Here is a 144179-nt window from a genome sequence, read left to right on the forward strand (position 1 = left end):
TTAGCCATGAGTGCATGTTAATGAATCAGTGTAAAAGTGCCTTAATGTAAGCGCACACACGATAAGATTATGTATTGATTGGTTGATGAAAATGTAACTAGAGACTCCCAGCAACCTAGCCCTGTATTTTCCCTAGGAGCAATGTTCAGTATTTGCCAGTGCAGTGTTTGTGGTGACTTTATAGAACAAACTAACTCGTAAGATAATTGACTATTTTTTTTTTTAATTTTCAAACTAAGATTGTCTTCCTGACTTGTGAGAAGGCTAAAACGAATTCTTCCAAATGCCTCTTTCCGTCAGTTTGTATACTAATACAGTTCCCTTTCATTTTTTAGTTTGCTGTCAGTAGTAACTTGAAAAGTTCTCACAGAGTCAAGAGAATTTTTATTTCATGGGATGTTAACACTTCAGAATGAACACATTGGAAGAACGTGATTAAGAATGAAATGGTTGGTTTTCTGGTATTTTTGAGAAATGAGCGAGTGTTAATATTGTTAGTCAAAAAGCAATGTAAGGGGAAAGATAAGTGAATAATAAGGTACGTATACCGGTATACCACATAACGTGAAATGCAAGCTTATTACTTTCAGTTTGTAGAGTGCAGCAAAATTTGTATATAGGCCATTAGAAAGACCAGTCCTTTGTTATAGGTGGTGAAGGGGTTTGAGGTGGAGCCTACTTTCCTGGGAGCCTGTTATTTGGAAGTCCTAAACTGTTTTATACTGTCCTTTGAACGTTTTTACCCAGATATTTTCCCAGTCCTGTGTGTAATCTCCTGGTTCTTCATCCAAAGGGAAGAAAGAACTCGAAGCAGGAGAGACAGTAGATGAGGTAGGAAGCCCTGTGCTGCAGTAGGGCCACAACAGTTAAGGAAATCTTGGGATTAAGGTTTCTCTGTTAAAGAGTTGATTAAAAAAAATTTTTTTTTGTATTTTTTGTAGAGACAGGGTTTCACCACGTTCCCCAGGCTAGTGTTAGTGCAAGAAGTGCCTTGGCCCAAAGTGCTGAGATTACAGGCATGAGCTACCATGTCCAGCCAAGTTTTTTTTTAAGCAAACAAGTACAACCTCATAAATTGGGTGGGATACTGTTGGATTTTGTGTTACAGTGAAAAGAACACTTTGGGATAGATCTAAACCACTAAATGTGTGATTTTGCTTACTCTCTCTGAGCCTTAAAGTTCTTCCATGTGCAGTGGAGGGTAAGGGGGTTACATCTATATTTGAGAGGATTGGACACCTGTGTGTTGCTTCTGTAACGTAGGTGAAGCGCCTCACGTGGTCAGATCTCTGAATGGTAGTGATGCTATGGAGACACAAAGTTCAGGGGCAGCGTACCAGTAATGTGGGGGGTATCAAGGGGTCACAAGTGTTACTTGTCCTGTTGAAGCTGTCTTTGCTCACACTGCAGAAGTCTTGGAGTCATTTCTAGTTCTTGACCTTGTACTCTTTAGCAACAGCTCCTTTCTGCTCCTCTTATGCTTACAGTATCTGAACCTCTGGCCTTTATTGGAAAAGTTGATGTGGTAAAATAAGGCATTTTTACTTGTTGACTGACTAGTCACTCCATGGAATGAAGACCTTCCTGTCCTTTGTGTTTTTGGTCATTAATTATGGAATGAGAAACAAAGCCTCCTATTAAAAGGAGTTTCAGATGTCAACAAGTCAGTAGGGAGAAGATAGAGGAGACAAAAAATCCCTACTACATTTACTTTTTATTTATTTTTTTTGAGATGGAGTCTCATTCTGTTGCCCAGGCTGGAGTGTAGTGGCATGATCTCAGCTCACTGCAACTTCTGACTCCCAGGTTCAAGTGATTCTCCTGCCTCAGCCTTCCGATTAGCTGGGATTATAGGTGCCCACCGCCACACTGGGCTAATTTTTAATAGAGCTGGGGTTTCACCATGTTGATCAGACTGGTCTCGAACTCCTGACCTCATGATCCACCCACCTTGGCCTACCAAAGTGCTGGGATTACAGGCATGAGTCATCATGCCTGGCTACACTTACTTTTAAGGGAGGCTTCAATAAAAAACCTGACTTTTAGTCTTTTTTGAGCCAGCCGCCACAGGGAGGGGAATCTACAGGGCCTCACCTTTCCATATAACTCCTTTCTCCTTTTGGGGATGGGCCCGGGACAATCCTGGGGTCTTACAGAAGATTGTGGTTGGTGGGCTGTGGTCAGCCATGGCTCTTTCCTGCCTTACTCCAGGCTTGTGTCCCTGCTAGGCCTGTTCCCATGCCATCCTGACCTTAGAAGACTTTCCTTTTTTTTCCTTCATCATAATTCCTTATTTTGTTACTGACTGCTAAGTTTGACATGTTTGATATTATTTCAGTTGTTATTTAATACCCTTCAGATTGGAACACTGCTTTTCTGATATTCTGAGCAAATCCCTAGTTTGTTTTTGCCACTTGTGATAATATAAAGAAGTTACTCTTGGACTGGGCAGCAGGGATTACTGATTCTGATTGGGCCAGTGACTAGAATATGAGTAGAAAGTGTGAAGTCTAATTTGAACCTGTTTGAGAGTTACTATTTGCAGATTTTAGTCAGCTTGTGATAGGCCAGGTATTTTGTCTGGACCCGGAGTTCTTTGACTTGTAGACAGAATAAGGATCTGGAGAACAGTCAGCTATCCACTTAGTGTCCTTTTATTTGACTTGTTACAGTTAGTACTCTCCTGGGATCCAGGCTGCCAAACCGGCCAAGTCTGACCTATATCCAGATTTCCCAGTGCACTCAGGAGGTCATCTGTGGCCTTGATGAAGCCAGTGCTCTTTGGGAAAAATGGAGCAAGGCGATGCGCTACCGAAGCAGTGCACCCAGGAGTTAAGATCAAGTTCCGTGGACCCCACTTGCTGTTTCAGAAAATGCCCTGCTTCCTTCCTAGCTGACTTGACCTCCAGCATTAACAGGTGGAGGTGAGGAAGCAGGATCTGCACTCTTGAGTCTGCTGCTCTGGCTCCAGGCGTATTTTCTGAAACTGGACTCTTTTAGCCCTTAGCTTGTCAAGTTAGCCTGGCCAGAGTCTGGAGCCGATTGTTCCACTGGGCCATCGGCTATGACACTCTGCTCTCCATGGGCCGCTATGCACCCCTCTACTGTCCTTAGGATGGTTTGGAGCCTTCGATCCAGGGCAAGGAGGTGGGGTTCAGTGAGTACAGGGCTGAGCGGGTCTTCAAGCAGTGACTCTCGCATCACATCGCTGAGTCTGTAGTTAGCATGGGCCAGCAGCTGCAGGTGCAAAAGTGTTTTCTTTTTTATCCTGAAAAGACAAAGTCATAGGAACCAAATAAGCAAATGTAAAGAAAATAACTTGCCTGAACTTGCTTCTTTCTCCACAAACAGATGTTGTAGCTGATAGTCTTGGCCCTTCTCCCCCCGAGTCTTCTCAAGCACATTTAAATGAAAAACAGGTAAAAAGGGAGTTAAATGAAGGCAAAATCCAGTATCTTGCAGTCCTTTGCCTAATTGCCATTTGATCAAGAAGCGTGCATAGCCATTTGTACTCTAATAAACAGTGATGCTGGGCCATATGCATTTTCTCTGACAAGGCTTAAGGGAATCAAAACCAAAATGATACTTAGAATTTTTCAAGGAGATTTTTTTTTTTTTTTGAGACAGAGTCTCACTGTCACCAGGCTGGAGTGCAGTGTGGTGCAATCTTGGCTCACTGCAACCTCTGCCTCCCAGATTCAAGCAATTCTGCCTCAGCCTCCTGAGTAGCTGGGACTACAGGCATGCACCACTGCACCCAGCTAATTTTTGTATTTTTAGTAGAGAGAGGGTTTCACCACATTGGCCAGGCTGGTCTTGATCTTTTGACCTCGTGATTCGCTTGCCTCGGCCTCCCAAAGTGCTGGGATTAACAGGAATGAGCCACTGTGCCCAGCCTTAAGGATATTTAAAGTAGGTGAAACGAGGCCAGGCGCGGTGGCTCAAGCCTGTAATCTCAGCACTTTGGGAGGCCGAGGCGGGCGGATCACGAGGTCAAAAGATCGAGATCATTCTGGCCAATGTGGTGAAACCCCATCCCTACTAAGCATACAAAAATTATCTGGGCGCGGTCGTGTGTGCCTGTAGTCCCACCTACTCAGGAGGCTGAGGCAGGAGAACTACTTGAACCCGGGAGGCAGAGGTTGCAGTGAGCCGAGATTGTGCCACTGCACTCCAGCCTGGTGCCTGGCGACAGAGTGATACTGTCTCAAAAAAAAGGTAAAATGGGAGAAGTTTCTAGTAGGTGAAATGCTTGGCCATTTGCCATCTCAAAAGCTCTCAGTACTGCCAGCCTTTGTTTCTTGCTAACTTTATTTCTGTGTGTCACATTTTAAAATCACAGATGAAAATGTGGTGGGACCCATCTTTAGGATTGCAGTTTCTTTTTATGTGGGAATCTGACTTGAACTCTGATGCATAAGCAGCTTAATTGGCTTTTGTCATAAGCAGGTACTGCTCACCCAGTCCTGCTCAGGAGGCAGTGAAAGGAGGCCAGAGAGAAGCTTGTTTAAATTGGCCCAAGACGTAGATGAAGAATACTTATGCTCTGCTCTGAGTTTTCCAGCTGGAAACAAGATATTTTTGCTAGGTGTGACTATCATATTGATAATTAGCTGTGGATACTGCAGCTGAGCAGGTGGTCAATTTTACAAGCCTGGCTGAAACACCAGAGAAGTACAGAAGTAGGTTCGATATTCTCTAGAGAAATGGTGGCCAAGCAAGGGCCTTGGTGCCTTCTTCCAGTCGGCACAGGTTTACAGGACTTTAATCAGGATTTTGCTTAGATGGTGATCAAATCATAATATTTATGAGCTGATATGAGTGCTGGGCAAAGTGGAGGTCTGGGAAGTAGTATCAGAACCCAGCAGACTGCAAAAATAGGTGATGATCTAAGTAGGTCAGCGATTAAAGTTGGCAACTGAAAGGTTTGAAGAATTAAATCCTAATTCATCTTATGTGGAAGGATGAAAAGACATGTTGTGGGGAATATTTTGGTGGTTGTACTACAGTCATGAATTGCTTACTGATGGGATATGTTCTGAGAAATGTATCCTTAGGTAGTTTTGTCACGGTGTGAACAGAGTACTCACACAAACCTAGATGGTGTAGCCTTCTGCACGCTTAGGCTATATGATGTTGCTTTTTGGCGACAAACCTTTACAACACAGTGGTGAGCATCTGTGTATATGAACATATCTAAACAGAAAATACAGTAAAAAATACTGTAAAATGCAGTAAAAATACCATATTATTAACATAGTCTTATGGGACCACCATCATATATGCTGTCTGTCAGTGGCTGAAATGTCGATATGCATTGCATGAATGTTTAAGAAATGAAGTAATCCATGACATTCTACCCACCTATGTCCTAGACCAGTGAAAACTGATGAAGCCCTTCAGACCTTGGCTGCAAGCAGCATGAAGGGTCACAACTGTTACTTGTTACTTGCCCTTGTGATCTGCTGCAGGAAAACTTACATGCAGCACTGAGAGAGAGGTGAGAGGATGGAGATTTCATCATGTGAGTGTCGTCCGAACCTAGGAGGAGAAAGAGGCTTTTATGGGTGGCTGGTAGCATCCTTCTCATTCCCTTGAGGTTTCCTCTCTCCTCTCAGCATTTTATGAATCACAGATTGGGGTAAAATGCCAGGGATCATGGCAGCTGCTTCTCCAGCCCCTCACCCCAGTCAGACCACAATAACCTCTGTACAAAGATGTTAAAGCTAAGCAATCCTGTTTTCCTTCATTCATTCACTAGCTGCAGAGGGCCAGCCACTGAGGGTGCATCTTGCTCTCGAAAACCTCACCCTGTTTCACTAGAGGGCACATGACTGCTCTCAGGCTGGAGGAGGGTCAAGTGGTACATACAAAAGTAAAGAGAAGGAAACAGAAGAAGCAGGGCTAGAAGGAGACAAGGCACATGATGGTGGAGCCCGTTTGCAGGGCATCAGTGTCTGTTTCCCCTCAGCAGGGGGCTGCACAGAGCAGCACATCTGGGAGGGGAGTGTTGGACACACGTAGGGATACTCACCCTCTGGCATTGTCAAGGTGAATAAGGAACCCATCGTCCCCGAACTTGGTGAACATTTCGTAATGGTGCCGGTCCATATTTCCTGTGAAGGAGGGGAGAACTCAGAGCCGGGACCAGCAGCCAGGGGGACAGGTGCTCCTGACCTGAGTTCTCTCCAGGGAATGGAAGCCTGTCATCACTTCAGAGGCAGGGGTCTGAATGAAGCTGAGCCTCACAATGTCATCCCTCCAGGGCATCAGTGAAGCAGCCGCAGGAGGGAGAAGGAAGCAGCAAGTGAAACAAGCAAACCGTAATGAACTTGTTTCAAGTCTAATGCTTTCACCTCTGCCCCTGTGCCAGCTGTTGGCCAGGGATTTGAATGTGCAGAAAGTTACCTTTGCAACTCGTGTACATGTTGACACTGGCTTTCCTCAGCCCCGAGATCCTCAACTGAGCCTGGTTGTAGTAAACAGACAGAGCTAAACTTCCTGAAAGGCATGATGATGAGCCAGATGTCTGACCTGCTTTGGACCTAAGTTCCTGTGTGATGGCCACCTTTCTAAGTGTCTCCTTTTCTCCCTGGAAGCCCCTGTGGGCCTGGAAGGTGGAATTACTATCTTGTGTGCCGGTGGCCTTGCCTGAGGCCCTCCCTGCTACATACTTGTTGTGTACTTTCTTTCTTTCCTGCCTAGTTTCCCCTCACTTGGTGATGTGAACAGACAACTTCCAATCTGATGCCCACTCAGGCCTTTGGCAGGATGGGATGCCTGCCTTATGAGTGATGACCCCTTCAACTTCTTCCAGTTCTTTGAAGAGAGGGAAGCCCATTACCTTCTGTCCTCTGGGACCTCTGCCACTTCTGGGTCTGTGAGAGGTGCAGAGTTACTCAGTCCTCATGAACCAGTTTGTAAGTTTGTGCTCAAGGTCACAGGGAACCCTCACCACACAGCAGAACCCACTTCTGCCAGGGGCTTGGGCATGGAGACCTACCTATCAAGAAATCGAAGATGGCCATGTCGATGACATTGAGGAGCCGCTGGCTGTTGTTGTACGGGTAGATCTGTTTCACTGTGTCACAGTAAAGGGGATTGACCTCCCACCTGAGGGGGAGAAGAAGTCCTGGGGCTGGAAAAGCCAAGATGGCAGGGTTGGGGGCTCACCCCACACCTCTCCCCCACCCCCCAATCCCTGCCTCCCTGATCCTGCCCTGGGCTGGTGGCAGCTTCTCACATTCAGAAAGACCCTGGGCAAGGACATATAAGGCTGCATGTTCCATGTGGTGAGAAGGTTCTGGGTCTTTTCACTCTGGTGGACACTAAACCCATGGTTGGGATACTGCATGCCAGAGAGGAGATGTCGGAGCAGGCAGGAAAGGAGGGGCAATGACCCTCACCTGCTTCTTCGTCCCTTACTCCACATTCCCTCTCACCAAGCCTCTGGGTCCCTGGCCCTCCAGGGCTCCTGCACCACTCATAGACCCTTCATGGGCTGTTCCTGCCCTTTCTCTCTCACACATGGTTTTCTGCCTACAATATTCCAGTGCCCGTTTTCACCCGAGGGCTCTTCTCAGCCTTCATAGAGTCCCTTAGGATCTGTCATGTCCTCCAGACATTCTGCCTGGTTACTTCTCTTTCCACTATGATTGCAATGGCTTGACTGATGGATCGATTCAGTCAGCTAGCGTTGAGTACCTGCTACGTGCCAGGGAGGGTGCTATGTCCTAGGGATACAGCAGTGAGGTTCTTGGCCTCCCAGGTCTTGCTCAGGGGAACCAGATGTCCCTCACATGGGGTCCTTGTATGCTTCCTGGTTATTTATAGCAAGTGTTGTGGTGTATTTTCATGATCTGGCTACATGTCTGTCCTCCCCACTAGACCAAGGAGCTTCTCAAAGGGAGAGTCAGAGTCTTCCATTTCTGTATCCTGTAGCACCTAGTGTTGGATACATGGCAGGCTCTTTATAACTGAATAAATGAACTAAAGGGAGAAAACAGACCCAAGCCTGCTGATCTCAGGATCAATATGAAATGGGGCAAAGGCGTATTGAGGCAGCATTTCAGATTCAAAAACCAAGCTAAGTAGAAGTGCCTGGTACAGGGCCTGTGGCTACTGTCAAGGACTAGACTGTATGGCCTGGGGACCAACTCACTCCTCTTTTCCTGCCAGTGAGTAGGAGCGGATCCAGGGGTTGGGCACAGACAGCCTGGGGGCCAGGTTGAGGGATGGCAGGAAGGCGGAGAGGGAGCCCTCCAGCAGGTGTGGGTTGCCACAGACAGCATACTCCGTCTTGCACATGTATGGACACTTGGCGAAGAAGCACACGTTGCTGGCTGGAGGATGGGGAGAAGAGAGGAGAAGGAGTAAGAGGAGGGCTCTGGAGGCATGCCATCTTCCTGCCCTAGGAAGTCCACTGGGAGGGAAGGGAAGAAGAAGGAGAAAACATTGACTTTTCCAGAAGTGAGGGTGTGAATGCTACCAAGCTGAACCTCCTGGGTACCTGCTTTCAACTGTCCCAGTCTCACGCCATTCTAACCTTATGAATAGAACCCTCTTTCTTACTCTGGGTGGATGTTGTGGTGTCGGGGAGGCCAGCATTGTAGGGTCAACGCCCACACGGATGAGGTAGCATCTCACACACAACCTTCTCCCATCCATGGTTCTTTGTGTGTTATGGTCAAGCAGACCACGGTGGGAGTGTCTTACAACCTCATACGCTCCTCCCAGGAATGAATAGTGCTAGCAGCAGGGTGTCAGGCCCCTGCTGAATGGAGGGGTGGGCACTCTGGCTTACTATGTACTTAGACCTGGACTATCACTCAAACCACTACTTTACCTGGAGAGACAAAGAAAACACTCTGCAGGATTTCATTCTTGGTGACCTCTAGGATTTCCTTGGTGACATTCACTAGCCTCCCCACTGTTGGCGGCACCCGTCGGAAGTCCAGAATCCTGCAAAAGAGGAACCTCTGTTCCCTCTGAGCAATGATCAGGGAGTGGGGAAGAGGGGTTTTGTCCCCTGGCCAGTGCACATTAGGAATTGGCTGGTGTGCCCAGGAGGGTGGCTGGTGAAGCGGGTCTCTGCTGTGTTGAGCTGGTAATGCCCAGGTCAACACTGGGCCTTTAAACCTAGGTCTAAAGGAGTGGAGATGGCATAGAAAATGAATCCTTATTTCGTCAAGCCTCCTGGGCAAATCTTCCCACCAAGAACTTCGTTCTTGCTCAGTGCTTCTCATATTTTAATGTCCCTATGAGTCATCTGGAAATCTTATTCAAATACAGGCTCTGATTCAGTGGTTCTTGGGTGGGGCTGAGATTCCTTATTTCTAAAAAGCTTATTGGAAGTGCCGATGATGCTACAGACTGCACTTTGGGTAGCAATGACTGAGTAGAGGAATGTGCTTTCGCCTAATATCATAACGGTGAGACTCCTTGATAAATAGGAGTGGGTGTATTCTCCTCATTTTCAGATCAGGAAACTAGAACTGCTGCCTCAGGCAGCATGGCAGGGAGCATGTTCCTTGTAGGTTGTTCTTTTCATTATATACATTAAAAGGCCTTGTGTTTTTTCATCTGCGGGGCATGGGACATTTTGAGTTCAAAGACACCACACTGAGGCATGAAGAAGATAAAAAGCCAGAAGGAAGAAATGCCAGGGAGTTCCCACCTGAGGGTCTGTCCAGCCACTCTCCCAGAGGGTTGCAACTTACAGGCAGTGTCACCTCCATGAGGCCAGACCCTACCTGTCCAGATGGAAAGCCGCGATCTCAGCATTATGTCTCTGAAAGTCAACGAAGTAGAAGAAGTCCACGGGTGTCTCTTCATCTCGCTGCTGTCTGGAAGAAAGGAAGGAATCACGCCCTGGACTCAGACTTCAGCTGGGAGCCTGAGAAGAGAGCTGATGAGCATGACCAACGAGAAAGGAAAACAGGCTTTTATGCCTTTCATGTACACACTGGTGACGGCATGGCAAGTCAGGAATGGCCTGTGGCTCCGTTGGCTGGGAGAAGACATGCAAAGTGGGAAGAGGCAGGCTGCTTGCAAGACATGGTCCTGCAGGCACCACCAATACCAAGTTTTCTACTTAAGAAGCTTTGGTGACAGTAACTGATTATTTTCAAAACCCAGCAGGTGAGAGGGAAGAAATACTCATTCTTCTGAGGATATAAGCAGAAGAGACAGGAATGGTTAGCAGAACCAGAGGGAGAGTACAGACCCAGACACCCAAGGATGAAGAAAGGTGGAGTATGAGCCAGGAACTGGTAATGGAAAACTGGCCCAGAAATGCAATTTAGTATGCTGGGGTTGAAGAACAAAAAAGTTAATGGGTCTTAGGGGGATGTGGGGGAAATATGTGGACCATCATCCCTCAGAGAAACATAGCTGGATCAGGAGGGCTGAGGGTGGGTTCGTGCAGAGGACATTGATTTATATACATTAAAAAAAATCTCTAATGGATTTCTGAAAAGCACCAGGCTACCTGAGTGTGGTGGGGCCTGCTGGGTGTGTACATTCAGGGAAGTGCTAATCATTAAGCGTATTGTGGTGTCAGTTCTTGCTTTTAGGTTGACTTTGCCTCGATGCTAATAAACATGGAAGAATGATGATCTTCGAATAATTTTATCATCCACTGTGTGGGACTGTTAAAATGACTGCAAAGTAATTTTAAATGTAAATAAACGTAATGTTGCAGAAAGCTATAAGTAAGAAGCACTGGCAATTCAAATCGTGATGTACATTTTGCCAAAAAACACAAGTGAGTCCTGGAAACCACAATGAGGTGCTGCCAAAAGTGGAGATTCTGTTATAAAAGGTGCAGCCACATGTATGAGGCCTGACCAGCTTCTCATCATCGATGCTGGGTATCTAGGCTAGAAAGGATAGACCCTCTTCCCAGTCTCGTTTTAATTCCTGGATCCCATCTATAGGAACATAGCATCTCTCAGACACCCTTTAGGATCCTCTAAAATATTTTCTCATTTTTGTATGACATAAAATAGAAGTGATTTTAAACTCAAAGGTTGCTTTTACTTTCTATCAATGCTTCTCATACTTTGAGAAGTATGAATGTATGTTTCATTATATATTATATTGTATATATTACATTTTAAGAATATAATCTTTATGTTCCTAATGTATATTTTCCAAAGATAAATTTCTACATTCTGTCTTTAATCAGGAAAACAATGGTGTTTGCCTGAAATTACTTACAGAAAAAAACGTAATTTTTCAAGAAGTACATTTTAAAATGATACTATTTTAGATTTTGGACTACATTTTATAAAAATGTAGATTACAATGTGTTGTGGTATAAAAATAGGTAAAATTGGCCCTATCACTGAATGTTGGAGGCTTTTGCATTATAATTGGGAAAAAGCTGGTGAATTTGAACAATTTTTGTATAGGCATCCCTTGGAGATATGGCAGGTTTGGTTCCAGACCATAGCAATGAAGCAAATGGCAATAAAGCCATTCATGCAGATTTTTTGGTTTCCCACCCAATCAATATAAAAGTTATGTTTTTATTATGCTGGAGTCTATTAAATGTGCAATAGCATTATGTTTAAAAAATGTATAAATTTTAATGGAAAAACACTTTATTGCTAAAAAATGCTAACACTCATCTGAGCCTTCAGCAAGTCATAATCTTTTTGCTGACAGACTGGGGTGGTGGTTGCTGAAGGTTTGTGTGGCTGTGGCAACTTTTAAAAATGACAACACCTGTAATCCCAGCACTTTGGGAGGCTGAGGTGGGCAGATCATGAGGTCAGGAGATCGAGACCATCCTGGTCAGCATGGTGAAACCCCATCCCTACTGAAAACACAAAAATTAGCTGGGCGTGGTGGTGCACACCTGTAATCTCAGCTACTTGAGAGGCTGAGGCAGGAGAATCCCTTGAATCCAGGAGGCGGAAGTTGCAGTGAGCCAAGATCGTGCCTCTGCACTTCAGCCTGGCAACAGAGTGAGACTCCATCTCAAAAAAAAAAAGTTTGCTTCATCGATTCAAAAAAGACTTATCTGTAGCATGCAATGCTGTTTAAGAGCATTTTTTGCACAGTAGAACTATTGTCAAAACTGAAGTCAATCTTCTCAAACCCTGCTGCTGCTTTATCAACTAAGTTTGCATAATATTCTAAATCCTTTGTGGCCATTTCAACAATGATCACAGCATCTTCACCAGGAGTAGATTCTATCTCAATAAACCACTTTCTTTGCTTATCCATAAGAAGCAACTCCTTGTCTCTTCAAGTTTGATCATGCAATTGCAACAATTCAGTCACATTTTCAGGCTCCCCTTCTCATTCTAGTTCTCTTGTGATTTCTACGTCTGCAGTTTCCTTCTCCACTGAAGTCTTGAACCCTTCAAAGTCATTTATGAGGATTGAAATCAATCTTCTTTTAAACTCCTGTTAATGTTGACATTTCTAACCTCCTTCCATGAATCATGCATTTTCTTAATGGCATCTAGAAGGGTGAATCCTTTCCAGAAAGTTTTCAAATGACCTTGTCTAGGTTGATCAGAGGAATCACTAACTGAATCACTAACTATGGCAGCTATAGCCTTACAAAATGTTTTTCTTAAATTGCAAGATTTGAAAGAATGATTCGTTGGTCCATGGGTTGCAGAATGAATGTTGTGTTAGCAGGCATGAAAACAATATTCATCTCCTTGGACATCTCCAGCAGAGCTCCTGAGTGACCAGGTGCTAGTTGACTATTGCCAACTAGTAGTAATATTTTGAAAGGAATCTTTTTTTTTTTTTTTTTGCTGAGCAGTAAGGTCTCAACAGTAGACTTAAAATATTCAGTAAACCATGCTGTTAACAGATGTGTGGTCATTCAGACTTTGTTGCTCCATTTATGGAGCACAGGCAGAGTAAATTTAGCATCATTCTTGAGGGCCTGAGGAATTTTTGAATGGCAACTGAGCATTGGCTTCAACTTAAGCTACCAGCAACATTATCACCTAATGAGAGTCAGCCTGTCCTTTGAATCTCTGAAACCAGGCATTGACTTTTCTTCTGTAGCTATGGGAAAAGTCCTAGATGGTATCTTCTTCCAATAGAAGGCTGTTTCATCTACACTAAACATCTATTGTTAGTGTAGCTATGTACATCAGTGGTCTTAGTTAGATCTGGATAACTTGCTGCAGCTTCTCCATTAGCATTTGCTGCTTCACCTTGCACTTTTATGTTTTGGAGATGGCTTCTTTCCTTAAATCTCACAAACCGATCTCTGTTATCTTCCAGCTTTTCTTCTGCAGCTTTCTCACCTGTCTCAGCCTTCACTGAGGAGCATTAGAACCCTACTATGGATTAAGCTTTGGCTTAAGGAATTCCTGTGGCTGGTTTAACCTTCTATCCAGATAACTTAAACTTGCTCCATATCAGCAATGAGGCTGTTTTGCTTTCTTATCATTCGTGTGTTCACAGGAGCAGCGCTTTCAATTTCCTTCAAGAAATTTTCATTTGCATTCACAACTTGGCTAACTGGCACAAAAAGCTTAGCTTTCTGCTTGTTGGCTTTCAACATGCCTCCTCACTAGCCTCACGAATCATTTCCAGCTTTCCATTTAAAGTGAGAGATGTGACACTCTTCTTTTCATGTGAACACTTAGAGGCCCTGGTGTTACTAACTGGCCTGATTTCATTATTATTGTGTCTCAGGGAATAGGAAGACTTGAGGAGAGGGAGCGAGACTAGGGGAACAGCCAGTTGTTGGAGTAGTCACAACACACATTTAGGCCAGGTGCAGTGGCTCATGCCTATAATCCTAGCACGTTGGGAGGCCAAGGTGAATGATTGCTTGAGGGTAGAAGTTTGAGACCAGGCTGGCCAACACAATGAAACCCCTTCTCTTAAAAATAGAAAAAATTAGCTGGGCGTGGTGGGTGCCTGTAATCCCAGCTACTCCGGAGGCAGGCATGAGAATTGCCTGAACCCAGGAGGTGGAGGTTGCAGTGAGCTGAGACCATGCCACTGCACTGCAGCCTGGGCAACAGACTGAGACTCTGTCTTGAAAAAAAAATTATGTTTATTAAGTTCACTGTCTTATATGGGCATGATTTGTGGTACCTCAAAACAATTTCAACATTAACATCAAAGATCACAGATCACAGACTGCCATAACACATGTAATAATAAAATAGTTTGAAGGCCAGGAGCAGTGGCTGATGCCTATAATACCAGCACTTTGGGAAGTTGAGGTGGGCAGATCACCTGAGGTCAGGAGTTCGAGACCATCCTGGTCAACATGGTGAAACCCTGTTTCTACTAAAAATGCAAAAATTAGCCAGGTGTGGTGGCTGGCGCTTGTTGTCTCAGCTATTCAGAAGGCTGAGGCAATAGAATCACTTGAACCCAGGAGGCAGAGATTGTAGTGAGCTGAGATTGCACCACTGGACTCCAACCTGGGTGACAGAGTGAGACTCTGTCTCAAAAAAAAAGTTTGAAATATTATGAGAATTGCCAAATGTGACCCAGAGACATGAAGTGAGCAAATGGTGTTGGAAAAATGGCACCGACAGATTTGCTTGATACAGAATTGCACAAGCCTTCAATTTGTAAAAAACATAATATCTGCAAAGTGCAATAAAGTGAAATGCAGATACAGCGAACTATGCCTGTATTTGTTTTAACTGACCAGGCAGAGAAGAAGTTTAGTGAGTTATGTTACTTTGTTTTCCTGCAAAGGAAACACTACGGGTTCTAGTAGTTTTTCTTCCCTGATACAAAAGAACTGAGGGTGGAGCTCATCCATTGCATATTAGCTTCCAGTTTAAACAAATTAGAGACATCTGGCTGGGTGCAGTGGCTCACGCCTGTAATCCCAGCACTTTGAGCGGCCAAGGTGGGGGAATCACCTGAGGTCAGGAGTTCAAGACCAGCCTGGCCAACATGGCGAAACCTTGTCTCTACTAAAAATACAAAAATTAGCTGGGCATGGTGGCATGCACCTGTAATCCCAGATGCTCAGGAGGCTGAGGCAGGAGAATTGCTTGAACCTGGGAGGCCAAGGTTGCAGTGAGCCGAGATGGCGATACTGTATTCCAGCCTGAGCCACAAGAGCAAAACTCCATCTCAAAGAAAAAAAAAATTAGAGACATCCTATTGTGCCACATACAAATTTTGCTCAGAGAACAGACTCTATGGTCCTGGTGATTTGTGGTGCATTTACAGATTTGTCATTACTTTTTTTTTTGAGACGGAGTTTCACTCGTTACCCAGGCTGGAGTGCAATGGCACGATCTCGGCTCACTGCAACCTCCACCTCCTGGGTTCAGGCAATTCTCCTGCCTCAGCCTCCTGAGTAGCTGGGATTACAGGCACACGCCACCATGTGCAGCTAATTTTTTGTATTTTTAGTAGAGACGGGATTTCATCATATTGACCAGGATGGTCTCCATCTCTTGACCTCGTGATCCACCCACCTCGGCCTCCCAAAGTGCTGGGATTACAGGCTTGAGCCACTGTGCCTGGCCGATTTGTCATTACTCTTATGCTTCTTGTTAATGTCTCATGTTTCTCTATCAGTGTTCCTTATGTTACCTCTCTCTAACTGGCGCTCTCTGTTGAATATTATGCGTGCTTGACTAACTGTAACAATAATTTAAAATTCCATAACAACCAGAAGTTCACTGGTGGCTCTTGTGTTCAGCTGAGTGTTGTGCCAAAGAGTCACATGTCTACTTGTGGAACCTCTGCTAATTGCCCTGTGTATTGGCTGTTCAGCTCATTTCAAAGGAACACAATGTATTTATTCATGTATTTTATTTATTTATGTACTCTTTATGCCAGAATATAAGATAAGGTCTCTCCTGAAATTGTCCCTTGGAGAGGAGTCTCTGTATTCAAGCCCTGGCATAGTCAATCACTTTATTTTGTTTGGGACAGATACATTAACCTGGAATTACTTGACTTTGTGGTGGTTTTACTGCCTAGTGTAACTGGTCACATCAGGTTATTGATGGTGATGGAGAAGGGGAGTGGGGAAATAATTTAATATTGATTTAACGTTCACCCCCAACTTGACTCTAAGTGATGATTACAACCAATGCCCCAAATTTTTGACAAGTAAAATCTATACTGGGAGAAAAAAAGAAGCAATATTTCTAAATCAATATACTGTTTTTTATGATGGGATTTAAAAATCAATATAAATATAAGCATAGATTCAATTGTTTCATGTACATTTCTGGAAAGTTTTAAGTTGATCTAACAACTAAGATTTTGGATCTTTCACATAGGAAAAATGAGAAATTTTTTTTTTTTTTTTTTTTTTTCTTTTGAGATAGAGACCCTCTCTGTTGCCCAGGCTGGAGTGCAGTGGTGCAATCTTAGCTCATCACAACCTCCTCCTCCTGGGTTCAAGCGATTCTACTGCCTCAGCCTCCCATGTAGCTGGGACTGCAGGTGTGCACCACCACACCTGTATAATTTTTGTATTTTTTGTAGAGATAGGATTTCGCCACATTGGTCAGGCTGGTCTCGAACTCCTCACCTCAGACGATCCACCCACCTTGGCCTCCCAAAGTGCTGGGATTACAGGTGTGAGCCACAGTGCCTGACAGAGGAACTCTTTATACAGCAGTGGTTCTCAAGGTTGCCTGGGCTTTGGGATCACAGGGAGAGCCCACAGAGCATGCCTACTGGACTCCCTGAGGGTAAGACTCAGGCATAAGGACTTGTAGTAAAGGCTCCTCAAGTGAATGTAACATGCAACTGAGCCACTCCAACCCCTCCTTTAAGGAGGTGCTTTGGCCAAAGTGATTGGACTAAAACTCTTTATTCAGTGCTTATTCAAGTAGGCCCTGCCAATAAGAACCATCTGCTGGGCCAATCAATAGGCCTCCCCTTGAATGGCTGAAGGTTTGGAATCTCCCAGTCTAATTGCATTCCACTGGAAGAAGCACATTCTGGAGGAAGGCATGACTTGGGTGATGGGGCTCCTCTTGGGGTGATTTTCTTTCCTGCAGGTCATCTCATCATCTCAAGGAGGAACATTCCCTTGGGCTAAGGCACTGGGGCCTTACTCCAGTACTTTTTACTCTAGGAGACCCCAACCTGTGGGCTGCAGATCCTTTGGGGGCCAGAAAACCAAACTCACACCAAGCTCTAAGGACTAAATACATATTATTTCACCCATCTGTATGTTTTACAATAGTTTCAAGGCATGTAGTTGCTGCTGTTTTGAATAAAATATACATTAATGTAAACATGTAATTGACTTCCTAGTAGCCTTTCTTGATTGTCTAGTTTTTCGGTTGAAACAAGTATTGCTATATATAAGTCTGTAAACTTTTTGATGTCAGAAAGAGAGTGCTATCCCTGGGAAAAAAGTGGGCATCCATTAAAGTAGTGGAGCGTGAACTTAGCAATCCAGCTGCCTAGGCTAGAATCTGGGTTTGCTGTTTGCAGCTGGATGATTGGGATGAGATGGTCTCTTTCAGCCTCAGTATCTTTATCCATAAAGTGGACATTAAAAGAGTACCTGACTCATAATCTTACCCATGATCCAAGGACACAATTTAGGCCACTGTGAGGCATAGATGCTAGTAGGGGCCTGATAACGACAAGTTCTTGGTATTTTCAATTATTATTATTATTATCACCCAAAACAGTTCTACACTTGGACAGATTAGAGAATCTCTGAATAACTGGCAGAAAGATTTTGGGTCACTTTTATGAGGTTTTGGTCCAAATTTTCCCAGGGCCGCCCCAACAGGGTGTGGAAAGGAGGAAGGCAGTCACTTACCTCATGGGTTTGAACATGGCCTTCCCGAAATCTGAGAACCTCAGCACCAGCTTGAGGTGGACCCCACTGGGTTTCACAACTGTGAAAGGCAGAAGAAGGGTGGGTTAAGCCCAGGCATGTGACTGTTCCTTCAATAAGCCCAGCCAACTTCTCTTTTCTCTTATGTAATGAGACCCTGAAGACTAGGATGTGGTTGTAGCCTGCAGGGTAAATGCCATGGTGTCAGGCCACAGGGACTGTGTCCAGAGGTTCAAGACAGTACTTTTTACTTTTGAAGGTGAAGGCTGGAGGATCACCTGAACCAGGAGTTTGAGACCTGTCTGGGCAATACAGTGAGGACCCCATCTTGAAAAACAAAAAATGTACATTTTCTGCTGGGATGGGAAAAGAGCAAAAAATACAATTAAGACATTTAGTGAAAACCCTAAAGAATGCTTTCCTAAGAAGAATGAACCCTTTCCTCTTTGTGTTTCAATGATATCTTTGTAGATTCTATTTATGCCATCTATTATATTAGACTAGTTTGTTAATCTATGCCTCTTTCGACTTAAGACTGTACACCTGGGCTGGGACCAAGGCTTGGTAAATGAGTGCTCCTTAGGTGCAGGGAGTGCTACTTCCTTAAATTTTGCATCCCAGGCACTTCACTTGCCTTACCCTCTCCCTGGTCCTGGAGGGTCAGGACAATATCTCACTCACCTTGTGTTCTAGAAAATGGTCAATGGCAGGTGCTTAACTGGAGAAAAGAGAAGCCTGGGGTGGTGTAAACCTTTATTTTTCAAACTTTAGTGATATGGTTAGGCTTTGTGTCCCCACCCAAATCTCATCTCAAATTGTAATCCCCTTGTCTCAAATTGTTGAGGGAGGGATGTTGTAGGAGGTGATTGGATCCTCGAGGTGGTTTCCCCTATGCTGTTCTTGTCATAGTGAGGTCTCACGAGATCTCATGGTTTTATAAAGGGCTCTTTCCCCTTTGTATCCTCTCTCTCCTGCCACCATGTGAGATGTGCCTTGCTTCCCCTTCACCTTCCACCATGATTGTAAGTTTCCCGAGACCTCCTAGCTATGCTTCCTGTGAAGACTGCAGAACTGTGAGTCAAATAAACCTCTTTTCTTTATAAATTACCCAGTCTCAGGCATGTCTTTACAGTAGTGTTAAAATGGACTAATACATTTTGACGTGCCCAGTCAGATGTAGTCACATGTAGACATTTCTGATGTGTGTTCCACACATTGAAGTAAAGGGATGGGGCCACTCATGGCTGGTGATGACAGGCCTCATGGCTTTAGGGTCTAGACCCACCTATAACCAGGTCACAGCACTCCTGGAGGGGAGCTCCGCCACTCTCAGTCCTGGCTTTTTGATTCCATTAATCACTTATCCTAGTGAGTCTCAGCCCTGGCTACATTAGAATCACCTAGGCCTCACTGTCTGCACTTGAATAAAAATCCCTGGGGCTGGACGCCAGGTAGGAGCACTTTATAAAGCTCCCCCAGTGATATATATATATATATATATATATATATATCCCCCAGTGATATTGATATATATATATATATATCCAATATATATATCCAATATATATATTGGAGATGGAGAGAGAGAGAGAAACAGAGATAGAGTCTCACTCTGTTACCTAGGCTGGAGTGCAGTGGCATGATCTCGGCTCACTGCAACCTCCACCTCCCAGGTTCAAGTGATTCTCCTGCCTCAGCCTCCTGAGTAGCTGGGATTACTGGCACATGCCACCACACCCAGCTAACTTTTTATATTTTTGGTAGAGATGGGATTTTACTGTGTTGGCCAGGCTGGTCTCGAACTCCTGACCTCAAGTGATCCACCCGACTCAGACTCCCAATGTGCTGGGATTACACATGTGAGCCACTGCACCTGGCCAAGTCTAATATTTTGTCAATAGTGGGAACCATTTGCTTCTTGAATTTGAAAGCGTGCTCCAATCGCTTGAGGATTTTGTTAAAATTCAGATTCTGATTCAGAAAGAGAGTGATACTCTGCATTTCTGATGAGCTCCTCCATGATGTTGATGATGCTTTTCCTGGGCCATGCATTGCCCAGCGGGGCCTACACAGTCCTTCCTCTTAAGTGCCTTTTCTTGTTGTGGGTGGGTGGAGGGAAATGTTGAGTTCTCAGAGGTTAGGCAGAGAACAATGCTCCTTCCACTCTTGCCCAAGGTCCCCACTAGAGTGGATTCTGGGGTTTGCACAGCTGTGAGGGTGAGGAGGCTGGTGGAGGCGGGGCCAGATCACTTACTCTGGGTGCAGTCACATGCCCCAAGCAAGGCTTTCTCATCTTGACTGTAATCTGCAAAGGAGGAGAAGGGCAATGAAACTTCCAGTCATGTTCCTGGGAGAGGGTACAACATGAGGATCCCTTGACTCTGGTATGGATCACCAGAGGGGAGACTGTAATGTAGCCAGGGGCCCTTGACCATTTCATAAGAGAGCTCTTGAGCCCAGGAGACTGCAGCCTCCTTCTTTGTTCTGTCCCAGACCCCTGCTCTCTAGCCCTTCAGTTGGTACTGCAGCAATACCTGGCTAGGAGGCTGAGTCTGGTTTTGTCTCTGCTAATACCTTGCTGTTTCATTTAGATTATTTTAGTGCTTGACAGCACAGACTTGGTATTATCAGGCCTGTGTTTGAATCCCAGCTCCACCCTTCAGGTCCTTGGCTAAGTTACTTAATCTTTCTGAGTCTCAGTTTCCCTGTCTGTAAAATGGCAATGGTAATGTCCATGCCATAAGGTCTTTGGATGAAAGAGAATGCATCATCTGCTTCAAACGAAGCACTCAATAAATGGTAGAGATCACCTTCCTTTCGGTGTCACAAACAAAAGAATACTTACTATGCCTCCCTTATGGGGTCAGGATGAGATTATTGCTGTAGGATCTCTTTCAGAAGGAAAAAAATCAATGCCTATGTTCTTCTGTCTCTCAGGTGTCAGCGTCAAGCCTTTAGTATTCCACTCTGGAGCATGGCCTGGGATGCTTTACCCAGACTCTCTGGGAGAAAGTCAATCCCTCTTGCCTGATCCCATGAATCTTACCAGCACTGATGGTGGGAAATTGCTTCATATCTTGCAGAAGTTTGCTGACAATAGGATTGGACCTGGAGTAGAGCCCATGGCGGTTAATTCCCAGGTGGAATTGGACCCAGCTGGCCTCGAGTCGGAGCTGCACTGGGGGGTCCAGGGAGGTGAGGTTCATCTGCTCTCTGTACATCTTGTGTCGCCTGAAAGAGCCAGATAGTTGTTCATTAGAGGAATAAGAAGGCAAAGAGCCACCAAGATACCTTGTCTGCACTTTTTATTTATCCTTTCATTTATTCCACAAGTGTATTAAGCATCTAATGAGGGGTAGGCTTTAAGCTGTGCTTAGGATATCATGGGGAGCAAAGCACCTGTGGGGTCCTTTCTTACCCTCAGAGAGCTTACACTCTAGTGAGTGAAACACACAAATAGTTATACAATATCATACACAAATACTTAATTACAAACTATGACAAATCCTGGGAAGGAAAAAGGCAGATTGCTAAGAGTAAAACTAGGGGCTTCAATAATCTGGGATTTCAGGGCAAGACTGTGGGCTTCTTTGCACACTTTCCCATTAAAAGTCTCTATCTTACATCTCCTAGTATTTTATATTCGAAGGAATCAGAAGATAGAGGAGAGAAGGCAATTGGTGAGAATAAAAAGAAGAGAGGGTGCAGATCTTTAAGTGGGACTGGAAGCTGAGTTAGATTAATCAATACATCATACAAGAAAAGAAGAATTAACGAGCCATTTACTTTATGTTCTGCTTGGGCAGCCTTTTCTGCCAGGAAAAAAAAGAAAAATAAAAAACGATGGTGCTACCATTTAGAGATGTAAAGTGTAATTTGGGAGCCAAGTTGTATGTCTATGAAATAACCAGAGCAAAATACATGGCTGTTATAAATCACCTGCTAAACACGTGGCTCAGACAGAAACGCCTTAACATTTTGGAAAAGGGAAAGATGAATCTAGGATGAAGTAGTCTGAGAACAAGCACAGTGAAGAAGGCAGACTTCAGCTGGATACTAAAGAATGGGGGGTATTTGGCTTGAAGGGGACAGGGAAGGTACTTCTGCATTGGAGACCACATGAGCACTATGAGAGGTAGGCAAGAAACTGGTGTAGCTGGGGATGAGAGAGGCAGGTTGAATACATGGACTGTTGAATGAGAAGATGGAGGCCTCCAGACTGGAAGGGAAGGCAAATTCGTATGACGTCCTCTGGCTGGGAAAAGTTGATTGTGAGAGAGAGGTGGGATTATAGGGGCAGGGTTTTGCAGTTCCTATATTTCCCTATTTCCCAAATGTGATAGTATACCTCTAGCATCTGGGGCAGGGTGAAAAACAAAGCAAAACAAACATGGCAGATCTCGGAGTGTCAAATTTTCTCATTGGTTGAGAGTTTCAAAAATTACCATTTTGGGAGGCTGAAGCAGATCATCTGAGGTCAGGAGTTTGAGAGACACCAGCCTGGAAAACATGACAAAGCCCTGTCTCTACTAAAAACACAAAAACTAGCCTGGCATGGTGGCAGACTCCTGTAATCCCAGCTACTCTAGAGGCTGAGGCAGAAGAATCACTTGAACTTGGGAGGTGGCGGTTGCAGTGAGCTGAGATCGCACCTCTGCACTCCAGCCTGGGTGACAGAGTGAGACTCTGACTCAATAAAACAAAAATTACTTTCCATCAAAATAAAAATAGACGTATTATGGGGAAGGAAACAAAATACAGCACAGGGATTTGAATCCACTTGTGATCTTAGTGATTGCAGTGGAATGAATGTTTATGTTCCCTTCACATTCATATGTTGAAATTTTAACCTCCAAGGTGATGGTATTAGAGGTGGGGCCCCTGGGGAGTGAATTAGGTTATGAGGGGGTAGCCCTCATGAATAGGATTAGTGCCCTCATAAAAGAGACCTCAGAGAAATCCCTCATCCCTTCTGCCATGTCAGATTATAGCAAGAAGATGGCATCTGTGAACTAGCAAGAGGGGCCTTACCAGGAATGGAATCTGCCGGCACCCTGATACTGGACTCCTCAGCCTCCAGAACTGTGAGAAATACATTTCTGTTGTTTACAAGTCAACCAGCTTATAGTATTGATTATGGTACCTGAAACAGACTAAGGTGGTTTTGCTTCACCATTTCTCTCCCACTTTTTACACCCAGAATGAAGTGTACTATCCCAAGACATAATTGCTCAGTGCAGAAGAGAATAGGGTAATCACCACCCCACTTCATGGTGTTTCCTTGTAAGAATGTAACCCAATCGTATTTTCTTAGAGACAGGTGTCATGATTTCCCAAAGCAATGTTCTTACATTCCTTGTAAGAATGTAATCCAATCGTATTTTCTTAGAGACACGTGACATGATTTCCCAAAGAAATCATGTCACGTGTCTCTAAGAAAATAAGATTTTATGGTAAGCAGGATTCTAAAATTGGCCTCTAAGATTCCATGCCCTCATTTCCAGAACCTGTGTCTATAAAAAGCTCACACTCCATGACTATGCTGTGTTCATGGCATAGCTGAATTTAGGGAGGTTGTCAAGGTGTGCCTGATTGAATCACACGAGCCCTGGAAAGTAAAGGGCTTTTTCTGGCGGTTATCAGAAGTCCAAAAGATCCAGAGTATCAGAATGATTTGATACACTGTTGCTGGCTTTGAAGATGGAGAGGGTCAAGTGGAAAGACCAGAGAGCTGCCATGAGTATCTGAGAATGCTTCCTGGCTGGAGCCAGCAAGGAAATGGGGGCAAGGAACTGAATTCTACCAACAACGAGAATGAGCTTGTAGGAGGACCCCTGAGCTGCTGATGAGAATGCAGCCAACCAACACCTTGATTTTAGTCTTGTGAGATCCTAGCAGAAAATGAGTCATACCATCTGATATGATTTGGATGTTTGTCCCCTCCAAATCTCATGTCGAAATGTAGTCCTCATTGTTGAAGGCAGGGCCTGGTGGGAGGTAATTGTAACAGAGGTGTGGATCCCCATGAATGGCTTAGCACCACCTCCTAGGTGATGAGTGAGGTCTTCCTCAGACTTCCTGTGAGATCTGGGTGTTTAAGGTATATGGCCCCTCCCTGCTGACTCTCTTATGCTCCTGCTCTGCCATGTGATGTGCCTGTTCTGTATCACCCTCTGCCATGAGTAAATTTTTTGAGTCTCTCACCAGAAGCACCATGCTTCCTGTACACCCTGCAGAACCATAAGCCAAATAAATTTTTTTTTAAAACAAATTACCCAGCTTCAGGTATTTCTTTTTTTTTTCTTTCTTTCTTTTGAGATGGAGTTTTGTTCTTGTTACCCAGGCTGGAGTGCAATGGCCCAATCTCAGCTCACTGCAACTTCTACCTCCCAGGTTCAAGTGGTTCTCCTGCCTCAGCCTCCTGAGTAGCTGGGATTACAGGTGCATACCACCATGCCCAGCTAATTTTATATTTTTAGTGGAGATGGGGTTTTACCATGTTGGTCAGGGTGGTCTTGAACTCCTGACCTCAGGTGGTCTACCCACCGTGGCCTCCCAAAGTGCTGGGAATATAGGCGTGAGCCATGGCGCCTGGCCAGTTATTTCTTCATAACAATACAAAAATGGCCTGAAACATCATCCCAGACTTCTGACCTATAGGACAAATGGGGTGTTGCTCTAAGTGTCTAAGTTTGTGGTAATTTGTACTCAGAAGCAAAAAATGAATACATATTTTGTTTAGAGAGGCTCAAAAACTAAATGCTCTTATTTTAAGCATATGCTTTTATTTCTTTTAAAAATAAACCTAAGTAATATTTTTTATTAGATCTAGAAAACTATTAATACAAGTGCTTCTGTTTGTTTGTTTGTTTTAGAGATGGGATCTTGCTCTGTCATTCGGGCTGGAGTGCAGTGGCACAATCAGAGCTCACTGCAGCCTTGAACTCCGGGTTTCGAGCTATTCTCCTGCCTCAGCCTCCCAAGTACTTAGGACTACAGGCATGCACCACAAAGCCCAGCTAATTAAAAAAAATTTTTTTTGGCCGGGCGCAGCGGCTCACGCCTGTAATCCCAGCACTTTGGGAGGTCGAGGTGGGTGGATCACGAGGTCAAGAGATTGAGACCATCCTGGTCAACATGGTGAAATCCCGTCTCTACTAAAAATACAAAAAATTAACTGGGCATGGTGGCATGTGCCTGTAATCCCAGCTACTCAGGAGGCTGAGGCAGGAGAATTGCCTGAACCCAGGAGGCGGAGGTTACGGTGAGCTGAGATCGCACCATTGCACTTCAGCTTGGGTAACAAGAGTGAAACTCCATCTCCAAAAAAAAAAAAAATTTTTTTTTTTTGAAGAGTCAGTCTTGCTTTGTTGCCCAGGCTGGTCTTGAACCCCTGGCCTCAAGCAATTCTCCCACCTCAGCCTCCCAAATTCTCGAGATTATATGCGTGAGCCACTGCCTCTGGCCCTCAAGTAAAGTTTTAGATTTTCATTTTGTCATTAAAGTGGTTAATCAGCTTTCAGATGGGACATCTATTTCTGAGTTCTCCATGGTCACTTAACAAAACTGATACCAGGCTGCAGAACTATCATGGCAAGAGGGTCCACAGACTTAAATACCTAGAGAAACAGGTAGATAGTCTAAATGAGTGAAGAATGTAGGCAGAAGGCAATAAGGAGGGGTGGGGAGTATGGCAAACTAGAGAGCACACTCTCCATGGAAAGGGGAACAGTTGCTACTAAGTTTCAGCTGATCCTAGACTTGTTCTGACATTGTTTATTCATCCATTCACTCATTCATCAACTATTTGTTGAGATACGAGATAATGATTTATATTTTGGAGCTAGGGCTGTGTACAAATCCATAATGTTTCTGTTCTTATGAAACTTATAATTTCCAGGGAAATAATTTATTCTGAGTTTGCAAGAGAAGCAGAATCTAGACTTCAATCAGGATTTGGATTCTTCTAAGTGTTGACTCAAGAATGAAGAGTTGAGCTTCCATTTAACCCAGCAGTCCCACTACTGGGTATATATACCCAAAGGAAAATAAACCATTCTACCAAAAAGACACATGCACCTGTGTTTTCCTCACAGCACTATTCACAGTAGCAAAGGCATGGAGTCAAGCTAGGTGCTCATCCACGATGGACTGGATAAAGAAAATGTGTGACATATACACCATTTTACGCAGACATAAAAAAAAGAATGAAATCATGTCCTTTGCAGGGACACGGGTGCAGCTGGAAACCATTATCCTAAGTGAACTAATGCAGAAACAGAAAACCAAATGTTGCATATTCTCACAAGTGGGAGCTAACCATTGAGTAAACATAGGCACAAACAGGAACATCAGACACTGAAAATTATTACAGGAGGAAGGGAAGAGGGGGTGGATTGAAAAAAACTGCCTATTGGGTGCTATGCTCACTATCTGGGTGACAGAGTCATTCATACACCTTGACATCACATGGCATACCTTTGCACCAGCCTGCATGGGTATACCTGATTCTAAAATAGAAGTTCAGAAAAAAGTTTTGTACAAATTAAAAAATATCCTGTGTGGGCCAAACAACAACAGCAACAACAACAGCAATTCGTAGCCAGTTTGCATTCTCTGCCTTGTGCTGTTAACAAAAATGTAGAAGTAAGCTGGTCAGTGTGAGGCAATATTAAGTACCCCTCGCACACATATAACTCTGGGGACGTATATGAATGGAGAAGACAAGGCAAGGTGAAGGAACACATTATTATTATTATTATTATTTGAGACAAGGTCTTGCTCTGTTGCCCAGGCTGGGATGCAGCGGCACCATCACAGATCACTGTAGCCTTAACCTCCTAGGCTCAAGCAATCCCCCTACCTCAGTCTCCTAAGTAGCTGAGACTAAAGGCATGTGTCATTATGCCTGGTTAATTTTTAAAGTTTTTTGTAGACAGGGGTCTCCATGTGTTGCCCAGGCTGATCTTGAACTCCTAGGCTCAAGTGATGTTCCTGTTTTGGCCTTACAAAGTGCTGGGATTATAGGCATGAGCTGCTGCACCCAGCTAGAACACCCTATTATTTTAAGATTTTGGCCTCCAAGAGCAGTAGAAAGATGGCTGGGACTTCTCTCCCAAGACAGCAAGCCCCGGGCCAGTCTTCCAGCTTGGGGTGGAGGAAGGGGACTGGAGCTTATTCCTCTCCTAAAGGTCATCAGCAAACTCAGGAGTCCAGTGACCACTGCCCCCATCCCACTCCCTCAAAATAAAGGAGCAATTTGTACTGTTGGTATAATTATCCAAGGCGACAAATGTTAAAGCTGCTTCAGACCTAGCATTTGATGAAAACCAAGGGAAAGGGGAAACTGTTGACCAAGTCTGTATGTCTCCAGCCTGCTTTCCCTTACTTTACTAACGTTTATTTTTATTTTAAAAACTTAATCCAACTAGGCTCTCATTCCCAAGGCTACTTAAAGTTAAAGCTATGTAACTGCTAAACTCTCCTGGGAGTCTTCTGAAAAGGGCAATATGTCCTCCGCTATGTTAGTCACCCTGAACTAAAGCAGCACAGAAGATAGTTAGGAGAAAGAAATAATTATTCAGCACAAAGTCTTAATGGCTGTTGCTTTTGTCAATAAAAATAAAACCTTAGTTACAAATCATATGATCTTCAGGGGAGTAGTAGAAATCACTTTGCTCCTGACTCTGCAATACTGGAATTTTCCTTGGAAATAGTTTCCTAAAAAGAACAATATTTCTCTTAGAAAGACAGAGTATTTTAGAATGTTTAATTTTTCTTATTTTTAAGTAGCAAATGCATTTACATGGCTCAACATTTTAAAGTTAAAACTTTTCCTTCCATCCTGTCCGCCAGTTAACCTGCCTCCCCTCTCCAGAAGCAACTAATGTTACTGGTGTTTTTCCCATTGTTTTTCTCCACAATTATTTTTATAGGTACGATAATATAAAATCTGTGCTGTCCTGAAACTTGCTTTATTTTCCTGTCAATAGATTCTGGTGATTTTTCCAATTCAGTACACAGAAAGCTCCTCATTCTCTATTAAGGTTACATAGTATTCCACTGTATGGAAATCACATAATTAACCTGCTGTGGTCTGATGTTTGTGTTACATGGTGGAACCTAATCCCCATTATGATAGTATTAGGAAGTGGGGCCTTTGGGAGGTGACTGGGTCATGAGGGCAGAGCCTTCATGGGTGGGGTCAGTGCCCTCACAAAAGAGATCCTGGAATGCTATCTCATCTCTTTCACTGTGTGAAGAGAGAAGGCTTTATTTATGAGCCAGAAAGCAGGTCCTCACACTAGACACTGAATCTGCTGGTGCTTTAATCTTGGACTTCCCAGCCTCTAGAACTGCAAGAAATAAATTTATGTTGTTTATAAACTACCCAGTTTATGTTATTTTGTGACAGCAGTCTGACTAGGTGAAGACATAAGCTACTAGCAAATGTCTAGATTGTCTGTAACATTTTGTTATGCTGAGCAATGCTGGGACATTTAACCTGTAAGTAAGTATGATGTTTCCCATGTGTGAGAGCATATCTGTATGATAAATTCCTAGAAGTGTTATTGATGGGTCAGAGGGTAGGCACATTTATAATCGTTACTGATATTGCCAAAGTACCCTCTGCCAAGGTAAGATACTGCCAACCCCTCACCCTCGGCATTGTATGAGGCTGTATTCATGAAGCTTTGCCAACAGTGTAGTTACACTTCTTGATCCTTGCAAAAATGTTGATTTTTTTTTATAAGGTTGGAATGACCAACTGGCTTATTCATGGCTCTAACTTCTGTGCAATTCTTAGGCCAGTCTCACTTTGAAATTACAAGAATAAGAAACCAAATCAAAGCATGGTTTCCTCTAGTATTTTCTGGTTTCATTTTTATTCCATTTAAATATCTGAGAAGTCTAGAATTTATTCAGATAAAAAGCGTTAGGCATGGCTTAATCTTTTTCTGCCCTCCAAGATGATTAGCTAGTTCTCTAACCATCATTTATTAAACAAATTCATTTTTTAATTTCACTGATTTGAAATGTCATCTTTATCATACAAAACATTTCCATTTATATTTGGGTCTATTTCTGGAAGCTCCATTCTGTTTCATGTTCTGTCTGGCCATATTCCAAGGCAATGCTGTTGAACTTTTTAAACTTTATAAAACACTTTAACAGCTGGTGGGACCAGTCCTTTTGATTACTTTTTTTTTTTTTTTCAGATGAAGTCTTGCTCTGTCCCCAGGCTGGAATGCAGTGGCGCAATCTCAGCTCACTGCAACCTCCACTTCCCGGGTTCAAAAGATTCCCCTGCCTCAGCCTCCCGAGTAGCTGGGTCTATAGGCGCATGCCACCACGCCTGGCTAATTTTTTGTATTTTAGTAGAGATGGGGTTTTACCATGTTGACCAGGCTGGTCTTGAACTCCTGACCTTGTGACCCACCTGCCTCGGTCTCCCAAAGTGCTGGGATTACAGGTGTGAGCCACCAGGCCCAGTCTGCTCTCTCTCTCTCTTTTTTAAAAGAGTTTTCAATTATAAAAACCTTTCAACATGGAAACCTTAAAAAGTTTTAAACGGGCTTATCAAGTAGCGTTATTATAATGCCTTCTTGAGTTGTTGATGAGAATGTAGTTGGTGCATTGCTCTAGAGGTTAATTTCCCAGTGCATTCCTCTTTTTCTCCTCTCCCCTCCCTTCCCCTTCCCTCCCCTCTCCTCTCTTCTCCTTTTCTTTCCTTTTTTTTTTCTTCTCTTTTTTTGTGGATAGAGTCTCATTCTGTTGTCCAGGCTGAAGTGCAGTGGTGCCATCTTGATTCACTGCAACCTCCATCTGCTGGGTTCAAGTGATTCTCCTGCTTCAGCCTCTTGAGTAGATGGGATTACAGGCATGCGCCACCACACCTGAGTAATTTTTGTATTTTTAGTAGAGATGGGGTTTTGCCATGTTGGCCAGGCTGGTCTCAAACTCCTGACCTCAGGTGATCCACCCACCTCGGCTTCCCAAAGTGCTGGAATTACAGGCATGAGCCACCATGCCCGGCCCCCAGTACATTTCAAAACATGTAATGAGTTTACCCTTTGACTTAGCAATTTCACTTCTGCAACATATACTGTAGAATGATTTGCACAACTGCAAGAAAACATGTTCAAAGATATTCACTGAAGTGTTGTTTGTAATTGTAAAAACTGGAGAAAATAGAAATATCTAGGACGGGGCATTTAAGAGATATCTCTACATGTAGTGACATAGAAGGCTGTCTAATTTCAGAACAGTCGTAGAGTGGGTCTTTTTCTTTTTGCTAAAAATATCATCTACAGGTGCTTATATAGACACAGACACATTTCGTGTGCATGAAAAGAACATATAGTAAACTCAATGATGGTGTGCCTTGGGGGTATTGATGAATGGCTTCGTTTTTGCTTTATATATTTTTGTGAACTGTGCAATTAAACAAATTACACTGAAAGTTGTTTTTACATACCTCTTTCAAAGGTATCACTCCTCTCTGTGTCTGCCCATCTAGCATCCTTTTCCATCCCCCACCCCCCTTTTTTTAAAGCATTGCATCTTCTCATTTGAACTGCATTTCCCAGATCTGGCCAAAAAAAAAAAAAATTTCCCCTTTTACTTTTGTGATCTGTGACCACAATTTCAGATCACTGTATCCCATCTCTTTGAGTCCCTGTGGTTAATTCAGGCATGTGCAAATGACCCAATCTGTATCAATCTGAGGATTCTTAAAGATTTTTCAATGGCCGGCAGAGAAGAACTGTCCTCTTTTTCTGGGATTCTCAGCTATGAGAAGACTGTACATGAAGAACTGCCAGTGACCAGAAAGCCTGCCAGGTATTGCCACCACAGAGAGAAACCGTAAAGTAGGTCACAGAGGGCAAGAGGCTGCTCAATGGCATCGTTTGAGTAACTGGATGCAGTCATCCTTCTTGGACTTAGTTATCTGAACAGAATGGATCCCTTTCTGCCAGCTAGCTAGGATCAGGTTTTTAAGTTACCCTTTGAAAGATACAAATGGCCGGGCGCAGTGGCTCATGCCTGTAATCCCAGCACTTTGGGAGGCTGAGGTGGCCAGATCACTTGAGGTCAGGAGTTTGAGACCAGCCTGGCCAACATGGTGAAACCCCATCTCTACTAAACACATAAAAATTAGCCAGGCCTGGTGGTGGGAACCTGTAATCCCAGCTACTCAGGAGGCTGAGGCAGGAGAATAACTTTAACCTGGAAGGTTGAGGTTGCAGTGAGCCAAGATTGTGCCACTGTACTCTAGCTTGGGAAACAAGAGTGAGACTCAGTCTCAGACAAATAAAAGACAGATGCAAACCCCCTCCTGATGTGTCACACACTTGCACTGGCTCTGGGAGATGGTGTCAACTCCCACTTTTCACAGCCCACACCCTGGAAGGACAGACCTCATCTGCTCCATGATGTCCATGTGAGACTCTGAAATTTGTTCCCCATGTCCACAGTTATTAGGGAATTTTTTTCGTAAACTTCCCTAAGATGATCTTATAGGTGAGTCAACATGATAGGTATCTTTCTCGATAACCTTCATTATCACCCAGTGCCCTTGTTTCATCTGCAGACTAATTTAGAGCTACTGTTGTTTTTTAAACCTCTCTAAATCTTTTCCTTGGGATGCTCCCAAGATTTCAGTCCATTTCAATATCAGTCTTCACCTACAGAAGTTCCTCAAGGACCATCTCAAATGTCCCTATCTATTAGCATTAACCTTTCTTTGACTCTCCCAAATAAAGGATAAATAGCACAAAGGCCAAACACAAGGCTCTGTTTTGGTGTCACTGGCTTTTGGTGACAATAATGACAATGACATAGCTTGATCCCTGCTGTAATGAGGTGAGAGTGTCATAGAATGCACAGCAAGTTGAACAAGAACTAATCAGTAGTGTGATAACAGAAATGGATGCAGAGTTTGTGTCACAAGGACCTTGTTCTGCCTCTTACCAGTCAATGCTAGTGTTGTTGCTATGAATACAATGTCTTATGTGATCCTGCAGCCCCTCCACGAGATACATATTCTTATCCACAATTTGCAAATGAGAAGACTGAAGATAAGGTACAGGCTTAAAAAGCAGTTGAAGCCTTCTGAGCTTCAGTTTACCTGTTGCAGAAAATGGGGAATGCTGATACTATCTCCTTGCATGCCACCAGAATTAAGGGCAGTAATATTCAACCATCGAGTAGGCATCCAAGGATGGTGGCCATTTGTAAGTATGATTTACCAATTATAAAGATGAGAGACCAGGTAGATGATGATATTTTTCCAAAAACACTGTTTTACTGGGTAACCAGAAACAATCATTTTGCAAGCCACCGCAAAATCCCTTGGAACATCCCATAAGCTAGGGAATGGCATCTACGTCATACTTGCATTAGCCACCACCATCATTTGCATGCCTTGGCATGTGTGTGAGACTGCAGATCATCCAATGGACCCTGGAATCCTGCTGTAGCTTTTCTGTGGTCTGTTGGTGTGCAGACTAAGCAATAGGCAGGTTGTCAAGGCATTAGAGGGAGAGCCAAGGCAGGTCTGGGCTTGGGTCTTAGGAGGTAGGTGTCTGCAGGCATGGGGAAGGCAGGAAGCATGGAAATGGAGCTTAGATGGCCTAAGTGGGAGCCTGGAGTCCATTTGCTTCCTGGGTTATGGGAGCCGAGGGCATGAGGAGGGTGCCAATCTGCACCCTGTTTTCTTCTGGGACCCTGAGGACAGAGTCACTGGGGTGCTGTGAGTGCTCCAGGCAGGGAGGGGAGATGGCTATGACTCAGAGGGGTCAGGGAGGATTTGGAAGGTTCTCAGAAGCCTGCGCAGCTCCCTATGCTTCTAGTCATTAACCACATGGCTTCAGGTCTGAAAATCTTCCTCGGTGCCTAAATTTCTTTGTACTGAAGAAATAGAAGGAATAGGATTGGATTCCCACCTCCAACTTAGTTTTAGGGCATAGGTTTATGGCTGTTATATTTAACAATTCTTTGTGGATTGAGGTCAGGCCCCTTTGGAATAATTTTGATACCAGACCATGCAAATATAGACACAGCAATTCTCTCTAATGGGTGTTACAGTGGAGAAGGGACAGTATCAGAAGGGAAAGTCGAGACTCCCATTTGTTCCCCCCCAGCACTGTAGAGCTAGCTGTTCATTTCTAAGTTCTCCTAGCCACAAAACACAGACATCTTTGGTTCCTTTCTCTTCCCAGTCATTTCTAAATCCTGGAGTTTAACCTCCATTACCCTTTGTTTGTTTGTTTATTGAGATGGAGTCCAGCTCTGTCACCCAGGCTGGAGTGCAGTGGCCCAGTCTTGGCTCACTGCAACCTCCGCTTCCCAGGTTCAAGCAATTCTCCTGCGTCAGTCTCCCAAATAGCTGGGATTACAGGTGTGTGCCACTATAATGCCATCTATTAGCATTATATATGCACGGCTAATTTTTGAGTTTTTAGTTGAGATTGGGTTTCACCATGTTGCCCAGGCTGGTTTTGAACTCCTACCTCAAGTGATCTGCCTGCCTCAGCCTCCCAAAGTGCCAACCATTACCTCTTAATTTTTCTTTTTTTTTTTTTCTGTTGCCTGTGCCTTAACTCAACCCTCTTATCTGGATCCTGGAATAGCCTCTTTACTGATATGCACGACCTCAGTCTTTCCTTCTCCACTCCGGGCCTCCATCACTGCCAAATTCACTGTCCGGGACACAGCTTCAAGCACTTATCTCCCTCCTACAAAATCCTTCAGTAGGTCCTCGTTGTCCATGAACTCTCATCCAAGTTCCTACTTTAGCATTTCTCCAAATTTTTTACTTTTTAAAATCTTCCTCCCCACCCGTTGCCCTCCTACCTAAATTCTATGTTTAGTGTTCCTGTATTTTCCTCCCACCTCATGCTGTTCCATCACCTTGGAATGTCTTCTTCTACATTTTCATCTCCAGAAATCCCTCCCAGCCAAACTCCCATGGAACTTCCTTTTCTAGTCCTACAACCAGATGTGAGCTTTCTCTCTCACTCCCTCAAATTCTCATCCAACTCCAATTTCCCTCCCTCCCTCCTTCTCTCTCTCTCTCTCACTCTCTCTCTTTCTCCTTTGAGATGTAGTTTTGCTCTTGTTGCCCAGGCTGGAGTGCAATGGCTTGATCTCGGCTCACCACAACCTTCGCCTCCTGGGTTCAAGGGATTCTCCTGCTTCGGCCTCCCAAGTAGCTGGGATTACAGGCATGTACCACCACATCTGGCTAATTTTGTATTTTGAGTAGAGATGTGGTTTCTCCATGTTGGTCAGGCTGGTCTCAAACTCCCGACCTCAAGAGATTCACCCACCTCCGCCTCCTACGTTGCGGGGATTACAGGCATGAGCCACCACACCCAGCCAACTCCAATTTCTTTTACTGCTCTTGCCATATTTTGAATAATAATGATTTGGGCACATTTCTCATTTCTTCTGAGGGTGGGCAGACACAATGTCTTACTCAACTTTGTGCCCCTTCCAAAACTTAGCAGAGCATCTTGTGCACAGAAAGTACTTAATGTAAAAAAAAGTAGGAAGCTCTCCACTAGTACTGACATATGCCGCTACTATGACCTGAGTATATTTTTGGTATTAGTGGGCTACAAAATATTTTAGGGATTTGATGGTTTATAATCCAAGACAAATCTGGTCTTTCTCAGAGCATTTCACTCCAAGTTGTGTACAAAGAAAGCTTTCTAAATAAAGGAACTCCCCAGGAGTTAGGCAATGGTACAGCAGGGTCAAAGAGGGAAAATAGCAAAAGGGCTGGTCAGGATTCGACACTTCTCTACGAGTTTGAACATCCCTGGATCGTTCAGAACTAAGGGTTGGCACAGGGATACAATCTCTCTCTCTCTGTTTTTAGTTGCATTGGGACAAACTAACTCCCATATAATTTAATGAAAATAATTTTGATTGCCCTGGAGAAAACCCAGTTCTTTTGATGGGTAGTTTTAAGTGCTGACTCTCCAGGAGAAAATTAAAGCTTTCAGTGCCTTCAGACATAAAAATAAATGGTCAACACAAAAGATGTTTTTCTGATCTTTCCAATTCTAAGGAACTCTCCTGGATTTACATCTACATCTTTGACCACTTTGCCTGTGTCGCTTTTTCAGTCTTCCTTGATCCGTCATGAAATACCAGAATTCTGAAAGTTTCTATTCTAGCTCTTTTTCTTTCTCCCTCTAGCCTTGCTTTGGACGTGATTTCATCCACCTCCCTAGCTTCAGTGATCACTTGTGTGCAAAGGACTCATAATGTTTTTCTTGCAGGTCTTTCAGCTATAGACTCATAAATTCAGCTGCTCAGATCTGTAATGGACAAGACAGCAAATATTTTGGCCTTGGTGGGCCAAATAGTCTTTCTCTCAACTGCTCAACTCTGCTATTATTGCAACGAAAGGAGCGTTAGGCAATCTGTAAATGAACAAACAAAGCTCTGTTCTAATGCTGCTTTTTTGCTTGTTTTTACGAAAGCAAGTGGTCATGGGCCAGATTTGGTCTGCGGGTCACAGTTTGCCAACCTTTGCCTTAAAAGCATCTAAATTCAACATGCTTAAAACTAAACTCTTGATTGTCTCTCTAAACCTAGGCTTCAGTTGTGGCTTCTGTTCTGCCCTGTGAAGGCCACCTGTCATAGGTCAGGTTCTCCCTGAAGCTGGCCCTGGGCTTTGGGTTTATGAGCAGGTAATTTATTATGAAGGTGCTCCCTGGAGAAACTGGTAAGAAAGTGAGGACATAGGAGAGGAAGAAGCCAGATAAAGAAGTCCTAGTCTTGGTCTGATTCTTTGGGGAGTTCCTGGTCTTGTTATACCTCAAAGTTTGTCCTGCATTGAAGCAAAGGAGCTGAGCCTTTCTACTCTGATATGGTTTGGCTCTGTGTCTCCACGCAAATCTCATCTCGGATTGGAGGGACAGGTGGATGTGACTGGATCATGGGAACAGCATGCTATTCTCATGATAGTGATAGGGAGTGAGTTCTCAAGAGAGCTGAGGTTTTAAGTGTGCCACTTCCTTGTACTTGCACTCACTCCCTCCTGCTACCTTGTGAAGAAGGTGCCTGCTTCTCCTTCACCTCCCGCCATGATTGTAAGTTTCCTGAGGCTCCCCAGCCATGCAGAACTGCAAGTCAGTTAAACCTCTTTTCTATGCATTGCCCAGTCTTGAGTATTTCTTTATAGCAGTGCAAAAACAGACTAATACATACTCTTACTCTGGTCAGTCATTGGCAATAATTGTTCTTGGGGAAGGAGAAAATAAGGGGAGTGTCTGAGTTTACTGAGGCTGCCATAACATGACCATGAACTTGATTATTTAAAATAAAAGAAACTTACTCTGTCACACTTTCGGAGGCCAGAAGTCCAAAATAAAGGTATTTTTAGGACTTTATGCTCCTGAAGGCTCTAGGGGAGTTTCACTTTCTAGGGGAGAATCCATTCCTTGTTTTTCTTAGCTTATGGCAGTTCCAGTCATCCCTTGGCTTGTGGCCACATCACTCTAATCTCTGCATCTGTGGTTACCTTGTTTATTCCTCTTCTCTTTATTCTCTCCTCTCCTATAAGAATTCTTGTGCAAGCATTAACCCAGATAATCCAGGATTATCTCTTCATCTTAAGATCCTTAACTTAATCATATGTGCAAAAGCCCTTTTTCCAGTGATTTGGCATGGGTATCTTTTGGGTGGGGGTGGGAGCAGAGGCAGGGAGTTTCTAACAGAATAAAACTCCTAGGCACTTCTAGATCTTTCTAAGGGTGAGGTCAGTGTCTTAGCCACTAGCCACAAAGCATACAGAAACTACCTGCAGCTGAGCCAGAATTCCAGGAGTTATCCTTGAAATCTCTCTCTTTCTCCCCAAAATGTCCACTGCATCACCAAATTGTATAGATGTTACCTCCTTTAATAGCTCTTGAATCTGTCCACCCCTCATCTCTACCACCATCACCCTAGTCTAAGTCACCTGGACTTTTCCAATAACCTCCTAACTGGAAGTTCCATTGAGACTCCCTTAGATCAGCACTGCTAACTATAACCAGAATGATTGCTTTTTCAAAATGCAAATCTAATCCTTTAGCCTCCTGCTTAGAAGCACTCAACGTCTTTTATTGATGTTAAATAAAAACAAGCTTTCTTAGGTCTGCACCAGCCAATGCAATAGCTACTAGCCACATGTGACTAATTACATTTAAACTAATAAATATTAAAGTCACACCAGCCAAACCTGCCACATTTTAATTGCTACATAGCCACATGTAACTAGTGGCTACCCTTTTGCACAGCACAGATGATAGAACATTTTCATCATTGTGCAAAGTTCTATTGGACTCACTGGTCGAGGTCCATGTTCTTCTACCCCAGCTACAAAGGCAATGATCTATCTACCAAGGGTGCTTGCAACAGGCTGTTTCCTTGGCATGGGGTACTCTTTCCCTCTTTTTGCCTCCTTACATCCTTCTCATCCACCAGTTAGGGTCTTCATTCCTTGGAAGTCTGCATTGGCCTCTGGACAGGTCCCATGTCTCTGTTCTGTGTTTCATTGCATAGTGTCTCTCTCCTTTATCCATGCTGCACTTACAGTTTCACATCTGTTTGTGCTCATCCACCCCAGACACCACAAAGGTAGAGTCTATTTGTGTTTTTGCTTAACCCTTGAATCTTCAGCATTTGAATCCTTAGCATCCTGAACACATAAGAGATGCCATATACATACATATATATATATGTGGTCTATATAGTCTATATACAGAGAGAGACTGAGTCTAACTTTGTCACTCAGGCTGGAGTGCAGTGGTGTGATCTCAGCTCACTGCAACCTCTACCTCCTAGGTTCTCCTGCCTCAGCCTCCTGAGTAGCTGGGATTACAGATGCTTGCCATCATGCCTGGCTAATTTTTGTATTTTTAGTACAGACAAGGTTTCACCATGTTTGTCAGGCTGGTCTTGAACTCCTGACCTCAAGTGATCTACCTGCCTCTACCTCCCAAAGTGCTAAAAATCCAGGCATGAGCCACCACACCTGGCCAACAGATACTCAATAAATATCTGTTGGATGAATTAATCGGCTCCTTATCTCACACCTAGTGGATGATAGCTTTAGGAGAACTGTCTTCTGTATTTTTCTGGAAAGACAGCTAATGGGAACCATAAGCTTACTGAAGCCTGGTATTAGAGAAGTTGATTTGCATGCTCTCTGGATATAATATGTTTGGTATAATGTTAAAATTTCCAGAAATCCTATTTCCCATTTTTCCTTCTTTCCAACTGTGTCATCTTTTACATTTTCTGGCTTTCCTGAGTCAGGATGAACTGAAATGATAACAGGAAATAACTTCTGTCCTTTCTGCTGAAATAACTAGTCTTCCTTTGGCATCTGGCCACACATTCGCCTCCAAAAGCAGTGATGCCAAGTTCTCTCAAGTATAGCTATTTAAATTGCATGCCACAGAATTTATATTTTGCTAAATTCACTGGTTACCAAGCTGTTATGAGAAATGGCACTCTTTCTGTTTTGAGAGCACATACTGAGGTCTCCTGGGGAGGAATTTGGTGATAATCCATTAAGTATTTTGTAATTATTTGAACCCTTGCACATTTCCTGGAGTTGTTCATTCCTGAGCAATTCTAGGAGGCACTGTGTCAGATGGAGAGATATGATGGGGTCCACCTAGTCCCATCACCTGGGTTAGGATGATTGACCTGCAGACATTCATGAAGCCCTGGTCATTGGTGCCTGGGATTCCAAACAGTGAGAGTAAAATGAGAATGGGCTGTCAGGCACTCAGGAAAAATCTCTTTGTTGGAAACTGAATTTAGTGTTCATTGTGCTATACCATCAGAAGAGAAACAGAACAGTGAAAGATCCGGAGCCACATGTTTTCTTCCCAAATAAGTTCTAAGTTTCCTGAGGGCAAGGATCTGCCCTGGATTTCTTTTGCATCATCCTCAGTATTTGAAGGAGCACTCAGAAGTGCTAATCACACAGTAAATGTTCTATGAATAACTGATTCTTAGATGCTTGAACACGTTTCCTGCTGCCAAAGCTCCATCATACTCCAAAACACTAGTATCAAAACCTGGGGAAGAAAATCCCTTAAACACAGGAATTGCACTTGAATTCTATTCATGGAGTTCAAAAGGTATGTCTTACTAATTTAACACACTTCCAAGAGGACTCTGTCACACAGACAATTATAAAAGCATTAAAGTGAACTTCTATAGCACTTGGCTTTTAAATTTAATCTTGCATCTGTTTGATCCATATGTCTCTTTCAGTGTTCTTATCCTTGACGAGGGTCCTAGAAAGAACATTTTATCAAGGTTGTTTTTCTTTTTTTCCCCATGGCTGTGATTAGTTTGGAAGAACCCTCCTTCACACTGTCCTATTTCTCCTGTGACATGAAAGAGTTCGGGTTTTGTGAGACCTGAAGCAATACGATTTGAAGGATCATCTTTAAGAAAAAGAGCACAAAATTATGACTACAAAACCAGGTATGAGAGTAAATTTTTATTTAGAATAAAAAAGAATCAAAAAATTACTGGTGCCTTGAAAGCTTAGGTCCCTTTCTTCTAAGATGTCTAACTTAATATACTATATAATATCCTGAAACTGATAAGCAACTTCAGCAAAGTCTCAGGATACAAAATCAATGTGCAAAAATCACAAGCATTCCTATACACCAATAACAGACTTAAAGAGAGCCAAATCAAGAACAAACTGCCATTCACAATTGCTACAAAGAGAATAAAATACCTAGGAATACAACTAACAAAGAATGCAAAGGACCTCTTCAAGGAGAACTACAAATCACTGCTCAACAAAATAAGAGAGGACACAAACCGATGGAGAAACATTCCATGATCATGGTTAGGAAGAATCGATATCGTGAAAATGGCCATACTGCCCGAAGTAATTTACAGATTCAACACTATCCCCATCAAGCTACCAATTACCTTCTTCACAGAATTGGAAAAAAACACCTTAAACTTCATATGGAACCAAAAGAACAAAGCTGGAGGCATCACACTACCTGACTTCAAACTATACTACAAGGCTACAGTAATCAAAACAGCATGGTACTGGTACCAAAACAGAGATATAGGCCAATGGAACAGAACAGAGGCCTCAGAGGCAACACCACACATCTACAACCATCTGATTTTTGACAAATCTGACAAAAACAAGCAATGGAGAAAGGATTCTTTGTTTATTAAATGGTGTTGGGACAACTGGCTAGCCATGTGCAGAAAGCAGAAACTGGACTCCTTCCTGACAACTTACACTAAAATTAACTCCAGATGGATTAAGATTTAAACATAAGACCTAACACCATAAAACCCTAGAAGAAAATCTAGGCAAAACCATTCAGGACATAGGCATAGGCAAGGACTTCATGACCAAAACACCAAAAGCATTGGCAACAAAAGCCAAAATAGACAAATGGGACCTAATCAAACTCCATTCTGCACAGCAAAAGAAACAATCATTAGAGTGAACCAGCAACCAACAGAATGGGAAAAAGTTTTTAAAATCTACCCATCTGACAAAGGGCTAATATCCAGAATCTACAAAGAACTAAAACAGATTTCCAAGAAAAAAACAAACAAGCCCATTCAAAAATGGGCGAAGGATATGAATAGACACTTTAAAAAAGAAGACATACATGAGGCCAACAAAGATATATGAAAAAATGCTCATCATCACTGGTCATTAGAGAAATGCAAATCAAAACTACATTCAGATATACCATCTCACCCCAGTTAGAATGGCGATCATTAAAAAATCTGGAGACAACAAATGCTGGAGAGGACGTGGAGAAATAGGAACACTTTTACACTGTTGGTGGGAGTGCAAATTAGTTCAACCATTGTGGAAGACAGTGTGGCGATTCCTCAAGGACCTAGAAATAGAAATTCCATTTGACCCAGCAATCCCATTACTGGATATATATCCAAAGGATTATAAATCATTCTACTATAAGGACACATGCACATGAATGTTTACTGCAGCACTATTTACAATAGCAAAGACCTGGAACCAACCCAAATGCCCATCGATGATAGACTGCACAGGGAAAATGTGGCACATATACACCATGGAATACTATGTAGCCATAAAAAATGATGTTTGTGTCTTTTGTAGGGACATGGATGAACCTGGAAACCATCATTCTCAGCAAACTGATACAAGAACAGAAAATCAAACACCGCATGTTCTCACTCATAGGAGGGTGTTGAACAATGAGAACACATGGACACAGGGAGGGGAGCATCACACACTGGGGTCTGTCGGGGGGAAATAGGGGAGGGCCAGTGTGGGGTGGGCAGTTGGGGAGAGATAGCATGGGGAGAAATGCCAGATATAGGTGATGGGGAAGAAGGCAGCAAATCACACTGCCATGTGTGTACCTATGCAACAATCTTGCATGTTCTTCACCTGTACCCTTAAACCTAAAATGCAATAAAAAATACTATATATTATTTATAATATGCTATATATAGTATATATACTACTTAATATATAATATATATTTCTATATAAGAAATATATAACATATGTTCTATATATAATATAGGATATACTATATATAGTATATATAAGTATAATCTGTAATGCATAATATGTATTTCTACACACATGGGTAGCTGGGACTATAGGTGCATTCCACAACACCTGACTATTTTATATATATACATTTTTTGTAGAGACAGTGTTTTCCCATGTTGCCCAGGCTGGTTTTGAACTCCAAGCCTGCCTTGGCCTCCAAAAGTGCTGGGATTACAGGGGTGAGCCACGGTGCCCACTGTGCGGTATGTAGAAATATTTCTTGATTGTAACCTGGCTCCCTTCTCAACTCTATAGCGTCAGCACCCACAGGGAAAGTGAGGGACCCTGGGCTGAGGCTTCATCAGCTTCATGGTAAATCTGCCTCTGACAGGCAATTGTGCAATTCACAATCCAGACGTATTTGTTGAGTACTTTCAGAGACATTAAGTCTGGGTACTTATATCTAATGGACTTTCTTGATTCTTCTAGCCAGTTTCTGAGTATGAAAATATCAGAGCAGTAATATTGAGTAGGAGTGATTGGGCCAAGAAGGACATGGGCGTTTAGAAATGGTTTTTTGGTGTTCACTGTTGGAACAGGCTTCATTTCTGAAGCCTCAGCACTGTGTCTGTCCTGGCTGCCTGTGTTCATGACAGAATTATGCAGAACAATCAACTCTCCCCAAAATGTATCTTCAGTAGAACTAGCTGACTCATCATCAGAATTCTATGGGTTATCATAAGCAGGCTGAGGAATTGTTGACTGACATCTTCCTGCTGCTCATCTCATGGGCTCAAAGAACACATTTCTCATTTCTTCCCTTTCTGTTCATCTGCCTCCTCGCCCATTTATCTCTGTGTCCTTGAGGCCAAGGGCCTCAAAGCTCTAAGGCAGTGTGAATAAGCCAGAGCTGAGTGATCTGCTAGACCCCAAAGTGAGCTCCCAATTGCTTCTCATTTCACCTCCCCAAACGGAAATGCACCCAGCATTTGGAGGCTGTCCTTCCAATCCTGAAAGAATATCTGCTTCAGCCAGCTCATGAATCAAAGCTTGATATTAAGGAGCAGGCGATAGGTGGCAATGCTGGTGTACCTGTAAATCCGTCACCATCAGTAATGGTTTGTGAATCTAGAAAGGGGAAAGGGTGGGAGAGGCAGATCCCTCATCACGAGTCCTGGCTCTGCCACTTACAGCTGCGTGACCTAGGGCAAGTTATCCAAACTCTCTGTGTCTCACCTCAAGTGAAAAGTCAGGATAATAAATGTGCCTACCTTATAGAATTTTAGTGAGGATTAATGAATTAAAGTTTATGCTTAGTCTGTTTTTTGTTGCTTATAACAAAATACTTGAAACTGGGCAATTTATAATAAATAATCAATCAACCAGACAACCAACCTTCCTTCCTTCCTTCCTTCCTTCCTTCCTTCCTTCCTTCCTTCCTTCCTTCCTTCCTCCCTCCCTCCCTCCCTTCCTCCCTCCCTCCCTTCTTTCGTGGTGGAATTTTATTCTTTTCACCCAGGCTTGATTGCAGTGGTACAATCTTGGCTCACTGTAACATCTGCCTCCCAGGTTCAAGCGATTCTCTTGCCTCAGCCTCTTAAATAGCTGGGATTACAGGTGTACACCACCATCTCCAGCTAATTTTTTTGTGTTTTAGTAGAGACGGGTTTTTGGTATGTTGGCCAGGCTGGTCTCGAACTCCTGACTTCAGGTGATCCATCTGTCTCAGCCTCCCAAAGTGCTAGGAATATGGGCATGAGCCACTGCAATGGCCACATTTATTTCCTAGAGTTTTAGAGGCTGGGAAGTCCAAGGTTAAGCAGCACATCTGATGAGCGTTTTCTTTTTGGTGGGAAATCTCTTCGAGTTCTTTTTCTTGAGACAGGGTCTCACTCTGTCACCCAGGCTGGAGTGTAGTGGTGCTATCATGGCTCATTGCAGCCTCAGCCTCCCAGGCCCAAGTGATCCTCCCACCTTGGCCTCCCAAGTAGCTGGGGCCACAGATGTGTGCCACCATGGGTGGTCTCAAACTCTTAGGCTTAAGTGATTCTCTGCAGAGCTCTGCAGAGGATTTCCTTTCTTCTTCCTATAATACCACAAGACCCTCCCATGATAACCCATTAACCTATTAGTCCATGGATCCATAAATGGGTTAATCCATTCATGATAGTAGAGCTCTTATAACCCAATCACATCTTAAGGACCCCACTGCTCAATACTGCCAAAACTGGAGATGAAGTTTTAACATGAATTTTGGAGAAGACAACCATTCAAACCATAGCATCCTGTGAGCTATTGTTACTATGACTTATGAGACTGTATATTGGTAACTTTATACTTCACAAAGGGGAAGGAGCACTGTGAAGAATTATTTGCAACTCCTGTTTTATTTCCCAGTTACCTGAGTTCTGCTTACCAAGGTGAAGTCAAGAACTCTATTTGGCATTCCCTATGATGATTCCTGGGGTAGGCTGAATAATGGTGCCCCCAAAGAGATATTTGTGTCTTAATCTCTGGGACTTGTACATACCTTATATGTCAAAATGGGCTGGCAGATATGATTAAAGTAAGAATCTTGAGATGGGGAGATGATCCTGGGTTATCTAGGTGAGCCCTACGTGTAATTACAAGAATGCTTATAAAACAAAGACAGAAGAGGATGAGGCCATGTGAGCACAGAGGCAGAGACTGGCACAAGGTGGCCACAAGTCAACAGGTACAATTATTATGTATCAATTTCTCCAAAAAGAAATTCCTGGAGTCACCAGAAGCTGAAGGAGATAAGAAATGGATTCTCCCCTAGAGCCTCAGGAGGGAACATAGCCTTGCATACATCTTGAGCTTGGACTTCTGACCTCCAGAAATGTAAGAGAATACATTTATGTTGTTTTAGGCCACGCAGTTTCTGGTAATGTGTTTTGGTGGCTTTTACATCTATACAAGCAGGCCAGATATGGTGGCTCAGCCTGTAATCGAGCACTTTGAGAGGCCAAGGGAGGAGGATTGCTTGAGGCCAAGAGTTCAAGACCAACCTGGCCAACACAGAGAGACCCTGTCTTTACTTTATGTATATAATTAATACATACAATCAGCCACTAGCAGTTATAGCTAATGGAACCAATGGAAACCACCAGGCAGGGCGTGGTGTGTAGACACTGCTGTTTCTGAGAACCGAGTCCAAAGGGTGCCTCCTAGGAATGGCCTTTCCCTTGCCCAGGAGGTAACCCTGGGAAATGGATGGTGTTAGGCTGGAGAGAGGTTCTTGCTTCTTCATCTCATCCGAAATTCTGAAACTTGGCTGCATGCTGAGCTCTTTAAATGGGTCTGGCCAGCCAATGGAACAAAAGCCCAGTGCTCAACCAGCTCCAAATTTGTGCTGCTGTGCCCTTCCTCTCTGGCTTTCTAGAACTTGCCCCCATACCTGCCTCAAGCACTCTTTGCTTTCACCCCTCCCACACCCTCTTGTAATAATCGTCACCATTTCTAGAGCCCTTGCTCTGTGCCAGCACCTTTTATGAAGATTCACATGTGCTAGTTCATGACTCTTTACAACAATCTCATAAGACAGGTCCATTGATAGCACATTTTATAGATGAGGAAACTGACATAAGTCAGGAAACTGACTTGAGTTAGCTCAAGGTCACCTGCCTGGTAAGTGGCAGGCACAGTGCAATGATTTGGACCTGGCCAACTGGCTTCCTAAGCCAAGCTCTTCGTCATGACCCTATATGTTGACCACATCATAATCCATCTGGCACCTCCTGGCTCCTCATGTTGCAGCTCTGAGCCTAAGGCTCCCTTTTAACTGTCCAGGTCTCTTCCCCAGGGAGAGAGACCTGAGGTCCATAAATGCTGTGAGGGTGCTCAGTCTGGGCAGGGAGATCCTCAATGTAGACATTTTTTCAGACATTTGGTGGGGGGTATCACAGAAAATGTCAGTTACATGTAGTTGGGAACCTAGGGACAAAGCAACTTGCTTAACCTGATGAAGAAATCAAGACTTGTGACTTGATGAGGAAATCTGAGATAAAATTAGGAATCAAAATATGATTGTTTTACATCGTCTTGTCAAAGTGGCTAGACTTGCCCTGTTGATTTTGCTTGGCCCTGTGGATTTTGGATAGCCTAACAGATATGATTCAAAATGACCCCAGATTGAGCTAGCTGCCTAGGGCAGGCCAGGAGGGACATTCCAGGAGCTGGGACTCTGGCTTCAGTGAAAAATCTGCTTCTCTATCCTCACAACAACTTTCAGACACCCTGGAGAAGAATGAAAGAATGATCCCTTGTCTAAGATGTCCCCAGAGACAAGTCAGGGAATTAGCAAATACCTTCTAGCCAGGCCACATTTCCCAGATTCTTGTTTTGGCTATAGAGCTAAGATTTAAAATATCTAGCTCCACACAAATAAACTTAGAAAGAGCTGCAAACTGTAACCACTCTGAGGGAGTGACCATGTACAGAAAGACAGTCAAAGCTTGCCATGAAGCCTCCTGCTCAGAGGGTATGTCTGAAACCATTTCCTTACATAGCACACACAAATTCTCCCTCTATTCTGTATGGCACATGACACATTTTGGGAAACATGAAATATTAATGCTGGACTGTGGAGCTTCTCAACCTAATTGTGATGTGATGATTCACAGCACAGGGGCCTCACAGCTGCAGAATCTTCCTTTATGAGGAACTGTTGCCTCCCTGCTATAGACCAGTGGTTTGCTGCTGGGGGTCATTTTACCCCTCAGGGAACATCTGGCAATGTTTGGAGACATATTCAGTTGTCATAGTTGGTGGGGAGAGTGCTGAGGGCTGTTGTAAACATTTTCCAGTGCAAAGGACAGTCCTGCACAAGAGGAAATTATCTGTCCCCAAATGTCAGTAATGCTGAGGTTAGAAATCCTGGATGAGAGCCATAGAATAATGAGCAAATAAAGCACTTAATCCTCTGATGATGACCTGAAAATTGCTATGATGGATTTTGGATTCTATGTAACTTAATATTTTCCATAGACAGCATAAAAGCATTCCTCAGAGCCTCCTCCACTCCTTCTACAGCTTCTGCACAGCAAAAAATTAAAAAATGTTACTTAATTTTAAAAAAAACCCATTTGAGTCAGCAAGCATTTAGTCATCAGACTTCTACCAACCTAACGAGTGTATTGATAAAACACTAACACACGTGTTAGTTGCAGAAGATGCAATATTGATTCATTTAAATGTGGTTCTTTTCAATCTTCCAACTGTGTAATCCTTAAATAAATACATGTTTCACACCTCTCTCTCTCTCTCTCTCTCTCTCTCTCAGCAAGTGACATTAGATAGATATGTGTCCTCTATTTCCTCTACTATTTTCCTGAATGCAAAAAGCAGAAATGTGGTGTAAAGGCAATCCTCTGAGTGGATCAAGAAAAAGCATGAGCTAGTAATCCCAGCCCTTTGGGAGGCTGAGGTGGGCGGATCACAAGGTCCAGAGTTCAAAATCAGCCTGGCCAGTATGGTGAAACCCCATCTCTACTAGAAATACAAAAATTAGCAGGGCGTGGTAGCGCACACCTGTAATCCCAGCTACTCAGGAGGCTGAGACAGGAGAATCACTTGAACCCGGTGGGGTGGAGTTTGCAGTGAGCTGAGATCGTACCACCGCACTCCACCCTGGGCAATACAGCAAGACTCTGTCTCAAAAAAAAAAAAAAAGCAAAAGCAAAAGCAGGAGCTTTAAAAATCCACCCACTGGGTCCTCTAATAATCAAATATTTACTAGAATATATTTATTTTCAAAAGTGTCTGAATTCTGCCTTACTGTCTATCATACAGGCATGGGTATTTGAAAGAGAGAAAAATTTGAATGTTGGGAAATCTGCACATAGGTGGGTACCACAGGGTGTTGGGTTGGGGCACATACTTTCATGGTTCATAAGCAAATTTCCTTGTGGCTCACTCAGATTAAATTCTTTCAAGTCCTTGGCCTGTGAGCTGGTACTAATTTGCGTGGTATTATTTTTCCACCTGATTTGCAAACTGAGAGAATGGCTGCAAATGTTGGCCTCTTTTCTTCCTCAGCCTGATCAGTCACCCATGTGGTAGGATAATTTATTGAGATATTAATGTGTTTTTTGTTCTTCTGGAATTTTACCCACCCCTGTTCTCAGAAGATAGATGGGCTTTTGTGTTCCTTGCCTCAGAGGGCGTTTAGGATCCAGGAACACATGGAAGTTTAGACAGGTAGCCAGGCTCTCCCACTCCTTCCCTGGGTTTTAAAAAAATGTCTAGGCTCAGTGAAGGCATCTGCTAGGCAGGGGGATTTAACAGGGAATGTGGAAGTGCATAAAGGAGCACAGAATTCTGGGGAGACATGAAGAGACTCCAAGATTAGCAAAAGAAAGTTGGCTGGGATCCTGTGTCTGGCCTGTGTCTTGGAGGTGACCCAATGTGCTGGGCAATGGCTAGGTGTGTGCAGAGGAAGACTCATTTTAGGCACCAGAAACCCAGCCTCAGCCAATAATCCTGTGCTTGAACTTGATGCAGAACCAACAATGCCACCCACCTGCAGGAGACCAGGTGATGGAACCTGGACTGTGGGTCTTCCTCACATGTTGTGCTACCAAAGGTCTTAAGGATATTGACCCAACATGAGGGGCTTGGGGCAAGGAGCTCCAGTGATGACTCAGACTAAATTTCTAGCCAACCAAACAGAAAAGAAGGCCTAGAGTCCAAGGTGACTGGTCGTTTGAAAAAGAAACCAATTTAAATTTCACTTTTGAGTTTCTAGAGCAAAATCCATCTGTATTCATTTACCTATTGTGTTAGAGTAGGGTAGGTTCTGCTAGAGTAACAACTTAATCCCGAAATCTGAGTGGCTAAACATAACAAAAGCTTATTTCTCACTCATGCCACTTGTCTCAGGAAGGTCAGTTGGGATTCTGCTCCACTGAATGACTCAGGGGCCCAGCTTGATGAACACACCAAGATTCCAACAAATGGCCTTCACAGTCATCCGGGAAAGAAAAGAGAGGAACCGGAAGATTAAGTGCCATTCTTCAGTGCTTTGGCAGGAAGCAATGCAGGTCACATCAACTGATATCCCATTGGCTAGGACAAGTGGCTTGACCCCACCTAACTGCCAGCGGCTGAGGACACACAGGAGAACACGTGGATTTTGGTGAGCAGTAAATGTCTCTGCCACAGCCTCTTGGTACTTATTGAACATAGGATGTGTCTTTGATTTAATACTATTAATAATTTGCATTTGCATAAAGCTAATTATAAATGCATTTTTGGTTCTTTCCATGTACTATCTTATTCTCCTCCCCTCAAGCTCTTAAAGAAATTAAGGTTCACAAAGTGGGAGTAACAACATAATAAGTGGAAAGCAGGACTAAAAGCTAGGGCTGTGACCTGAGCTTTTGCTGCTCTTCCACAGTGGCTATAGAGAACGAATGCTTTGTCAAGAATTTAATTTGAATTTCCTTGGAGCCTTCTTAAAGATCGTGGTGGTGGTGGGTGGGGGAAGACACAGAACCTGATTAACTGTTTGCTGTTGAGAAAGCAATGACTGTACCAAGATTTTACTGAGATTTTTGCGAAATGGGCTGGTTTCCTGACAAAAACTCATTCCCTTCTTGTTAAAATACAATTGCTTCCTCTTCTGGCAGCTGGTTTTATGATATGTTGCAATGAACCCCTTGTTTCCACTCCAGTTAACTCGGTCCGTAACCCCATCCTGACCTCATAGAACCACAGCCCTGGCTCAGCACTTGAGTCAAACCTGCCCAGAAAGGGCCATGGGACTTCTGAGCTGGAGTGGCCCCGAATTGGAGGGGACTTGAATGAGAAGGGGCATAACATGGATTGTCCCAGGGTGGAAACCACGTGGACTTCTGCCCTGGTGAGCAAAACTCAGACTCAAGAGGAACCAATGTTCCAAAATGGGCCTAGAGTGTGAATGAGGAAAATAGCTACCTACCTCTTATGTGGCATTCACACGGGGATAGGCAGTTTTAAGCACTTTGCTATTTTAACTCATTTAACCCCACAGAAACTCCTTATAAGGCCAGTATTATTACTATTACCTCCACTGTAAAGATATGGGAACCAGATATAGGCAGCACAAATGACACCTCCAAGCTGGCTCTGCTAGGACGAAGCAGCATTGTGATGAGACCCAACTACGAAATCCAAAGATGGGTAAGATACTCCACAAATAATATTGTTCCCCTGATTGGGAAAGCCAAAAGATTTTGGTATACAAATAAGAAATATGGTGCATAAGGAGGGTTGAGTCGGATAATTTTTAAAACGTCTGATGCTTGTTGCCAGCTTGCCCTCCAGAAACACAAAGCAACCTACACTTCCATAGCAGGAAATTGGGAGTAATTCTGCCTCAATCATCTCTGGGCCCTGATGTGAAGGGGTGTACTGTGACAGCACTGCCCATGAAGCCTCCTGGACACAAATCTCATTTCAAATTTGTTTCCAGGACCCGGGCTCACACACGAAATAAAGTTACAGTGTTGAGTTTCAGCTCTGGAATAGAAAATCCAGTTTCTTGAGTAACCTAGCCTGTCTAAGCAACTTTCTTCATCTGAAAATGAGGATAAGGACAGTACCTACTTATGGGGTTGTTGCAGGGGTTAAATGTGTGGTGTGTAACGTGGTCAGCACTGTGGTTAACACAGAGTAAGTACTGCACAAGTGAAACTTGCCATCAAAGTGTCACCAATTCATGGTTTGAAGGGAAAGTCTTCAGGGAGCAGAGATTAGCCTGTTTAACTAGTTTAATAAATGCTTTAGTAAAAGAAAAGGAGTTGTTCCTAGAATCAGCAGAATTCCTGTCATTTCAAGGAAAGTCATTGAGAAACATGAGCTAAGCAGTTTGCACCAAGAAGGGTGTATGTGTGTATGAGGGGAAGGGGGGCTAGTTTCCAAAATAAGTAGATTGATTGCATTCTGTGTTTTCTCCCCATTTGCAAGCATTAGGTAATTGATGGCAGTGACAGAGGAGAGATCAATATGTGTGTTTTCTCTCTCTAGAGGCATGAGATGTAGCTAAGTCAACTGAGGGCAATGGCTGGGCTGGAAGCACTGGTGCCTTTCCCTGGCAACAGGAGGCCACAAAAGCCATTTCTCCATCATCATCGACCCAAACATCAAGCATAAATGGATAAGGCTGCATGTTGATGAGTATCAAATAACCTGTAAAGAATATTAAAGCATAATCAACTAGTAGTTGTTTTATGATCAGTGCTGTAGGGAACCAGGCACCCTGCTCAGTGCATTCTGTACATGATCTGACTCCATCCTCCCAGCCACCTCTTGAGGTACATATTACATCCCACTTTATAAACCAGGAAACTGAGGCTTGGAAGGAATAAGCCTTGGCCCTACATAGCGCTTATGTGGAAGAGCCAGGATTTAAACCCAGAGCTGCCTGACTGCCAACGCTCTCTTATTCATTCATTTACCAAACATTTATTGAGTGACTACTATATACAAATAGCAGTTTAGGTACTGGGGTTACAATGATGAAGACACAAAAAAGCCTCCCTCCTTCTATTAGTTTTCTGTTGCCACCCTAACAAATGACCACAAATGTGTGACCTAAATCACAAAAAAAGTATTCTCTGTTCTGGAGTCCGAGAGTTTGAAATCAAGGTATCAACATGACAGTGCTCCTTCTGGGGACTCTAGCAGAAAGCCCTGTTTGCTGCTTCTGTCTTCTGGTGGCTACTGGTGTTCCTCAGCCTGTGACCACCTCACTCTACTCTGTCTTTGTGGTCACATTGCCTCCTCCTCTTCAGTCTGTGTGTAAGTAACGCTGATTAATTTAGGCATTCAATGGTTGCTTTATTGATGTTTTTAAATACCTGAAGTGGGTGTTTGGTTACAGTCTCTTGGAATATTTTTCTAGCCAAAAAATTTGCAGCCACATTCCATGGCATGTGGGTTTGAGGTATTGATTAGCCACTGGCTCATTTGTCACAGCAGAGTCAAAGGTATTTTCTGAGGGGAATCTAGGCTGGCCTTTGGACCTGTGGCTTCCCTATAGACAGAGGTCAGTGACTTTGAGTTCACTTGCCTATTCTGTTTGACTCCATGACCTCATAAAAAGCCGTTTTTTCCTACCTCCAAGTTCAATCCATTGGCAAGTCTATTTCTCTGTACTGAAAGACAATCCTGAAAAACTGCACCTGAGGTGCTTCTGAAAGTTTTATCTTAAATGCACTGCCACTCAAAGTCCATGAAAAGCCCTGCTTAAAAAAAAAAAAAAATCCAGGTTCATGGAGGACTGCCCAAAGAATGTGCCTGCTGCCTTTTCCTCTGGAGCTTCAGCAACTTAAATTCTCTCCTGAGATGAGATAAGCCAGCAGGCTTGATCATCACCATAACTGCGAATGGGTGGGGGAGTGCCTGGGACATGATTTTGGAATTTGCTGTGGGGCACAATGGTAGCGGAGAGACTCATTAAGAGCCATTGCTGGGTAACTCCCCTATGGATGTGACGAAAGACACTAGCCCTGACACCACATGGTGTCCTCTCTTGAGGGAAGTGAGTTGAGAAGGATAAGGAAGGTATTTCTCTGCCTAGTCACTACCGGGAATTACTGTGCTCTTCCTGGGTCACTGGCTGTTTTTTACCTGATAGGCATGATTGGTGGCTCCCCACCAAGCAGAGCTGACTCTGGTGGGAATGTTCTCATGGCAAGTGTTCTGAGAAGTTCCTCACTCTTGGCCCCACTGGTCTTGTGTATCCTCCTTTTTCCTTTGACCCACTTTTCTCAACTATTTTATATTGTGATATATCAAAATTATTTTGTGATGTATCTAAAAGATTAACTCTTGGATATAGATATAGGTATAATCTACTAGATAATCTTTTATCTAAAAGATCACAAATTATTTACAAGAACTTCAACACATGAATTTGGAGAGACACAATTCGGTCTATACCAGCCTCATTAGCTTTTTGAAGAGTTGTATTCAATTTCTTTCACTTCAACATATGGGAAGGGGTCTTACCACTGTCAGCCGTCTGCTCACTACTGGACAACTCACCAGCAGAAGGGATTTCCCTTGAGCTTTTGCTCAGTAGAAAAGAACTAAATTGTGTAGACCACCTTCTCTTCAATGACCAGGATTCCTGAATCTCTCCAGATGGCCTTGATATATGTTGGCCAACAGAGTATGGCAGAAATGATATTTAACAGGTTCTGGCCTGCACTTCAAAAGCCTGTGGAGGCTTCTACGCTCTTGTGGAACCCTGTTGCCACCATATGAACAAGTATGGATTAGCCTCCTGGAGAATGAGAGGCCAGCGCCATGTGGAGCCAAGATCACCATTCCAGCCCAGAACCCAGACGTGGAAGGCAGTACGGCCAAGATCAGCAGAACCAATGTAGTAGCTCACTACAGATGCCTGAGTAGGTCCAACAGAAGAACTATTCTGCTGAACCTAGCCCAAAGTGCTGACCTGCAGAATCAGGGGTCAAAAAAGTGGTTCTTGTTTTAAGTTACTAAGTTTTGGAACGGTTTATCATACAGCAAAGCTAACAGTACACAAAGCCTAAAAGATACTCTCTTAGGCATAAGGGGTTGAAGCATTGACGAAGCCATGGAAAGGAGTTATCAGAGACCAACACCATGCTCTTACTAGTGATAATAGCTTGGCGTTGGGGCAAAGGGGGGCAGGAGGCTTGGGTTTGGGCACATCAATTTTGAAGACAGGAAGGAAGTTTACTCTATTTTCAAATATTCCAAATCAGTGGCTTAAAAAAAATTTCTAAAAGTGGAAGCTTCTTTTCAAAAGAAATCAAAGAACCCCCAATGTATAAAATAGACACAATTTGTAATTTATTGCTATAAATCTAACTTATATGGTCAAACATATAAAATCATTTAAAAAATTAATGAGTGAGAACAAGAGGGATAATAGGATTACTAACTCAAGCATTCAAAATTGGATGTAAGGGAGACAGGCATAATCTTATTTTAGCACCCAATCAATTTCTATATATAATTTTGGTAGCAGAGTATTGAAAATCCTGATAAACATCTGTAAGTAGTGGCAGCAGGAAACAGCTTTTAACAGCTCACTTTGCAATCTCAGGATACTCCTCAATTAAACAAAGATGAGAGGAGAAGCCATCTGTCAGCACAGTTACGGGAGGCAGGATTATAATAATGCATAACACAATTGGGTGTAGATTTTCTTAAATTATATAAAAATTATCTTAAAGTATATTTTTTCAAAGTGAAAATTTGATCAATCATTTGCAGAAACTGTGAAGTACCTCCCAGAAGTTCATGAAGCACCCTTGGAAAATTGTCTGGTATTTCATTAGGGTAGACTTTGAAGAAGAGATCCTGGTTGAAGATGTGCAAAGCCTGGAAAACAGAGTTGCAAGGAGGCCTCAGGAGTCATAGACTCCCCCCTCTTCCTTTCAAAAGCAGGAACTGAGGCTTGGGAAAGAAAGAACTCTTCTTAGGACTCACACACAGGTATCTTCACTCTCAGTTGAGATATCTTTTTTCAGGAGAAAGAGACATGAACCTGTGAAGGAGCTGGGTCCCTGCCAAGTTCTTTTTTATGCTCCCACCAAAAGACTAAAGTTGCTTTAAGAGAATGCCCAAATAAAGATTCCTATTTCCTTGGGAGGATTTTAATAGCTGGTATAAAAAGTCTGCCATGTGAATTTATGATTGAATTTGCTTTTAAAAAGCTTTATTAAAACCTTAAAGCAGCAGCCAAGTCATACAGTCATACAGCCATACAGTCAGTGACTGTAGCAGACGTAAGCTGAGAAACTTTCTGGTATCATGTTAGTCACTAAAGTCCCTCCACCACCCTATCAGTCTGCATTTCCAGCTTGGTTTTGGGGAACTGCTCTTCCTGACCCTGAGCCACGTGTTTCCAATGACTCTGCCTCCCTGGCATCAGTGATTGGTTGGAGGGTGGGCATCAATCTCCATCTGGGCCAATCGTAGCCCTCTGAAGCAGCTGTATTCCCAGACCTGGCCAATGAGCATCTTTGCCCATAATCTTTCTTTTTGGAAATCGGAGAAACTTTTTCTCCCTAGTCCCCAGGCTTTGGGGACATGGGCCACAGGAAGGGATGAAGACAAGCAGATGAACTATGGAAAGAGAGGGTAGCGACAAAGACACAGAGTCCAAGGACTCTTTAATGCTGTGAAGGCAGTCATTTCCTCCTGCCCTTACTGAGGTTTGGTTACTGAGTCTCTACATTTCCTAGTTTGAATTGGGCTTCTGTCACATGAAACTGCAGAATCCTGATGAATGTGGGGAATACTTAAAAAATGACTTACTTGCTAGTCATAGAGACTGGAGACAGTCAAGGGTCGCCGGCGAAATCCCACCTTCAAGCCTAAAACACCCTGAAAGCTGAAAAACAGGACTGCTGGTCCCAAGCTCTCCTTTTCCCAACTGATTCTTTCTGAATCATGCCCACCCGCGCACTGGGAGAATGGCGGGGAGCCTGGGAAGGTCATCCGGTTTGCAGTGGGGAGGAGCCTGGCCTCTCCTGTTCCTGTGTGGTGACCTAGGATTCAATCTGTGAGGCTGGAAACTTGCTAGTAGGACTCTCTCTTGCTCTGCTGAGAGTTAGCTTTCCTTTTTCCTTTTTGCCAAATAAATTCCGTTTCCTCACCCTTCTATGTGTGTGCGAGCCTCATCTTTCCTGGTCGTGTGACAAGAGCCCGGTTTTAGCTGAACTAAGGAGAAAGTTCTGCCAACACTAGGAAAATGAACATATGCACAGAATGCAGATTTTGCATGAAATTTAAGGGAAAAACAGACCTCACCACCTGAATTCAGTGGGATCCAATGACCCCAGTTACAAAACTCCTACAATGAACTTTGGTAACAAGGGGCTGGATTTGATTTTGGAATTGAGGTTGGTCAATCTAAATCTTCTCCTATCTCTGAGTGCTTCGGGCTGCGTGGAATGTGAAAATAAGCAGCTACTGGTTGTGCATAATTCTGAGCTATGCATTAACTATGAATGCAGTTAAGAAAAAAGTGCTGCGAAGGCAGATAGATATGCTTTCCCTATGGGATTTATGACTATTCAGCCACTGAGGAAAATCAATGAGAATTATACAAATTCCATTTCAACTGGTGAAACTGAGACCCTGTAAGGAAACTTGAATTGGCCAGGAGAGACCATCTGCCCCTCCATATATTTGCCATTTTGGTTGGTATCATCAAAAATATTTACCTACAACCTATGGAGCTCGACCCAGGCGTTGACAATTGAAGGCATATTTGCAATCTGAGAGCTGCGCTTAACTTGCCAGGGCTGAGCAGCTTCGTTTTTCTTCAGTGGATGTCTTTCCTAGCCCATCAACCTCTCCCAAGCTTTAAAAAATCTCATCTCTTTCCAGGCCACCTTGTTTTTTATGATCCAGCTTCTCAGTCCATGTACCCTGTGCCAACACTTCTTAAATTTCTCTTTTACTTTCCATATTTTGCTGAATTTTATTACAGGCTCTTGGCTTCTTAGGAACTGTACTCCTTTACTATTCTGTATTCCCTGGGGCTTCTTAGATTTATTATCTGGCTTATTGCTAGTGCATTCAATAAAACAGGCTTTTCCCTGGGAACTGACTTTGCCTCTTGCTCAAGCCCGAGCCTACTGGCTGCCCCCAGCGCTTGGTCTCCAAAGCCAGGCAGCAGGGATTGAATGTCATGGATGCTGCCATCTCCATAGCACTCAAACTCAGATCTGTCCTGATTTCACATTTCAGCTATGGGACGTTCTGCCAAGTGACAGGGCACAAAAAGATCGAAGCCTTTTTTTCTGTACTGTGGTTTCATTCAGCGCGTATGTGTGTGCCTGCCTATAATAACAGGTAAGAACTGGTGTCTAGTAACTTCTGTTCTGCTACAGCTGCAGCTGTTTAGAATGTTATCCTCACTTGGCTTTTAGCCATATGCAAGCCTACTTCAGCAGAATCCACAGGCTCTCGTCAGCCTCTAGCTTAATGAATAATTACAAAAAATACAGGTCAGCACCTGCCGAGGGGCAGAGCAGGGATTGCTTTGGCTAAGTCAAGGTCTCTGTGTTTCCCATTTTCTTTAATGCAAGACTTCTTGGCTGCTCTCCCTCAGAAAGCACGGGAAGCTGAAGAAATTCCCTCTTCTTGGCAAATGATGCTTTCTCAACTTTCCTTCATGGCTTTTTTCGACTTTGATTTTATTTAGGCTACTGCAATAAGAAGAGCACTCCACATCCAAATTTCAGAATGTCTCAGCAGGGTAGTTTTGCCAGTAGACAAGTGGGATGATTCTACAGTTGGAATTGTTTTTGTTCAAGGCTGTTTTCAAAGACGATAACAGGCCATGGACTAACGGCCCCCAAATCCTGGTGTCATCTGTTTCCAATTATTTGTTCCACAGATATTTACTCTGGCTCTGAAACAGCTATATTAGAGTGACCAGGACAAGCTGGGGGCTTTCCATGGCAAGGGCAAGTGACCATTCCTGGTCACATGAAGCGCCGACAGCTTCCATGAAGTTACAGCTGGGCATAGTGGACACTCAAAAAATAATATGGTACATACGGAGAGGATGTATACAGTCAGGGAGGAACCGCAGTGGGGAATGGTAGTCAGAAAAGCCTTCCCAAAGGAGGAAAAGCTGGGATGTCTGGGCATCAGAGGACATAGGGTGGTGAAGCTGGTGGTTACGAGCATGGATTCTGAAGGCAGACCCTTTGGGTATAAATGCCGCCCGTGGTTTTCCAGCTGCCTGACTTTGGGCAGGTTATATAACCTTCTCATTTCCAGTTTCCTCTACAAACGAAATAAACAGCAGCACTGTATTTGTTTTCTATTGCTGTATAACAGAGTACCACAAACCTAGTATCTTAAAACTACACGCATTAATTAGCTCACAGTTTTTTAGGTTAGATGTCCAGGTTGGTGTGGCTGTACGCTTTGCACAGGGACTTAGAAAGCTGAATTTAAGGTAGTAGCTAGGTTGATTTTTCATCTGGAGGTTCTGGTGAAAAAATCTGCTTCCATGCTCATTCTTGTTGGTGGCAGAATTCATTTCCTTGTGGCTGTCAGACTGTAGGCCCTGCTTTCTTGCTGGCTGTCAGCTGGGGCCAATCTTAGCCTAAAGGTTGCTCCTATCCCTTGCCACATGGCCCCTCCATCTTCAATCAGCAATGGCTCATCAAATCCTTATTCCTCTTTGAATCTCTTACTTTCTCTCCTTTGATCATCCCAAGAATACTCTCTGCTTTAAATGGTTCATGGATTAAATCACTCTAACGAGATAATCTCCATATCCCAAGGGTAACTGGTATGGCGCTTTAATTACATATGTAAAATCCCTTTATAGCTACACCTATATAACCAGTGGGATGAACAACTAGGAGAGGCGTGTATGCCAGGGCTGGAAATCTTGGAAGGCTGTCTTGGAATTCTATCTACCACACACACCTATTTCTACAGAGGTTATAAGATCTAAAATAAGTATGTAATGTGCCTGGCACATAGCAAGCATGTTTCAGGTAGAAGGATTTGCATGTAAAAAATTAGCAACTTGGGTTCTCAGAATTGATGAGAACTTGGTTGGGATGAAAGAAGAATGTTGTTGGGAACAATAGAACAGCCTCTGGTTCTCAGCTGAAGGGCTTCATTTTGATCTGTGATGAAGCAGGAAGTGCCCGTCTTTCTTGGATGAATGATGCCGATGTTCTCCCTGATGTAGATTTTTGCTGTGGCAACAGCAGTGAGGATGGGCTTTGGAATGAGGGAGAAAAAACCTGACAATGGCCTTCTGGACTGGCCATCTCAGAAACCATCTGCTTGGAGCTTTTGACTCTGAGAGGAGTGGAGAGATTTCCTCTAGCTACAAATTCAGGGATTCAGAAACCACTAAAATAATATCTTTTCTAAAACTAGTCCAGCAAGGCTCTAATTGGGAGAAATGGGAAATGGAAGTCAGGCTCCCCACTCCCTCTGCTAGCCACACACGGGCCATGGTGGACGTCCACATCCAATCACTGGAGGCCACTTCCTGTCTTAGCCTAGGATTGTTGGCGGGAGAATCCGACAAGGAGCCAAGGTCCTGTTGACTCTGGTAGAGAAGCAAATGGCCACCATCCATGAGTAAGAACCTGGACTTTCATCCAGCCTGTGGTTGAACTGCCTGCTTACAAGTAATCTAAGTTCAGAGCATTCTAGGGTAAGCACAAGATAAGCAGGACAGAGATAAAAAGATGGGGGTGAGAATGGAGAGGTTGTATTTTTCCCTTTCACAGATGCCGTGGGGGGCTGGGGCAGGGAGGAGGTTACCTTCACCAAGCTCCTAGATTAGGAAATTCTTACATCTAGCTGAATTCCTTTTCATCTCTCCTGACTTCTTCTCCCCCTTCTCCTCTATCTGCCTTGGCTTCTGGATCTTCTCAAAGCATCCCCCAGAAAAACTTCAGCCAATTTACTCCCTTTGACCAACTGTCATTTTTGAAAAGCTGCCCAGTCCCTTTGCTGTGATTTTTCAAAGAGAGACCCAGGACTAGGTTTTCTTTCAGTGACAGCAATAGGTAGGAGGATGGCGGTAGTGGGAGGGGGAGAAGACAGGAACTTCGGATGTGGGAACCTAACCCCACACTTTTCTAAGAAATGCTGAATCTGTAATTGCAAGACAATATAACCTTCCTGACAACTGAGGAAGACATCAAGAAAGAAGAGAAAGCAAAAACTCATGGTTGTGTTGTAGCTGCTGGAGTTTCTACACTAGAGAGATCTGACCCTGTTTGACCTTGCCTGTCAAGACCAGAGGGTTACAGAGAAACTGACCAAAGATACATGGCCAAAAGGCCAATGATACGTGAGCAAAACTGGCCAAGCTGATCAATTCTGACATGTCAAAAGACAGCTGTTTTGGGCAGCTTGTAGGCCAGGGAAGAAATCGGGAGCTCCGGGTGTAAGAATGCAAAAGAGAGAAAAAATGTGAACCATAACCTGTGCTCCAGGTAAGCCTGCCTGCCCTGAGTCATCACTTATTAAAGCAAAGGACTAAGAGCAGCACAATTCTGGCTTGTTTGTTATGGCCTGAAATAGTGAAGATTTCCTTTTTGTTCTTCCCCATGCTCTTTCTTCGTCACTATTCAAGACAGATGCCAAATGTGTCATCATGCTTGATGGAGCCTGGTGTTGGCTCGCTGGCTGTGATCAGCAGCTGACCACCTGACAGAAACACTTTCCCTGATTACATTTTTAACTTGGATTGTGCCACACTTAGTTACATTCTTTGGGGAAAAAGAAAGGAAGGGAGGGAAGAACAGTGAGTGAAGGAGGTTTGCAGAAAGCTTCAGGGCCAGATAGCACACAGACAGCCCACCTTAAAAATCATGTCTTCCCATTTGTGACTTAACTAAATGTCTAAATGTTGATATCCAGTGAACAAATATTAACTGAAAACTCAAGACGTTTAAAACTGTACAAATGTCATCTTCCATTGTGTGAAATCAAAAAGGAAAGTGTGGGTGAGTGGGGAGGTGGGGAGACTCACCATTACCTACCTCTTATTGGTAATGAGCTTGAATTGTGGAAAGATACTTTCTGACTTCATACCATTTCTTATTAGTATGATGGTCAAAATCACAAAAAAAAGTCACTCAGACTAATGGTCTTTTCTGGGCAAGTGGCAAAGAACACGAATTTGGCTTATTTATTCTTTGCACCTCTCCTGGTGTGGTGGAGAGTTTGCTGATACAATTATTTTGGATAGCACTTCATGTTCGCTATTGACATGGTGGCAACCACATTTTTTTTTTTTTGAGATGGAGTCTTGCTCTGTTGCCCAGGCTGGAGTACAGTGGCATGGCCTCTGCTCATTCAACTTCCACCTCCCAGGTTCAATCGATTCTTCTGCCTCAGCCTGCTGAGCAGCTGGAATTACAGGCGCTCGCCACCATGCCCAACTAATTTTTGTATTTTTAATAGAGATCGGATTTCACCATTTTGACCAAGCTGGTCTTGAATCCCTGACCTCAGGTGATCTGCCTGCCTCAGCCTCTCAAAGTGTTGGGATTACAGGTGTGAGCCACTGCACCTGGACCACATATGTTTATAAATCACTAGATTTTAAATATTGGCAGGGCTACAAACAAGAAGAGCTTGTCTGTGCAAGAGGAAACAATGAGCAAGATCCTTCCTTCATTCTTTCTTCCTCTGCTGTCCATTCTAATAATTTGTCTGGTGCTGGGATCTGGGGGTGTCCTCAGTCCTGTACATTGTAGCAGAACCCGGGTCTACATCGGCACTGCTACATCCTCATATTCAGCAGGGAGCACACTCATTTAAGGTAAGGAATGACTCCCTCTCACAATAGAATTCTGAGCTAGTGAATCTTCCGTGTTTTTTCCCCCGAGACAAGGTCTCACTCTGTCACCTAAGCTGGAGTGCAGTGGTGCAACCACAGCTCACTGCAGCCTCAACCTCCTAGGCTCAAGCAATCCTTCTGTCTCAGTCCTTCAAGTAACTAGGACTACAGGTGTATGTCACCACCTGCTATTAATTTATTTTAATTTTAATTTTGTTTTTTGATACAGAGTCTTGATCTGTTGTCCGGCCCAGAGTGTAGTCACGCAATCTTGGCTCACCACAACCTCCGCCTCCTGGGTTCAAGTGATTCTCCTGCCTCAGCCTCCTGAGTAGCTGGGACTACAGGTGTGCGCCACCATGTCTGGCTAATTGTAATTTTAGTAGAGACAGGGCTTCACCATGTTGGCCAGGTTGGTCTTGAACTCCTGACCTCATGATCTACCCGCCTCAGCCTCCCAAAGTGCTGGGGTTACAGGCGTGAGCCACAGCGCCCGGTATATATATATATTTAATGCGGCATCTTGTTATGTTGCCGAAGCTTGTCTTGAACCCCTGGGATCAAGTGATCCTCCCTCTGCCTCTGCCTCTCAAAGTGAGGCGATTACAGCTATGAACCACCCTGCCCAGCCTTGTGTTTCATTTTTAACCCTGATATAAGTAACAACACATCTCCTTATTAACATCTTCCTGTTAAGGTTTACAATACAGTTTGGGTGGAGGGAGAGGAATCTCGACCTCTGAGGTCCAGTTTTAACATTTATAAATGCAGCGGATCCTCCTGTTATGGCCCATAGACCCTGCTTGGGAAAGTGACACATTTGACCAGCCACACAAAACCACTCTGAATATAGCAAGGCCACCAGTCCCCTCTTGATCTTCTGTTAAATGACCAAGATCATTTCTATTCAGTAAGTATGTGTGTTTTTGCGAGTTTTTTTTTTTTTTGTCTTTGTTGACACATAATGGTATGGAAATCAAACTTAAAACTGATTGTAGAACAGCTTGGTGAGAAAGATTTTTGCTTTTCTGCCGTAATACTCCCCTGGACTTTGCTTCGGGCCCAAAGCAACATGAGGAAGTTTAAGACCACAGAAATGTGCCTTAATGAATGCTGATTACATTTACAAAAGCAAGTGATTTTGTCTACAGTCTCGCATTCTCAGATCCACAGTAGACATGTAGATGCTTTCTCTAATGGCAAAATTTCCTGGTTCACTAATCCAGACTTCCATATTATTGATGAAATAAAGATAATATTGAAAATGAGAGTGTCTGAGAAGCAATCTCAAACTGCCTTTTATTACTGCACACAATTAACAATGGAATTGAGAATCACTTTCTTTCTAACATAAAATCATGAGCCATAGACTTGCTACTGAAATTGACCACAGTGATTCAGCCAATCACTCAACTTCTTTGCAAAATTTTTCTGAAGGTTTTTTTTTCTCCCTCCAATCTCAGCATTACAGAATAATGAGCAAACAGTTAAATTGGCCCAGCTCTGAGTTTCAAGAGAGATTTTATAGTCTGTTCATCCTCCGGAGGGACCATAAAACCACCGATGACATCTTACTTTGAAATCTCTTGTATTAAGTAAAGAAAGAGACGGGTGTGGTGCGCTAGTGAACTCTGCATGTGAGTGGTATTTAGATAAGTTCTGTACTTCAGAGCAGAGTCCTTAACTCATAGGGAGGCTTTCTGCCATTAGCAAGAAATGGTCACTAATGACCAATGCTGCCTTCCCCAACACCCCCATCCTTTTCCAAAAAGATTCTTCTGAATTTTATCCTAAATATATTTGATATTTTTTCCTCTGTATTTTGCTTTGGGTTTTAAAAATTCCCTGGCAGATTTTTATTTCCTCTGTGGAAGCATCAAGCTGCAGATCCAAATCAGTTCAAATCACCAGAATAATACAAGATGATAAACTGCCTTCAAGTTCTAATACTTGCTGCAGCGGCCCAAGCCGCGTTTTAAACGTGAACAATGGGGTGGCTGCGGCAGAGAACTGACCATTTACTTCCTCCCTCAGGTGACCCCCTTGTGATCTCTGACACTGGGCAGAGGGAAAGGGAAAGAACTGGGTTTTGGGGAGAAGCATGCTTTCTGCGAAGCGGCCAGGTTTACCCAAAGAGCCCAGTTAAGTGCCGAATTACAACTAGCTCTGGAGTCGCCCTGTTTGGGGCCTCATTCTGGAAACCCCCAAGTCCAGCGGCGGCTTCCTCCACATCAGTACAGAGAAAGGGGATTGGGAGTGGACGAGGGAGCAGGAGTGGGGCTCCAGGACGACCCAGGAGCTCAAGGGGAGGGGCTGAGAGGATTTCTTCGCGGCGCGTCTGCACAGAAACTTTTTCCTCGCACTATCTGACTCCGGGACTGGACTGTGAGGTCTGCAACAGCTGGTGGGGTTCGGGTGGGGAACACACCCTCCGCCTAGCGCCAGGGCTGGAGCCTTCGGTGCAGCCGCCGCAGCCCTGGGCTGGGGGCGGCAGGGGACTCGAGACCAGGGCGCGGGGAGGCCCCTGCTGGAGCGCCGGCTCTCCCGTGTCCCGGGCGGGGTCCTCACCTGTTCCAGCGGGCTACCTTCCTCCGGTAATACCGCAGCGCCTCCTGGCTGGCCAGGAGCGAGTCCTCGGGTCCTAGGAGAGGCGGCTCCTCCGGGACGTTGTACAGCGGGTGGGTAAAGAGGGCCTGGAGCTTGGAGCCCGAGTCGCTGCGGCTGCCGCCGGCCGGCTCAGTCTGGGTCCCGGCTCGGGAAAAGTTGTGCACAATCGTGCCGGGGTCCGAGGCGGCTGCGGCCGAGTCCGGAGCGGGCAGAGAAGGGCGGCCGGCGCACGGGCACCCCCGCGGGCGCTCCCGGGGCCGCAGCCGGCGCTGCACTTGGGGCCAGAGGTGGAAGTAGAGGTCGGCGGAGAGCAGCGCGCCCAGCAGCAGCAGGGTCAGCAGGCGGCCCCGGCGCAGCCCGGGCATGGCCCAGCTGGGGCGCGGGCGGAGGGGCGTGCCGGCTCGGGGGACGCCTCCGGGGGCGGGCGGGAGGTCTACGGGGTCCTCGGGAGCGGGCAGAAGAGGTGCCTGGAGTCCCGCGGGTGGGCTGGGGTCGAGGAGACCGGAATGCTCCCCGCGCAGGCTAGTGCCCCGTGGAGGGGTGTCGCTCCTGAACTTGGGGACGAGGTGCACGGAGCATCGGGGCTCTCAGTGTCAGAGGCGTCGCTTCTATCTCCGCGCCGAGTGAGCCAAGGGAATGGGGTTCCCCGGGTGCCCGCTTCTTGCGCCTTTTCTCCCCTGCGCCCGCCCTCCCGCCAGGTGAAGGGCCCCAGGGCTCGGGCACCGGCTGTCACGGCGGGCGGACGGGCGACGGGATAAGGGGCAACCTAGAAGAGACGCGCGGAGGGCAGGCGGAGGCAGCCGGCTGCGGAGCCCGGTGAGTCTCTCCCGAGGATGCTGTCACTCGGCGGCGGCGGCGGCGGCGACTGCTCCCGCGACTCCTTCTGCGGGCGGCGGGGACGCCAGTGCTCGCCGGCTGGCACGGGCGGCGGGAGTGGGGAATAGGCGAAGCAGGAGCGGCTCCCGGGAGCTCGTCTGAGCGCCTGGACTCCCAGAGGCAGAGGTAGCGCGGGGCCTCCCCGAGCTTGGCCTGGCGCCGGCACCCCCGCCCACTCTCTGCTGGCACCTGCCTCTGGCGCAGCTGAAGGGCAACTCCTGACCCGCGGCCGGCGCTGCCCTTGCACCTTGTCACCCACCCACTGCCTGCGCCCTCCCCCTCGCTCAGGCCTCCCACTTTCCGTGCCTAGTTCTCAGTCCAGACACTTAGGGGACTCAAGCGAGGGGTCTGAAGTCTCTTGTTACCATTTCTATTTTTGTTTTTTTAAAGATATTACAAGCCCCCTAAAACCTCCTTTTTCCTGTAAGCTTTGCCAAATGAGTGTGGGGGCGAGAGGCGGGGTGGCAATGTTGGTATCTTTTCTCTCTTTGTGTCCCCTTCACCCCCAACAGCCTGTAGAGCGCAGGACACATCAAGATTCATAATAACTACGTACCACGTGCCTGGCCCATTGTAGGCGCTCAGGAAACATCCTCTTGGGGAAGGAAAGATCTTGACCTTTAAAAGTAAGGCATCCGTTTTACCTAGAATCCTGCTGATTTCCTGTTTGGAAGGAGTTTGATTCCAACTCTGCTTGTACTTTAAAAAGAGGAAATGTTTTTTGCACTCAGGGAGGGAGGGAGGGGCCCTGATGACCCCACTCCGAAATTTTGAGTTTAGTTTGGTGTGAAAGTCGTCCACCCAAATGAATCACTGGAGGACACATTTAGGCTTTCTCCGATATCCTATGAGGTAATGTACCCGCCCCACACCCAATTTTCCTTTTGAGAAGGAGGGAGGGAGCCCTGAACTCCTGGCTCCTCTATTTAATGACCCCCCATCGTGTAGTAAAGTGCAAGTCTGATGGGAGAGGCGGCTCCACCCTGCTGAATTTTCAGGAAATCCACCAGGAGCCGCCTGCCCAGGCAGCAAAGCTTTCCTTGTAAGTTAATCCTGCTCTTTAACCCCTCCCTCCCCTTGCCGGAATTAAGAACCCTCAGACATACTTTGCCTTGTGGGTTTAGACCAGAGTTCTTTTCCCCGTGGCTCAGTGGAAGGTTTCTTATGGACTTTGCAGCTTCCTCATCTGTAAATAAAGATAATGGTGGAACCTACCTCCTAAGGTTATTAGAAGACTTAAATGAATTCTACAGTTATGTGTCTCATGTGAGAAATGCATCCTTAGGCAATTTTACCTTGCGCGTGAACATCAGGGTGTACTTACACAAATCTAGATGGTTCTGCCTACTAGACGGTTCCGCCACACTGAGGCTATATGGCGTAGCCTATTGATCCTAGCTACAAACCTGCACAGCATGTGACTACTGAATGCTGTAGGCAGTGGTAACACAGTGTGAGTAGTTGGGTATCTAAACAGGAAACATACAGTAAAAATACAGTATTGCAATCTTATGGGACCACCGTTGTATTGGCTAAAATGTTCTGTGACACTTGACAATGTATGGCTTGCTTAGAATAGTCCCTAGCTCATGCCGAATAAGTGTGAAATATGTGTTTGTGATCGTTATGTTTACTTATTAGTTACCATAGTACACTAGGTTAGGTTAGAGACTGCTCATCCCTAGGACAAAAATAGAAAAGAATGGAAAAGGAAGATAGCAGGAAGGAACCTACTTTCAGGGGCACAACATTATGGCCTGAGTGCCCAGTCCATGAAGAAACTCAAGATGATTCTCTTCCCAGGTACTCGACTCCTCTGGGTCTGATGGTGGGCATTTCAAGGGGTTCTACCTCCTGTTTATCTGGGATTAAATTTTAACCGTTTTCCAATTTCTGAGAGACTTTGCAACTTCTAATGTGTTTAATTAGATATCATGGCCAGCAGATGAAGAAGTCAGGCATTGGACAGTGGTGCTGTATCTGCAATAACTGTGTGGCAAACTGGTGAGCATTTTTCTGAACTGGCAAACGATGTGGATGTGATGACATCACCGGTCTTGTGACTTCAATTCTCCTCAACCCATGGGGGTCATACTCCCTTAGTAGACTCATTTTTTTGGGCCCCAATTTAGTGAACAATAGTGTAACTTGCTTGGAAATGATGTAAACGTATTTTCCATGCCCTTTAAAGGTCAAGGTCAAGTGCAGCACTGCATGTGGGAGTTAGATATTAAGTGTGAGTAAAGCTGGGATAGGAGAGTGGAAATCCTACCAGTAGGATTGGCCAATAGGATGTTGGTATCCTCTGGTTTGGCTCAAATCTATCTTTCCCCCTCCTACAAATGAGCGTTCTCCTTCTCTAATCTTCCATGTCTCAGGCCCTACGTCACTCACCAGCCTCACATCCATCCTCTCCATTCACACTGAAGTTATCCTAAATTGCTGTTTGCTGGGACCCATCGTTCTGTTAAAAATTTTTCATCGGAAGCCCCTCCCCCTTTTCCATTTCTACTGCTCTTGATGTATCTAGAGCCTCATAATCTCTTGCTCAGACTTGCAAATAGGCTTCTGACCGATCTCTCTGCTTCCATGGTACCATTTTCAGTGCCCACCCGCATTCTTACCAGAGTGAGATTTCTAGTATGCAGATGCAAACCAGAATAGTCTCCTCCTGAAACCCTCCATAGCGTCTCTTTGTTTTTGGATTAGGTCTTCTACCTCCCTTCTTCTTTATATGCCCCATCTTTGGTCTTTACCCCATAAGACTTTCTGCAATTCCCAAGTGCTCTAACCTCTCACAAATGTGTCTTTAATCAAAATCTCTTTCTCCTCTCCCCACCTGGAAAACACCCATTAGTCCAACCAAGCTTTGGCCACTTGTCTAATTTTTCTCTGATGCTTGTCCTTATACCCATTAAACTCAGTGCCATGTGCTCTCACATGCACCCCAGCTCTTCATATATTCCCCTATTACAGCATTGGCCATGTTGGGTTTCCTTTTTAGTATGTGTTATGGGTTAACTCTATCCCCCTCTTAAATTCACATGTTGAAATCCTAACTTCCAGTACTTCAGAATGTTGCCTTATTTGGAAATAGGGTTGTTGTAGAAATAATTAGTTAAGATGATATTATAGTAGAGTGGACCTTTAATGCAATATGACTGGTGTCCTTATAAAAAGGAGAAATAGGGACACAGAGACACGCATACAGGGAGAATGCCACATGAAGATAAATACAGATTGGGCAATTCTTCTACAAGCCAAGGAATACCAAAGAGTGCCAGCAAACACGGGAAGCTGGGTAAGAGGCATGGAACAAATTCGTCCCTTGCAGCCCTCAGAAGAGAACAACTCTACTGACACCTTGACTTTGGATTTATAATTCTAGAACTGTGAGACAACAAATTTCTGTTGTTAAAGCCACCCAGTTTGTGGTACTTTGTTACAGCAGCCATTGCAAATTAACACAGTACAGATATCTTCCCTCTTCACTGGGGCATTACTCCTGAGTGTAGAGGGAGAATGCTACTTATCTATGTGCACAGAACTCTTAGGATGGGGCCCCTCATTTGGGGAATGCCCAAGAAATGTTTGCTGAGTGAAGGCAGGGACATTGGCCATCTCTACAACTGTAGAATCTCACATAGGGCCTAGTATAGAGCAGGGGCTAAATAATTGTTTACAACAAGATGACATAGCTTTGGACCCTGTAGGAGATGCAAAGAAAGAGATGACGCCATTCCTTCCTGCCTTCAAGAGTCTTTTGTGACCAACAGAGTGAAGCTATGTCTGTACTCACAAGCCAATGGGAAAAAAGTTTGAGGCAGTACACAGAGCAGATTAGCAATCTGTGCCACTGCATGCATTAGGAGGAGCAAATGCAAAGGGCAGTTGTGTTTCCTTTCAGTCTAGCTAAATATCAAGCTCTCTACTCAGAGGAGTTAAATCATGAAAACAATAGAGTCAACATTTAAACACCAGAGTTCCTCAATCTCTGAAGGTTAGACTCTATTTTTATCTTGCCCATGTTGCTATATTGCTTAGAACGTGACTAGTTGTTTTTTTGTGTGGTCAGTTTTCCATACTAGACTATAACTCCCTGAGTTCAAAGGTAACATGTTTTCTTTTTTATTTGATTTTCCTCCCTTCCTAGGATCTTAGACACAGTAAGGCATGCAAATGATAATTAACAAATTCCTGTCGAATAAATGATGTTTGTTCGTTTATGTGTGTTCATATATGGAGGTGGGAAGTGGTTTGGAAAAGAGTATTTAAAATAAAAACATAAATGTATAGAATCTAGCTTAAGATAGGTATTAATTAGAACATCTACATACATGTTAAGTTAAACACCCATTGTTATTATTATCATTGAGACAGGGTCTTGCTTTGTCACCCAGGCTGGTGTGCGGGGTGTGATCTGGCTCATGGTAGCCTCAAACTCCTGGCCTCAATTGATCCTCCCACCTCTCAGCCTTCTGAGTAGCTGGAAGTACAGGCTCATGCCACCAGGTCTGGCTAATTTTTAAAATTATTTATTTATATGTTTTTTAGAGATGGGATTTCACCATGTTGCTCAGGCTAGTTTTGAACTCCTGAGATTAAGCTATCTGCCTGTTTCAGCCTCCTAAAGTGTTGGGATTACAGGCATGAGCCACTGCACGTGGCCCCAGTAGATGTTTACTTAAAACATTAATGGAAATCTCAATGGTCCTATTGAAAACCCAATAGGTAAGAGACACATAAAGAAATAACTAAATGTAGACATCTATGTCCCTCACAGTTTTTATTACAGTATAGATGTGTGTGAGGAATGTTACCTTTACATGTTAGCTATCTCAGCAATGAGAAAGAGATGCGATTGAAGTTACTGTAAAAGGAAGACCTAGAATGGAGTGACCTTAAGAAACTGATCCTGATTTAGTATTGCACTCAACATCCTATTCTGAGAAAGTCAAAAATTTTCTATTCATGACCAACACATAATGCCTCAACATAAGCCAGAGATTTCTCAAAGTGCAACCTGAGGATCAGAATTACCTGATGTGTTTATAAAACAGCAAATTCCAGGTCCACACCACAGATCTAGTATATTTTTGGAGGTAGGACCAGGAATGTACGTTTTCAATAAGCTGATTCTTATTAGCTTATACAATTCTGACACACAGTGAAGTTTGGGAATAACTGGTTGAAAGAACTGCTAATGAGAACAAAGTCACAGATTTGATTCCAAATAGGCCTGATAGGATCCACTGTCTAACACTGGCCATCCAACTTGTGTCATAACCTTCTAAGGGGAGAGAAAAAGACAGAGAGAGGCAGAGTACGTGTTTCCCCATCACTGCTACTGGGGAACACAAATAAGCAAATAACTCAAGTGCCTGTTCTTTACAAATGACAGGTATGTAGTGTAATCTTGCGATAAAAAGTCATGGCTCTACTTATTAGTACATTTCCACTGGGAAACTGAATTACCTTCTCTGGGTCTCAGTTGCTTCATCTGAAACATGAAACACTGAAGTGAATGATCTTTAATGTCCTTTCCAGTTCTAATAAATGAGAATTTTATATTTTTTCTACTAAATATATACCAATCTAGATCATTTCACATAACTTTATTGAGAAAGTAAACCCGGGCATTTTGTAGGAATGTAAGAGCACTGCATCGGGAGTTTGGGAGCTTACTCTATAATCTGGGCTCAGTCAATAACTAGCTTGGTTGCATGGGACAAATTATTTAATGTTTCTGGGCTTCCTTTTCCTCATATGTAAATGAATATTTTGTGGTAGACAATTTCAGAGTTCTCTTCCAGCCTTTAATTCCTTCAGCAGTGAAGATGAGGTAAAAACATTCTTAGATGAAGAAAGCTAAAAGAAATAATCACCAGCAGACCCATTCTAATAGAAATACTAAAGAAAGTTTTCAGATGGAAGGCAAATGCTACCAGAGGGAAACATGGAACATCAGGAATGAAGGAAGGGCAACAGAAATGGTGAAAATATAGGAGATGTAACAGATTATTCTTCCTCATCTTAAGTTTTACAAAATACATATAATAATTGAAGACAAAAATTATAGTTTTGTCTGATAGAGATTCAATATACAGAGACATAATACATATGACCAATATAACATGAAGGTAAGAGGGTGAAGGGACTTATATGTTGGTAAGAATTCTGCATTCCATTTGAAGTGGTAAAGTATTAATTCCAAACAGCTGACAAACATTGAAAGTATATATTATAAGCACTAGATTACAATACTATGCTATACTAAGAGATATAATAAAACTAAAAACTATACTGAGAGATATAATGAAAACAATAAATATATTAAAATGAAACACTAAAAATACCCAGATCATACAAAAGAAAGCAGAAAAGGGGAAAGAACAAAAAATAGGAAATGAATAGATATGAATTATAAAATTGTAGCCCTAAATGCAGACATACCAATAATTATATTAAATGTAAATCGCCTAGACACACCAATTAAAAGACAGAGATTTTTCAGAATGGAATGAAAAACAACTCAATATTATGACTACAAGAAACCAGGTATGACCACTGATAACTTAAAAGTAAAAGGATAGAAAATGACATACCAGGCAAACAATAATTAAAATATATCTGGCATAATTATATTAGTATTACTCAAAGTAGCAATCAAAAGGCAATTTACCTAGAAGTAATAATATTCCTAAATGTGTATGCCTCTAACAATAGAACTTCAAAGTACATGAAGGAAAACTAATAAAACTGAAATGGAAAAATTCAACAATTATAGCTAGAGACTTCAGCATGTCTTTCTCTGCCACTCATAGAGCAAGTAGTCAGAATATCAGCAAGGATATAGAAGAACTGAAAAATACTATTGGCCAACTTACTCTAATTTAACATTCACAGGACACTTCACTCAAAAGCAGCCTAATACACATTATTTTTAAGTGTATATGACATTTACCAAGATGGACTATATCCTGAGTTATAAAACAAGCATTTAATTTTTGTTTTGTTTTGTTTTTGGTTTTGAGACAGAGTCTCACTCCGTGGCCTGCCACCAGGCTGGAGTACAGTGGTGCAATCTCGGCTCACTGCAACCTCTGCCTCCCAGGTTCAAGCAATTCTCCTGCCTCAGCCTCCCGGGTAGCTGAAACTACAGGCACACGCCACCACACCCGGCTAATTTTTGTATTTTTAGTAGAGATAGGGTTTCACCATGTTGGCCAGGATGGTCTCGATCCACCTGCCTCGGCCTCCCAAAGTGCTGGGATTAGAGGCCTGAGCCACCGTGCCCGGCCACAAGCATTAAATTTAAAAGATTTATGTTCTCTGTTCCTAATAGAAATAGACCAGAAATAAATGACAGAGAGGCATCTGGTAAATCTGCAGACATCTGAAAACATAAACTTGTGCTTATCATATGACCCAGGGATCCACTGCTAGGTATTTACCCAGATGAATTGAAAACTTATGTATGCATAAAACCTATTTATGAAAGTTTTAAGCAGCTTTATTAATAATTGCCAACATTAAATAATGCATGTCTCCTTCACTGGGCAAATAGACAAACTGTTGTGCTGAGTGACAGAATCCAGTCTCAAAAGGTTACATGTTATATGATTACATTTATCTGATAGCCTAGAAATGGAAAAGCTATGGTGACAGAGAGTAGATCATTGGCTGCCAGGCATTAGGGACCATGTTGAAGGTATGACTACAAAGGTAGAGCATTAGGAAGCTGTTTTTGGTGATGGAACTGCTCTATATCCTTATCGTGATGGTGATCATATGAATCCATCCATGTGTTAGAGGATCACTTGAGGCCAGGAGTTTGAGACCAGCCTGGGCAACATAACAGGACTCGTCTCTACAAAATTAGTTTTTTGTAGACTAATTTTAAAATTTAAAAATTAGTCAAGTGCAATGGTGTTCACCTGTATTCCTAGATTCATGGAAGGTTGAGGTGGGAGTATCTCCTGAGCCCAGGAGTTTGAAGTTACAGTGAGCTATGATCATGCCACTGTACTCTATTGCCTGGAGACCCTGTCTCTGAAAAACAAACAAACAAAAAATTGGCAAAATTATAAGAACATGTATGAGAATAACGAATGCTGTCTTAGTTAGTCTGCTGCTATAATAAATATACCATAGATTGGGTGGCTTAAATAAAAGAAATTCATTCTTCAAGTTCTGGAGACTGAAAATTCCAACATCAGGGTCCTGGCAGATCCAGTGTCTGATGAAGACACTCCCTGGTTTGCAGATAGCCCTCTTTTCATTGTATTCTCACATGTTGAAGAAAGAGTGAGCACTGGTCTTTTCATCCCCTAGTAAGGACACTAATCCCATCCATGAGGGCCCCATCCTCTTACTCTAATTGCCCCTTGCTATGGTTTGTATGTTTGACTCCTCCAAATCTCATGTTGAAATTTTATCCCCATTGTTGGAGGTAGAGCCTAATGGGAGGTGTTTGTGTAATGGGAGCATATCCTTCATGAATATATTAATGTCTTGGAGGGTAAGGAGGACTGTTCTCATTCTGTAAGTTTCCGTGAGAGCTGGTTGTTAAAAAAGAGCCTGGCACCCCCGTCCCTTCTCTCTTTTGCTTCTTCTCTCTAGCCATGTAATCTCTGCACACACCACCTCCTCTTCACCTTCTGCCATGAATGGAAGCAACCTGAAGCCCCTCACCAGAAGCACATGTTGGTGCCATACTTCTTGTATAGCCTGCAGAGCTGTGAGCCAAATAAACTTCTTTTCTTTACAAACTACCCAGCCTCAAGCATTTCTTTATAGCAACACTAGAATACTGAGAGACCTCCCAAAGATTCCACCCCTTAATAACACCACATTGGGGGTTTAACATGTATTTGAGGAGAACACGGATATTCAGTTGTTAGCAAACACCAAATTCAGCATAGTAGTTACACATGGGATTAAAGTGAGAAAAAAGTGCTTGTTGAAGATTACATGTGGGGCTTCCGTATCTGAAATGATTTATTTCTAAGGAAAAAGATCTGAAGCATATGTTACAAAATGTTAAAATTTGACACAGTTGGGTAGTGCTATATGGATGTTGGTCACATTATTCTCTATTATATCATGACTCATTCTCTTTACTTTTCTGTATATTTGCAATATTTATTAAAAATCTGACTTGATTCATTTTGTGGCTTCATATCCTGGGCTATTCTAGTTTTTTAAAGAAACAATTGAAAGCAAGCATTGGGCTTTGATATTAAGGCGAAGCAGGTTAATAAGGAGCAGCAGTCAAATAAATTTGCTCTATTTTATTTTAAAGGAGATACATGGTAGAGGGCAAAGAATATGTGTAAGAACAATTTCAACTTAAATTAACTGAATTCATGTTTTACAAGGAGAAGAAATCCACAGATTTTATGTGTAGCTGCTTTGAGACTATGCGATTCATCTGAACAGAACCCTTGCATATATTATGTGAGTTTTACATGCCAGACTGAACAACAACAGATGTGTTTTCCCCATTTCAGTTTTTACTACCTTGACAGCACAGCTATTCTTAGAAGGTGGGAAGTTGGGACTTCTTGGGTCTTTAGAATGTCATTTCTTAAATTATTGCAACTGTTATCCAGCAACTCCCAATCCATTGCATGAATTCACAGCTAGTGGGTGAGAGAAACATTAAACAAATGTAACACAAATAAATATCTTGGTCTGGCTCAAAGTTCAGTGTCAGAACATCAATACAGCTAAAATAGAAACGACTCCAAAAGGCTTTGAAAATGAACATAGGTCTTCACTCAGTGAATTTTGAGGGGATGGAAAAGTGAGAATTACATTACGGAGGTATACAATGATTAGTATTCCTTTCTAAACATCCTTAATACATGTCTCTCTCTTCACAAAGTTCAGGCTTTGCAATCTCCTTTTCCTTTTTACCCTCTTCTCCTCATCACTGTAAACTCCTCCCTGCCACACCTGTTCTCTTCTCTATTTCATCCTACTTCAGTCCTTCAACACATAGGGCAATGGGCTCCATTCTTAATGGCTTCTGTCTCCCTCTCCATTCCCAATGCAGTTCAGCCTGACAGAGGTCTATTAGCTGGCTGAGTAATTAAAGGACTCTTCTGTTTTGGAAGGAGAATTTCAAATATTTATGCTAATATATTGAGTTCTGACAAATGAAGACTCATAAAATTATCAATTACAGTGGGGGCAGATAGAATGACATCATCTTAACTTTCTTCGTGCTGCTTTTGTTTTTTAAATTTGGAAGCAAGGATGAAAGGTGTAAAAGATGATTAATCATTTCAGAAATAGATGCATGACTACAGCCTAAGCCTGAGCTGAACTAGTCATGCTCCCTTCCTGTCTCTGGGTTAGACTAAGCCCCACATTTCACAATCTTCCACTGTGTTCACTTGATAACTACGAAAAGGCAAATGGATCCCATGGCTTCTATACTCCCTCTCACTTCTTTCCCGGATGTATGCTGGCCATATTTTATGAATTGAAAATCTGGTCAAACTCATGAAACAGGGTATTAAAATCATGACTCATCTATCGCAGAAAAGTCAGCAACTTCAGCAACTATAGCTGCCATAACCAGACACATATGCTAAGGCTTCACTTCCATTTAGTGTTCTAGATCCAGCATTAGAGGCAGAAGTCAGTGGTCACGACTGGAGCCCGTGTATTAGGTCTGGATAAAACAGTTTCAAAGCTGAGTGCTAAGTTTTGCTGAGGAAGACAATAACTCTGAGTAGCAGCAATAGCATCTAGGCAGATACAGGGCTCAGTAGCACCATATCTTCATGATGTATTTATTTTTAATTCTACAAATAATACATGATTTTCTTGCTTTGTAAAATATTTGGACAATAGACAATATTTCAGAGTAATAAGTGAATGTTTCCCTTCCTTCTTCCTTTTCCCTATTTTCTTCGCCACAGGTAACCATTGTTGGTGTGATATGACTCATTCCAATGCTACATATACTCAAGTAGCTTTGCCTCTACCTTTCTAGTAGTCAGAGAAATGCAAATTAAAACAATTGACAAGAGATTATTTGTTTTTTAATCATATTTTTATTGCAAAAATAAATAAGTAAATAAAATATCCTGAATTGGCTAGGACTTGGGGTAGGAATTGTAAATTGAAGAAACTGTCCTGGAAATTAGTTTGGTAAGGTACATGCATATATACTTTTTATCAGTCAGGATCCAGTTAGGAGATGAAAGCATACCAATTATTTGAAAAGGAAAAATTTAACAAAAAGAATTATTAACTAGTAAAAGTGATAAGACACCTACCTGTAAGGGATCTACAAGTAGCAGCTGCAAAAAAAAAAAAAAAAAAAAAAAGAAGCTGCTACATCCAAGCTGAGGAAAAGTGGACAACAGACAATCTAAGGACTAGGAGGGTTTCCCTACTTTTGAGCCAAGGCTGAAGTTCAGACCTCATTGTAGAGAGTGTGGAAAACCCAGCCACTGTGGGTGAAGAAACTTTCTGGATAGCAGCCATGTTGATCTGTAGAAGAGCCCACTGGAGGGGCTACAGATGCCTGAGGCCATGGTCAGAACTGTGAATACAACCACTGTGGTGGTGGGGAGTGCAGCTTGAGAGTGTGGTTGGAGCTAGACTGCAGGGCTCCCATGCTGAAATCAAATGGAGGACTGGGACCCAGAGAAGTGTCTTCTTGCCACTACTGCTTTGCAGAGTTCCTCCAGTGCCCTCCATTGACAAAGCCTGTTATTGTGACAACTGGCAAAGGAGACATGTTTACAGGGTCCAGCTCCAGTTTCACAAAGTGGAACAGAGAAAGATAGATTTGGAACTAGGAGGCAATAAATTCATAACTGGTATAGACTGTGATTTCTGAATTCTATTGATCAAAATTCGAGGAAATCATAAAAATTGCATATAAATATTTAGATTAAAAGTTATTACAGTATAGAAAACAATGAAAATAAGTGTAATGGTTGAAAATTGAAAACAGCAAAATAATGGATCATCTGTGAGATGAAGTATATTTATTTTCATAAAGAGATGTTTATATCACTAGATGGAAAAGGTGTGTTAATAACTATGATTATATTAACCATTAAAAACCTATTTATATATTTACATATATATTTTTATGTATGCATAGATTAAAACTTTGAAAAGTTTGGTGCCTTATATACTAGCTCCTTGGCATAATATCTGAGTTACAATCATTCAATAAATATTTACTGAACAAATGTATTAGCTTCCTCACGCTACTATAACAAATTGCTACAAAGTTGCCACAAACAACAGACATGTGTTCTTCCATAAGTCTGGATACCAGGAGTCTGAAATCCAGGGACATGCCTCCTCTGAAGGCTCTAGGGGAGAAATCTTTGTTTCTTCCAGCTTCAGGAGGCTGTGGCTGGTCGTAGCATCACTCTTATCTCTGCTTCTGTCTTCATACGGGCTTCTCCTCTGTCCTTTTCTCAATAGAACACTTGTCATTAGACATAGGGCCTACCAGATAATCCAGAATTGTCTCATTTTGAGATCCTTAACATAATTACATTCGACTTTGCAAAGACCCTTTTCCCAAATAGGGTCATATTTACAAGTTGTGGGTGAATGCATTGTTTGGAAAGTGAGGTGCGGGATGAGCACCATTCAGCCCACTGCATGCATAAATAAATATATAGCAACATTTTTCATTGTTTTCTTTCAGTGGTAGATTTATGAGTAATCTGATTTTTTTTTACTTACTAGTATTTTTATGCAGAGATCACTACTTTAGAAATAAAAGGAAAGTAAAAATGTGCTTGGCATATGAAAATTGAGAGACTACATTCATGAATGCCCATTTAATAATCTTGAAGGTATGATTGAACCTATGGTTCACAAACCCCAAGTAGTTGTGTGCACTACAGAGGAGGAAACACTAAGAGAAAATAAAGAAGCTCAGGAGGAGGGCAAAATCATCACACAGAGACCTAAGTTCATTTATGTTCTATGGGTAAACTACAGACCTCCCAGCTGAAAGCTGACACAGAAAAGCTAATAACCAGAAGTCCACGCTTAGCCTTCTGGGCATCTCTGAATTAAGCGAACTTGTAATCTGCATAAAACTTGCCATGTAGGACAGCAGATCAAGTTTAGAAGCTCCCTGCACTGTAGACCTCCTCTTCCTCTTCCTTTTTGTGTTATGATTCATTTATGAATTCTTAGAAGGTGCTGCTCCATTAAAATAGGAAGGTCTGTGACGTCAAAAGATCTGATGAAAGGCATTTTAAAAGGCTGTCATCTTCTTTCTTTTATTTAGAGAGGCAACCTTTTCAAAGGGAAAGACAGAAAAACATTAAAATTAGGGCATACTTATCTTCTTGTTTCTCCTAAAGCAGTAGATATTTTACTTCCAGTCTCTTTTGGGGACTAGCCTTTTTGTTTGTTTGTTTGCTTTTGTTCCAAAACCTGAGGTTTAAATATCTATCCTAAAACATGGCCAACTATCAAGTGTTGGGCTCAAGATTCTAATGTCATCTGAGAAAAAACATAAATGTCATCCAGGTAGATGATAATTTTAAAAAATTAGATTAATTAAAATAATAACCATCTATTAATCAAAGAAAAAGAGCATATATTATGATCTTTAAAAGGAGTTATCTGATTTCAGATTGACATCTATTAACCATGATGTTAACATGTTAACATGTAAGTGAAATGAATGAATAAGTACCTGAGATATAAAAGCATACAATAATTTTTAAACTAGGACAGGGGTTGGCAAATCTTTTCTGTTAAGGGGCAGATAGTAAATATTCTAGGCTTTGTAGGCCAGATGGTTTCGGCTGCAGTGACTCAACTCTGCTCTTATACTACAAAAGCAGCCATAGACAAAAACCAGAGAGGACTGAGCACATAATGGGCAGGAATGTGTGCCAATAAAACTTTATTTTAAAAAAACAGATGAGAGGTCAGATTTAGTTTATGGGTGGTAGTTTGCTGACTCCTAAAGAGAACATCAGAAGTTTTCAATAGTACACCAATAATAGTGGCTCTCTGAAATTGAGAAAAGCAGATTTTTATCTGCTTTGTTGCTTTTCTTATAAGAAGGAAATGCCAACATATTTGCAGGTATCTGTGCTTTGCTTGGGAGATTAATTTGTGCTAAATGATGATAGGCATAAAAGGAAGGAAGAGAAAATGAACCTTTGTCTTTGTGAAATAAATGGTTGGATTCTCAGAAACAAGGGCCCTTTCAATGAATTCTATTGACAATACTCTTGGCCATTATGTCCTGGGAACGTATTTAATACCTGCCTTATAAATTAATCTTATTATATAGAGCTTTACCATATGGAGTTACGTGTTGAATGATTGTGATTTATACCATAATGTCGCTGAATCCGGATAGTATTCGGTAATGATGCACACAAAGGGCATTGAATGCATTCCTTTCCTTGTGATGTTATTAATTCATTCTTACTCATTTTTCCTACATACTATTTGATTGCAAGATAGAACTTGAGTGAAAAGGAAGACAATATAAATGGATATTTTGGAGGAATATGGTTTTATTCTGGGTTAAGAGAGATAAAAAAACCAGAGAGGACTGAGCACATCAATTGGAACTGCTGTAAGAACATCTGTATTTGGTAGTTTTGGTAAATTGAAGAAATCGTTAACCTACCTCCTCACTTTGAAGTTAAATGATTTTATACGTATTTCATCAAATCAAATAATACATGTTAACTTGTACAGCCTCTTAATATCCAGCTGGGTTTTCTGGCAAGCAGATGCTGAAACAGAATTAGTTCATCGAAAGATTAGTTGGGCAGAAGGATCTATGCGACTGTGATGCAGCCTGACGGTCTCTTTCAGCCTGATGGGGAGCTCTTGAACAAAGAGGGCCTGTTAGAGAAGTCCTGGTTTTAGGTGGAAGTTTTGTACCATGCATTGCTTAATCATTGTCAGAGCTGCAACAAGAAGTGATCTTGGTTTACTGTGTTACTCAGTTACTGGACAGGAGCTAGCCCAAGAAGAGTGTGACCTTAAAACGGAGGTAGACCATGATGGAGCTGTCAAACAATGACAGCTGGAAACTGTCAACCAATCCCACTCCTTTCAGCTAGGCAGTGAGTCCTTTCTTGAATCACAGTCTTTGCAGCTAGGAATATGAGTGGCCCATCTCTGGGTCTGACACTTCCTTTTAACTTTCTGTCTCTTCCTTCCAAGTCTCACTGGCAGACTTATCTCCCTCTGCTTTTTGCACTGAGGTTCTCCAGAAATCAGTGCTTATTTTCCTCTCCATTCTATGGATTCCTTCTGGAAGATCTCTTCCACTTCCATGGCTCTCACGTGGCCTCTTATTATCCTCTGTGGGGATTCCCTATAAACTGATAGTGATTTAATGTATCATTTAAGATCAGGCTTTGGGGGATAAGACATAAAACTCAAATGAAAGTTTACATGTAAAACAAGTCTGGAGGTGCTCAGTCCAGGGCTGGTATGGGGGCTCCACAGTAATTAGGAACCAAGGGTCCTCTTATCTTTCTGCTCTGTTTTCCTATTGTCTGTTTTCCATCTTTGAGGTCACATCACAGCCAAAATGGCTGTTGGAGCTCCAGCTATCACATTCTTTTTTTTTTTTTTTTTTTTAATTTTTTATTGGATTATAGGTTTTGGGGTACATGAGCAGAGCATGCAAGACAGTTGCGTAGGTACACACATGGCAGTGTGCTTTGCTTTTCTTCTCCCCTTCACCCACATTTGGCATTTCTCCCCAGGCTATCCCTCCCCACCTCCCCCTCCCACTGGCCCTCCCCTTTTCCCCCCAATAGACCCCAGTGTTTAGTACTCCCCTTTCTGTGTCCATGTGTTCTCATTTTTCATCACCCACCTATGAGTGAGAATATGCGGTGTTTCATTTTCTGTTCTTGTGTCAGTTTGCTGAGGATGATGTTTTCCAGATTCATCCATGTCCCTACAAACGACACGAACTCATCATTTCTGATTGCTGCATAATATTCCATGGTGTATATGTGCCACATTTTTCCAATCCAGTCTATTATCAATGGGCATTTGGGTTGATTCCAGGTCTTTGCTATTGTAAACAGTGCTGCAATGAACATTCGTGTACATGTGTCCTTATAGTAGAACGATTTATAGTCTTTTGGATATATACCCAGTAATGGGATTGCTGGGTCAAATGGAATTTCTATTTCTAAGGCCTTGAGGAATCGCCACACTGTCTTCCACAATGGTTGAACTAATTTACACTCCCACCAACAGTGTAAAAGTGTTCCTTTTTCTCCACATCCTCTCCAGCATCTGTTGTCTCCAGATTTTTTAATGATCGCCATTCTAACTGGCGTGAGATGGTACCTCAATGTGGTTTTGATTTGCATCTCTCTGATGACCAGTGACGATGAGCATTTTTTCATATGATTGTTGGCCTCATATATGTCTTCTTTCGTAAAGTATCTGTTCATATCCTTTGCCCACTTTTGAATGGGCTTGTTTGTTTTTTTCCTGTAAATCTGCTTGAGTTGTTTGTAAATTCTGGATATCAGCCCTTTGTCAGATGGGTAGACTGCGAAAATTTTTTCCCATTCTGTTGGTTGCCGATCCACTCTAGTGACTGTTTCTTTTGCCGTGCAGAAGCTGTGGAGTTTCATTAGGTCCCATTTGTCTATTTTGGCTTTTGTTGCCAATGCTTTTGGTGTTTTGTTCATGAAGTCCTTGCCTACTCCTATGTCCTGGATAGTTTTGCCTAGATTTCCTTCTAGGGTTTTTATGGTGCCAGGTCTTATGTTTAAGTCTTTAATCCATCTGGAGTTAATTTTAGTGTAAGGTGTCAGGAAGGGGTCCAGTTTCTGCTTTCTGCTCATGGCTAACCAGTTTTCCCAACACCATTTGTTAAACATGGAATCCTTGCCCCATTGCTTGTTTTTGTCAGGTTTATCAAAGATTGTATAGTTGTATGTATGTTGTGTTGCCTCCGGTGCCTCTGTTTTGTTCCATTGGTCTATATCTCTGTTTTGGTACCAGTACCATGCTGTTTTGATTACTGTAGCCTTGTAGTATAGTTTGAAATCCGGTAGTGTGATGCCCCCCGCTGTGTTCTTTTTGCTTAGAATTGACTTGGCTATGCGGGCTCTCTTTTGGTTCCATATGAAGTTCATGGTGGTTTTTTCCAGTTCTGTGAAGAAAGTCAATGGTAGCTTGATGGGGATAGCGTTGATTCTGTAAATTACTTTGGGCAGTATAGCCATTTTCACGATATTAATTCTTCCTAACCATGAACATGGAATGTTTCTCCATCTGTTTGTGTCCTCTCTTATTTCGTTGAGCAGTGGTTTGTAGTTCTCCTTGAAGAGGTCCCTTACGTTCCTTGTGAGTTGTATTCCAAGGTATTTTATTCTTTTTGTAGCAATTGCGAATGGCAGTTCGCTCTTGATTTGGCTTTCTTTAAGTCTGTTATTGGTGTAGACGAATGCTTGTGATTTTTGCACATTGATTTTATATCCCACATTCTTGACCTCAGCAGAAGAAAAAAGGAACAGTGAAAGGGCAAAGAGTCTACCTTTCTTTTGAGTTACACTAGTTAAAATAGTTTTCTTAAAAGTCTCACGCAGCATTCCTACTTAACATTAATGGAGAGAACATAGTCACATGGCTACAACTAGTTATTAAGAAATGGAGCAATATAGACTTTTTAAAAAAAACATTCTAGCCTCTTCAGGAGAAGAAAGCATACAAGAAGAGGATTAGGATGGGTATTGAGTGTGTACATCCACAGTATCTTTCACACTGTCAAGTCTGTGTTTCCAAATCTTTCTTCTGAGTTTTGGAAACATGCATTTCCCTGGTTACTAGACATCTCCACCTGTATGTTACATAGGCATCTCAATTTGAACACGTGCAAAACTGAACTCCAGTATATCGACCCTCAATAATTACGATCTTTCTTTTTATACAATTATGCCATTAACTTCTTGGTCAACCCAAGTTCTCATTTTATATTTTTCTGTTTCCCTCAATTTTTATACTCAATCTGTTACATAGTCTTATAAATTCTCTTCTAATTATTTTTCAAATATATCCTTTCCCCTCCATTGCCACTTTCAGAGTCTTTGTTTAGGACCTCATGATTTTCTGACTAGAGAATATTTACTTTGTTTCACTAATCTCAGTCTTGAACATTCTGCTCCATCCTTCATACTATTGCTAAAGGTAATTTTGCAAAATGCAAATCTCATCTTGTTCCACAGCTAAGAGCTGTATGCCATTTACACTATCAAGGCCAAGCTCTTTCAGAGTCTGACCATCTTTCATGGTCTGATGACTGCTTCAGCTTTATCACTGGCCATGTCTTACCATGTACTATGTGTCTCATCTATGCCATTGTGAAATGGCCAGAACACCAAGACAGAGCTAAGCCACGTTAAGACAAATCTGAAATTCTGTCTCTCTCACCTATCTGGACTATACCTCCCACTCTGGAGCTCTTGGAACTCATTTCCTTTTAACAAAGCTCAATGGAGTTCTTCATCTTAATGAAAATGACAAAAAGCTTGTTGATGTTAAGTGAAAACTGATGAGTTGGATATGAACATGTGAATCCAGGTGAAAACATCTAGTGTTCTGAGCATCTAGGGGTGGGGAAGTTTGGAAATAAAGACTTTCATAAAGTCAGCATAGACTTCAGAATATATTCTGTGAAAATGGATGAGATAGAAAGTTTTCAAAGAATGCTTCAATGTTTTTGGCTGCAAATAATACAAACATAGCCAATAGTTCCCTATTTACGTCTATACCTGTTGTCATTCCAGCATGTGTGTAGTTGAAACATTGGCTTGGCAGTTCCAGATGTCAGAGCACAGCATTGGCTTCTGTATTCTTCTTGACCTTTTCTCATGGTGGCAGGATGACACAGCTCAATGCTTTATGTTTTTATGTGGCAATATCCCAAGAAGAAAGGGAGAGGCAAGAAGAAATGTTTTTTTCTTATGTGTCCTCTTTTATAGGGAGTCAAATATTTCCCAAGACGCTCTTGGAGGTTTTCCTTTTACCATTGGTCAGAAATGGGCCACATGCCTGCCCTTACATCAATCGCTGTTAAAGGGGAAGAGTTTGCCATGATTGGGGCTGGTCAGTTGTTAGTAGATGGTGAGAATGGCAACTGAAAGTGCCTGCCACGTAGTTCATCAAGACTTAGGCTTGAACCACAGTTTTAAAAGAAAGAACATGAGGCTAAGCTCAGAATGTGATCAACAAGGTCAAGTGTAGCAAAGATGTCAAGACAAATGAGGACTGAAGAAAGACTTCATGAGGAGTGACAATGAAGAAATTGTTCTTGAACTCTAACAGCAATATTTCAGTTGAGTGATTAGGTTGAAAGCAGAAGGTCGGGGAGCTGTGGAGCAATCCAACAGGGTAGAAATACAGGTAGGACATGTGGGATGATGTTTTCATTTTCTGATAGTGAAGGGAAGGTGTGTGAAAGAGTTAGATAGCTAGAGGTGGGAGGGGACTGCGAATAAAGTGAGAAATGAGAGTGATGTGTTTTAAAGCAGGTATAGCTGGTGATATGCTTTGGCCGTATCTCCAGCAAAATTTCAACTTGAATTGTAGTTCCCATAATCCCCACATGTTGTGAGAGGGACCAGGTGGAGATAATTGAATCATGGGGTGGTTACCTCCATGCTGTTCCTGTGATAGTGAATTCTTACGAGATCTGATGTTTTTATAAGGGGCTTTCCCCGCTTTTTCTTGGCACTTTTCCTTGCTGCTGCTATGTGAAGAAGGATGTGTTTGCTTCCCCTTTTGCAAACACAAAGTTTCCCCTGACATACCCAATCTCAGGTATGTCCTTATAGCAGTGTGATAATGGGACGAATACATTTGGCTATGTTTAAAGGTACGTGGGAAGGAGTCAGTGGAGAAAAAGAGATAGAAAGGATGTAGGAGGAATGGAGAAAAGTGGATATACTAGGTACTATGGGGGATAGAAGAGACAAAGACAGTCATACAATTTAAGCCTGGAGGGAAGGATGGAAAAAGGTAGGTTTGTATATATTTTGAGAGGATAACAAAAGAAATACAAAGGCTCAAAATGGCATTTAGAGAATCAGGAGGCCTAGTCATCTACAGAATTTATTAAGAAATAAAAGTGGAGAGGAGACGTAGAGGGAAAGAACAGGTTAGAAATGACAGATTAAACTGAGAGGAGAAGATCTATAAAATCGAGAATGGGGAAAATTCTCCAAGTTTAGAACAGAGACTAAAAAAAGCAAACAAACCCCAAACAAAAACACAAGTCCTGGGAAATTAAATTTAATGACCAAAGAGAAAGGAAGCCAGAAACCTATAAATTTCCTTGAGAGGGGAAAGGTTTACAGATGAAGAGAAATTTGACATGGAAAATCCATTTTTGGCTTTTCCCAACCTCATGCTGTTTGTGAAATAAGTGATGTTTCTCAAGCCTTGAATGTTTCAATTTCCTGAGTTGAAAGATGCCATGTTACTGTTATACTATTTATAAAGTAAAGCTTTGTTTGCTCAGTCTTACTTAGGATGAGAAAATGGAAAACACGCCTCTGGGATAGAATTCAAGTCAGTTAAATTGAGACACCTATAGCATGTGCGTAATATGTATGAGATGTTAGGTTTGAGATGACCTAAAAAACATCCTTCCAACCTGCCTCAATTGGAATGTGTTGAAAAATAGACATAAGAATCAAACAGATGGAGATAAAAATATCCCCTTTGTTACTCATAAAGCTCTATATCATAGGGCATAGCTTAGATCTAGCCAACAGGCTTGCATGCACTCCCCTGAGTCCAATTTATATCTCTCCCCCAAACTGGAGGCCTTCCATGCAGGAATAATCCTGTCCCAGTAAGGGACATCTCAGTATTTCCTCATTTGTTTTTTCTGTATGGCCAAGAACAAATGAGGATATTCTGAGAAAACAAGTTTCCTATGGTAGCTGGATTTTCAAAGAGAGACTGGGGGGTGCTAAGTTGAGCAAACTCAGATCCTTTTGCCAAACTCATGAATCAGATAAGTCCCCTGTTCTTCTGTGGTCAGAGTCATTGAGGAAGGCAGGGAGAGTCCTGCAGTCCGACTCTAACTGATATCCTTGCCATGAAGTGCAGGCAGATGAAGTTCCCTCCCCAAAATAAGACATTGTATTAGGGACAAGGACGCAGGATATATAAAGATCAAGAACATAGCCAGGCATGGTGGCTCATGTCTGTTATCCCAGCACTTTGGGCGGCCAATGCAGGTGGATCACTAGAGGTCAGGAGTTAAAGATCAGCCTGGCCAACGTGGCAAAACCCTGTCTCTACTAAAAACACAAAAATTTGGGCATGGTGGTGAGTGCCTGCAATCCCAGGTACTTGGGAGGCTGAGACAGAATTGCTTGAACCTGGGAGAGAGAGTTTGCAGTGAGTGAGATCACACCACTGCACTCTGGCCACAAAGTGAGACTCCATCTCAAACAAAAAAAAAGAACATGCCTGAGGATCCAAGGAACTTATAAGCTAGCATGAAAGAGAAGAAATGGCAAGAATAGGAATACAGACATGCAAAAATGACAGCAGGTGGTAGTCAGTGTAGGGCGAGAGAAATTGAAGAAACTGAAGTTGTAAGGGACTGGAACGTGAAGACCTTCACAAGATTTACCAGGGAATTTGGTCTTTATTAAATAGGCAATAGGAAATTATGGGAGATTTCTGAGCAGAGGAGTGAACAGCAGAGTTTCAGAAAGATGTGTAGGATGGAAAGACCTGACTAAGAGGAAATGAAGACCTGAATAAGGCAGTATTCAAGGAAAATGTTGGATGTGGAAACCATGGAAGATTGAATAGGGGGTATCAAAGGGCATGGGGCAGTTAAAGGACATTCCAAGACAAAGGAGAAGACAATGAGTTTGTTTCTGGATATTTGGAGTTTGGTAGGTTGGAAATATCTGTGCTTTTTTGTTAGCAGACTGTTAGAAGCAAACAAAGAAACACACGTAGACAAAAACAAGTACATGAGTATTTACCATGGGGTGAGCCCTGTCCTAGAGTGCAGAGACAGCAGCAAAGATGTCCAACCTGGTCCTTGTCCTTATACAGCTTACAAGTGATCCAAACTCTTCCCATGTATAAGTGGCAGGGCCTCAACTCTCATCCACGCTGCGACCCAGATACGTAGGAAAATCTCCAAGAGGATGGGCCCAGGAACAAATCTGTCTCCTGCGTTTACCACATTGCATGTGTTCCACTCATACTCTCTGCCTCCAGCTTCCCTTTGTTCTGTTCCCATTGCCCGAAAAACCAGTGTTCATGAGAACATCACTCACATGTAAGGGTGCAACTCAGGTTAGGGCTTTGTCTGTACTTTGTGTTATACCTTGTCTCCCATACTCATCAAGTTTCCCTTCTTCTGTCTAGAGTTTCACAACGGCTATCATGGCTTGTCGCTAGTATCTTCACTCCATATTCTGCAGCTCCAAGGGACCTTGTGAGGTGGATGGTGCACAGGCATTATTTCATTCCTATTCATGTGTTCTGCATCACTTCTTTTGGTCCATTCCCTAAATGTGTGTGTGTGTGTGTGTGTGTGTGTGTGTGTGTAAGAAAGAGAGAGAGAGAGAGAGAGAGAGAGAGAGAGAGAGAGAAAGAGAAAGGGAGAGGGAGAGAGAGAGGTGTGATCTATACTAGCAGCAGGCAGCTCCAAACACTTTGTTACTTAAGTAACTGCAACAAAGTACGATGATTGTTTAGTAAGAGAAGGTAAAGAGCATTAATTACAAGGGTAGATTGTATTGGTGACAAGCGTCTAGAGCAGAGATTCCTAAACTTTTTGGGTTCACAGAGGCCCTTCTGTTTTAGTAATTCTTTTACAGGGCTCCATGGCAAAATAAATACCTAAGAGTTCCATTTATTAAGTAGTTAGATCCAGGTACCTTAAGAAATGTTCATGTCCTAACAACTTAGTAGCTGTTTAAAAAGATACTCATGGCCTACTGTAGAATGAAGACATATATTTATTTTATTCTTAAAGGGCATGGTTACTGCCTAATGGCATGTGCGTGCCTGTTGCGCACTGCACAGCTTCTCAAACCTTGGAAGCAGACTGGACATTGCCACCCTCATTTCTTTTTCCATGTTGATTTTCATGTGGCACATGCTTTTAAATCACATCTACCACTCCAAAGCCAACTTTACCAAAATATGACACCATTGAAAGGAATGTAGTGACTTCATGTTGAAACTGTTAAATATCTCTGACTAGGAATTCTCCCAGTGTTCAGCAGATGTCAGCCATTGTTGGGTTTCCCCTGAAAATTTAAGATATCCCAGAATGCTCCATGTGAGCTTACAACAATGCCCTGGGGCACCCTAGTATGTTGGGGTGGGTGGTCAAAGAAGGCCTTTGGACTGAGAAAATATTTGAGTCAAGATGTTACTTGGGAAAGTAACTATCCTATCGGAAAGGATAGTTCCGGCAAAAGAATGCCTGCTTATAAGAGCCTTCCTAACAGGGCAATACCATTTCTGAAGTCTTGTCTATGAAGGAATGTGGTGAGTTTGAGCAACTGTATCTGCATTTCTAGAACACTCATTACTATCTGATTTTATATTTCTGTATATCTATAAATCTATATCAATATGTACTATATATACATTTATGAATATTACAAACAACATATACTATATATTCTGTGTATATATTACAGATTAATCTAGCCATCTACCATTTTATATCTATCTATCTATCTATCTATCTATCTATCTATCTATCATCTATCTACCTACCTACCTGCCCACCTATGAACACACACATGCAATCATTCCTTGCTACTGCATGAGATAAGAAAGAGAGTTCATTGGGCATGAGTCACATGAGGTCCTGCCCAGGCTGTGAAGCCTGGATTTGTAGCAGAACAAATTAGCATGCTTTTGGAATTTCCTCCAGCAATGTTTGGCAATCCAGGAGCAGAAACAAAGAAAATGGATGGTTGGCCTGATTCAGGGTCAATAATTGGCAAAGTAGAGGTGGCAGAAAATCAAGAGGTCTGAAGGTGCAAAGATTTGGAATGTTCATTGTCTTCGCCTCCAAGTATGATTTATTTGATGGCTTAGGGGAGCTGCCATTGGCAGGGAGGCCTTTGTGGCTCTTACTATGATTCTTTGCAGCCAGTTGACTGTCTTCCCCATGGCTCCCGAAAGTCACTCACAAATCTGAGGATGCAACTGCTCCTTCTGACTTTATGTAGTGTGGGAAGTGTGGCTTTGCTCTGGACACAGACTTCCAGGTCCCTGGGATTATCTCACTCCTTCACAGTATCACCCTGGTAGCTTTGTCTGAAAGCAACAGCATGAAAAATAAGCTTTTCCTTGACTTACCAGTTTTGGTTTAAAGCACCAACAACATGACAAAGCTTACTTCCAAATCCTTTATTTTTATTTTTGATCTATATACATACATTTTTACATATGACAGTGAGCAGATTCTAAAAGGGCCCTTAGTGACTTCCACCTCCTGGTTTTCATGCCTTTGTGTGGTGAAAGTGTGAGCTGAACCTAGTGACTTATAGCTAATAGAAGAATGGCAAAAGTAATGGGGTGTCACTTCAGAGATTACATAACAAAAAACTGTGACTTCTCTTATTTGCTGTCTCTTCCTCCCTCACTTACTCACTTTCATAAAGCCACCTGCTGTGTGTGAACTGCACTATGTAGAAGACCATGGGACAAAGAAATGACGGTCACTTCTAGCCAACAGCCAGAGAGGAACTGAAGCTGTCAGTCCAACAAACCGCAAAGAACTGAATCTTGCCAACAACCAGTGAGCTGAGAAATAGACCCTTTCCCAGTCAAGTCTTGGGATGACCCCAACCCCAGGTAACACCTCCATAGCAGCGTGTGAGTCATTCTGGGGCAGAGTCTAAGTGGTGCCTGAATTCTTGACCTACAAACACTGTGAAATAGTTAATAGTGTTTTAGTCCTTTAAGTAGTGGGATATTTGTTATATAGCAATAGATGATGAATACACAAATGTCACAAAGTATAAGATGCCATTAATGGTAAGATACCTTTTATTTTATGTTCCCTAAATAAGAAATACCCCTGCCAATATGAACTGCCATAAGATGGATAGCACACTGTTGATTGCAGAAAATAGCCTAATTTTAGAGATGTGTGAAAACAATGTGCATCCTAGAATCAGTGTCACTATGGTAGTTGTAATCATCGCATACACAAATTTTATATATTTTTTTTCTGTCTTTTTTCTTGAGACAGGGTCTCACTCTGTCACCAGGCTGGAGTTCAGAGGCTTAATCATGGCTCACTGCAACCTCTACCTCCCAGGCTCATGCTGTTCTCCCATCTCAGCCTTCTGAGTAGCTGGGACTACAGGTGCTTGCCACCATGCCCAGCTAATTCTTGTTTTTTGCAGAGATGGAGTTTCACCATATCGCCCAGGCTGGTCTCGAACTCCTGGGCTGAAGTGATCAACCTGCCTCGGCCTCCCAAAGTGCTGGGATGACAGACATGAGCCTCTGCGCCAGGCTCCTGAATGTTTTATTATGGACAGAGTCCAAGGTTGTATGTCGTCTCTATCCCATTCAGTTTTTTAACAGGCAATACAAACACATGACAAAAAAATTCGAATAGTAGATGTCCATGTGTTATTTCTACCGGCTGTGATATACTTCGGGGAATAGTCTGTGCACACTCAAGCATCCCTCTTCCCTTCCTTTCTCTTCTCTTTGTCTTTTCCCTTTTAGCACAGTTGGCAGCACACTATGCGCATGGTTCTGCACCTTGCACTTTTCCATTAACAATGTGTCTTGGTAATAGCTTCATAATACTTTGTAAAGGTCTTCAATATTGAGGTTGAATATTTTTCCCTCTAAAATATTTTTCCCACTATTTTTCCCTCTAAAATCTTTTTAAGATCTTTTATTTATTCATGATTTGTAAAGTTCTGTGATGATTTGGCTCTATTTTTGCTTCTGATTCTGGTTTCCTAGCATATTCTTTCAATCTGTAGGCTGTTAGCTTTTACTGCTGTATGTATGTATATAAATGTGTGTGTGTGTGTGTGTGTTTCTCTACCTGTTGTTTGCTGTTTGTCTGGAACTGAAACTTCCATTCCGATTATTTGGCTGTGAGGCTTTCTGGATTAATCCTCTCTCTCATGTCTTGCTTTTGCCCATGGTTTTTATTTCCTGATCTCTATTTTCTCTCTTTCTGGGAAGGAAACTGGAATGAACTTTATCTTCATGAAAGATAAAGTTCCATGGAAATTTTTATTTTGCATGCTCTAGCTTTAGTTTTTAAGAGCTCTTCTTTCCTCACTGATTAATAAATTCCTGTTTTATGGTTACATTATCTTCTCATGTCTCTCCAAGGATGAGATTTAACAAAAATCCTGTAATTTCTTTCTTTCTTTCCCTCCCTTCTTCCCTCCCTCTCTCCCCTTCCTTCCTTCCTTCCTTCCTTCCTTCCTTCCTTCCTTCCTTCCTTCCTCCCTCTCTCCCACTCTCCCCCTTCCTTTCTTCCCTTCTTTCTCTCTCTCCATCTTCCTTCCTTCTTTTCTTTCTTCCTCTTTCTTTCTCTTTCCTTTCTCCTTGCTTTCTCTGTCTTTCTCTTTCTTCCTCCCTTTCTCTCTCCTTTTTAAAAAATTAACCCAAACTCTGGGCATATTGAGAAATAATGTGGGAAAAAAAGGTAAGGCAGATGAGAGAGCTCACTATGTGCACTTTTAATAAACAATTGAAGACTCAGGTAGAGGATGTAGTTTAGCCTAAGAGTCAAGTGGGCAAAGGCAACCCCAGATCTGGGCGAGTTAGGCAGCCAATCACGGGCGATGCTGAACTGGGACAGGACTCCTCCCATGGTAAGAATGTTCTCACTGAGAAAACATGCTCAGTCTTGGAAAGATTCACTCCCAAGAGGAAAGGGTAGAGCTGAACTAAGCCTGACCAGTTCTTTCTCCTAGACTCACTTTTGCTGCTCTGTGGGAGAGGCTAGTGGGAGGGTGGGCGAGGCCAGAGTGTTCCCTGCCTCCCTGTGGAGGGAGATGCAGGAAGCTGGTAAGTCTCCCTGCCAGCCTCTCCTTGGGGTGGAGGGTCAGTGCCTGGCGTCTGGCACTCCGTGTGTAGGAGTAGGTGAAGGTCCTGACTGTTATAAATGTTGAATTCCATCTTAGCCTCCAGGGTTGCATTCGTGTCCTCCTCCTACACTCTGTGATACCAGAATCCGCAGTATCTGAGTTTCTCTTGACTCCCTGTGGTGGGGAGAGGCAGGTCTGTTCTCAGCCCTCTTCATAGCTTTCTCTGCCCTGCTAACTAAGTTACTCTCTCTGCCCTGCTTCTCATTCCTCAAAACTTGCTTTTTCCATTCAGGACGTCCCTTGTTTTGATGTCTCTGTTTGTGAGTATTTATACTTTTTTCTCCTTTACTGTGGAAAGAGATGCATTAAAACACAAGCTTAAGATTCTTACACTTGCTTTGCCACATGCTAACTACATGACTTTGGACAAGTTATTTAACCTCTCTTTGCCTTAGATTCTTCAATTCTAAAATAGATTGTTGTAAGGTTGAAAAGTGACAACGCATGTAAAATATCCAGATCAATGTCTGCACCCAGAGAACATTCAGTAAATATTAGTCATCATCATTACCATCTCATCATCTTAGTGGAGTTTTGGGAAGGGTAGGATGTAAATATTGGTGTTCTGTTAATATTGCTTTCTTTCTATATCAGCTTGTCCAACCCGCAGCCCACAGGCCACATGTGGTCCAAGATGTCTTTGGATGAGGCCCAACACAAAATTCATAAACATTATGAGATTTGTGCACGGACCTTTTTTCTTCTTCTTCTTCTTCTTCTCTCTTTTTTTTTTTAGTAGCTCATCAGGTAACATTAATGTTAGTGTAGTTTAATGTGTGGCCCAAGATTGCATTGCTTAATTGTATCTAGGAAAAAAAATAGCTTCATTGACCTATAAATATCTTTCTTAGGTCCCGTAAAACACTAATTATTTTACAAAAAAAACTTATAAGGTGATGGCACCTCAAATACCCTGACTTGAAAATCAAACATTCTATGCATGTAACAAAATATCACCTGTACCTTATAAATATGTAAAAAAAAAAAATTCAAGCTATATAGAACAATGGAAAAGAAGAAGGTAAAAATGACCTGAGGTCTCAGCAGCCAGTGATACGTCTATTAATATCTTCCCGAAACCTCTCTCATTTATGCACACACACATAAATGCATTCAATTTTATGTAAATAAGATTCTTTATTTGCTCTTCTCTAATCCAGTTTTTTTTTTTTCTTTTTTGAGACAGGGTCTTACTCTGTCACCCTGGCTGAAGTGCAGTGGTGCAATCTCGGCTGACTGCAGCCTGGATCTCCCAGGCTTAAGTGATCCCGCTGCCTCAGCCTCCTGACTAGATGGGACTACTGTCACCATGTCTGGCTAATTAAAAAAATTTTTTTTTTGGTAGAGATGGGGGTTCCACTATTTTGCTCAGGCTGGCCGTTAACACCTGGGCTCACTTGATCTTCCTGCCCCAGACCCACAAAGTGCTGGGATTACAGGCATGAGCCACCAAGCCTGCCTAACCCACTCTTTAATACAATAATATCAGTGGATCTCTTTTCATTCCAATAAATATAGATCATCATTGGGAATGAATACAAAGTGTTCCTCTATATAGATCTGCCTTATTTTGCTTATCAATCTCCTATTAATAGACTTTTAAGTGATTTCGAGTTTTTCTCTATTGTACAGCATGCAGTAATGAACATCCTTGTATAGTTCCTAGAATTGTGATTGCTTGTTGAAAGGTATACATATTTACATGCTGATACTTGTTGCCAACCATCCTCTACAAATCCTGCCCACCAGTGTTTCATTTTTATATAGTAAAATCCATTTTTCTGGACCGTTTGATTTCTTTGATTACTTCAAGCCTTAGGAAATTATTATTTTTTAAACCTAGCATACCTTTATGTCATTTTTCTATAATTTGATTAAAAAGACAAAAACTGTAATCCAAGTGGGGCATACAGGCTTTCAATTTTCTGATTCTATTAGAAATCAAGTGACAAATTTTTTCCTTTCTTTAGATGATGAAATATTTCCATATTGTGTTATGCAGGCGTGCATAACACAAATGCGCTATAGTTTATTGAATTATTTCCAAATGGTAGACATTTAGGTTGTTTCCCTATTTAAAATGATGATGTAGTTAGCAACTTTGTTGCTCTTTTGTTTCTTTCAAGGACTTTTTATATAAGACGGATAATGGAAGTGGAATTGTCAGAGGCATGTGAACCAGAGCAACTCCATCTTAAATAAGGAGCTGGGTTCAATGTGGCTGAAATCTACTCGGCTGCTTTCCCAGACAGTTAAGACATTCTAAGTCACAGGATGAGATAGGAGGTCAGCACAAAATACAGGTCATAAAATCCTTGCTGATAAAAGAGGTGGCAGTAAAGGAGCAGGCCAAAACCCACCAAAACCAAAATGGTGATGAGAGTGACCTCTGGTCTTCCTCACTGCTATACTCCAACCAGGGCCTTGATAGTTTACAAATGCCATGGCAACATCAGGAAGTTACCCTATATGGTCTAAGAAGGGAAGGCATGAATAATCCACCCATTGTTCAGCATATCATCAAGAAATAACCATAAAAATGGGCAACCAGCAGCCCTCAGTTTATGGACTAGCCATTCTTTTATTCCTTTACTTTTGAAATAAGCTTGCTTTCACTTTGCCCTGCGGAATCGCCCTGAATTCTTTCTTGCGAGAGACTCAAGAATCCTCTCTTGGGGGTTGGATTGGGACCCCTTTCCTGTAGCACAACTGCTGGGTCAAAGGAGAAGCATATTTGAATTATAGTTGCATTTAGAGCAGTGTTTCTCAATGGTTTTTTCTATTGTTATCCTCTCCCCAGAAAAAATTAAAAAGAAATTGTTAAATTAATGACAAGCTAATTTAATTGTAAAGTGATTTAAATAATTACATTACATTATATTTCTCCCTGATAGGAGAAATTAAATACTAAAGAATCAGATTTTGTTGGGTAGGGTTGTAATATTACCCGTTTGAGAATACAGGATTCACATAAACACAAGTTGAAAACTTTTTTTTGTTTGTTTGGCAAGTCTGTGGAATAGACACATATCTCTGTTGTAAAGGCTGTAAGATCCAACTCTTGCAACCTGTGCAGCATCTAGTACTTGTGGCTTGTCTGGAGCCCTTCAAAAACATTTACTAAATGGAAATGAATGTTGATAACACAACGTCTTAGAACATTATCATAGCATAAAGCAGAGCAGACAGACAGGGTTAATTTCTTCTCTTTCCTTTTTACGTTAATTAACATTGTCAAGATTCCCTGGAGCGTCGCTTGATAACTCACAGAGAAAAAACACGGAGAAGGAATAATTGGGTCGGAGGCTGTCACTCGTGAGAGCTTGCTTACGCACTCCTTTTGTAGAAGCTGTGCATCATTGAGGAGCAGGGAATTTGGCCCATGAGGATTGTTCTTTGAAATATGCTCATGAAAAGTAGGGTGGCAGGAAAATCTAAGTTTCTGCATTTGTTACATGAGAAAAAACTTGATGGCGCTGAAAGAAATTGGTCTCCTGATGTGGGAAAACTGCAAAAGAAAAGCCATGACATTTAGAAATCATTTCTTTAGCTCTGTTATATGAATCCAGATACCGTATTAGATGTGAAAGGAAGGGGACTTTCACTCATTACAGAAACAAGACAAAAGTCACCAATCAGAGAGAATAGGAATAGGGGGACAGATACAGCGGTTGTCTCAGTGCTGCTAGGAGAATAAGGATGCTTTTGCCATCGCTGCTACAGAAAACCTATTGTCTAATCTTTCTGCCCTGCACTGGCTGTGTTGCTTGGGCAAGTTGCTTGGTGGCTCTGGTCCTCAGCTGGGCTGCATGAGCTGGAAGCAAAGGTTTTGCTCAAATCACCTGAGTGGAGAGATTTGACGTCAAAACGTTTGGAATTGCAGCTGAGAGCTAATAAAATGCTAATGAAGGAACAAAGAGACTTCCTGGAGTTCTAAGTAACGTTTTTATGTGTGTGTTAACATTTTAATTTTCATATTTATGGTTTCACTTTAACGTGGATTAGAAAAAAAATCACACTACTGAGTTCATAGATAATATTTATTGTTTTGGATATGTCTCGTAAGAAACAAAATTCATTATAAATTGACAAATAAAAATAACACCTAGGGTTGTAAATGGGTATGGCTAAAAAAAGAAGAATGAAGGAGATTTGGAATGAGTAAAGTTTGGGAAACAGTGACTATGCCATTTTTTTCCCCCTAGAATTGGCTCCATGGCCCACCACTTAGCATTAACTGGTCAGAAGCAGTTAAAATTATTCTTTGGGTTTTCTGTAGCTGAGAAGGAAGAACATGGAAGAAATTGCCAAGATGGTTTCAGCACCTTTGTTAAGAATCTAAAACATAAGACATTTTCTCTTAAAAATACTAATAGCTAACTTTTGTTGAGGGCTCATTGTGCCAGGCCCTATTCTAAATTTTGTATATTTTCTCTCATTTAATCCTCATGACAACCCTGAGAACGAAATTCCAGTATTACCCTTTGTGTGTGTGTGTGTGTGTTTTTGTTGTTGTTGTTGTTTGCTTTTTGTTTCTTCAGATGGAGTCTCACTCTGTCACCCAGGCTGGAGTGCAGTGGTGCAATCTTGGCTCACTACAACCTCTACCTCCCAGGCTCAAGGGATTCTCCTGCCTCAGCCTCCCGAGTAGCCATGACTACAGGTGCACGACACTACACCTGGCTAATTTTTGTATTTTTAGTAGAGACAAGATTTCACTGTGTTGGCTAGGCTGGTCTTAAACTCTTGACCTTAAGTGATCCTCCTGCCTCCACCTCCCAAAGTGCTGGGATTAATAAGCGTGAGCCACCACGCCTGGCTAGAATTATAACTTTTGTCCCCATTTCACAGAATAGGAAATTGAGGTCCAGAGAGCATGTTGCTTAAGGCTCCAGAGCTATAATAAAGTATCCAGGCTTTGAACTCAGACAGACTAATTGCAGGGCCTGCCATCTTCTCCATGCCAGTCTTACGATTGCAAGACCTCCCAGAATGAGGAATCCTTCCTGCTGGAACAGCTAGGAGTCTCGTTTTTTCCAGAAGCTTGAGGCTGGCTTCCTAGACAAGTGCTTCTCACATTTTAATGAGCTTTCTGAATCACCAGGGGATCTTGTGTGAAAACTAGAATTAAGGAGATGTGGATTGGGACCAGAGATCCAGCATTTCTAACAAGCTCCCAGGCAATGCTGCTCCTTATGATCCCTGGAGTATGCTTGAATAGAAAGGTCAAGAGCCTCTTATTTTTGTGGAGTGCACCTCTCTTGCTCTTTAATCCTCTGCCCTGTCTCCAAGGCATCAAGTGAGTTCAGGGTGCACGTGAAGTTGGATACAAACCCATGTTGGTGAAACTGGACATTTGACGATTAGATTCAGCACAGATGTATCCTTGAATTTCTCCCTTTCTTTGTTGGCTAAAAAGGGGGCATATCTAGCTCTTCTCAAACAGAACAGCACAATGGCATCAAGTCCACAGGGCACAAACGCTTAGCTCTCCCTGTTCAGGAAAACAAGATTCCTAATACATTTGGAGAGGCTTCAGCGTTAGTCTTGGTCCTTGGGCTCCAAACCTGTTTTTAACTTTATGTAACATCTTGGCTCTTCTTCCAAGAAGTGTTTCAAAATTGTTTGACGTCCGTGCTCTGGGATGTCTACAGAGAGACAAATCGTCCTTTCATATGAGTTGACTTGGCAATGAAGCATGGTCTGTCCCTCTTGCTGTCCAGAAATCTCCCAAACTTGTGGCAGGTAACCTCTTCCTTTCTATCTTTTCCTAAGATTTCCTTCGGAAAGAAGTCTGCTGTGAATGCTCTCCTGATTTGCATTCAATTGTATACATTGTCATAGGTGCAAATCTTCTTTCATAAGCTTGAGTTTGCCAGAAAAACAACTTATAATGTATTTTTGAAATTCAATCCAATTTATATTTTAAAGCTCCTATTTCTCTAGGGTAAAAAATTTAATCTCAGTTAATTTGAAGTTTATTCCTGCCCTAGCATTGTATTTAAATTCTGGGGAAACTGGATGTCTCATGGGTTCAACTACTCTTTAATATAATCTGGTTATATGGGCATTGGGTAAGACATCTGCCACCCAATTTGATTCTTCCTCATTGGCCCAAGCATGTGACCACAGAGACTTCCTTGTCCTTGTCTCTATGGTGGGTACATGGCCTTCCTCTTATTCAAGATGTTTTCCAAGAAATATTTTGTCTAAGGTGAGTCCTTTCCAGACTCCTAACATCATAGGCTTTTAAAACACTGGAGCCAGGAAAAATATTGTTTGTTTCTCTGCTTCCTTCTTTAAGCTCAACCTTATGCCCCAACCAATAAGCATAAAATAGCTTTGCTGTTAAAAATGGAGAAAAGGCCAAAAAAGAGATAACAGAGGCACATATTTGAAAAATATCACATTGCTACGAAATCTAATGTCCCAGATGTATTGCAATGCAATGTGTGCAGATCTATGTACGTTTCTACTCTTTTTCCATGCTGCACCTGTTTTAATAGGATCATTTTCCTAAATGCTGTTCCTGGTACTTGCCCTTCTCTGTTCTGGTTCACTAGGCCTCTGGCAAAGAAGCATGGAACTGGGAGAAGCAGATATGGAGCTAAAGGGGAAGGAAGGAGGATAATGGAGCACACCTGAAAACTTTGCTGCATCGTGATTTTGAAAATGTGACTTACACTGTTGCCCATCACATGTAACTGATTTCGGGGTGCGCATGAAGTTGGATGCAAATTATGTTGGTGAACCAGACACTTGGCGATTAGATTTAGCACAGATACATTTATATGCAAGTTTATAGTGAGATGAGATAAACTAGCGGTGATTAACTTGACTGTTGAGATAATACTGGTAGTAAGCTCATTTTAATGTGTAGTTTATTGGAGTGATTAAGGACATTATCTTTAGAGCAAGAAAGCCACATTCGATTCCTGGTTCCAACACTTCAGTATGGTTGACTTGGACAAGCTACTAAATCTTGCCAATAATTGCAGTGGGAATAACGGTAGTGTCTATATGGTAGGATTGCTGTAATATTTAAATAAGATTATATAATGCATACTAAGAGCTAAGTGTATTGAGTGCCTGGCCCTTGGCAAGCAGAATGAACGTTAACTTAAAAAGGGTCGGTTTTCTGAAAATTTCCTCATTTTAGTCATCTTTAAGTAGGCATTTTCTTTGTCCTTATTTCTGAACATGGACACAACCCTAGAACCATTATTCAACTGATCTTAAGGACCATCAGACAAAGCATCTGTTGTAAATTTGCCATCATTCCCTTCACCTCAGAAGTCACGTCTCCACCATACCTTATGTTGCGCATGCTGATTTAGCAAACCTGAAGCCCTGGTTTTAATAGAAAAGACTTGCAGCATGGCCACCAGGAAAACGTTTCCGAATGCTTGTTGCGGAAAGAGTAGTTAGTCTGCGCCTGTCAACATCGCAACTGGAATCATCTCAAAACGCAAGACACATGGTTGGGAGCTGGCAAAGGAAAGGATACTTTCACCCTTAGCAAGTAGCTCATTTCCGTTATTAATTGAGTCTGAATAGTCACAAGTTACAACGCTCCAGACAGGTTTTCACAAACCTATGAGCAGGGGCTGACAATATTTACAGCGCTCTAAGCTGAATCGTATTACTAGGAAGTTCATAAATATGGAGGACGCCTGCTCTGCTGTCTCTTGCGTGATATCTGGGCTTCTGCTGTGATTTTCTGGGCTCCTTTAAGCCAGGAACCTGTGGTTGGGAATGACAAACATCTACCAGTTTCTGAGTTCCGACTCGCGTTGGTTGCTATTACGCCACCCAGGTACTCTCGTGGGAGGGCTCCATGGAGCTCCTCTTTCCATCTCTAGACACTCCCTCAATACTTGCATGTTTCTCTCATCCTTTCTCTCAGCTTTGCTTTTTTCCCATCTAGCTTGCTCTTCAACAAAACAAAACAAACATCACAGAAATGAACAGATATCATTCAGTTTGGCAGAAGTTATGTTTATACGGACTATTATAATATTTGCGTCTTTCCAAACTTCTTGGTATTGAAGTTTCCTCTGACTTCTGTAGTTTCCTCTCTTAGGACTCTATAAAGAGTTGGGAGTTTTAGTTGTTCTTCCACTTATGTCACCGGAGGATGAATATATCTTTTTTTTTTTTTTTGAGATGGAGTTTTGCTCTTGTTGTCCAAGCTGGAGTGCAATGGCGCAATCTTGGCTCACCGCAACCTCTGCCTCCAGGGTTCAAGCGATTCTCCTGCCTCAGCCTCCCGAGTAGCTGGGATTACAGGCATGCATCACTATGCCCGGCTAATTTTGTATTTTTAGTAGAGATGGGGTTTCTCCATGTTGGGCAGGCTGGTCTCGAACTCCCAACCTCAGGTGATCTGCCCTCCTCGACCTTCCAAAGTGCTGGGATTACAGGCATGAGCCACGGTGCCTGGCCCACATCTGTTTTTATATGTTGTGCAAGGATAGCATAAGAGACAAATGAAATGTTGTTTTACTTCATGAATAACAACAACAAAAGAAAGATAAAGTAGGAACTTTTGTTTTTAGGCAATGATGTGAATGAATTTAAATTAATATTGATTATATAAGCAATAATAATACATTGTGGGATTTAAAATATATTTTGATTTAAAATGAAGGCTAATTTAAACATAAATAATAATGGGGTGAATGGAGTTAAAGTGTTCCAGGGTCTTTGTCTGGAGAGTGGACACCAATTAATGTTCTGGTTTGATACGCCAAGGATGCGTGTTATAATTTCCAGATAGCACTAAAAGGATGGTCAATGCACGTACAACTTTCATGCTGATAGAGAAATGATGTAATAATAAAGAAATCTATCTGAAACAAGATGAGAAAAGACAAAAAAGGAACAAAAAGCAAATGGAACAAATAGAAAACACATGATAGAGGGTAGTTTTTTTCTGCTTGATGATATACTAACTGCTGAATGATGTCCCCTTCCCTCCTCTAAATTCCTATGTTGAAGTTCTAACCCCTAATACCTAAGAATGTGACTGTTATTTGGAGATAGTGCCTTTATAGAAGTAATTAGGGTTAACTGTGATCATTAAGGTGAATGTGATCCAATATGACTGGTCTCTCTATAAGAAGAAAATATTAAGATACAGAGACACAGAGAAAAGATTATGTGCAGACAGAGGGAAAAGATAGCCATTTAACAAGTCGGGGAGAGATGCTTCAGAAGAAACCAACTCAGTTGACACCTCCATGTGAACTATGAGAAAACAAGTATGTATTGTTTAAGCTGTCAGATCTGTGGTATTTTGTTGCTGCAGCCTTAGCAAACTAATACAGCTTCCTTGACATATCAGTATTTTTGTCAAATGCATATGGACTATATGCTCAAATTAAAAGACACAAATTACTAAATTGGAATGTAAGAAGACCCATGTTGGTTTACAAGAGACATATTAAGAACACAAGAATGTGGAAAGATCAGAATAAAAAGGTGAAAAAAAATGTACACTATGAAAACTCTAACCTAAAAAAATTGATGTAGCTATATGAAGATTAAAAATGCTGTTTTTACTGAAAAAGACTGGTAGAGATAAAGAGGACATTTCATAATGCCACAGGATCAATTTACCAAGAAGGTAAAAGAATTCTGAATTTGTATAGATCCAGTAATATGAAATCAAAAAGGCAAAAATGGATAGAATCACAGTTATATTGATAGATTTTTATCACACTTGTCAGTGGCTAATAAAATAAGTAGATAAAACCAGCAATAATATACAAAACTTGAATAATGTAATCAACAAATTTGACCTAAGGACATGCAGAGAATATTGCAGACAACAACTGTAGAATACCTATTAATTTCAAGCACAATATAAATTGGTTGTCTGCTGAAACATAAAGGAAGTCTCACCAGATTTCATGATGCAAATCGTATAGTGTTTGATTTCTAAACAAAATTTAATGAAGTTGAAAATCAGTAACAAAAATGATCCTGTAGTAACTAGGCATCTTTATGCAAAAAGTGAATTTCAACCTGTACTTTTTTGGTATAACTTTATGTATAATTTCATTATACATAAAAATGAACTCAAAATAGATTTTAGATCTAAATGAGAAAGCTAAAATTATAAAAAATTTAGAAAAAAAAAACAGCAGAGAAAAGTCTTCATGGCCTTTGGAGAAGAAAAAAATATTTTACACAGATCACAAAAAGGCACTAATCATAAACATTAATTGTAATAATTGGACTGTATTGAATTTAAAACTTTGCTTTTCGAAAGGCACTGTTAAGAATCAAAGAAGCAAGCCAGAAGACAGAAGACTCAGAGAAAATATTTACAATACACATATATGACAAATAATTTGTGTTCAGAATGCATAAATAAATGCATTCTTGCAGCTGAATGGTTAAGAGGATAAAAAGAAGCCAATAAAAAATGAGCAAAAGAATTGAATGGATACTTCACAAAAGATGTCTTAATGGCCAAGAAGCACATGAAGTGATGCTGAGCATTATTAGTCATAAGATAAATGCAAATTACAACCATTAGAATGGCCAAAATGTAAAAGGTTAGCAGTAGCCTGTGTTGGTGAGGATGTAGAAAAACTATAACCAGGCCAGGAGTGGTGGCTCACACCTATAATCCCAGCACTTTGGGAGGCTGAGGTTGGTGGATCACCTGAGGTCAGGAGTTGGAGACCAGCCTGACTAACATGGTGAAACCCCATCTCTACTAAATAAAAAAATTAGCTGAGCGTGGTGGTGCATGCCTATAATCCCAGGTACTTGGCAGGCTGAGGCAGGAGAATTACTTGAACCCAGAAGGCAGAGGTTGCAGTGAGCTGAGATTGCACCATTACACTCCAGTCTGGGCAACAAGAGTGAAACGCCATCTCAAAAAAAAAAAAAACAAAACCTCATTTATTCTTGTTGAGAATGGTAAAACTGCAAAGTGCTTCTAAAGCTGTAGAACCACTTTAGAAAAAAATTGGGAAATTTCTTATAGAGTTTATACATTTAGTGTATGATTCAGAAATTTCATTACTATGTTGTACATAAGAGAAATGAAAACACATGTCCACAAAAGAATTCTATATAAATGTTTATTGTACTTTTATTTGTAATAACAAAAAACTAGAGACAATTCAGATGTTCATCAGTGAATGGATGAACAAATTTGTGATATATTCATTCAATGGAACACTTCTTCAGCAATAAAAAGCAAAAAACAACTGAAATATGCAACATCATGGCTATAGCTCAAAAACATAATGATGAAAGAGGGTAGTGTAATAATATATGATCCTATCTATACAAAATTGTATAGCAAACAAAACTAGTTTGTAGTGACAGAATGTAGTTTAGTGATTGTCAGGGATTAAAGGTAGAGTTGGAGAACTTTATTTGGAGTGAAAATATGTTCAATATATTAATTGCGGTCATGATTACACAAATGTTTATGTTTTTCAAGACTTGCAAAACTGTATTAATATGTATAAATGTATATCGTTTATTACATAAATTTATACCTAAATAAATTGATCTGAAAAGAAAAAATCAATAAAAATATTAAGAAATACACTTCTAAATAAACCATGAGGCACAGAGTCAATTATAATGAAAACTAAAAAAAAATTGAATGATATTAAAAATATTAGCTGTTGAAACTTCCTATTAAACCAGGGCTTGGGGGAAATGCCTTAAGTACATGTATTGAAAAAGAAAAAAAGTTTTGAAAATTAATTAGCCAAGTGATATGGTTTGACTCTGTGTCCCCACCCAAATCTCCTCTTGAATTGTAATCCCCATGTGTTGAGGGAAAGACCTGGTTGGAAGTGATTGGAACATGGGGGTGGTTTCCCCCATGCTGTTCTCATGATAGTGAGTGAATTCTCATGAGATCTGGTTGTTTGATAAGTGTCTAGCATTTCCCCCTTCTCTTTCTCTCTCTCTCTCGCTACTGTGTAAGACTTGCCTTGCTTCCCCTTCAGCCATGATTGTAAGTTTCCTGAGGCCTCCTCAGCCACATGGAATGTGAATCAATTAAACTTCTTTTGTTTACAAAGTACCCAGTCTTGGATAGTTCTTTATGGCAGTGCAAAAACGGATTAATACACCAAGCATCCACTCTAATAAGTTAGGAAAGTAATGGCAAAGTGAATTTCAAGGAGGCAGAAGAAAAGAAATATTACAACAGACAATAATAAAGTAGAAAGCAAACATCAAAGCTAAAATTTGGCCTTTTGAAAATACTAAAATAATTGATGAACTTCTCATAAGATTAATTTTTTAATAATGAAAGAATGTACAAAAGACTAATGTCTAAAATAAAAATGACACCACCACAGTTTTCAGACATTAAAAACATGTCAAAATGATTTTAAAAGAAGAAAAAGTAGGCACAAATGATTACCTGAAATGAAAAGGAAGATATCAATACTAATCCTACAGACGTAAAAAAGATAAGAGGATTTTATTAATGCTGTTATAAAGTGAATTGTATTCCCCACCCCAAATTTGTGCGATGAGGTCCTAACTTCCAATGTGACTGTATTTGGAAATAGAACCTTTTAAGAGACAATTAAGGCTAAATGAGATTGTAGGTATGGAGCCCTAATCCAATATGACTGGTGTCCTTATGACAGGAGAAAGAGCAACTAAGACTGTATGCACAGAGAACAGGCCATATGAAGACATAAGGAGGCAGCCTGGCTAGATGTGGTGGTTAACACCTGTAGTCCCAGCACTTTGGGAGGCCGAGGCAGGCAGATCGTTTGAGGTCAAGAGTTCGAGACCAGCCTGGCCAACATGGTGAAACCCTGTCTCTACTAAAAATGCAAAAATTAGCAAGGTATGGTGATGGGTGCCTGTAATCCCAGCTACTTGAGAGGCTGAGGCAGGAGAATCACTTGAACATGGGAGGTGGAGATTGCAGTGAGCTGAGATTGCACCACTGCACTGCACTCCAGCCTGGGCTATAAAGCAAGACTCAGTCTCAGGAAAAAAGAAAAAAGAAGTCAGTCCTCTGAAAACCAAAAAGAGAGAGAGACCTCAGGAGAAATCAAACCTGCCAACACCTTGATCTTGGACTTCCAGCCTCTAGAACCTGAAAAGGCAAAGCCACACACTCAGAGAAAATTTCTGTTGTTTAAGCCACCTAGTCCGCCGTATTTTGTTACAGTAGCCCTAGCAAACTGAAACAAGCTCTAGTAAATTTCATTGTTTAGATTAAAAAAAAAACAACCTCTTGATAAAGCAGCTTACCCAAAATAACACAAGCAAAAATAGACAACCTGAATGTTCTTAGTGAAGACATTGATCCATAATTAAAAATCTTCATTCTAAGGAAGCTCTAGGCCAACATGGCTTCTCTAGCAAATTATACCACAAAATTTAAGAAAAAAGTGCTACTCTTCCACAGAGTATGGTGAAAGAGATATGATGAAAGGTGGATCATTCTCCCAATGCATTCCTATCACAACTTTATACCAAAAGAAGAACACGTAAACTTTATTGAAATAAAGAAAAAAGCCAGCTAGACTAGTTGAAAAATGAACATGATCTGAAGATGCACTTCAAAAGGGTATAGAGACGGCCAATAAACTTATGGTTTATTGAACTTACAGTTCAATTTCATTACCCTGCAGGGAAATGAATGTTAAAAACACAGTGAGGTAACTGTACACACCCACCAGAATGGCTAACATTAAAATCAAGCATCGAGGAGGATCTTGGGTAATTGGAACTGTTACACACTGCTGGCTACAGTATAAATTGGTTACAGTCACTTTGGAAAATGGTTTGGTAGTTTTACTGAAGGTGAAGATTCATATACACGATGTCCCAGGAATTTCTCTCCCAGATATATAGCTAACATAAATAAATGCATGCGGTTAAATACAACAATTTCAAAGCAGTATCATTCATGATAATCCTGAAGATGAAATGCTACAAATATCCATCAACCACAGAATGGATAAATGCATTACATATAGCATACAATAAAATTATCTCTTGCAGTGGAAATGAATAAATTATAGCTACATAAAAAGTGGGAATGAGCTGGGTGTGGTGGCTCTTGCCTGTAAATTCCAGCACTTTGGGAGGCTAAGGCAGGAGAATTGCTAGAGCCCAGGAATTTGAGACCACCCGGGCAACATAGTGAGATTCTGTCTCTATAAACAAATTTTAAATATTAGCTGGGTGTGGTGGCACATGTCTGTAGTCCCAGCTGAGGAGGCTGAGGCTGGAGGATCACTTGAGCCAAGGAGGTGGAGGTTGCAATGAGCTGTGATCACATCACTATACTTCAGCCTGAGTGATAGAATGAGATCTTGTTTCAAAAGAATGTGGATGAATCTCCCAAATATGATGTTGAGTGAAATAAGCTAATTGCAAAGGTTTCACCATGTTGGTCAGATTGGTCTCGAACTCCTGACCTCATGATCCACCCACCTTGGCCTCCCAAAATGCTGGGATTATTGGCATGAGCCACTGCACCTGGCCTGTTGTTTTTTACACAAAATCCTGTTAAGGTTTTTTAAGTACAATTCTTGGTCAAGGGGTAGGAACCTTTCTAAGTCACCTTTTTCTCCGTACTATTTCCAAGTATTCTGTACAGTTTCCACATAGATTTAGGATTAAAGTAATTTTAAAAACCCTATAATTATTTGTTCAATGACTAGCTCCACTGTCGACTCTGTAAGGTACCTGAGGGCAGAGTTCATGCCTACTCTGTGCCTGACAGTCATAGAATGAACGAACATTTCAGACACTGAATTCTGCTGAAATAAAGGACCTTGACTTGTACAATGAAGATGACATTGAGCTAGGGATTAGATGATTTCATTTAAATTGCATCCATAACCCAGGCCACCTTGAACAAGTTATTTAACCTCTCTGAGCTCCAGTGAACAAGTTTGCAAAATGAGGATAATGTCTGTCTTTCTGCTGGACTATTGTGAGGATTAACGAAGTAAGCTATGAGGTTGTGCTTTGACTCCAGGTAGACCTAGTGTATTATCAAGACTGAGATTTTTCCTGCAACAAAAAGATAAAAGATACCTGTGACTGTTAATCGCTTCCTTTAGGGAACAGGTTCTTCAGATGATTGGAAACATTTATCAATTTACCATCTCTCTGGCATAGACATCAGCAGAGCCAAGGCATAACTGGATGGATACCTCAATCTGCGCTCTCAGGAAACTGAGTTATGCTTCAGGAAAGGAAGGAAACAGACTATTGTTTTGCTTTCGTCTTGAACACAATGCTTGGGTGTTAACACACATGTAGTCTTGGCAACGCCTCTTGAGATTGTGTAGTGCATATTTTTTGAGGTATAGCTCCAGCATCCCATGATCCTGTCATTGTGCCCTTATCAAGAATAGTGGACCCCTGGAAGCCATTTGGTACGATATGACTCACCCTGGGTCACAGATGATTGGCTTGAAAAGGGGCAGCTTGCTCCAGCTGGTCCAATCAGAGTATCTCTTCCAGGAGCTTGGAAAATGCTAGCCTCCCTATTAACTGAAGCTGAATCCTTTAACCCTTTGATGGGATAATAACTTTCTTCTTTACAGTTATTAAAAGTGAGATTTCGTATTCCATTGACTTTTGTCCTAACTCAGAGGATAGAATTTGTCAGTAGTAGTAAGACTAAAAGTATACCTGTTGTGTTTTTCTGGCTCTTCTATCTCTCACGCTTTCTCTCTCCCGTTCTCCCGTTAGCCCTCCTATCCTCCCTCCCCACTCCAGTTCTTTTTCTAATCATGCACATAAACAAAGGGATACACAAAGTCACAAAATAGTAGCACTTGTCATGAACATTTTCCCTCACACTGCTGTGAAAGCTTAAAAAAACCAACAAAATCATAATAGACGTTCCCATCCACAACCCCCATTCCTTACCAGCTGTTGAATTTTATAAGCCAACAAAACAAGCTTGTGGCTGGACAAAGCAGCTTGCAGAAGAGGCAGACAAATTCATTTCTAGGCCAGCAGTTCAACGGGACACAACAAAGAACATGGTGTGGCCTTTTCTGAGCATTTAAAGCAGAGGCTGGCTTTTTGCTGCAGAAGCTGTGTGATTTGTGGTACTTGATTCGATAGGAGCAACAATTATGAAGAAGCTTTGTGCCATCACTTGTCTCCAAACAACTATTTTAAAATAATGACCTTCACAGCCAAGTTTATACCAGTATCCTCTCTACCACCCACTGCCCCCCATAAGTAGCTGAAAAGCCAGTCTGGGGTTGTGGGAGGGTAGGATCCTCCCAAGAGGAATGAAAGCACTGGAGAGAGAGCAGAAGAAAAGAACAAGGAGAAATCATTCTTCCTGGTCTCCTGATGGCTTTCCTGTTCCTGGTTCCTGTTGTTCTTCAGTTGCAGGAGACACTCTGGCTGCCTTATAATAAATCACCCTTTGTTTTTTTTTGCTAAAGTTGGTTTGAGTCACATTCTGATACTTCTAACAAAAGAAGTCTAAATAATACTAAGAGATGTAACTCCCCTCCTTTTCCAAGGAGGAAACCAAAAGTCAATGAAGTAACTTGCCCAAGGTCAAATGACTTTCGCTCCCAGGTTTATTTAACTCCAAAGACCAGGACCTTTCCACTGAGCTGATGAGGACAAAAAATGTCTAAGCTGATGTCAGCCTGGATTATGAGGGCATGCTGCCTTGCCAATCTCCTTCTTCACTTTGTTCAAGAAGTCATTAATAAGAATCTAATTCATTGTTTTTTTCCTGTGCTTCCTTATAATCCATCTTCCCATTTTTCTGGTCAGGAGGAAAACCCTGCCTCCAGCCACAGCCCTGAAAATCTCTGTGTTATGGTAGGTTGATAGGAGAGGGATTTGGAAACAAGAGATTTTGGCTCATCTCCTCTCCTATCTGAGGCCAGGCAGCATTCTTGCTGTTTAACTCCTGTCACTTAATTGTGCACTTAGATATTAAAAAGCAAGTGATGGCTGGGTACGGTGGCTCACGCCTGCAATCCCAGCACTTTGGAAGGCTGAGGTGGGTGGATCATGAGGTTAGGAGTTCAAGACCAGCCTGACCAACATGGTGAAACCCCGTCTCTACTAAAAATACAAAAATTAGCCAGGAGTGGTGGTGCACGCCTGTAATCCCAGTTACTTGGAGGCTGAGGCAGGAGAATCACTTGAACCCAGGAGGCAAAGGTTGCAGTGAGCTGAGATTGCGTCACTGCAATCCAACCTGGGTAACAGAGTGAGACGTCCATCTCAAAATAAATAAATAAATAAATAAATAAAAAGCAGGTGGTGAATTTTAGTCTTGCCAGTCAGTCTTCCAAAAATCAACACATTCTAGTTTCCCTTCCACCCTGTCTCATACACAGGCATTTCTGAGATGAAAGCAGTGGGCCCTGCCATTGAACAGAATTTATGCATTTAAATTTTCTTTATTTCTGTGAAAAGGAGAACAAAGTAAATGTCACCTGTAAACCTATTCTTAGCACTCTCCATGTTTGGAATTTGGTAGATTTTTTTTTATGCATCCTTTTTATTACACATCTTTTTCATTTAGAGGTGGTATCAAATGTCTATTTAATTTTGTAACATGTTTTAAAAAAATTAACATGACAGTATAAGCATTTCTCACGTTGCTGCATGATTTTTACAGCCATAAATTTAAGGACAGGCAAAATTTAAGATTGTTGTGTGATTATGGTGGTGGACATTCACAGGGGGTTCTTTACTACCCTGTATGTAGCCTTCCTTTCTCCAAAGGCTGATATGCTTATTATTAGGAGATGAGCCAACTATTCCTTCTCTCCACTTCATAAAAACCCCGACAGGGAACAGGATGTGAGTTCAGCCACACAATGCTTTAAGCCTAGTGGGAGAAGTGCGAAGGTACAGGAAGATGAGAGACAATTCCCTGCATAGAGGTGGCACTGAGGTTCTGGCAATGGCAGCTGGGGTGTGAAATGGTGGTGGATCCAGACACAGCATCTAACGTCGTTCTTGGGGCACGACCCTGGCTCTCCCTTCCCACTTCTCAGTCTCTCTTAGTTCCTGCCATTCCCAATCCAGGTCCTTCTTCCTCTTCATGGACTTAGAGCCCTCCGTTACCTTTATAATAATTTCCTTTCTGCCTATATTAGCCAGAGACATATCATAGCCAGAAACTCCATCCCTGGACCTAGGCTTTCACAGCTTGGACCCCTGAGTTCATTCATTCTGTCCAGTTAAAAACTATGGAGTCTCTACCATGTATCTTGTGCTGCTCTAGGAAGTAGAAATGCAGTAGTAAGAATCAGTTTTTAAAAAATCATCACTCAGCTGGGTGTGGTGGCTCATGCCTGTAATCCCAGGACTCTGGCAGGTCAAGGCAGGTGGCTCACTTGAGTCCAGGAGTTTGAGGCCAGCTTGGGCAACATGGCAAAACCCTATCTCTACAAAAGATACAAAAATTAACCAGGCATGGTGGTACATACCTGCAGTCCCAGGTACATGGGAGGCTGAGGTGGGAGGTTGCTGAGCCCAGGAGGTCAAAGCTGCTGTGAGCCATGATCATGCCACTGCACTGAGTGACAGAGAGAGAGAAAAAATCACCACTCACATGGAACCTACTTTCTAGTGGAATTCTAGTATGTTTTAATGAAAGGTAAGGTTGTATGTGAATTACTATTGGTAAGGGTAAGCAAAATTTAGAGTGATGTGAACAGTTGAGGAGAGGTGCTTATAATGTTCCAAATGGTTGAACCATATATAAACCCTAATTCAGAATGGAAAGCCTGCATCACCTCTACTTGCTTTAAGCTATACAGTCATGTGTCACTTAACAAAGGAGACACGTGCTGAAAAATGTGTTGCTAGGGGATTTTGTCATTGTATGAGCATTATAGAGTGTGCTTACACCAACCTAGATGGTATAACCTCCTACGCATCTAGACTATACGGTATAGCAAATTGCTCCTAGGCTAAAAACCTGTATAGTGTATTACTATACTGCATGCTATAGGCAATCATAATGTAATGATAAATATCTGTATTTCTAAATATATATAAATATTGAAAAGGTACAATAAAAACAAGTGTTATAATCTCATGAGACCACCTTCACATATGCAGTCCGTCATTGACTTAAACATCCTCACAAAGCATATGACTATATTTATGTGTTTCCAAACATATCAGCAGTGTATGGAAGTGCTCCTTATCCTGCCTTAGTGCATCCATTAGCTATTCTTCCTGCTGTCTAGCAAATATTTAACAAATATTGATAATATCTTGCAGCAAATCACAATGGCACACATTTACCTATGTAAAACCCTGTACGTCCTGCACATGTATCCCAGAACTTAAAGTAAAAGTCGAAGGAAAACAAAATTTGGGGTCAGGCACGGTGGCTCACGCCTGTAATCCCAGCACTTTGGGAGGCCAAGGCAGGTGGATCACGAAGTCAAGAGATCGAGACCATCCTGGTCAACATGGTGAAACCCCGTCTCTACTAAAAATACAAAAAATTAGCTGAGCATGGTGGTGCGTGCCCGTAATCCCAGCTACTCAGGAGGCTGAGGCAGGAGAATTGCCTGAACCCAGGAGGCAGAGGTTGCGGTGAGCTGAGATCGCACCATTGCACTCCAGGCTGGGTAACAAGAGCGAAACTCCGTCTCAACAACAACAAAAAAAAATTGCTGCAATAATTTTTGTCTGCAAACATGAAAATATGGTGAGCATATTTTCATGTTTGCTCATGGTTTGTATCCTTTTGTGTAATTTGTGTTCTTTACCTTGTTTTGTTTGTTTTCTGTTGAGATGTTTGCCTGTTTCTTATTGCCTTGCAGTAACTCTATAGTCCAGATATTATTTCCTTATCTATTTTATTTGCTGCAAATATTTTCTCCCAGCCTATTACTGGTTTCTTTTAACTTTGTTTATGGTATCTTTTGTAGCGCAGATTGTTTATTTTTGTGTGGTCAAATCTGTTATGTCTTTTCATTTTTACCTTCTCAGCTTTATGTCTTGCTCAGAAAGGCTTAGCTTTAGAATTATAAAAATATTATCTAATGCTTTTGTGGTCTTTTGCTCTATCTTTAAGTATTTAATACATCTAGAATTCATTTTTGTATGTGGTATGGAGGAGGAATCTAACTCCTTTTATTTAAATGGAAAGTCTCAACACAATTTAGTAAATACTGATTCTTTTTCTCCTCAACTTCAAAAATGCTACATCATACACTATATGTCCTCATATTCGTGCTTCTGTTTCTGAGATGAAAAGAATTAATTCTAACATATAACTAACTCCAAATCAATATTTCTGATGGAAATGTGCAATTTCTCAATATCAAAACCAAACTAATTTTGTTGCAAGAAGTGGTTCCCACCCAACTCTGACTGTTCTTTTGATTTCATACCTTCACCATTATGGCTGATTTTCTTTCTCACAATGCATGTTACCCTGGGTTGCTCCTGAAACAGTTTACCAATAAATAGACTATTTCCCCAGCAAATAAGGGCAGATCTGGTAGTTTTTTCTCTTTCACTTATTTCTCAACCCTATAAGGTTTTTTTGTTTGCTTGTTTATTTTATTTTTTGAGACAGAGTCCTGCTCTGTCACTCAGACTGGAGTGCAGTGGTGCAATCTCTATTCACTGCAACCTCCACCTCCCAGGTTCAAGTGATTCTCCTGTCTCAGCCTCCTGAGTAGTTGGACCTACAGGTATGTGCCGCCACACCTGGCTAATTTTTTGTATTTTTAGTAGAGACAGGTTTTCACTGTGTTAGCCAAGATGGTCTCGATCACCTGACCTTATGAGCTGCCCACCTTGGCCTCCCAAAGGGCTGGGACTACAGGTGTGAGCCACAGCGCCCGTCCCCCTATAGGGGGCTATGAACTAGCCAATTTCAACAGACTTTGCCTTTGGATTATTCTTTAAGCCTTGTTCTTATTTGATTCCAGGAGAACTTGTAATATTAAGGACTCTTAGGAGTAAGAAGGAGACATAGGTTATTCTGATAACATTAGAATCACATACACATATGAGTCACATAGATTCCTAGGTTCCATCCCTAAAGTTTCTGATTTATTGGTGTGAGATTTAGCCCTGGAATTTGCACTTTAAAAAAACCAGGTCTTTGCTCTTCCTGCAGCCTACTCTATTATTTGTAAATAAAATAATAACTAAGCAACCAAAGCTGTGAGGGAAAAAATCTGGTATAGCAAGTGATTCTTTAGGGCCACTGCTGCTATTTTAATAACAAAGGATGCTACAAATAAACTCTTTGGTTCTATCATCATTCCCAAGGCCACTTTGACATTTATTTCAATGAAACAAGCTGGCAGTGTCTTCCTAACCAAATGAATTAGCAAAGCTCCCCCCAAAAAAGAAAAAGGAAAATCCAAAAGCACCAGATTATCAACATCGCTGTCGATTGTCTTTCAGAATGAATGGAGACTATGCCATTACACGCACACACTTCTCTCTCTTCTAAAGGCACAGTATCTATGGAGAGATTCAGATGCTAACATCAGTCAGTTGTTGTGGAAGCTGACCTTGAATGAACCTTTGCTTCTTTTTCTACTGTCTCTTCTGGAAATTATTAAGAGAGAGATTCCAGAGCCAAAACTTGAGAAAATGCCAGGTGGTTGTTTATTCTGCTCTGGATTTTTAGAGATGGAAATGCACCAAAGGAGTTATGCACATAATGAAGGGAATCATAGTATGTTAACCTGCCATTTGTACATCAAGGCCTCACTGTGTCTTGCTGAAAAAGGTAAGTGGGTGCTCTGTTTGTCAAGAGAGAAGAAGTGACTTCTGGTAACTGTACTTCTGGTAAGTAAAGTCCAGACCCAGTAACTTAGTTTATTTATAAAGCATCTCACTTCTCAGTGCCAATGCACATACACAGAACCACCCTTGTCTCTGCACAAATATACATGCAAATGCATGTACATAAGTTGTGCTGCTTTTGTTTTCACAGTTGCAGAATGATTGCTGTACCAAAAATTGCATTCCTCTTTAAGGCAGGAAGAAGGGGAAGGACAAAAGGATAAAAACCTCAAGCCGGTTGAGTCCGTCCTTAACAGGAGCTCTTCCAGAAGCCTGTCTAGCAACTTGCATATACATCTCCACTGTTGACTCCAGCAGCAAGGATAGCTGATGAATATTGCAGTAGGGAATATTCTACCTTGAATATTGAATAGGAAGACTGGACTTTGGTTGGTAGGTAAAATGGGGAGAATGAATACCAATAGTTAAGTAGCGATGTCTGCCTTTGTTTACCCCAAGTATTTCTCAAACCTATCCAATTTTCTCCTTCCCTACCACCAACATCCCAGTGAAACCACAATCCACTCTCACCTGGGCATTCTTCTAACTGGTCTTCCTGCACAGCAAAAGTATGCTTATCTTTTAAAACTTACGTCTATTATGTTGCTTTGCTGGTTAAAACTTTTGATGTCTTCCTATATTAGTTAGAATACAATCTGCACGTGTTTTTATGACTTAAAGTGCCCACATGACTGGTTATCTCCCAGTTATCTGTTACCTTCTTTCCTCCTAGTTTGTAATCATCCAGGCACACTGGCCTCCCTGCAGTGTTTTAAAGCATGTCATGCTCTTTCCATCTTACGGTCTCTGTACTTGCTTCTCCCTCTGCCTGCCTTCTCTCATTCTTCAACTTTTTGTTCAATGCCACTTTTTTGGACCATCCCATCTGGAACACTGTGACTGTCTTTTTGATGTGACAGCTTGGCTAAGCTACAGTCACTAGTTGATTCTGTAAATTACTTTGGGCAGTATAGCCATTTTCACGATATTAATTCTTCCTAACCATGAACATGGAATGTTTCTCCATTTGTTTGTGTCCTCTCTTATTTCTTTGAGCAGTGGTTTGTAGTTTTCCTTGAAGAGGTCCCTTACGTTTTTTGTAAGTTGTATTCCTAGGTATTTTATTCTTTTTGTAGCAATTGTGAATGGCAGTTCGTTCTTGATTTGGCTTTCTTTAAGTCTGTTATTGGTGTAGAGGAATGCTTGTGATTTTTGCACATTGATTTTATATCCTGAGAGTTTGCTGAAGTTGCTTATCAGTTTCAGGAGTTTTTGGGCTGAGGCGATGGGGTCTTCTAGGTATACTATCATGTCGTGTGCAAATAGAGACAATTTGGCTTCCACCTTTCCTATTTGAATACCCTTTATTTCTTTTTCTTGCCTGATTGCTCTGGCTAGAACTTCCAGTACTATATTGAATAGGAGTGGTGAAAGAGGGCATCCTTGTCTAGTGCCGGATTTCAAAGGGAATGCTTCCAGTTTTTGCCCATTCAGTATGATATTGTTGGTTTGTCGTAAATAGCTTTTATTACTTTGAGATACATTCTATCAATACCGAGTTTATTGAGGGTTTTTAGCATAAAGGGCTGTTGAATTTTGTCGAATGCCTTCTCTGCGTCAATTGAGATAATCATGTGGTTTTTGTTTTTGGTTCTGTTTATGTGGTGAATTACGTTTATAGACTTGCGTATGCTGAACCAGCCTTGCATCCCCGGGATGAATCCTACTTGATCATGATGGATAAGTTTTTTGATTTGCTGTTGCAGTCAGCTTGCCAATATTTTATTGAAGATTTTTGCATCTATGTTCATCATGGATATTGGCCTGAAGTTTTCTTTTCTTGTTGGGTCTCTGCCGGGTTTTGGTATCAGGATGATGTTGATCTCATAAAATGATTTGGGAAGGATTCCCTCTTTTTGGATTATTTGGAAGAGTTTCAGAAGGAATGGTACCAGCTCCTCTTTGTGTGTCTTGTAGAATTCGGCTATGAACCCATCAGGACCTGGACTTTTTTTGTGTGGTAGGCTCTTAATTGCTGCCTCGACTTCTGACCTTGTTATTGGTCTATTCATAGTTTCAGCTTCCTCCTGGTTTAGGCGTGGGAGGACACAGGAGTCCAGGAATTTATCCATTTCTTCCAGGTTTACTAGTTTATGTGCATAGAGTTGTTTGTAATATTCTCTGATGATGGCTTGAATTTCTGTGGAATCTGTGGTGATTTCCCCTTTATCATTTTTTATTGCATCTATTTGGTTGTTCTCTCTTTTCTTTGTTATCAATCTGGCTAGTGGTTTGTCTATTTTGTTGATCTTTTAAAAAAACCAGCTCTTGGATTTATTGATTTTTTTGAAGGGTTTTTCGTGTCTCTATCTCCTTCAGTTCTGCTCTGATCTTAGTTATTTCTTGTCTTCTGCTAGGTTTTGAGTTTTTTTGATCTTGCTCCTCTAGCTCTTTCAATTTTGACAATAGGGTGTCAGTTTTGGATCTCTCCATTCTCCTCATATGGGCACTTATTGCTATATATTTTCCTCTGGAGACTGCTTTAAATGTGTCCCAGAGATTCTGGCATGTTGTGTCTTCGTTCTCATTGGTTTCAAAGAACTTCTTTATTTCTGCCTTCATTTCATTGTTTATCCAGTCAACAGTCAAGAGCCAGTTGTTCAGTTTCCATGAAGCTGTGCGGTACTGAGTTGGTTTCTGAATTCTGAGTTCTAACTTGATTGCACTATGGTCTGAGAGACTGTTTGTTATGATTTCAGTTGTTTTGCATTTGCTGAGCAGTGCTTTACTTCCAATTATGTGGTCAATTTTAGAGTAGGTGTGATGTGGCACTGAGAAGAATGTATATTCTGTGGATTTGGGGTGGAGAGTTCTGTAAATGTCTATCAGGTTTGCTTGTTCCAGGTCTGAGTTCAAGCCCTGGATATCCTTGTTGATTTTCTGTCTGGTTGATCTGACTAATATTGACAGTGGAGTGTTAAAGTCTCCCACTATTATTGTGTGGGAGTCTAAGTCTCTTTGTAAGTCGTTAAGAACTTGCCTTATGTATCTGGGTGCTCCTGTATTGGGTCCATATATGTTTAGGATCGTTAGCTCTTCTTGTTGTATTGATCCTTTTACCATTATGTAATAGCCTTCTTTGTCTCTTTTGATCTTTGTTGCTTTAAAGTCTATTTTATCAGAGATGAGAATTGCAACTCCTGCTTTTTTTTTTCTCTCCATTTGCTTGGTAAATCTTCCTCCATCCCTTTATTTTGAGCCGTTGTGTATCCTTGCATGTGAGATGGGTTTCCTGGATACAGCACACTGATGGGTTTTGTTTTTTTATCCAGTTTGCCAGTCTGTGTCTTTTGATTGGTGCATTTAGTCCATTTACATTCAGGGTTAATACTGTTATGTGTGAATTTGATACTGCCATTTTGATGCTAGCTGGCTGTTTTGCCCGTTAGTTGATGTAGATTCTTCATTATGTTGATGCTCTTTAGCATTTAGTGTGATTTTGGAATGGCTGGTACTGGTTGTTCCTTTCTATGTGTAGTGCCTCTTTCAGGAGCTCTTGTAAAGCAGGCCTGGTGGTGACAAAATCTCTGAGTACTTGCTTGTTCACAAAGCATTTTATTTTTCCTTCAGTTATGAAGCTCAGTTTGGCTGGATATGAAATTCTGGGTTGAAAGTTCTTTTCTTTAAGGATGTTGAAAATTGGCCCCCACTCTCTTCTGGCTTGTAGGGTTTCTGCTGAGAGATCTGCTGTGAGTCTGATGGGCTTCCCTTTGTGGGTGACCCAACCTTTCTCTCTGGCTGCCCTTAGTATTTTCTCCTTTATTTCAACCCTGGTGAATCTGACGATTATGTGCCTTGGGGTTGCTCTTCTTGCAGAATATCTTTGTGGTGTTCTCTATATTTCCTGCATTTGAGTGTTGGCCTGTCTTGCTAGGTGGGGGAAATTTTCCTGGATAATATCCTGAAGAGTATTTTCCAGCTTGGATTCATTCTCTTTGTCACATTCTGGTATGCTTATCAAACATAGGTTATGTCTCTTCACATAGTCCCACATTTCTTGGAGACTTTGTTCATTCCTTTTTGTGCTTTTTTCTCTAATCTTGGTTTCTCATTTTGTTTCATTGAGTTGATCTTCGACTTCTGATATTCTTTCTTCTGCTTGGTCAATTCAGCTGTTGAAACTTGTGCATGCTTCACAAAGTTCTCATATTGTGTTTTTCAGCTCCTTCAATTCATTCATATTCCTCTCTAAGTTATCCATTCTTGTTATTATTTCCTCGAATCTTTTTTCAAGGTTCTTAGTTTCTTTGCATTGATTTAAAACATGTTCTTTTAGCTCACAAAAGTTTCTCATTATCCACCTTCTGAAGTCTAATTCTGTCATTTCATCACAGTCATTCTTCGTCCAGCTTTGTTCCCTTGCTGATGAGGAGTTATGGTCCTTTGTAGGAGGCGAGGTGTTCTAGTTTCGGGTGTTTTCCTCCTTTTTGCACTGGTTTCTTCCCATCTTTGTGGATTTATCCACCTGTCATCTGAGTAGTTGCTGACTTTTCGATTGGGTCTCTGAGTGGACACCCAGATTGTTGATGATGAAGTATTTCTGTTACTTGGTTTTCCTTCTACCAGTCTAGCCCCTTTACTGTACAACTGCTGAGGTCCACTCCAGGCCCTGCTAGTCTGGGGCATCCCATGTCTCTTTTATACCTGGGAATTTCCCCGTTCTGTGGGCAACAAAGATCCGTCTGGAAATGCAGCCCTGACTCACCCTCTGCACGTTCACCAAGAGCTTCAATCCTGGGTTGTTCTCACCGCGCCATCTTGAGTCCGTCCTCCAAACTGCCCCATTTATTTACTCAAAAGCACTACTCTTCTTGAAAATTCTCTTGCTCATTTATACATTTACTGTTCTATATTTTTGTCTCCCCTACTCAGATGTCTGCTTCATGAAGGAAGAATCAGCATCTACCACATTCAACACTGTAGAACAACACATGGCCTATAGTCCATGGTCAGTAAATATTTATGGAAAGAAAGAATGAATGAGAATCTGGTAATGACATTTGGCCCAAAAATTCACTCCCAGGTTACATTAAATTACACTTCTCAGCCAGGTACAGTGGCTCATGCCTGCAATCCCAGCACTTTGGGAGGCCGAGGTGGGCGAAACAACTGAGGTCAGAAGTTGGAGACCAGCCTGGCCAACATGGTGAAACCCCATCTCTACTAAAATACAAAAAAAAAAATTAGCTGGCTGGGGTTGCAGGCATCTGTAATCCCACCTACTTGAGAGGCTATGGCAGAAGAATTGCTTGAACCTGGGAGGCACATTTCTTGGTTGTTTATTCATTCATTTATTCAAGTAATATGTTGAACTAAGTACCCTGATTGGGCATCGAGCATAGGAAAGGACCATCAGGAGACAGTTTTTCTCTTCAAGGAGTGTTATAATTTACTCCTGAACACCATTCACATTGTGAAACCCACATATTACTCCAACCAACTTTTAGAAGATGATAGGGCAGGTTTTGTTATACTCAGAAAACCCTGAGAGGCTCAGTGACTTATCTGGGAGAACCTGGAATGGTCTCTTAATTGGCATTCAGTACTCAGTGAAAGCCAGCTCACAAGACCATTCTTTCACTCCAGAAAGTGATTCCAGGTTTTTCCTTTGGCTCTTCTATAGAAGGGTGCCTCTTATGGGTTTAACTATGTCTCTACAAAAATTCATTTGTTGAAGTCCTAGCTCCTGTCACCTCAGAACGTGACCTTATTTAGAAACAGGATGGCTGCAGATGTAATTAGTTGAGATGATGTCACACTGGAGTAGAGTGGGTCTCTAATCCAATATGACAGGTGTCCTAATGAAAAGAAAAAGTCTGAGTGTGGTGGCTTCTATCTGTAGTCCCATTACTCTGGGAGGCTGAGGCAGAAGGATCACTTAAGACCAGGAGTTTGAGACCAGCCTAGACAACATAGTGAAATCCTGTCTCTACAAAAAAAAAAAAAAAAAAATTTAAAAACATAGTTGGGCATTGTGGCATGCACCTGTAGTTCCAGCTACTTGGAAGGCAGAGGTGGGCAGATTGCTTGAGACTGCGAGGTCGGGGATGTGATGAGCTGTGCTGGTGCCATGAACTCCAGCCTGGGCAACAGAGTGAGATCCTGTCTCAAAAAAGGGAGTGGGGAGGGCAGAAATTTGGACATGGACACTCTATGTTCTATGATAACAACGTATTAGAGTCTACATATGAGTGAGATCATGAAGTATTTGTCTTTCTGTGCCTGGCTTATTTTACTTAACATAATGTCCTCCAGGTTCATAATATCCTTCCATATTGTCTCAAATGACAGGATTTTATTCTTTTTTATGATTGTATGTAATATTCCATTGTGCATATAAACCACAGTTTCTTTGTCCATCCATCCATTGATGGAAATTTTGGTTGATTCCATATCTTGGTTATCGTGAATAATGCCAAAATAAACATGGGATACAAATATCTCTTCAACATACTGATTTCATTTCCCTTGGAGTTTTTGGGATAAAACCTCAAAAGCATGGGCAACAAAAGCAAACATATGCAAATGGAATTACATCACACTAAGAAGCTTCTGTACAGAAGGAAAACAATCAACAGAGCAAAGAGACAAGCTACGGAATGGGAGAACATATTTGCAAACTATACATCTAATGAAGGGTTAATATCCAAGGCTGGGTGCGATGGCTCACATTTGTAATCCCAGCACTTTGACAGTCTGAGGTGAGAGAATCCCTTTAAGCCAGGAGTTTGAGACCAGCAAACAAAGTGAGACCCCATCTCTAAAAGAAATTTAAAAATTAGCCAAGTGAAGTGGTATGCATCTGTGGTTTCAGTTACTTGGGAGACTGAGGTGGAAGAATCAGTTAAACCCAGAAGTTGGAGGCTACAGTGAGCTATGATGATGCCACTGCACTCTAGCCTGGGTGACAGCAAGATCCCATCTCAGAGAAAAGAAATAAAATAAAGACTCAAACAACTCAACAACAACAAAACCAAATAAGCCAATTAAAAAACGGACAAAGTACCTGAATAAATATTTCACAAAAGAAGACATACAAATGGCCAACAGATATATGAAAAAATGATCAACATTGCTAATTATCAGGGAAATGCACATCAAAATTACAGTGAGCTATCATTTTAGTCAGAATGGCTACAGTCAAGGAAATGAAAAAATGACAAGTGTTGGTGGGGATGTGGAGAAGAAGGAACCTATATATACTGCTGGTGGGAATGTAAATGAGTGCAGCCATTATGGAAAACAGTATAGTGTTAAATTAAATTTAAAAAATTGAAAATAAAAGTGTTCTGTGACCCAGCAGTCCCGTGGCTGGGTCTGTACCTGGCAGCAAACTTCCTCAGCACCTCCTCTGGCAAGTGTTGTGTTAAGTGTTTAAGGACTATGAGTGTACAACATTTCTTAGTTGCTAAGAAATAGCTAGTCTAAGGAGGGATAGGAAAAGATAAGAAAAGCAGACACATTCGCATAAGACAGCACTGTAATGGAAGTTCAGAAGTTACTGGATTTAAGCGACAAGCAAATTAATTCTGTGTCTTCTGGGCTTTAAATACTGATAAGATTCTGACAGGTTTAAATTGTTCAGAGAAGGAGGAAGAACACTTAAAGGAGAAAATTTCAAAGTTGTTTCCTTTTATGTGAACCAGAGTTAGAGGAATTTGAAAATATGATGCATAGACATGTTAATGGAGTTTTATTTACTAGACAAATTTGGAATGATTCTCATTTCTCAAATTTAAAAACTCCAATTTGTTGTATAACTTCCAAGCTGGAGGGCTGAGTGAATAATAAAGTGTGTTTGAATGTGAAATGTTGATGCATCTTTTGCTGGTTAAGCAAAATACTCACTATTCCACATTGCTATTGTTTAGTCCAAAAACCAATCTTTTGTTTATGGGTACTGAAAATTCTGATTGTGGTGATTTTTATGTTGCTATTATAATTTTTAAATCTTTTGTACATTGTGTAACAATATTATCTAGACTTTTATTTTGTGCAGGTGCTTGGCCTGATACAAAAAGTTTTGCCTGAAAAAATCAATAACTTTGGAAAGCCAGCTGTGTTAAAATGCCAGAAGGAGACCAAGCAGTGGTTATGATAAGTTTAATAGTGATTTAGGAGGATGCATTAGAGCCAGTGTTGAGAAAAAATAAAACAGACTAGGGTAGGTACACCTTAGGTTCACAAAATTCTGTAATTGGACAAAATTATGGTGAAAATGGGGAAATTGATGGCTACATAGCTGTAAGAATAATTTTTCTCATAACTATATATACTCCAAACATTATATATATTCCTGCAGGACAATTGGTCCTAAGATATGTGAATTGAAGAAAAAATTTCTTGCATAAATTGTGACTATCTCTAGCTGGGAAGTTAACTTAATGTGGGAAGTAGTAGAGGAAAGAAGAGCACAGAGAAATTGAAGCTAAGAATAAAAAAGGGTGCTAAGAGCACAGCCGGCGCGGTGGCTCACACCTGTAATCCCAGCACTTTGGGAGGCTGAGGCGGGTGGATCACCTGAGGTCAGGAGTTCGAGATCAGCCTGGCCAACATGGCAAAACCTCATCTCTACTAAAAATACAAAATTAGCCAGCGGGGTGGCATTCACCTATAATCCTAGCTAATTGAGAGGCTGAAGCACAAACCTATAGTGCAGAGTCACGAGAATCGCTTGAACCTGGGAGGCGGAGGTTGCCATGAGCTGAGATCCCACCACAGCACTCCAGCCTGGGCGACAGAGCAAGAGTCTGTCTCATAAAAAAAAGGGAAAGGGTGCTAGGAGCACTTGGAGAGGGTCTTCAATTCCCAGGTGAGACACTCCAATTCCCAGGTGATGCTTAGCTTAGTTTAGCAGGCAAGAGAGAAACTCCTGAAAGGGTTAGATCCGGCCAGGGAGACTGTGCCTAAGATAGTAGATGCTCAGCGAAGTTGAGTGTTGAGTGAATGACTGGTCAGAACCACCCTGTAGAAAATTACACAGAAGATAATAGGTGAGGTGTACCTAGAATCCTGAGATCCAACAGGGGTGAGCTCATGAAATTCTGCCAAAATCGAGTGCTCCAAAGCTTCCACTGTTTTCAAAGAAATAGCAGTAACTGGCTCTTGCTCTTGATTTCTGGACTCTCAGAATTCTGTGAAATCAGGAAAATCAGGAAATGTGAAATACGTTTGGTTCATATAAATGGCAACTCTTTTTTTTTTCTTCTAATAAACGTTTGTTGCTGGCAGAATCACACAGCTGTTTCCAAAATCAAAGATCAATTTGTTTTATTATTTTTACTAGTGGCTCAGGGGTAATTGCTTCTGGAAAACATCTGTTCTATAATTAGAAAACAAAGATTTCTTTGCCCCGACTGGGTATAATTACTTTTGGGAACCAGAGGGAAAGTTTTAGAATTGCCATGTCAATTCAAAGAGGATTGTTTGCAGTGAAATATGTCTTTTTAATTTTTCCAAAAGTAGCTTGGAGACTGGAAGAAAATTGTGTTTATTAGCATTGTAATAGAATAAAGCAAAACTACCAGATGTGTGTGGGCTTTTTAATACAAATAACTCCAGTGATTTCAACTCAGTCAATAACAAGGAATTCCATTTTGGAAAAGAAATGAATGGATATCAGAGTGTTAAGGGCTCTCCTGGCAAGTCCATAGATAGTTCTAATTCTAATTCTCTAATTAGAATTAGATCGATTGCCCCTTTGGCAAGCAAAGACTCATACTGATGCCAGGGACTTGCTCTGACTTGCTTTTCCTGGTGACATAGTGTGGATTTGAGCTCGTATGATTCCATGCACCCTAAGAGAGTGCTGCTCTGAGGCTTGATTTTCAGCCCTGTCTTTTGCTTACAAATGTGTCACTCCCACCCCATCCTTGCCACCCCTCACCACTGTACCCTGAACTCTCACTCATTTCTGCTGTTCTACCCATATAACACCCAGGCGCTGATCCTACTCTGTTCACTGAGTCACTTGACCTTCCCAGTCTGAATTCTACCCCGATGTCACCAGTTTCCTGTTGATATATGTGACAGGACAAATGAATCTCAAAATAACTATGTTGCATGAAAGAAGCAAGGTGAAAAAGAGTACATGCTATTTTGTGGCATTTATACAAAACTCTAGAAAATATAAACACATCTATAGAGACAGAAAGATTTGTGCTTGCTTGTGGCTGGGACTAGAGAAGGCCAGGAAGGAGAAATTACAAAAGAAAACTTTTGAGGGGGATGGATGTGTTCGCCATCTTCATTGTGGTGATGGTTTCAGGAGCTGTATAAATGTAAAGTCTGTTTTGTCTGATGTTAGTATGCCATGCCAGGTGTCTTACGGTTGAAATTATATACTTTATATGTGTTTAATTGATTGTATGGTGATTATACCTTAATAAGGCTTTTTTTCTTTTCCTTTTAGAACAACCCACTGGAATTCTCTCACACCACAAGTGATAGAACTACACATCTGTGCCCAGGATGATCTGATTCTGAAGTCCATGCTCTTGACTACTCAGTAATTACTGCTTCCTCTGTAACGCAAATAGCTTGGTGTGATTGGTATGGCTGAACTTCTTTAATATTGCAAGGTTTGGGAACAGGAAATAAGGTTCTTTCATATACCTCTGATGGGAGGGAAGATTAGAGTTTCTGCAGGGTAATTTGCCCATGTCTTGAAAACTTTATGAATGCACATATGCTTTCATTTATCAATTCCATATCTAGGAATCCATCTTTAGGAAATAAAAATAGATTTCTACAAAGACTTATTTACAGGCACAATAAACACAATTTTTTCATAAAAATGAAAACTTGGAAAATTAATCTGTACCATGCAACCATTGACATTATTTTAATAGAAGAATATTTCCTGACATAGAAAAAGAGTATATTATTATGTGAATAGATCCATTTTGATAAAATATATAAGTTATCTGTGTGAAGAAAAAAACAGGAAGTAGGTTTTAAATGGTAATATGGTAGTTACTTCTGGTAGAGGAGTACAGATAATGGGTGATTTTAATTCTATTATTTGTGCTTTTAAAAATATTTTCCATTTTTCACAAATGTCTAAGCAGTGATTTTATTTATCAGATAAAACCATAAGTAGGTACCATTTAAAGAGAAGGTATACCCGTGTGTAAGTTTGCTTTCTCAGGTGCTCTAAAACTTCTGGATCTTTCCTTGGATGTAGTCATCCATTAGGATAGATGGGGGAACATCCCAGGTGTGGGTGCATATTTATAATGACACTGAGTATACAAGTGTAGTTTTTAGGATTAGAAAACCCAGTGGTTCAAAGAAGCAGTGTTCCCAGCTGGGTCAAGTAGGAACCAGGTAATTGGGCCAGCAAGCTAATTGTGGCAGAGAGTTCATGATTAGGAAAGAGACCACATCTTATCCTGATGGAGTTCTCAGACCCAGATCAAGGACAGGGCCTGTATAAATAAGACTTTGGGATGAACTGCTGTACCTGTAGACTGGACCACCATGGAGTGTGCAACCTCACATTGGCATGAAGTTGCTTTACCTCCCAGCTCTGTTTGAGACCTTGAGACAAGGTCATCACACCACACCTCACTTTACCATCAGCCTTGGTCTCTGCCATGTGGCTGCAGATGCTTTGGTCTACCTTCCTATGCATACTGTTTGGGGTTCCTCTCACGTGCCTCTTCTCTCTTTCTCTCTCACCCAGCCTTACCCTGTGTCCTCTGGAATCTCTGTGTATGACCTTCAAATTCTCCTACATCCTCAGTCTTTTTAAAGACTGCTTCTCTTTGGCTTTAAAATATATGTTTACCCAATCGTAAGAAAATGTCTCCTTCTGCATATCCAGCTACCCACAGGACTCTTAACAATTTCCATAGTCCATAGAAAACACACTTAGTTCCTTCTTACAGCCTGAAAGGAACAGTGTGAGAGAATGAACGCATTCTTCAGCAGCTATCATTATCTACAAGCAGAACTTGTGAGTGGGGTGTAACCTTTAGACCAGTTCTCTATATATGTAAAAATAATAGACCACTTTATTCATCAAGTATGAATGAAACATATAAAACAGAACTCTTCATCTTTCCCCTTAAATATGTCTTTTTATTATATTACTTTTCTTTTTGAAATGTAAAGTATAATTTACATGCATACTTTTCATCCAGTTGGTTAATACTTTAACCTAACCAGTCCCCGTAACTAGCCATAGCATTGTAATATCAAGGATGCCATTTGAATAAGATTGAAAAAAAAAAAAAAACGTGCAGAGGCTGGGCGCAATGGCTCACACCTGTAATCCCAGCACTTTGGGAGGCCGAGGTGGGGGGATCACAAGGTCAAGAGAGAGTCCATCCTGGCCAACATGGTGAAACCCCGTCTCTACTAAAAATACAAAAATTAGCTGAGTGTGGTAGTGCATGCCTGTAGTCCCAAGGTACTAGGGAGGCTGAGGCAGGAGAACGGCTTGAACCTGGGAGATGGAAGTTGCAGTGAGCTGAGATCACACCACTGCACTCCAGCCTGGTGACAGAGTGAGACTCCATCTCAAAAAAAAAAAAAAAAAAAAAAGATGGTCGGAGCACAATACCAATGTTTCAATTTGACATCTTGTAACTAACTGCTTTTATATCCCTCCATATTTCCTTCCTCCTCAAATAATATGTTTGCATGAATTCATTGTGTATTTTCTACATCTGCACACACTTGAGGTAGGAAGCATCCAGCATTGCACATGAAATATGTAAGGCAGAATACTCAAGAAGTTAGGATTGACTTGATTTGGGTTGTGACTTACAAGCTGAGTCATAAGGAGTGGTTGCAATGTTCTCCTTTAAAGTATTTTAGCATAGACTATGCAAAATTGTTCATGGGCAGTCAGTTTAAGCTTTAACTTTATATTCAGCCAGTCACCCAAAGTGAGAATTCACACTGGAAAAGGTGGTAGACGGGGTGGGAGTGTGGATATCTAGTTAGCTACAGCAGAGGTACCCTACCCAATGCAGTTACTACCAGTGCTCTGTTCTCCAGATTTTAGTCAACATCTGAGGCTTTGCTAGATAACATACTGGTGATGCAGGATTTTTTTTTTTTCTCCTTAGCTCAGCTAGGTCTGGGTTCTTATCTCACAACCAGGAAAAATTAGGCATGCAAACACTTGAAGAGTGAGTGAAGTAGAATTTACTAAGCAAAAAGAAAGCTCTCAGCGAAGAGAGGGGTCCTGAAAGCAGGTTCCTCGTTGCCCCCTTCATAGTTGAATATAAGGGCTTTTACATACATGCTGATGAAGCTGGGTTCCCTATTTGTATAAGGTGTGAATTCCTTGTGACTCCACCCCACTGCCTCAGTGCACATGTGAGCCCTTAGTTCACCGCGGGCATGTTTAGGCAAGTCCCCTGTGCCAGTTCCCATATCTGTACAAAACACGGGTCGGAGGTGCTCCAGAGACCCTTCACTTACTGTCTGTCTAAAGCAAGCTGACCAATTCCTTTGAGTGATATCAGAAATGCTCTTATTGGTGAACATGATCACTTGTTAATTAGCATAATGATTATTAGAAATCCATTCTCATTGGAGAAATCAAAGTATTCAGGTTTTGTGTGTTGGCTAAAATATTTTAGAGACACACATTACCTTTCATGACCAGGGCATGATCATCTTACAAGATTGTTGTACGTACCCTTAGAGCAGGCATCTGAGGCTGGGTCACCACATGACCTTGGCTTCAGCCTCTGACTTGGGAGCATTTCTGGTCTTGCGAGGATAACTGAGAGAAACCAAATCCTGCTTCTGGTATATTGTTGTGCCCGTCTTGACGAAATTTATTCTGTAAATGTGATGTTCATAGGTCCCAAAAGAGAGCTGGGAGTTCGTTTGCGAAATCATTGCGTGAGATGTGTCCTGCCTGCTTGCCAATAATTATTTATTGAATAAATGTTCACGTGATAGGACAAACTTGGTTTGAGATTTGCCTTTTTTATAGCCTAGAAGGAACATGGTGAGAGAATGGGTACATTGTTCACCAGCTACCGTTATCTATAAACAGAACTTGTGAGTTGGGCATAAACTTTAGGCTAGTTCTTTGTACATGTAAAAATAATAGATTACTTTATTCATCAAAGTATGAATGAAAAGATCAGACTTCAAATGGGCAAGTACAAAGTCCTGTATCTGGACAATAGAGTTGTTGCTTTAAAGGAAAATTTCTTTGCAGCCTCAGGAGCTATCTAGGGAAGGGGGGAAGAAGAGGATTTCAAAGATTAGCTGATGGCCACATTAAAGGCCAGAGGGCAGGGACTGGAATGCCCTCTCTGGGGAGACAGCCTTGGTGGAGGATGTGGAGATGGAGTCCTTTCGAATCCAGTGGCAATGAAGAAAAGACTTTGGTTAGGAAAAACGAGCCCCATTGCAATTATCTTTGCCCATAAAGATTTGTGATGTATTTCCTTCCCTTAAATCAATACCAGACCAGACTCAAATGCCAGCAAGCACATATCAGCAGTGATCTCACAAGCAGTAGGACAGTTCGGTTAAGGACAGACGCATCTGGCCGAGGAAGCAGCAGTTAAGGTTCAAGTCCCTCTTATCATTGTTTTCCTGTTCCTCATTTCCTTTGGTTTGAGACTGGAGGGCAGGTTCTAGGGGACCAAGGCAAGTGACAAACGAGAAATTTTATTCCTGGGTGAACATCTCCTTGACTAACCAAATATTTAACTGTCTATTTTCATCTCTAAACAGGATAGTGGTAAGAATGGGAGGTGGTGAAATAAGGAAGGATCTGTCCTCTGCTCATTCTTCCCTGTTACCAGAATCATCTCACACTGACTTCCCTTCACTCCAAATTAGACTGCTTTATTTCTCATTCAGGCATCATAACTCATTGATTGTTTTAGCCTGCTCGGGGTACTGTAACAAAGTACCATAGACTGAGTGTCTTATAAACGACAGAAATTTGTTTCTCACAGTTCTGGAGGCTGGAAGTCTGAGATCAGCTGTGCCAGAGTGGTTGGGTTCTGGTAAGGGCTTCTCCAGGGTTACAGACGGTCAGCTTCTCATTGTATTTTCATGCGGCAGGAAGAGGCCAGGAGAGAGCTCTGGAGTCTCTTTTCATAAGGGCACTAATTCTGTTCATGAGTACTCCTTGTGACCTGATGGCCTCCCAAGGCTTCACTTCCAAATACCATCACACTGGGGATTAGGGTTTCAATATGTGAATTTGGGGAGGATACAAACACTTAGTTCATTGCACTAACCTGTCCCTTCGCTTCTGAATATATGTTGTTTGCAGTTTCAGGAGGGAAGGTAAGAAAGACTGGCCAGCCCCAAAGGGAGGGCGATAGGGGTGGTATGATTTCAACAAACTGAAAAGAAAAGCGGGCTTCCCTGTAGGCTCTGGCTGTTCACTTTCCAGATGAGAAACTCTCCACCTTAAAGTGGAGCCCAGAGCAGTAAGGCAGGAGATTAGATCCAGATTGGAGGCACATCAGCTGGGTGACGTGGGAAGACACGTCGATGCATGTTTGACACTTTCTATTTTGATTTCTGTGGCAGGTGAGCCTGCATGCGCAGCATAGTGAGCCTGCAGTGGTGAACCGGGGAGATCCTGTGCCTTCTGTGCGGTTCCTCCCCAGCCACGCAGGTATTTCCAGAGTCTGGAGAACACACTACCTTTAGAAAGAATGAATTCCAGACCCAGAGAAGCCCCTAAAGGAGACTCATTGCAAGCAACCCTCCCGTTTTGTGCAAGAAATAACAGAGGCCCCAGAGAGGGGAAGCGATTTGCTGCCGAAGTCATCCCATCTGTCAGCGGCAAAGCTAGGGCTGGAACTCAGGATTCTCTATCCCTCTTCCCAAACCTGGCACCATTTTCCTGGCTTTCTGGGTCTGAAGTCCCATGCCAGAGGCCCTCTGTTTTCAGAGCGGAGCTCATTCAATATGTGTGCTCTTCCTACTCAAGTGCTTCGAGGCTCCTTCCTGGAAAGATAAGAAGGGGTGGTGGATCCTCCATAGATATGGATTGTCGATTATTCTCTGAAGACTAGATAAGGAATGGGGGAGGGGAGATGTTATAAAAGAAATGGGGTCTGGATTGAGAGAGTCAAAGCACATACGTTGGCACTGCCAATTTGCTGGTACCTCTGAGGCACAAAGTTGCTCATGTTTTCCTTTCTTCTTTCCTTCCTTCCCTCCCTCCCTCCCTCCCTCCCTCCCTCCCTCCCTCCCTCCCTCCCTCCCTCCCTCCTTCCCTCCTTCCCTCCTTCCCTCCTTCCCTCCTTCCCTCCTTCCCTCCTTCCCTCCTTCCTTCCTTCCTTCCTTCCTTCCTTCCTTCCTTCCTTCCTTCCTTCCTTCCCTCTCTTTCTTTTTCTGAGATGGAGTTTTGCTCTTGTTGCCCAGGCTGGAGTGCAATGGTGCGATATCAGCTCATGGCAACCTCTACTTCCCAGGCTCAAGTGATTCTCCTGCCTCAGCCTCCCAAGTAGCTGGGATTACAAGCATGCACCACCATGCCCAGCTAATTTTTGCATCTTTAGTAGAGATGGGATTTTACCATGTTGATCAGGCTGGTTTCTAACTCCTGACCTCAAGTGATCTGCCCACCTCGGCCTCCCAAAGTGCTGGGATTACAGGCATGAGCTACCACACCCAGCCTCATGTTTTCTACCTAACAGGATCCCTGCCCCTTCCCATTTTGTGTCACCAGGCTTCGATTCCAGACCAATGCTGTCATGGCTTCACCATATCATGGCACCCTCATCATTTCACTTGTGACTCCCTTCTTCCTAGGACCCAGGCATAAATTCCTGAAGAGTTGGTCTGAGCAACAGATTCCTGTGCTTTGCCTAAAATGGCCTCTTATTTCCCAATATTTGAGACCTTTTATTTGCTCAATCTCATGTGCCCACTGGACCCCAGTGATAGCTTCACATACCTGACTCCTCAGGGAAACACAGCTTCCGTTCAAGTCAAGATTCTTGCTATACCATGAACTCTTCTGAAACTTCTGGGATAATTTTCTGACTTCTTTGTATGTAGGAAAAGGTCAGAATGAAGCTCCGAATTCTTCAGCATGTGTAAAAACTTAAGACAACTACATCTTATTTTTATTTGTTATTGTTATTACTTTTTGAGACAGTCTTGCTGTGTTGCCCAGGCTGGAGTGCAGTGTCATGATTTTGGCTCACTGCTACTTCTACCTCCCGGGTTTGAGTGATTCTTGTGCCTCAGCCTCCCAAGTAGCTAGGATCACAGGCATGCAACACCACTTCCAGCTAATTTTCATATTTTTAGTAGAGACAGGATTTCACCATGTTGACAAGGCTGGTCTCGAACTCCTGACCTCAGGAGATCCACTCATCTTGGCCTCCCAAAGTGCTGTGATTACAGGTGTGAGCCACTTCACCTGGCTGACAACTACATTTTAAAGCAACTTTATTCTCAACGAAATGACCTTTTAATAACTTTCTTGCCCATGTGGATATGGGTAAGGATATCTTGCCAATATTCCTGTTAGTGTTTGACTGTGATGCTATTGTTATACAAAGAATGGGCAGGTGGAGCTAAGCAGAAGGAGAGTCAGATACCTGTGCCATGAAGAACAGAAGAGAACCAAACAGAGTGTATCCTTAAGGGGCAGGGGAGGTCAGCGCAAGTGGGGACAAAGCCCAGCTTAGTCAGTGAGCACTTCATGGCAGACTGGTCAAATTATATCTCTTGGACTAAGATCTTCATTAAAGGCCTGCACCTCAGAGACATTTCGGCCTACCAAGGTGCATCATTATGGAAGACTGGGCATGATAATAGTAATTTAAATGAAGTAAAAGAGCAGCCTAAATTAGAACAGCTATTCACATTCCAACTTCTCTTGAGAAGAGCCCCTGTTGGATAAAGAAAACTCGCTGAGCAAAGTAGATCAATAGAAGGTCAACTTTCCAGCCCTGGAGTGCAAGGTTTAGAAACGTGCACATTCCACGGCTTTAGGGGTCCTGTTGTTTTCCTTCACATCATTTCATTACAGAACAATTTTCTACAGCAACCTGATCTACCTTGTGACCCAGTAAGGCATGCTAGGGTTTTAAATCAAATGTTACCTTGTCCCTATTCGCCTTATCACTGCAAAATATCTACATGGTTCCCTGTTAAGGAGAGTTTCAAAATGACTCTCTTGAGAAAGTCTGGATAAATTGAGGATGGAGGATTTTTCCTGCCTCTAAGCTGTGCTCCACTCCAATCTTTCACATGCTCTGTACCCAGAGGGTGACTACAAGCTTAATGGAGAAAGGGAGGAGGAACGGGTCATTTTCTTGCTGCACTTTATAACACCCAACAGAGGAAATGCACAGCATAGGTGTGTGGGAGTTTGGCTGACTTCTGGTAAAAAATAAACACGGTTTCCTGTTTGTCTCTTATTTCTATTCCTTCCTTCCTTCATTTCATTCTTATTTTCATTCAAGTGGTAAGGAGTGACCAGTACTTCCTGCCAGGAAATCATTTTATGCAGGCAAAGAAGGTGTCATTTGGGGACTAAAAAATACCAGTTCTTCTTGCAGACTTCCAAACATTTTCACCTTTCACTCATCTATCAGTATCATTCCTTAAACTAATGTTGAGTGTTTTAACTTGGGCTAAATCATCATGTTATTTGGAAGGCTGAAAGATTGGCATCTTGATGCATTATGATTTTCTCATATACTTGATTAGCTTGGAGCAATTCCAAATGGAGAGAGCATTCCATTACCCATTCATCCATCCACCTACCCACGCACCCACCCATCTTTCTATCCATTCATCCATCCATACATTTGTCCACCATATGTCCACCCATCCATCAAAGGAGAAAATGAGTTAAGTGTTGTGTGTTGAAGAGAGAGAAGGTGCAAAGGCAGTCAAGAATAACAAGCTTGGTGTGTGTTTGTTTCTTTTAGAGACAGATTCTTCCCATGTCACCCAGGCTGGAGTACAGTGGCATGATCATAGCTCACTCTAGCCTAGAACTTCTGGGCTCAAGAGATCCTCCTGCCTTTCCCTCTCAAGTAGGTAGGACTACAGGCATATGCCATCATGTCCAGCTAAGTTTTAAATATTTTTTTTTGTGGAGATGAGGTCTCACTATGTTGCTTAGGTTCCTCTTGAACTTCTGGTCTCTAGTGGCCTCCCAAAGTTCTAGGATTACAGGCATAAACCACTGTGCCTGGCCAACCTTAGTGTTTTTAGGGAAGAAAAAGTAGATTATGGAGCTGAAGCATAGTGAGATGTGGAAAATGTGGGAGGGGAAAGGGGGTTAGAAGGAAGAAGAGGGGAGAAATTGGGGGCCACACCAATAGAGAGCCCTGTAGACCATTGTTGAAGACTTCTGGTCACTATTCTCAGTGCAATGGGAGCCCACTGCAGGGGGCTTTAATCAAAGGGATGACATAATATAATCTATATTTCAGAAGCATCACTTGCTGCTATGAGGAGAATAGACTTTAGGATAACAAGAATATAAGTTAAAGGTCCAAGAGAATAGTGGCAGTGCTGATGGAGACAAAGGGACAGATTCAGGATGTGGAGCTGATAGGGTTTGCTGGTGGACTGGACATAGAGTGAGAGGGAAAGAAATTAACCAATGATGGCTTCTAGGTGCAAGGTTTGAGCAATTGTTTGAACACTGACATCACTGGCTGGGACAACAAACACTGAGGGGGTGGTCAGACATGGGGAATAGGGGACAACTAACAGCTTCATTTTATATACTGAAGTTTGCAGCATCTGTGAACCCTCTGACAGAAGTTGCTTAGTAGGCAGGAGTATATACAAGACTGGACCTCAGGGGAGAGAGGTCAGGTAGGAGATGGACATTTGGAAGTCATCAGCACATGGAAAATATTTAATGCTCTGAGACTAGGAAAGGTCATCCAGAAAAGAGTGTTGATAGAGAAGGAATGCTGGGGAACTCCAGCATTTAGAGAGTGGTAAGAAGAGGAGGCGGCAGAGAGGAGGTTGATGTCATTATTAGCTCAGTTTGTAGTTTGTGGGCATGGGAATGGTAGATCACCAGTCAATAAAGAGTTTCTACTGAGGCTTGGAAAAGTCTGATCTTCCATATCAGAAATCAACATTTTGCAGTTACATTGGCTATTAGGTCTCAGCAGCTGAATTAATTACTTGACATAATATATATACTGCATGGAGTAACTTAAAAGTTTTGGGAAGCAGGAAAAAGATATGGTTTCTATGGTCCTTAGAAACATTGCCTAAAGAAATAGCAAAGGGACCTGGAGAAATTCCACCTTACTGAAGTCAAGATGTTTCAAAATCTATTCTCTGTTCATCTAGTTAGGTCAGGGCAGTGGTAAGAACAAGTTGAGAGCCTGGATTCCAGTCTTATCCTCATCATCTACTAGCTGGGTGACTTCCAGCAAGGTGGTTAACCAATTTGAGCTTTCCTTCCATTAGTATACCATATTGAGTTAGCAGTACTCATATGATTGTGTGTGTGTGTGTGCGCACATGCGCACACACATGTGTATACGTATATGAAGAATGCTGGAGACAGCACATTAAAAGTACTTAGCACATGTTCATAGCTCTGTAAATGGTCATTTTTATAGTGATAGATATTGAATCCATCTTCTTCCCTTCAGACTCTTCTGCTCCACATTGTGCTCATTTCATACTTTTGTCAAGATTTCCTTCCATTTTGTAATGTTGTTTCTCCTCCTTTCTGCTTTTCCATTTCCTACCAGACTCCTTTTCCATGTCTCTTATTCAAAAATTTATAAGCTTGGCCTGTGTGTTAAGTTCTGTGCCTGGAACTGGACACCCTAAACTCTTCCCTATCTCAGCTTACCATCTATCTTCCACCCATGCATCCACCAACCCACTCACCCACCCATCCACTTATCCATCCACCCACCTGCCAACCAACCCACCCATCCACTCATACATCTGTCCATCCACTTGTATATCCACCCATCCACCCATCCATCCACTCATGCATCCACCAACCTACCAACCCACCCACCAATCCACTCATGCATCTATCCATCCATCCATCCATCCATCCATCCATCCATCCATCCATCCATTCATCCATCCATCCCCTAGGTATTTCTTTACTCCCAAATGATTTTTCACAATCTAACATTGATCTTACCTAGCCTTGTTACTTCTGATAATTCCAGGTGTGTATATTAGATTTCTCAGTGAGACTATACTTTTCTGAGTGGGAAGAGAACATTTAACATTTTAAAAAAACTCATTAGGGCATAGAGCAAAAGGCCAAATACCTAATGGGCTTGCAATATATTCATGTTAAAATAAAATGAGACCTGGAAAATGATTTTCCCAGCCTGGCTGGGAATATCCTCCAAACAAAGCCCTCCTTGGTTTCCCTGCCAGACTGCTGCCATGTGGCTGTTTTCAGACTGTGATTTATGAGATGGGCAGAACGGCCTCAATTACGCAAATCACACAGAGCTGCCTAAGGAAAATGCCTGCCAGTTGCAGGGGAGTCTGCCGATATTCATTTATGCTTGTTGGAGCTTTTAAACATCCCGTTGGCCCTCTGTCACAGGCACATTCACCTCCAAGTCACCTTGTGCTCTCTCTAGTGTCTTCTCTATTCCCTGGAAATAGTTGCTGTATTAGTGCAAAACCACACCCAATTTCTAAAGCCTGGGTGCCATGATTTTTTATTCACCCACTTCTTTGCCAGACACTTAATGAGATGCTGTTGAGGACTAGGTGTGGACTGGGCATGGGGAATACAGTGGTGAATAATACATAATCACCACTTTTTAGGAAATCAGAGTCCTCAAGGCAGACAACAGACCACCACCATTCATTGTGATAAACATTGTAAAAGTGGAACAAAATAGAGAGAAACTAATTCTGCCTGTGAGTTGAAAGGAAGCTTCCCAGAGAAGATGAAAGATAAGTAGACATTCCCTAGGAGATAAGAAAAGAAGAAACGGTGGAGACAGAGGGAGTATTATGTGCAAAGGCACAGAGGAGTGTAAGAGAGAAGGATATTCAATGGCCAAGAGATGGTTGGTGTGAAGGGAAGGGCATGAACGTGAGCAGGGGAGTTGAAGGAGGTGGGTGAGGAGAAGCAGGAGATGAAGCTGAAACTGATGAAGAATGACCCCATGTAAAATGATCAGAATCGTGGCTCTCATTGTGTAGAAGCAATGGAGAGCCATTTAAGGAGTGAGGACACAGAGCTTCATTTGTGTTTCAGAAAAATGTGTCTGACAGGGAGAAGAGTTACTGAGCTATGGTAAATGCAGAGCAGAGACGACGAGAGCTAAAACTAACAGTGGGAGATGGATGGGGATGAAGAACATCGTTAATTTGAAGGATGCTTAGAAGGTAGGAGCTACAGATGGTAACATCAAAAGTGGGAGGCATGAAGATTGATCCCAAGATTTCTAGTACCAATAGCTTGGTAGATGGCAGCTTTATTGAATGAGTTGCAGAAGATGGAAAGGAATCAAGCTTTGGAGCTTTGTAGGGAATGTGATGGTTTGTGTTTGGGACATACTGAACTTGGAGACACCCAGGCAAATCTAGAACTCAGGGGAAAAGTATGAAACTACCAGTACTGTTGTTTCTGGGCCTTAGAACATCTCTGTCCTTTCCCTTGCTTACAACTTTAGAGTAAAATGGGAATCTTTATCATCTTGAGTTTCAGCATTAGACAAGTTTAAGTTCAAATTCTGTCACTCAAATTTACCAACATCCTGATTTTTTTTTTTTTTTGCGATAGAGTCTTGCTCTGTTACCCAAGCTTGAGTGCAGTGGCAGAATCTTGGTTCACTGAGACCCCCATCTCCTAGGTACAAGCAATTGTCCTGCCTCAGACTCTTGAGTAGCTGGGATTACAGGCGTGTACCACCATGCCTGGCTAATTTTTTGTATTTTGTATTTTATTTTTTTATTGCATTTTAGGTTTGGGTATATATGTGAAGAACATGCAAGATTGTTGCATAGGTACACACATGGCAGTGTGATTTGCTGCCTTCCTCCCCATCCTAATTTTTTGTATTTTTAGTAGAGACAGGGTTTCACCAGGTTGGCCAGATTAGTCTCAAACTCCTGACCTCAGGTGACCCACCTCGGCCTCCCAAAGTTCTGGGATTAGAGGTGTGAGCCATACCACACCTGGCCCCAACATCCTAACTTTATACAGGTTAACCCACAGCTACCAGCCAGCTTTTACAACAGAAAAACGGGGGCTATTAATATCTACAGGGTTTGTGATAATGCACTGAGACGTGGAGACACTATAAACGGTAATCAGGCAGTGAAGGTTCTAAAAAGATCATTCTCTGCACTTGAAAAGGCTCTGCACAGATTGAGCTATTCCCAAATTTCTCCACTTAAAAAAAAATCCAAAAGATTATTTTGGGAAGTGGACTTAGTCCTGGAAATGCGTTTGGTTTACCAAGGCCCCGTTTCTTCACCTTAATTATTTTTGGAGTAAGGCTGCAGATTCCAAAGGACACTGGGCCATGAGATTCAACTCATATGTTCTCTTTCCTGGCATTTGAGAAAAAAAAATTTTTGGAAAAATCTCCAAAACCTACTGTCCACACAGTAGCCCTCAGTGATTACTGCAATTGCTCAATTGTATAGTTATTCACGAGGCTCAGATTATAGGGTTACTTAGCTAAAGTCTCTGTGACTCCACCAGATAAAACTAAATTAAAAAAAAAAACCCGAAACATGCAAACGCTGGATATTTTCTGAGCATATGGCAGTATTTACTTTTAGTCAGCAAGAAATAGGAACAAAACAAAACAAAGCAAAACTGTGGGCAACTTTTTTTTTGGTTCTATTTTTCTGTTTTGTTTTGCTTTTCAAGGATGTGGATATCTGAGACCCAGGCTTGGTTATACAGAACAAGCCTCTTTTGAAAATACCTGATATTAATAAAATGATAAAAGTCGAGCTATTTGCAATTTTTATGTAGGCCTTGCTTCAAAAGTTTGTTGCTAGACACGTGTTTTGGAACTTGGAATTCAGGTTTGCATAGAGATGGTGGTTTATAGGTCTCCAGGCCAGTCTGGGCAAATAATCCTGTTCTGGCAAATACCACCATCCTCCATCCTGTTGTTCGAGCTAGAAACCAAGAAGCTATTTTGAAAAGCATCCACTCCCACCAGTGACATCCACTCAAACCACAGATTTTGCCAGTTCACCCCAAACGGTGTCTCTCCTCATCTCTTCTGCCTCCACTTGGTCCAAGCCCTCAGATCTCTTGCCTGAACTATGGCATCAATGTCCCAACTAGAGTCTCTTATCTCTCATACTCTGACACTCCCTCTGTGTGATGGGTAGATACGTCCTTTTAATGGGCTCTCCCATGTTTAAAACCCTTCAGTATGTTCCCATTGCCTGTGAGGTAAGGCCTGAAGTCTTTGGCCTGGCTTCTGAGGTCCTTCTATAGCAGGGCCTGGTCTGTCTTCCCCTCACCTGGTGCCTCTTTCCCTCACCTGGTCCCTCTTCCCCTCACCTGGTGCCTCTTCCCCATTCATTGTCTCCTACTCCAGTCACATAGGCCTCCTTTTAGTTTCTTGAAAGCACTGTGCTAACTTACCATTGAGACTTCACTAACACTGTTTCCCATGTCTGGAAGATGCCTCCTATATGATTGACTCATTCTGATCTCAGTATAAATGTCACTTCTTCAAGAAAGCCTTCCCTAATTACCTGGGTAAAGCTTGTTTCCCCAGTGGAGGTAGCTCATGAATCTGTCCTTCCCACTAACCTCTAGGCTCAGAGACTGGTGTAGATGGGTAGAGTCCATATCTACCTTGCTTTCTGTGATATCCCTCATACCTGTACCATGCCTAGAACATTACAGACACTCATGCAAATATTTGCCAAATGAATGAATGTGCCCGAGGTGCAGGCACTTGTCACTGTACGTGACACTATGTCCATGTGAGAGGTGCTCAGAGTTCTGCTGCCTGCCATGGCTGCAGGGCTTACTCCTCCCCACAGCCACCCCATTGGGTGAACAGTCAGGATAGAGATGGTGTCAGGCCAAGCCATGGTGGTGGCTGCCATAGTCTGTAACCGGCATCCCAGTGGGGTAAGGGGTGGGAGGGAGCCATGATCTGAGCACCACAGAGCAGAGCGGCAAGGGCTCAGGTAATGGGCTGAGAGCAGGTAGTGAGGAGGGTAGACAGAGGACTCCTGCAAGCAGGGACACTGTTATACTTGCTGTTTTAAGCCCAGAGCCTGGGCCAGACCCAGAGAGTGGGAGATGCGCAGGAAATGACTGCTGACTGGAGAGGAAAATGAATGCAGAGTCTGAGGATGGGGGCCCTTCCTGCTTTTCCTTCTTCCCCAATCCCTCCCTGCCTCACTCCCTTACCTGTTACCCCTAGGACCCAGAGTCCCCTGCAGATGTCCACCCCCAGGGATAGGAAACAGGTGGAGCCTCATGTAGGAGCACCTCTCCCCCAGGCTCAGGACCAGCCCAGTTTAACCAGGATCACTGATTTCCACCTTGAAGCATTTTGGGAGGGCTTTTGAGGGCTGTTACGAGGCTTGAGGCACATGCATCTTTATCCAGTGATCCTATTAAAGGTTACAGTGCAAAGCAGATGAAGAAGTTTAATTAACATGCAATACAAAAGTTGTAATTTCTAGAATTTCAAATAAAAGGGATCCCTGACCTCCACAAAAATGGAGCTGAGCCCGTTTCTGTGGGCTTTAGTCTTTCTTCCTCCTTGCAAACAGCAAACCGCAGGCTCTTGATTTTCCCCTTAGCAGTGGTCCTTGCCTAGGGATTGGGTCTCTCTGTCTATCCCCAGGCCTGGCTCTGGGCACCTAGCAAAGAGCAGTGCTTTTCTGGTCTGGGCTGTAGGGAAGAGTGAGGGCTCCGCTCTTCATAGCGGGAATAGTGGCAGGGGAATTCTTTACTGGAAGGGAGAAGAGTAAATCATCAGAGAGACAGGCAGTTTCCAGGTTGGCGTGAGGGAGCGATTCTAGGATAAGGGGCTGCTTTGTTGGATTTCACAGCCTCAGTCATGTCTCTCACCTCTCTATCCGAATTTATTACACATACATGGACACACATACACTCATGCATGCACACCAGGGTCATAAGTGGCAGAGTTTCAGCCTGAACCCATCTTCCAGCTTCTGACCATACAAGGCAAACTTTAGCTTGCTCTCCTCCTTTCCTCTGATTTTCGCCCCCTGTAGAGCTTGCCCAGCTTCCAAAGCTCTAGCATCTTCATTATAGGGCTTTTGCTATGGAACCTGCCTGCCCCCCTCAGCTGTCATGAGGTTAATTTGCTCACTTGTATGTCTTAGCTCTAGAAAGCAGCAGTCAAAATTGGATGACCAAAGAAAGAAATAGAAATAAAATGAATTTTTGTGCATGTATCACCATGTATTAATTATTCAACAAATACATTAGATTTTATTATTAAAAAAATAAGAAACGGTGGCAGATGAGTCCATTAGCATTTGTTACAATGCACGGGCTGTTTTACTAAGAGAACTGAGAGAAGAACACAGAACAAATAAACTGCAGGGCAGAATGTGGTAAGAATGTACGTGGTGGTTGTGTGCAGATGTGCAGGGTAAGTTTCTGCTGATCAGGTAGAGAGAGGTGAGTAGGTATGTGGCAGCACTGTTAAAATAACTTGAAACTTCTGTTTTTTTCATGGTTAATAATACTGGATTATTATAATGGAACAATAGTGTGGATTAAAAGAGGTAAATCCCCAAAAGCTTTTAACATAGCACCTGGAGCAAAGTAGTTACTCAGGATATTTTGGTTGATGCAACTATTATCAATTCTAACTTCTGATTCTTCCTTTCCCAAGTCCTCGAGTAGAAGACACGTTTTGTTTTTCTTTTTTAAATACAGATCTTTCTTTGTGTAATAAACGGGCTCCTGCACAGCTGTATATAACTCAGATCTACTGTCACTTGTGAAACTAAATTGACAGTCCTTCTTTTTAATGCCTGGGTATGTAATCTAAGTGTTGGAAATCTCCTCTGTGGGTCTCAAGCACTTGTTGGTTTCCATTTAACTTTTCTTGGGTTCTGGAAGTCTATTCTTCGTCTAAAAGAAAACACGTAGGTAGGGGAATACTGATGTTTAGCCCTCATTTGCACCTGTATGGAGCCTGGCCACCTGTATGGAACCTTCCCTCCCCTCAACTGAAGGAATAGGGTGGTTCATGGCTAGAACAATAGTAGAGACAGAAGCTTATACACAAACTGCCAGGTCGTGCACAAGGTATGCAGGCTGGTTTCGTGCTGCTGCACTCCACCCTGGGCGACAGAGTGAGATTTTGTCTCAAAAAAACAAAAACAAAAACAAAAAATCCAGAAAACAAAAAACCCAAACAAACAAAAAAGGGAATTTAAAGGCCCTATCCAATATCATCAAAAGTGGAATCCCTAAGAGCCTGGGAATCTGCATTTAAATCAGGCTTTGCAAGTGATTCACATGCACACTCAAATTTTAGAATCACAAGAACGTATATATAAAAAGTATCGCAAAAACATAATATTACTTCAGAATAGCCCTGCCTGAATTGAAAACAGAAAATCACAGGTGAGGCAGGGGAATGGGAACCAGAATGATTTTTCTTCATATTGCAAAAACCTCCCTTTTCCCCAGATCTCTTCCTCTCCTTGAAATTATCGTGTTTCTGAACACCACAGCTGCAACTGTCTGCCCTCAGATCTTCCCCTAAGCTCAGGTCATTGGCTTTCATATAGGCTAGATTTAGTCTTTCGTGGCAGATTAGATTATTGTTCTGAGTTCTTGACTTCCTTCTTTGCTGTGAGCTTGCGGTGAAAAAAAGTGGAAGAGAATGCCTCTCACTCTCTTATGAAAGAGCAGCATTGATATTTGCTATTGCAACACTCAGTTTTAGGATCGTATGTTACTCAGCATGATTGAGGCCAGAACTAATTCACTTCCGAAAAGAGAAAGAATTTAGGTTGCCACTGGTCCCACCAAAAGACTTTAAAATATATTACAAAAGAAGGGCTCACTGTGGTGTCAAGGGCTTGGAAAGGGATGAAGAGCTGCCCAGACTGATAGTACTTGTGCACGTCAGTGTCTCTACAGAGACTGTGGTGCTCCTTCCAGCCGGCTAGTCTCTTCTCCACCCACATGTTCATGAAGTGTTGGAAAGGGTCTTGCTGGGGCAGACTTGCAGTGCCTGCCGAGGAGCCAGATAGCATGTGGTTATACCACGTGCCCACTCCAGGGCAAGGTGTACTTTCTAAAGCAGGCAGTCCCTGTTCATGCCTCTCGTTTTTTAGTTGGACTTCCATTTACCTTTCTTAGTTTCTGTAGCCGTGTGGAGGCAGACACAGGGACCATCGCCTTATTTGCTGCTGGGAGTCCGGGTCTGAGTTCTAGTTCTGACTGTGCCGCTCACTATGGGACCTTGACTCATCACCCATCTCTACAGTGCATTATCAATTGAGATCTTTCTATAGCCATGAGACTGCATGATTTACTTTAAAAAAAGGGCATGTTGAGAATGTCGGGGTTCCTTCCCGGAAGCAGGATTTAATGTGTGATGAGGGTCCTGCCTTAAATTTCTCATCTTGCCTCTCTTTGCAGCTGAGAAGCAAAGGAACCCCATTTGCCTTCCACTAGGAAACACACCGACATAGAGTGCCCAATGGATTCCCTCAACCAGGAAGTCTTTCTTAACAATAGCCTCCTGCTCAGGACAGGCCTACAAGTTGACTAATCAACAGCAGCTCCTGCTGGATGCCACAGCTCCAGCAGCACCAGACTCTGGCTTCCAATTGCTTTGATCCCAGATTTCCATTGGTTTTCCTAGTTCCTGACCATCTCACTCTCACCCAATTTCTCTCTTCTTGTTTAGCTGGTTTGGACTGAACACAGAGTCCCAAATTTGGCTTGTACATCACTTTGTCCATTGGAGCTCATACCTGCTCTTGTTCTGTCCATGTGTGGCCACTGGGAGAATGATGCCCAGCCTAGATTCTTGACCAGGAAACCCTCCTCAATCAGGCTTGCCCATCCCCCTTGTGTACAGAGGAGGCTCATCAAGTGCTACCTCTACCCACATGTTGATTTATTTTACATTCCACTGGCAGCTGATGATGGTGGTGAGTGGATTCCAGTTGCTGATGGCTGAGCGTGCCCTCCTTTCTGGCTGAGACACCTGGGAGGGTGGGGGTGTGCTAAGGAGTGGGCAGCTGGACACACCGCAAGAACCTCATGGCAATTAGGGAGTTAGGCCATTTCCTGCCTCCCACACAGCAGGAAACAAAGATGTGTGTTGTTTTATTTCATCCAGCATTAACCATAAAGATGCCAGACAGGCTCTGAGATAGACGCTCTGGAGGCAGGCAGGAGACAGAAGAGCTGACAGAAATCAGAGGCTGTTATGGATTTTAGAGATCAAATATCCTCCTTCTCAGATGGGGAAACAGACCCAGCAAAGTGAAAGCAAGCATCTTCCCAAGGGCTGTCACTTTCTCTTGCATCAAGTCTAAATTTATTTAGGCGCATCAGGTTGTAGCCTGGGCTCCAAAAAAGGTGGTTTCCAGAGTCTACCTTGAAGAGCAGCAGCCTGATGCCAGTGGACCTCAGAGGGGCCAGCCCAACCAGTCATTCTGGTTTGGGTCAGAGCTGACCTAGTACAGAGCTGTGCCTAGTGCAGAGCTGAAAAATGAGAGAGGCTTCCATCCCTTGGCTCCTCTGGCTCTTCTCTTTCCCCTGATTTATCATGTTGCCTTTCTTCAGCAGAGGCATCATCATCATCACCACTATCGTCACCATTACCATCATCATCACCACTATCGTCACCATTACCATCATCATCATCACTACCATCAGCATCATAATTATCATTACCATCATCATCACCATCACCATCATCACCACCATCATTAGATTTTTACTGCAGGAGCTAAAAGTCTGCATGCATCTCTTCTTCTGTCCGTATCACCCGCTGACCCCCACCCCATTGCTCTCCTACCTCCTCCTGCCTCACTCCTACTTATCTTTCTGGACCCTGATTTTGGCTTATAATGAAGTATCATCTCTACTGCAGGCCTTTCTGGCCCCCAAATTGGAGTTAGCCCCTCTGTGTTCCTGAGATGATTTATCGCTTGTATAAGTGATCAAGTATAGATACTTAATAATGTCCCACTGAGCCTCTAAGGTCCCTGAGAACAATGATTGTGTTTTCTCCTTTTATGTGAATTACATGTCATGTAGGAAGTGCTCACCAGGAGTTTGTCACTCTAAACAACTAAGTTTTGAAGGAGGACACTTCTGGATTTTAAGATAATAGGAAGAAAGTTAGAATAACATCAAACTTTTCAAATATGCCTCTTTCACACGAAGCACAATGAACCTAGTAACTACAGGGTAAGATATCGGGGAGGATACTTACAACATCTTATGTAGTCAATGTGTAGCAGAAATTTAAAGTATAGAGGACGAACAGGAGTGTCCAGGGGTTGAAAAAAAATCATTAGAAATACCAGAAAACCATTCAATTTTAAGAATTTCTTATTTTTTTTCTTTTTGAGCATCCCTGGTGAGGTTTACTGTGCACTATGACTGACTTTTAGAGTTTTGTTTCTCTCCCTGAGCTGCCCTTATAGAGGCAGAGAGGTGATGGGGGCAGGCAGGGATGGTGAGAGTGGGGATGGCATTGAACAAAAACCCTTTACTCCTGCTCCTTTGGTCTTGGTCAATCACAGCACCTTGTTTACTCAGCCTACCCCTGAATGGGGTGCACTGTCAATTCTCAGTCTGCAAAGGATATGGGAGAAAAAGGGATTCTTGAAACACTTATATCATGATTGGGAAGCTCTTTGTTGTTGGAGAAGACAATTACCCAACTTCATCTCACAGGTTTGGTGGTGCTCAGACTCAAAGAGATTCATGACAAATAAACAGGTCCCAGGGAAAGTGGCAGCATCCTATCTGTTGCCAGGAAGCAGGGAGAGAAATGCCACACTGTAGGATCCCTTATATGGCACTCACTTTTT

General features: G+C 42.2%; 1 protein-coding gene and 2 long non-coding RNA genes across 3 annotated transcripts; 2 read left to right on the forward strand and 1 right to left on the reverse strand.

Annotated features, from left to right (window-relative positions):
* Positions 1 to 2638: 2638 nt before the first annotated feature.
* FAM20A (FAM20A golgi associated secretory pathway pseudokinase) lies at positions 2639 to 64307 on the reverse strand. The gene is made up of 11 exons (XM_002748662.6): positions 63265 to 64307; positions 20829 to 21013; positions 20037 to 20087; positions 17765 to 17843; positions 9753 to 9845; positions 8846 to 8961; positions 8162 to 8342; positions 7004 to 7113; positions 6035 to 6116; positions 5482 to 5541; positions 2639 to 3268 (listed from the first exon to the last, which is right to left on the reverse strand). The coding sequence occupies exons 1-11, from the start codon at positions 63666 to 63668 to the stop codon at positions 3004 to 3006; spliced, it is 1626 nt and encodes a 541-aa protein (XP_002748708.3). The 5' UTR covers positions 63669 to 64307; the 3' UTR covers positions 2639 to 3003.
* Positions 64308 to 66051: 1744 nt separating this feature from the next.
* LOC144582700 (uncharacterized) lies at positions 66052 to 72951 on the forward strand. Its single transcript, XR_013535972.1, has 2 exons — positions 66052 to 66183; positions 72802 to 72951. It is a non-coding gene; the product is annotated as an uncharacterized LOC144582700 (long non-coding RNA).
* A 40329-nt stretch (positions 72952 to 113280) lies between these two features.
* LOC103793349 (uncharacterized) lies at positions 113281 to 123985 on the forward strand. Its single transcript, XR_001911784.4, has 3 exons — positions 113281 to 113522; positions 118062 to 118137; positions 123601 to 123985. It is a non-coding gene; the product is annotated as an uncharacterized LOC103793349 (long non-coding RNA).
* Positions 123986 to 144179: the final 20194 nt, after the last annotated feature.

Source organism: Callithrix jacchus, chromosome 5 (genome assembly GCF_049354715.1).
Source record: "Callithrix jacchus isolate 240 chromosome 5, calJac240_pri, whole genome shotgun sequence".
NCBI classification, from domain to species: domain Eukaryota; kingdom Metazoa; phylum Chordata; class Mammalia; order Primates; family Cebidae; genus Callithrix; species Callithrix jacchus.

Bases quoted from the DNA above. Each gene is read 5' to 3' on its own strand.
- FAM20A (XM_002748662.6), bottom strand. From the start codon at position 63,668: ATGCCCGGGCTGCGCCGGGGCCGCCTGCTGACCCTGCTGCTGCTGGGC. The intron at 8,962-9,752 runs GTAGGGTCTGGC...CCTCTTTTGCAG, and splicing joins GCGGCTTTCCATCTGGACAG to GATTCTGGACTTCCGACGGG. The intron at 7,114-8,161 runs GTGAGTTGGTCC...TCTCCCCCTCAG, and splicing joins TCACTGGCAGGAAAAGAGGA to GTGGGAGGTCAATCCCCTTT.